The 119,659-nt window shown below is 46.0% G+C and overlaps 16 non-coding genes and 3 pseudogenes across 16 annotated transcripts; 11 read left to right on the top strand and 8 right to left on the bottom strand.

Moving 5' to 3' along the window:
* The first annotated feature begins 17,992 nt into the window (after positions 1 to 17,992).
* On the top strand, positions 17,993 to 18,066 carry Trnan-guu (transfer RNA asparagine (anticodon GUU)). The gene has a single exon. It is a non-coding gene; the product is annotated as a tRNA-Asn (tRNA).
* A 7,073-nt stretch (positions 18,067 to 25,139) lies between these two features.
* LOC127683819 (U1 spliceosomal RNA) lies at positions 25,140 to 25,303 on the top strand. Its single transcript, XR_007977621.1, has one exon. It is a non-coding gene; the product is annotated as a U1 spliceosomal RNA (small nuclear RNA).
* Positions 25,304 to 27,891: 2,588 nt separating this feature from the next.
* On the top strand, positions 27,892 to 27,964 carry Trnav-cac (transfer RNA valine (anticodon CAC)). Its single transcript has one exon. It is a non-coding gene; the product is annotated as a tRNA-Val (tRNA).
* A 1,677-nt stretch (positions 27,965 to 29,641) lies between these two features.
* Trnan-guu (transfer RNA asparagine (anticodon GUU)) lies at positions 29,642 to 29,715 on the top strand. Its single transcript has one exon. It is a non-coding gene; the product is annotated as a tRNA-Asn (tRNA).
* Positions 29,716 to 35,458: 5,743 nt separating this feature from the next.
* On the bottom strand, positions 35,459 to 35,530 carry Trnaq-cug (transfer RNA glutamine (anticodon CUG)). The gene has a single exon. It is a non-coding gene; the product is annotated as a tRNA-Gln (tRNA).
* Positions 35,531 to 45,478: 9,948 nt separating this feature from the next.
* On the top strand, positions 45,479 to 45,550 carry Trnae-uuc (transfer RNA glutamic acid (anticodon UUC)). Its single transcript has one exon. It is a non-coding gene; the product is annotated as a tRNA-Glu (tRNA).
* A 4,576-nt stretch (positions 45,551 to 50,126) lies between these two features.
* On the bottom strand, positions 50,127 to 50,197 carry Trnag-ccc (transfer RNA glycine (anticodon CCC)). Its single transcript has one exon. It is a non-coding gene; the product is annotated as a tRNA-Gly (tRNA).
* Positions 50,198 to 57,552: 7,355 nt separating this feature from the next.
* Positions 57,553 to 57,716, bottom strand: LOC127683806 (U1 spliceosomal RNA). Its single transcript, XR_007977610.1, has one exon. It is a non-coding gene; the product is annotated as a U1 spliceosomal RNA (small nuclear RNA).
* A 2,791-nt stretch (positions 57,717 to 60,507) lies between these two features.
* LOC127683794 (U1 spliceosomal RNA) lies at positions 60,508 to 60,671 on the top strand. The gene has a single exon (XR_007977599.1). It is a non-coding gene; the product is annotated as a U1 spliceosomal RNA (small nuclear RNA).
* A 6,498-nt stretch (positions 60,672 to 67,169) lies between these two features.
* On the top strand, positions 67,170 to 67,240 carry Trnag-ccc (transfer RNA glycine (anticodon CCC)). The gene has a single exon. It is a non-coding gene; the product is annotated as a tRNA-Gly (tRNA).
* Positions 67,241 to 72,238: 4,998 nt separating this feature from the next.
* Positions 72,239 to 72,310, bottom strand: Trnae-uuc (transfer RNA glutamic acid (anticodon UUC)). Its single transcript has one exon. It is a non-coding gene; the product is annotated as a tRNA-Glu (tRNA).
* Positions 72,311 to 80,377: 8,067 nt separating this feature from the next.
* Positions 80,378 to 80,515, top strand: LOC127683853 (uncharacterized; annotated as a pseudogene).
* Positions 80,516 to 86,587: 6,072 nt separating this feature from the next.
* Positions 86,588 to 86,659, bottom strand: Trnaq-cug (transfer RNA glutamine (anticodon CUG)). Its single transcript has one exon. It is a non-coding gene; the product is annotated as a tRNA-Gln (tRNA).
* Positions 86,660 to 89,923: 3,264 nt separating this feature from the next.
* On the top strand, positions 89,924 to 89,997 carry Trnan-guu (transfer RNA asparagine (anticodon GUU)). The gene has a single exon. It is a non-coding gene; the product is annotated as a tRNA-Asn (tRNA).
* A 3,172-nt stretch (positions 89,998 to 93,169) lies between these two features.
* Trnae-uuc (transfer RNA glutamic acid (anticodon UUC)) lies at positions 93,170 to 93,241 on the top strand. Its single transcript has one exon. It is a non-coding gene; the product is annotated as a tRNA-Glu (tRNA).
* Positions 93,242 to 94,302: 1,061 nt separating this feature from the next.
* On the bottom strand, positions 94,303 to 95,585 carry LOC127682192 (platelet-activating factor acetylhydrolase IB subunit beta-like; annotated as a pseudogene).
* A 915-nt stretch (positions 95,586 to 96,500) lies between these two features.
* Positions 96,501 to 96,572, top strand: Trnah-gug (transfer RNA histidin (anticodon GUG)). Its single transcript has one exon. It is a non-coding gene; the product is annotated as a tRNA-His (tRNA).
* Positions 96,573 to 101,153: 4,581 nt separating this feature from the next.
* On the bottom strand, positions 101,154 to 101,740 carry LOC127682191 (40S ribosomal protein S7-like; annotated as a pseudogene).
* Positions 101,741 to 117,791: 16,051 nt separating this feature from the next.
* On the bottom strand, positions 117,792 to 117,862 carry Trnag-ccc (transfer RNA glycine (anticodon CCC)). Its single transcript has one exon. It is a non-coding gene; the product is annotated as a tRNA-Gly (tRNA).
* Between the last annotated feature and the right edge of the window lie 1,797 nt (positions 117,863 to 119,659).

The raw sequence follows: 119,659 nt of genomic DNA, 5'->3' as shown, positions 1-119,659 counted from the left end.
CTGGCTACAAACCACCACACAGGTCCATCATCCATGATTGGAGGAGGCCTGAGACCTGGGAGAAGAAATTGGCCTAACCCAGGATTTGAACTGGATATTTTTAAAGACAAAACATGTTCCCCTAAGAGTTATAGGACAAGGAAAGTGGAAAACTGGGGAAAAACAACAACACAAAACAAAACAAAACCCTACAAAGTCTCTGGGAGTTTAGTTGATGTCAATCATGATGAACATCTTTGCAGCCCATTCATTTACACAGTTACCAGCTATGGCTGCATCCAGTGTTCTAGGCCTCGAAGATACAGTGGCAGATGAGGTTTACTTTGTACTTTTGTAAAACTTGACTTTAATGGGACATTAAAATAATTAATACATAAACATGTAAACATATAAAATTTAAATAAAGTTACTGTGATGGTCTGAGTAAGAATGGCCCCCATAGGCTCCTTTTTTTACACGCGTAGGAGTGGCACCATTTGAAAGGATTAGGTGTGGCCTTGTCGCAGTAGGTGTGACCTTGTTAGAGTGGATGTGGCCTTGTCAGAGTGGGTGTGGCCTTGGAGTGGGTGTGGTCTTGTCAGAGTGGGTGTGGTCTTGTCGGAGTGGGTTTGGTCTTGTTGGAGTAGGCATGGTCTTATTGGAGGATGTGTGTCCCTGCAGGTAGGCTTTGCGGTTTCAAGTCCAAGCCAGACCCAGTATTTCTCTCTCGCTGCTGCCTGCAGATCCAGATGTAGAACTCTCAGCTCCTTCTCCAGCATCGTGTCTGCCTGGACACCGCCATGCTTCGTGCTATGCTGATAACGGTCTAAACCTCTGAATCTGTAAGCCAGCGACAGCTAAATGCTTTCCTTTATAAGAGTTGCCGTGGCCATGGTGACTCTTCATAGCAACAGAACATTGACTAAGACAGAACATCAAGTAGTAGTGGGTGCTATAACAGTAAAGGGAATAAATGGATAGGGAGCAGAAATTCAAACTTAACAGAAATGAGAAAGCTGTACATCAACATAATTATTTACCTCTACATATTGAGAAAATAGAAATTATTGTCTTCAATAAACAGGTTGGAAAGAATGAAAAAGAATCAATATATTCATGTATTATCAATAGAAATGAATTAGTAAGACAGTGGGAAGCAAAAGAGGAATGCACTTGTAAAGCCTTTCTTGGACAATGTCACTTAGCAATAATAATGAAGTTGAAATCTTAGTTATTAGGTTGATGCATCAGGCTGAGATACATAAAATGGCATTTTTTTCATTAATTTTAACCTAAAACATAAACTTGAAAATAAACCAAAAGAAAGTATCCTACAGGCAGTTAACAACTGCTGGGAAGAAGGGTTCATGTGAGGCCACCCCTCTTCTGAGGATCTGCATGCAGTTGGATCTGCTGGAGGAGGGACATCTTTATTAGTGATGTGGCCACTGGTGAGTTGCTCTCATAAATAGCCCTTCACCCTGCTATTGAACAGCCCTTATTAAACCCAGTAGCGCATGTGCACACAAACACACCACACACACACACACACACACACACACACACACACATACACATACACAGCAGAATAGGACTGACCACAAGTTAGTGCAGATTGACTGTACCTTTCCCTCATGCTGCTTGGCCCATTAACAAAGGTGGATTATGTGGGAGAGAATGAATACTAGCTTGCTGCCTGGATTCCCACAGAACCGAGGCTGGTGGGATTCAAGATGATTGTGACATGTCAAAAGATACTCCTTGCCAGGCAGTGGTGGCGCATGCCTTTAATCCCAGCACTTGGGAGGCAAAGGCACAGCAGATTTCTGAGTTCAAGGCCAGCCTGGTCTACAGAGTGAGCTCCAGGACGGCCAGGGCTATACAGAGAAACCCTGTCTCGGAAAAAAAAAAATCCAAAAAACAACAACAAAAACAAAAAAACAAAACAAAAAAATTTGTCACTACTTCATAGCTGTAATTTTGCTATAGTTAAAAATCATAATGTAGATATCTGTGTTTTCTTTTTTCTTTTTGTTTTTTGTTTTTTGTTTTTTTGTTTTTTGTTTTTTGGATTTTGGCTCACTCTGTAGACCAGGCTGGCCTGGAACTCAGAAATCCGCCTGTCTCTGCCTCCCAGAGAGCTGGGATTACAGGCGTGCGCCAACACTGCCCGGCTTATCTGTGTTTTCTGATGTCATCTTCCACAAATTGAGAACCATTTCTCTAGAAAATATCTTATGTCTATTTTGACTTTTCAAAAATATTATCTACACTAAAATTTAAAAAGTGCTAATTGCTTTAGTTCCAAGAGCCTATAGGTCAGAAAGGAATTGAGACAGACTATAACTCATTTTTTTCATTTTGATAACTCCATTACTAGGGACCCTCTGGTTAAATAAGTCAAAAAATGTCTTCCCACTTAGGATGTGAGAGGTAGATCCAATCATTTCAGTGACTCTTTATTTCTATCTTTTGTTTTGTTTTGTTTTGTTTTGTTTTGTTTTGTTTTGTTTTGTTTTGTTTTGAGACAGGGTTTCTCTGTGTAGCCCTGGCTGTCCTAGAACTCACTCTGTAGACCAGGTTGGCATTTAACTCAGAAATCTTCCTGCCTCTGCTTCCCAGGTGCTGGGATTAAAGGCATGCACCACCACTACCCAGCTATTTTTATCTTTCTAAGTCCCTAGAAAACATCTCCGTGGTTTGGTTTCCAGTTGATGTAATTCACCATCCAGGGACTCTTCCTTAGCTTACAAGTTCATAGACACTGCTTACCTTAAAACATGGCCTCTACAAAAAACAATTCCCAAGTATTCTGTAATATCTGATATCTTTGAAGATAACCTGCTTCTTAAAAGATGAGACTTCAGGGGGCTGGAAAGAGGCTTGGGGTTAAGAGTGCTTCGTGTTCTTGCAGAGGACCCAGGCTCGGTTCCCAGCACCTACACTGGGCAGCTCACAACTGTTGCTATATTTTTTCAACCCAATTACCAGGTAAAAGAAAACTCAATCAATAACAATACAAGCTATGCGCCTAGATTGGGCAGATATCCCACTCCACTACTCTATTCCCGTCTATGTTATCCCATATAACTTGTGGTTTCTTCAGGCCACGAGCTTCTCCCCATCTCTCTCCCTCAATCCCCCATAGCTCCTCCCCTTTCCCATCGCTCCTTTTCTCCTCCCCCAAACCCTCAGCTCCTCCCACTTCCTCCTGCCCAATCATTGGCTCAAGCCTTTATTTGAAAAATTAAGGTGGGGAGAAGGTTCACAAGGCAACTCCTCATCTGCAGCCCCACCCAGGAGTGGAATTAGCATCAAAATACAAGCCCAGGGCTATCCACAACACTTTCCCCTTTCTGTCCGATTAAAAGACTCTTTTATATCAGACATCAATTAAGCACAATTATTACCATTTTGTAATTTATAATGTACAAGATAGACCTAACACCCAGTCCATCAACTTTTATCAATTAAACAGTACCCCTGTCATCTATCCAAACTTAAAAGACTTACAGTTTTACATCTGACTCATGTCCTGGCTTTGGATTGTAACTGTCTTAGTCAGGGTTTCTATTCCTGCACAAACATCATGACCACGAAGCAAGTTGGGGAGGAAAGGGTTTATTGAGCTTACACTTCCACACTGCTGTTCATCACCAAAGGAAGTCAGGGCTGGAACTCAAGGAAACAGGTGCTGATGCAGAGGCCATGGAGGGATGTTTTTTACTGGCTTGCTTCCCCTGGCTTGCTCAACCTGCTCTCTTATAGATCCTAAGACTACCAGCCCAGGGATGGTACCACCCACAAGGGGCCCTCCCCACTTGATCACTAATTGAGAAAATGCCCCACAGTAGCATCTCATGGAGGCACTTCCCCAACTGAAACTCCTTTCTCTGTGATAACTCCAGCCTGTGTCAAGTTGACACACAAAACCAGCCAGTACAGTAACCCATCTGAAAACCATCCTCTCAAATCTGTATCCTCTTTCTAAATGCTAAACAGCTTGGACTGGCTATGAGACTATTAGTCTTCAACCCTGTCAGAAATCCAAGAATGACTAATATCACCTGAAAGTATGAGAAGCACAAAACACAGCTTCTAAAACTTAGCCAATTTATAGAGACCGCTGATCACCTGGACAGGCCCTGTACTTCAAAACGTTGAAGCATCAGTCTTCAGCCTTCTGGCCCAGGATCATCTGACAGACCTTGGTAATGCAGAATTTTGAAGGGCTGATTACTCTGTCTCTGCAGAGATTATCAGTCGACTATTCTGCATAGTGTGTCCTTTTTTGGACAGTATTTGTCTGTAGATGAAATGAGGCAATTCTTGCCTTGGTGACTGTCTCGCCACAACTGAAGCAACTCCATTGATGCTCAATTTCTTCTTTGAATTCAAGAAAGGGGTGCTGTCAGGAGCAGACAGGTCTCCAGTCAAATGATCTTTAATAAAGAAATGTCAATAAACATCATAGTCTGTGGACTTCTGACACCTTTGAAGACCCTCTCTCTACCTAAAGCACCTCTGACCTGTTAAGCCTTGACTACTCTCAGCCGTTTCTAATGGAAATAACTCAGGAATTTAGTTAACTCACAACCTTTTAATTACAACCACGAGTTTGCTATCTGGCCCTTAACTTGTATTACTTAATCATCTAAAAACAGTTTATAATAGCAGTTATAGAAGGACTGGGTCTAAGCCTTGTATTCTTAAGTGTGTTATATAGGCACAATGCTTATATGGGAGTAACAATATTAATCCTAGTTTTATATCGATAATAAATTTATACCAATGAAAACCTTAAATTTACATCAAATAAATTCTGAACAAATATAATAGATTATAACTTCAACTTCATATCAATTATAGAGACTTCTATCAATGTAAGATCTGACTATGTAATGTTTTGCTTAAAAGTACATTGGCTAACCTATCCCTATTTGTCTATGTCTATAATTTCTATGATGTTACTATATCCCCCTTTTTCTTTTCCACCCCTTCCCCTTTACCTAAGAAGGAAGGATAGAGAAGAGGAAAGGAAAGGTAGAAATCCCTGAGTTTGAGTTCTGTAGTTCCTTCCCTGTCCTTTGTAAAGTATTCCTAAAATGACAACATATCTATAATTCCTAAAATAACCAGAACCATCCACCCCAGCTTAAGGAACTGGAACAATGACTGTCTTCTGTCTTCTTCCAGATGAATTGGGGCAAAGAATTCCCATCTGGGAGCCCGAAGGGAAATAGGAAAATTGGCTCGTCAAAGGAGAGCTAGCTGGCATTATTTGCCTTTCAGTCACTATGTGCTGAGAAAGTTCATTGCTCAGCTGACATCCTGACCATGACATTCTGAAAGGCTGGAGAGGCAAGTGCAGTTCTGGAAGCAAGTCTTTAAAAGAATCAGCTCTGATGTAGTTGAAGTAGAGTCAAGCGCGAAGCTGGAATGGAAGGTCCTGGAATCTCAGCATCCCGGAGTGTGAAGCTTTTCAGGGCTGCCTTTCTCTTCTTTCATCCTGTAGTATACAAAGCTTAAAAGCAACACGTGGTCCTGTAAAGACGTTCACATGGAGCATGCAGGATGCACAGATTGGTCAGTGAAGATCAATAAAGAAAGACGACCGCCTTTCCTCAGGGCAGCTTGATCCCCTGGTCAAACCACAATGTAACTGTGAGTGCACGTCCTCATAAAGGATGGTATGTAATACCCAGTAGGTGTTAATGGCTGTGTATAGACATTTTAGTCTCAGCCAGTTCCAGAGCTGTCTCCACATACAGAGACATAAACATCACCATATATACACCACCTATTTTGTTGATTGTGGTAGTCTCCCTTTTCTTCTCTGTCGCCAAGGTCTTCAGGAAGTCTCCCTCTGTCATGTCTAATTTTTATCAACTTGGAAGGAACCCACAGCTTTTCTTTTCCTGTGGAAACATAGGCATAGCCCCAGCGTAACACATTTCCCATTCTCCATTCTGATGTTAGACTATCCTTAATGTAAACAGGCTGGTTTAGTTCAATAGTTCTTTCCACAGTCCAGTGTCTTTCAGCAGCTGTGGTGTTTTGTTCATTGGCATTTAAAAAATTTAAGGTTAAAAAAGCACTATGTAATCTATCCTTGGGGTTTCTTGTTGATCCTCTTTGCCTATTAAGCATCTCCTTTAAAGTTCGTTTGGATCACTCCACAATTGCTTGTCCTGTAGGATTGTGTGGTATGCCTTTAACATGTTTTATACTATAATATTAAAAAAACTGCTTCATCTTATTAGAGATATACACCGGCCCATTGTCCATTTTAATTTGTGTTGGTATTCCCATAATGGCCATAACTGCTAACAAAAGTGTGATTGCAGAATCAACCTTTTCTGACTGTAATGCAGTTGCCCATTGAAATCCTGAATATGTGTCTATAGTATGGTGCACATATTTCAGTTTGCCAAACTCTGTAAAATGGAAGACATACATTTGCCAAATGTCCTTTCATTGGGTACCCTTAGGGTTAGTTCCCATAGGTAAGAGAGTCTGGTTATATAATGAGCAAGTGGGGCATTGCTTCACAATTTCCTTGGCTTTTTGCCAAGTGATAGAGAATTCTTTCTTTAAACTTTCCCTGTTAACATGTTTTTTTTTTTCATGGAATTCTGAAGCCTCTAGTACACTTCCTATCAGTAGTTGGTCAATTTCATTATTACCTTGTGCCCGAGGGCCTGGCAGACCTGTATGGGATCTTATGTGTGTTATATATAGTAGATAACTCCGATTTCTGATTATTTGTTGTAGCTGAATAAATAATGAAGTCAATTCAGAATCATCCTGCATAAGTGCAGCAGTCTCTATGTGTAAAACAACCTCTTCTGCACATTGAGAATCAGTTACTATATTAAGAGACTCTTGAAAATCTGACAACACCATGATTATTGCATATAATTCAGATTTTTGAACTGACTTATAGGAACCCTCAGCCACCTTACCTGATTTATACCCTGCCTTTCCTGATTTACTGGCATCAGTGTAAAATGTAGGGGCTCCAGATATTGGAGTTTTCTTTATTACATGAGGGAGAATCCAATAAGTTCTATTATGAACTGAAGCCTCTTGCTTTTAGGGTATCTGTTGTTAATCTCTCCCATGCTCTTTGCCAATGTTCATCTTGTGCCCATAGTGAGGCAATTTCTGCGTTAGTAAAAGGTACCACAATTTCAGCCCGATCCATTCCAAATAATTGTCAAAGTCTCATTTTTCCCTTAAGTATCAATTCAGAGACTTTCTCAATGTAAGTTTATAATTTCTTACTCTGTTTATGTGATAAAAATATCCATTCTAAGATATAATTTTCCCTCTGCATGAGAATTCCTGTAGGGGAATGAGTAGAAGGTAAGATAACTAAGATGCGCAATTTCCTTTCTACCAACATTAACTCCTTCTCAGCCTCAGCTGATAGTTTCCTTGGACTATTTCAATCCTTATCACCTTGTAAGGTTTGAAATAAATTGCTTAGCTCTTGAGTGGCCAAGCCAATCACAGGCCTAAGTCCATTGGTATCTCCCAGTAGCTTCTGAAAATCATTAAGGGTCCTTAACTGGCTTCTTCTGATTTGTACCTTTTGTGACCTAACCCTTTGCAGACTTATTTTATGTCCTAGATAATTAATAGAATCCCCTCTTTGTAATTTTTTTTAGGGGCAATTTGCAATCCCCAGGAAGGCAAGAATTTTTTTTAACTTCATCAAACATTCTTTCCACAATATTTATAATCTGGATCAGCCAATAAAATGTCATTCATATAATGATAAATAATGGATTGGGGAAATTGTGAATCATCTCCAGTGGCTGTTGTACAAAATATTGACACAAGGTGGGGCTATTTAACATTCCTTGTGGCAAGACTTTCCAGTGATATCTTTTTATTGGGTGACCTCTATTGAAGGTAGGTACTGAGAAAGCAAACCTTTCCTTATCACATTCATGTAGAGGAATGGTAAAAAAGCAATCTTTCAGATCAATCACTATGATAGGCCATTCCTTAGGCAACAAGGAAGGCAATGGGATCCCAGGTTGCAAGGAACCCATTGGCTGAATAATCTTATTAATCGCTCTGAGATCTGTCAACATCCTCCATCTGCCAGATTTTTTTTAATGACAAATACTGGAGAATTCCAAGGGCTGGAAGATTCCTCTATATGCTGAGCCTCCAACTGCTCTTGGATGAGCTGTTCTAATGCCTGTAGTTTTTCTTTTGTCATAGACCACTGATCAATCCAAATGGGTTGGTCAGTCAACCACCTTAGTGATGAGGCTGTTGGTGTTTTGGCAGCAGTGGCTCCTTGGGGTAAAGCTAAATTGTCAGCCTTTGCTGTGTCTTGTTTATGGACAGCTTAGTCTGTAACTGCCTTTGATAACATTCCCTAACTAATTTAAGATTTTTATTAGGAGCCTAACTGGTTTCATGGCTAGATACTGAGACTGAGGGGATATTAATTTGGGTTTTCCACTACTGTAATAATCTCTTCACCATAAGTTAATGGCTATATCAGCCATGTATAGCCTCAATTTTCCTACCTGACCTTCTGGTTCTATGGACTGTACATGATACCAGACTATTAGAAAGACACAGTATAATAACCACGGCCTGCTTTAAATGGGGGAAGGGCAGCATCTGGAGCTGCTGGGGGTTGAGGGGGCACTATGGTCTCACAGGAGTCATAATCTCTTGATGGGATTAACAGCAAAGTAGCTTCCAGTGTCCACACAGGTGTATGCAGGTTACCTGTATCTCGGAGTCAGAAATTCTAATCATGTCCTCTTACCCGAGGCTGCTTCTTTTTCCCTGAGCCAGGTACAATCCATAGTCAAGAGGGAAGGTCCCAATAAGATGAACCAGCTGCCTCCGTCTTGGGTTTGAAAACCATCTTATAATAAAGACAAACTAGGTTCTTTTTGTTTGTTTGTTTGTTTTGTTTTGTTTTTTTTGAGACAGGGTTTCTCTGTGCCGCCCTGGCTGTCCTGGAACTCACTCTATAGACCAGGCTGGCCTCGAACTCAGAAATCTGCCTGCCTCTGCCTCCCAGAGGCCTGGAATTAAAGGTGTGCACTACCACTACACAAACTAGGTTCTCACTGTTAATAATTAAATCTGCTTCTCAAGGATTGGGCTATGCCTCACCTATAACCTTAACTATAAATGGCCTGTTCCAGGAAACAGCAATGTGCCTTTGTTTCAAAAGGTATTATAACCATCTTGCACTCTCTTCTTTGTTTCAGAAGGTTGCTATGACTACCATGTTCCAATCGCCTTGCAACCACGTCTTTGTTTCAGGGAGGTTGTTACAACTAACTTGTTATTTTCTGCTTCTGCATCCCCACAGAGATTTCCCCCCACGAAATCCTCCATTTGGAAACCCCCTGCCTCTGAGCTATAAACACCTGTCTTCTTCATGTCCAAAGCTGACCTCTTGAACCCTGCCTTAGGGGCAAGCAGCCCGTTTGCATGAATAAAAAAGTGTACTTTAATGAATCGCTTGCTTTAGTTAATTTGACCATGATGATTTGAGTCAGTCATCCTTCTTGAATCTTTGGGATTAACACTATGAAAGTCAAAGGGTGGGGGAGAGAAGGGGACTTATGGGACTTTCGGGGAGTGGGGGGCTAGAAAAGGGGAAATAATTTTTAATGTAAATAAAAAAGATATCGAATAAAAAAAGAGAGAGACATTAGTAAAAGAAAAAAAAAGAAAGTCAAAGGGTTTTGTTAACACTGTACACACAAATTCTTGGAAACTATAAAAAACAGATTTATAGGGTCACACAGAAATTTTTAAATAAAATAAAAGTAACAAAATCAACAACTCAGTGGAAGAGTTTAACAAAAGAGCAACCACTCCTGAGAGTCAGTAAAGTAGAAGAAAGAGAAAAATCGCAGACACAGATAAAGCAGAAAACCTTAGAGAGCACCCTCACACGGATCAAAGAGGAAGAATGCCGAGAGACTAAAGGCCATGAAGACCTGTTCTGACTATAGACAACTGAGAAATGGTCATTTGAGATACAATGTTGCAAGTGCGCCAGGTAGATAAGACTGGATTCAGGAAGGCAGCTTTTGAGCCGGTGTAAGAAATAATGTCTGGAGGACTGCCATTGATGATGGGGCGGAGAGTCCAATAAATCTAAACAACTAAACTAGACACAAATTGTAGTGTTGAGATTGGAGTTTTTATCTAAGGAAACGTACAAAAACTACGTCTTCAAACCAAAATTCTTTTATATGACTATCTTGATTTTGCCCCTATATTGCCTTTAGTTTTAATTCCTCCTATTTCTTCCTTGATTAGACTTTTACCTCAGCCACCCACAGACTGATCACCTCATAAACACAGAGACAAACACCGAGGCAACCATTTGAAGTTAAAAGGTGAAGATTGGGAATCAGAAATAAGAGGCTCATGAACATGAGCCTGAAAGCCGTTTTCTGCGTGGAACAGGGTCAGGAGAATCAGATGCTTGCTGTTTTCTCTAGAACAACTCTTGTATAAAAGCATTTGTTTTAAATGCATTCACTACTTTTAGCTAACAATGAGATCATAGGAAAGCACACATCTTGTGGAAGAAATTAGATCCTGCTACCCTTCAAAGCTAGACCTGTAGGAAGCATTGGTGGTTCAGGGGTAGAATTCTTGCCTCCCACGTGGGAGAACCAGCCAATGCAGTCTCTCTATTCAAATTTTCTTAAGAGTCTATCTAATTAGTAGAGACAGCACTGTGTCTACAACTTTCAAAACAGTCCATTAGATTTGAAAAGAGTTCAACTTTAAAATGGTGTACCCGTGTGGTACTTGATTTAGACATCTAAAATGATTGTTTTCTTCCTGGACATATGAAGCCACTCACCACCGTTCACTTCTGGACTCTCTGGCCCTTTGGAGTTTGGAGTCTATATCCCTAGCAATACCTGCCAACAGAGTCATCCTGAAAACTATACCAAAACAAAAAAAGAGAAACACGGAATTTGAGTTTGTTTATACTTCTTAGCACTTGGGGAGGCTTCGTGGAATGTGAACAACAGAAATAAGGCTGTGGGCGAAAGGGTTCGGTAGGGAGGAGAAGCTTGCCACCGAGTGTTGACAGTCTGAGTTCAGACCTGGGAACCCGATAGTGGAAGGCAAAAACCAACCTCTGCTCTCCCCTCATGGCCCCTAAACAAATACACACAAGCATATACAAACAACAAATAAGATAAAAAGCTTTCTGTTTAAAAAATATATATTATTTATTATATGTAATTACACTGTAGCTGTCTTCAGACATTCCAGAAGAGGGCGTCAGATCTCGTTACAGATATTTGTGAGCCACCATGTGGTTGCTGGGATTTGAACTCAGGACCTTTGGAAGAGCAGTCAGTGCTCTTAACCACTGAGCCATCTCTCCAGCCTGATAAAAAGTTTTCTTATTTAAAAAAAATGTGAATGAAATAAGCCCTTTTCTACTGGAGTGGCTCCTTATCACAGCCTTCATCACAGTAACTGAAAGCAAACTAGCACAGGAAAACCAACCTCAAGATAGTACAGTAAAATTCAGATTTTAAGATAAAGAAAACAGCCTTCAGGGCTGGAGAGATGGCTCAGCGGTTAAGAGCACTGACTGCTCTTCCAGAGGTCCTGAGTTCAATTCCCAGCAACCACATGGTGGCTCACAACCATCTGTAATGAGATCTGATGCCCTCTTCTGGTGTTTCTGAAGACAGCAACAATGTACTCATACATTAATTAATTAAATAAATAAATATTAAAAGAAAAAAGAAAACAGTCTCCAGTCCTCTGGGCAATTCGGGAAGTTACAAAAGAATTCCATGCAGCAGGTCAAGGCCATAAAGGAAAGGCATGCACTTTAGTTTCTCTGTCTTTATTTTGGAACAGCACTTTCAGACATAATGCAAAGAGATTGCAAGCTGAGGATATTATACTGGAGCAGCCTCTTACAGGTTCTGTAAGACCAGAAAAATGAGGGCCCCCCACCATGCCTCAGAAGGCAACACCCAAATCACTCTAGAGAAATAGTCTTGATGCAACAGCAAGAGGATTTTTATTCCAGGCACACTGAAGTTCATAGTTGTACACCGCACAGGGGTAGAGGACTATGGACCCCAGTGCAGAATCGGGACAGCTTTTATGGGTTTACAACAAAGCCTGAGCATCACAATTCCTTAGCACTGTGAGCCCTCGCAGTGCGAGCCAATCGATTTGTACTACTCTATAGTTTCTAGGACAATCAGTTTAAATTATCTGAGCCCTAGCTCCATGGATCTTTTCAGTTTCCTATTTTCTTGGACAGGGCCAGGATCACTCAAGGCCCTTTTACCTAGTTCCTTAACAAAGAGCAGGCTCAAGGAATGTGACCTTTCACCTAGTTTCTAACAAAGAGCAGGGTCTGGAATTTGAGGTGTTTGGGGCTTCTTAGGAGGCTGGGGTTAGGGATCCTTTGGAGTGAGGTAGCAATTTTTTTTTCTTTTTGGGTTTTCGAGACAGGGTTTCTCTGTATAGCCCTGGCTGTCCTGGAACTCACTCTGTAAACCAGGCTGGCCTCGAACTCAGAAATCCACCTGCCTCTGCCTCCCAAGTGCTGGGATCACAGGCGTGCGCCACCACTGCCTGGCTGAGGTAGCATTTTTAAACTTCTGACTTCTTGTGGTTATTTGAGAGTTAGGCTGTATTTTTCATCCTTTCAGTTCCAGAGTTCTGCCCTGGAACTCTTGACACTTCATGCTAAACCACAGAAGCACAGTTGCCACAATCCGACCCAGACGTTGAACTGCACCTGTCTTAGTCAGGGCTTCTATTCCTGCACAAAACATTCTGACCAAGAAGCAAGTTGGGGAGGAAAGGGTTTATTAAGCTTACACTTCCACATTGCTGTTCATCACCAAAGGAGGTCAGGACTGGAACTCAAGCAGGTCAGGAAGCAGGAGCTGATGCAGAGGCCATGGAGGGATGTTTCTTACTGGCTTGCTTCCCCTGGCTTGCTCAGCCTGCTCTCTTATAGAACCCAAGAATACAGCCCAGGGATGGTACCACCCACAAGGGGCCCAAAATAGATGTTGGCATGAAGACTAAAAGGCTTTGGAAAATGTTAATATGTGTCTTCAGGTAGTAGGAGTGTCTTATTGATCTCAGGAGTTTTAGCAATAAAAGGGAAAATAAGGGCTGGAGAGATGGCTCAGCGGGTAAGAGCACCGACTGCTCTTCCGAAGGTCATGAGTTCAAATCCCAGCATCCACATGGTGGCTCACAACCATCCGTAAAGAGATCTGACACCCTATCTGGTGTCTGAAGACAGCTACAATGTACTTATATATAATAAATAAATAAATAAATAAATAAATAAATATTTTTAAAAAAAGGGGAAAATAAAAGAATTACATCAAAATCCTGAAATTTGTAAAAAAAAAAAAATCTTGTAAGAATTGCTGGATCTTGTATCACACATTTGTAAAACAAGCAACTGGGGGGGGGGGGCAGAGGATGATTGAGAGCTTCAGGCCAGCCTGGATTACAGAGAGAAAGTCTGTCTCAAAAAAGAAAGAAAAGGGCAGGAAAACTACTCTTGTCACTCCAGCCCTGGAAAGGCAGGAGCAGGTGGACCTCCATGACTTTAAGGCCATCCTCATCTACCCAGAGAGTTCTATACCAGCCTCAGTAACATGGTGAGAGTCAGCCAAATAAAAAATGTACAAGACAAAAGCCTCCGATCCATAACCTCAGCCACCTACCGAGGGAAGCCCCTTCATCTATACAACCCGGACATCATGGCAGTCAAGTTCTGCTTCTGTCTATGATCTGAACATTGTCTGTCTGTACATTTACTTTCTTAAAAGTACCAATTCACAGCCAAAACAATACTGAGCAAACAGAGGGGTGTCCCCTGCAGACCTTAGATATTTTACAGAGCTGTAGTATTAAAAACAGTGTGGCAGAGGCACCAAGACAGACAGGTAGGCCAAAGGGACAAAAACAAAGAGCCAAACCTGAGGATGAGCAACTTCAGTCGTCCAACATTTGACAAAGATGCCAAAAACATATGTTGGGGAAAAGAAGGCATCTTCAACAAATGGTGCTGGGGAAATGGGATGCCCACATTGAAGAACTGCTTAGCTAACGTCAGGCCAGGGCAATGCATCTATCTGCCAGACATCTCTTGAGAACAGGAGGATGTTTGCAGAGTTTTGGCAGAATACTGCTGTCAGCCCAGTGGTGATGGTGCACCCCTGTAATCCTAGCACTCTGGGAGGCAGAGGCAGGCAGATTTCTGAGTTCGAGACCAGCCTGGTCTACAGAGTGAGTTCCAGGACAGCCAGGGCTATACAGAGAAACCCTGTCTCAAAAAAACCAAATCCAAAAATCAAAAAAAAAAAAAAAAAAAAAGAAAAAAGAAAAAAAAAAAAAGAATACTGCCGTCAGCCAACAAGCACTTCCAAGGCCAGGCAACATGTTCTTTGCATTTATCTTCTGGGAAAAGGCTCAACTAGTATCAAAAGCTGTTTTTTGTCCAGTAAGAAAAGAACAAATATTAGCAGATGGGGCTCCTACACACTCTGTGCTTTGTAATCAGAGCCACGACAATGAAACACAGCTAAGAATAAAGACTTCCCACTGGGCTTCCCACTGAGTCCTGGGCTATTCCTCATTACCTGCCTGTGGTTTCCTTGACTCTGGTCCTTCACATCTAGTTCCTAAATTTGGAGCTCAAGGAATGGCACACAGCCTTAAAAGACGTCTAAAGCTGAAAGGGAAACAGGAACTGTCCTCATTAGCACCAAAGAAATGGGAAATTCTATCAGCTGAAGAGCTAAGCACACAATTGTCCAAAGCCTTGCTTAAGGGAGACGGGTGTGTGTAAAACGTGAACCATTTCCACAATTGTTTGAACAAATTAAGAAGCATTGTTACTGGTTCCACTCAAAGGGGAGGAGTATTTTAAATTGAGAGATGGCTCAGTGGTTAAGAGCAGTGTCTGCTCTTCCAGAGATCCTGATTCAATTCCCAGCAACCATATAGTGGCTCACAACCATCTGTAATGGGATCTGATGCCCTCTTCTGGTGTATCTGAAGACACCAATTATGTACACACATACATAAAATAAATAAATAAACTTCTAAAAAGTATAAGACATGGATGCAAGTTATGAACTCTAACAAGAGCTCACCAAAGAGGGGAAATATTTCTATTGTTTTTTACACTTTAATTTCCAATGTTTAAAACCTTTACAGACTGATTTTGAGAGCTTGTCCAGTTATGCTGTGACTGATGGTGAGCCAGAGAAAAAAATGGCTATGGAAATGAGACAAAACAATATTTACCAGCACTGAGACCTCTGCCTAAACCCAGTGAGCATGTTAACTCAGAGCCATGTAAATCTTGATATCTTATATGGAGAAAAGAAGGAAAAGGCATTAGAAAAAAATTTCTTACTAGGTTGTTTACACACACCTTTGATCTCAGCACTTGGGAAGCAGAGGCAGGTTAAAATTTGGCTAGTCTTAACTTACTGGAGATTCCCCACCCCTGAGTGGCCCGCGTGGAGATGGAAATCAATGCAAAAGGCAAGAGGACTTTTATTTAATATCCAGCATGCTGGGGCTGCCCTGCACATGGAGACAGAAGGACCCCAAAGCTGGGCTGCCGGGCCTTTTATACACTTCCTGGGAGCCTCCGTTAGGCACAATGTGATTGGCAGAACAGCGTTTCCTTTAAACTAACTGGTAGGTAGGTGACCAACAGACTCTGGGCTTTCCCTAGCCCGCAGGGACCACCCTGTGGTCTGAGGAATGTAATTTAGCCTCTCCCTTCTGGGAGGGGCCAGTGTTCCAGGACCTTTCCAAAGTTCCTGAGTTAACCCTTTCACTCTGAGTTTGAGGCTATCCTGGTCTACAGAGGGAGTTCCAGGATAGAAAAGGACTACACAAAGAAATCCTGTCTCTGAAAAACAAAACAAAAAAAAAAAAAAAAAAAATCCAGATATGCAGATTTTGTGGAGCCCAGATCCAGTGGCTACATCTACAAAACACTCCGACACCTCAGGATCAGGGAACATTTCAGAAGAGGGGACAGAAACACTTTAAGAGCCTGAGTATCAGGGAGTGTGCTGTGAGAATGTGTCTCCTCTTAACGTCCAAAGCTACACCATAAAGTCTCACCAGCGTGGCTGCCTAGCCAGGAGCAGACCAGGGACAACAACAGTATGTAATAATAATGCTAGAACACATGGAGAAAGCCCATGAGGCCTCAGCCTTACACAAGAACTACTGGCAACTGAGGAATGCTGAGAGCAGAAGAAATAAGTCTTCCCTAGCAAAGAGAACACCAATTATTTGGCCCAGTTATCCAATACCAAATGGTGAGCCCTGAAAACATGCATACAAGTAATGGAATAGACCGATCTGGTTGTATTTAGTAATATATATGTATATAGGAATGTATACACACACACACAAATGCATGTTACAGCAATAAATGAAAAAAATAGGTCATGCATCTGAAGAGAGCAAAGGGGACTATAGAGGAGGATTTGGAGGGAGGAAAGGGAAGGGAGAAATTACGTAATTATAATCTTAAAAAAAAAAGAGTAACAAAAATATTGCCAGAGATCATTACTAAAAATCACAGCCAATCAAAATGCAAAGTTGTGGAGCCCGGTGGATACAGTCCCAGTGGCTACACCCACAAGACTCTCTCACACCCAAGGCTCAGGGAACATTGTGGAAGGGGGGAAGAATTGGAAAAGCCAGAGAATCAGGGAGCTTGCAGTGAGATTGTGTCGTCGCCTAGAAATGTCAGAAGCTAGACCATAATCTCACCGACATGGCTGCACAAACACGAGCAGAGCAAGTACAGTACACGCCCAACAGGAGAACTCGCGAGACTTCAACCCTACACGAAGAACCACAGGCAACTCAGGAATGCTGGGGCCGGGGGAACTTCCCCAAAGAAGCGAACGCCAACTGGTTATCCAATGCCAAATGTCAGCCCTGAAAACATGTGTACAAGACATTATACAGAAACAAGCAGGTTGTACTTATATATTTACAAGTATATATACATGTGCAATACATGTGTATATGTGTCTGTAACAATTTTTTTAAGTCCATAAATTTGAAAAAGAGTAAGAAAGGGGTATATGGGAAAGTTTGGAGAGGAAAATGATGAAACTTCATGATTAAAAAAAGGGGGGGCTGGAGAGATGGCTCAGTGGGTAGTGGGTAAGCACTGACTGCTCTCCTGAAGGTTCTGAGTTCAAATCCCCAGCAATCACATGATGGCTCACAACCATCTGTAAGGAGATCTGACACCCTCTTCTGGAGTGTCTGAAGACAGCCATAGTGTACTCACATATAATCTCAATAAATAAATCTTTAAAATAAAAAAAGCTCAGACTTAGAAGTAAAAAAAAAAGTACTGATTCAATAAGTGGTTTGTTTTTTTTGTTTTTGTTTTTTTGTTTTTGTTTGGTTGGTTGGTTTCGGGGGGGTGTTTGTTTGTTTGTTTGTTTTTGTTTTTTGGGGCTTTTTTTTTTTGGTTTTTTTTTTTTTTCAAGACAGGGTTTCTCTGTGTAACCCTGGTTGTCCTGGAACTCACTCTGTAGACCATGTTGGCCTCGAACTCAGGAGGTCCACCTCCCAAGTGCTGGGATTACAAGCGTGTGCCACTAGAGCCCGGCTTCAAGGAGTGTTCTATTGGGCCCCCAGGGTGTTAGCTTGACTTAGGTCCTGCCGACGCAGAGAACGGCGGGGGGACTTGTCACAGGGTGGGGCGGAGTTTCTGAGCCTAGGAGCTCTAAGAATTCGGTTCAGCCGTTCAGGTTTCAGTAGGATGGACTCAAAGCACAGGCATCAAAGGACAAGAACAACTGTATTAGCCGCTCTAAATACTCCAGATTTTCAAGGCTCTGGAATTATCCCAGGAGGTTTGCAATGGCTGGTACTGGCTAGCCAAACAATTCACTCTCCATGAGAATGAGGTGGGTTTTGTTACTGTGTCTCTGTGGCGCAATCGGTTAGCGCGTTCGGCTGTTAACCGAGAGGTTGGTGGTTCGAGCCCACCCAGGGACGGTGTGAGGCTTTTATTGTATATCAGGAGGAGACCAGAGCGAGGATAGGTACTGCATTATCCACAGGACACACTGACTTTAGCTCCGTTCCATAACGGTACCAGGAAAGGCCAAGTTCATCATCATCATGCTTGCTTAATATTCCTGAGCCCTAGGTTGATTTCCCGCCCCGCCCTACCACAGGTCCACCACCCGGCTCCGCACAAGTAGGCTAGGTCAAGCTAACACCCAGACAGCCCCAATAGAACTCATTAAATCAGTAAATTTATAGTTTCCTTTTAAATCCCCTCCTGATCCCTGGAGAGTTACTGCAAGACTGGTGTTATGGCTGAGAGGATAGGGATGTGTGTTGCTATTGTAGAGAAACCAAGTTCTGTTCCCAGCACCTATGTCAAACAGCTCATCCCTGTTGTCAGGAAAATCTACCAGCCTCTGTCTCCTGTAGCATCTATGCTCACATATGCAAATCCTTTTTGAAAAGTCTAGCGACAGCCGGGCGGTGGTGGCGCACGCCTGTAATCCCAGCACTCTGGGAGGCAGAGGCAGGCGGATTTCTGAGTTCGAGGCCAGCCTGGTCTACAGAGTGAGTTCCAGGATAGCCAGGGCTCTACAGAGAAACCCTGTCTCGAGAAAAAAAAAAGAAAAAAAAAAAGAAAAGTCTAGCGACTCCGTGTTTCTTTCTCCATTGTACTATTATTTATCCCTATATGGATATTTTTAAAATTAAGTTGTTTCTGCACTTTTGCTCACGCACAGTACTATCGCAGACATTTTCCCACAAATACTCTTTGCCAGTTGTACGAGTATGTCTAGGAGTCTCAGTCTTAGACTTCTAAATGCTTTGCCCCAGAGACTGTAATATATGTGCTTCTAAGCAACCGACCTTATAAAATAACCTCCCATAAATGTGGAACCAATGGATATTCCAATTTATTTTATTAAATCAAAAAACTCTTCATACTCCTGATAGTGTGGTAAACTACAGAAACTATAGAAAGACATCCAGGAATGGCGTGGTTGATGTTCTGTGAAGTGAGAAACACAGGCATCGAATAAGAAGGGTGTCTCCCTGTCTGGTCATCAGCTGCGTCTCCAAGATATTTTGTACAATTGTGATAGTTCTCTGGTGGCCGGGGGCCCGGCCAGTGTGGCTTCTCGAAAAGCTTTATGGCAAGCATTTTACCCAAAAGGAGAAAAACCTCACTCACTGACCCCTGATGTTTGTGCCTCCTCCTTGTCTCCTGTGGGTAACAGAAGAGAACGAGTGTAACGTGCTCTGCTCTTCAGCATTTTCCAGAAAGATGGAACAGACTTCTACCTAGCTTAGTGTTGATCAATCAATATTTAATTTAAGATATTGGCTCACATCATTGTAGCAATCAAAAGTTAGAGGTATGAATCCCAGCAAATGAGTCCCAGAAGAATTTTGGTTTAAGTGCGGCTTCTAGGACAAATAATGTAGTATTTTAATGGTGTTATATAATAAATATTATTGACTTCCTCTTTGAGAAGGTCAACTTGTTTTTATTAAGACCTTCAACTGGGGGCTGGAGAGATGGTTCAGCGGTTAAGAGCTGACTGCTCTTAACCTGAGTTCAATTCCCAGCACCCACATGGTGGCTCACAACAACTATAGTGGAAAGAAAGAAAGGAAGAAAGGAAGGAAGGAAGGAAGGGAGGAAGGAAGGAAGGAAGGAAGAAAGAAAGAAAGAAAGAAAGCTTCAGCTGATTGGATAAAGCCCATCCACATTCTGCTTCACTGAGCATTTACTAATGTAAAAGTTAATCTCACTTAAAATACACCTGGTCTGCGTAGTGAGTTCAGGATGGCCAGAACTATGTAGAGGGACCCTGTCTCAAAAAAACAAACAAAAACTTAAAGTAATTTAATTAAATTATACTTTGCCAAAACATCTAGCATCATGTTGGACCAAAAATCTTTATATGATGACCCAGACAAGCTGCCACATGAAATCGGTTATGATAGCGTCTTTATGCTATCCCTCATTTGGAGGGAGTGCTGTTTCTATATCAATTCTCCATCTGAGACAGATGATAGTCAGTAGAATCCACGCCTTTTGACACTCAGTGCAGAAACAGCCACACCAAACTCACTCCTTTATCTGTTGACTTTAGCTATTTGGGTTTATTTTTATTAATTTTTATTTTGAGACAAGGTTCCTCTGTGTAGTTCTGACTCTCCGGGAACTCAATCTATAGACCAGGCTGGCCTCAAATTCAGAGATTCTCCTGAGTGCTGGGATCAAAGTGTGCCCTCCCCCCCCCCCCCCCCCCCGCCTCCTGAAGCCCTCTTTGGATTTTCAACACTAAGAGCTGTTATTGGACAATAACTTTTTATCTCTATCTGTACACTATAGATTCTTTTTCTCCCATCAGTGGTATACATATGGATTTCTGGTTTGATTTTATAAAATGAACATCTAGGGATGGTCTTTCTGCTGAGCAGTGGTTAGCAGTTTTCCTTTCTCTGTTACGTGACACACGGCAGCGAAAGGCAATCTGTGGGTCTGTTTGGATTGGCAGTTGATTTGTTCTGAGGTATTTGTAATACTTTGGGTTTGGTACTTCCTGGTATTTGACTCTGCTGTGTAGAAAGAAAAGTGGTTTCCATTTAATCTGCTATTAGATAAAAATCCTACGGGCCCAGTAGGTGTCAGTATATTATAACACGAATGCTCTCCTGTCACACTGTTCTCCCTTAAGAACACTAGCTTCAATAAAGCCCTCTACCTGAAGCTGACCTTGGAGAGGAAAAGTGTGCCTGGCTTCCAGTAGCTACTATGTTAGTACAATGAAGCTCTCGAGTGTTTGAATAACTTTACAATAGTTTAAACAGGCTGCAGGAAGGAGGGAAGAGAGATTTTGTCATTATATGGCCGTGAGTGAATATGAGGTCTGCCACAGGATCCCCAGAGGGCAAAGTGAGAGCTCTGGCAGCTCTGAAAGGAGCCAAAAATTAACAAACATTTGTGTAATCACTTTGAGTGAAGGTTTAGTTATTAGCATACAACTAGTTCCCTTAAAGTACCCATTAGGGTTTTTTGTTTTTGTTTTGCTTGCTTGGTTGTTTTTTTTGTTTTGGTTTGTTTTTCTGAGACAGGGTTTCTCTGTGTCGCCCTGGCTGTCCTGGAACTCACTCTGTAGACCAGGCTGACCCACTCTGTAGAAATCCGCCTGCCCCTGCCTCCCAAGTGCTGGGATCAAAGGTGTGCCCCACCACTGCCTGGCTGCACCACATTTTTAGAATCTATTTGTCAACTGAGGACAAACATTTAGGCTGTTTCCATTTCCCAGCTATGGTGAATAGAGTAGCAATGACCGTGGCTGAGCAGGTTCCTGTGGGGTACAATGTCAAGTCCTTGGGTATATGTTTTTGTTTTTTGTTGAAGGAATATAAATTAGTTTCTGAAGGAAGATAGCTTACTTTTAAAAGTTTGTTCATGATCTGGTAGACCTATTACTTCCAGGTTTTTCATAGTGGGGTGGAGGCACTCCTTAGTGGGAAGGTGTGTGTCAGAACAAAACTTTATTCCATGATATGGAAGCAAAAAAGAGAGGAAAAGAATGGGGTTGAGATTCAGTATTCCCATCAAGAGGGGGATATCCAGTGGCCATACAACTTCATCTCCATTTACCCCTCCCACAAACCAAAGCTGCAGACAAAGACTAAGACTGTTTCTTTGAGGCAGGGTTTCTCTCCATACTTCTGTCTGTCCTGGAACTCACATCACCATGCCTGCCTGAGACTAAGACTTCTTAACCCAGAGCCTTGGAGAGACACTTAAGATTCAAACTACCATGAGTAATCAAAACACTGTCTGATGACCGCAGAATCAATAGCCACCTGGACCATGGACACAACTACCTGGGCGTTCTAATTTCTAAAACAGAAAGTAGTTTCTCTTTCTTTTTTATTTTTTTAAGATTTATTTATTTATTATATGTAAGTACACTGTAGCTGTCTTCAGACACACCAGAAGAGGGCGTCAGATTTCATTTACAGATGGTTGTGAGCCACCATGTGGTTGCTGGGATTTGAACCTTAGGATGAACAGTCAGTGTTCTTAACCGCTGAGCCATCTCACCAGCCCCGTAGTTTCTCTTTCTTGCTATGCTGAGGATAAAACCCAGAGTTTTGGATTTAACAAGTACCCTCTGGTGTTTTAAATGGCTATGGCCCCCATAGGCTTGGCCCATAGGGAGTGGCACTATTAGGCTGGGTAGTCTCATTGGAGTAGGTGGGGCCTTGTTGGAGGAAGGGTGTCACTGCGGAGGTGAGCTTCGAGATCTTATATATGATCTAGCTCTGCTCGGTGTGGCACAGTCTCCTTCTGCTGCCTGTGGATCAAGACGTAGAACTCTCAGCTCCTTCTCTGGCATCATGTCTGCCCACAGGCTGCCATGCTTCCTGCCATGAAGACAATGGACTAAATTTCTGAAACTGTAAGCCAGTCCCAATTAATTATTTTTTTTAATAAGAGTTGCTGTGGTCAGGATATCTCTTCATGGCAGTGGAAACCCTAAGACATACCCTACCTTTGATAAAAAGACCATTTGACTCTGGAATCCAAGCAACCTCAAAGCCATAGTCTTCTTGCTCCACTTGCAGAGGGCTGAGATTAGAGAGTGCACCACCATGCGTGGCTTCTTCTCAGAACCTGACGTGGGCTAGCCTCCGCCACACCCTGCCCATCTGATCCCAGCTCTTCCGAGTGTGTGTGTGTGTGTGTGTGTGTGTCTGTCTGTCTGTCTGTCTGTCTGTCTGTCGTTTCCTCAGTCACAAAACTATGCTGGCTGCAGCAGTGGACCAGGCTGACCTCAAACTCAGAGGTCATGCCTGTCTCTGCCTACCAAGGGCTGGGAAGACCTGTGCCACCACACTCAGCTCAACCCACAATTCTTGATTTCACCCAGTTTTAGTGTACGAGAATTTCTGCTTTGGTTCATAATCTTTTTAATATTTATTTTTACTATCTGTGTCTGTTACGCGCGCATGCGCGTGCCTGCAAGTTCCCACAGAGGGCAGGTGGTGTTGGATCCTCTGGAGCTGTAGGTGTGTGCTGGGCACTGAACTGAAACGCTGGTCCTCTGCAAGAGCAGAAAGAACTCTTAACAATTGTGCCATCTCTTTAGTCTCAGCTTACTCTGAATGTGGAACGTAAAAGATCTCTTGCTCTTTCCCCTAAATAACAAATAAAACAGCTCAAGTGTTACACACTCTACAGGTTACCTCATCAATCCATAGTAAAAGTCTCTAAGTGAAGTTGCACTTTACTGGTTAACTGATTACTAATTCTATTAAGATGGCTTTTTTCCCCCTTAATGTTGACTGCTCTGTCTGCAGATACCCATGCATGCCAGAAGAGGGCATCAGATACATTTGTCGCAAGCATGTCTTTGCTGGGAATTGAACACTGATTCTCTGAATGAACAGATGTTCTATAATGGCTGAGCCTTCTCACCAGCATCTGTTTACTGGTTAACTATACAAACGCAAGGACTTAAAAATTGGATCAAGCCGGGCAGTGGTGACGCACGCCTGTAATCCCAGCACTCTGGGAGGCAGAGGCAGGCGGATTTCTGAGTTCAAGACCATCCTGGTCTACAGAGTGAGTTCCAGGACAGCCAGGGCTACACAGAAAAACCCTGTCTCAAAAAAACCAGATCCAAAAAAAAACAAAACAAAACAAAACAAAACAAAACAAAACAAAACAAAAAAACAAAAAAATTGGATCAAATAGTTAATTAAAAGCTCACTGGGAGCAAGGCGTGGTCTGCCACGCCTTTAATCCCAGAATTTGGCTGGCAAAGGCAGGCGGATCTCTTGAATTAGAGGCCAGTCTGGTCTTTAAAGAGAGTTCCAGGATAGCCAAAGCTACCTAGAAAAACCTCCTCTTCAAAAACAAAAGAAACAAACAAAAGCCCGCACACCTTTAATTGCACCGCTGGGGAAGCAGAGACAGGAGAATCTCTGTGAGTTCAAGGCCAGCCTGGTCTACATAATGAACTCAAGCACAGCTTGAGTTGAGAGCTTATGTTGAGAGACCCTGGAGAGAGAAAGAGACAGAGACAGACAGACAGACAGAGACAGAAACAGAGATTTCAAGGGGCCAGAGAGATGGCACCATAGGTAAAGGCAATTGCCATGAAGCTGAGAACTTGATCCATGGAGCCTATATGGAAGATCCCACGGCCACAAAAAGTCCTCTGACTTCCACACGCAAGCTGTGGCGCGCACACACACACACACACACACGCACGCGGGCGCGCGAGCAGCTATTTATTTTGCGTATGTGTATATGAGCCTGAGGAGGTCCGGAAAGGGCATATTGCATGCAGGGGCCCGAGGAGAGGGCTTATTGGATCCCCTGGACCAGGAACCCAGACTTGGGTACCCCTACGTACCAATGTCCCAACTCAGTGTCCGTTTCGTGATGTTTCTGTCGAAGAGAACACAGAGAACGACCGGTAAATAAATCAAGAGCCCTTTAAAGTACGGCGGGGGAGACCACACGCGGCGGGCGGGCGGGCGGGCGGGCAGGTCGCAGCGGCGCGGGGAGACCCCTGGGCAGGGCTGGGTCCCGTGCGGCCTGACGCCAGTCTCCGACGAGGAGAAGATGGGCGTCCGTCGGTCCGCACCCAAAAGAGTGAGCCCCAAGGATGTTGGGACCGAGGGGTGGGCAACGAGCGGCTGCTTAGGGGTAAGAGATGGTGCAAGATGATCCTTCAACGGCCGAGCACTGCGCAAGCGACAAATTTCAACAGGCCCCAGGACCGGGCGGCGAAAGGTAGGGAGGGGACGTCACTCCTGGGTGCCTGGCGTGGGCGTGGCTTATGCAGATGAGGGTCGCGCAGGGTCTGCCGGGTTCGCAGCCCAAGCAGAAATCGAGGAATTTCTCCGCGGCGTGGGAAAAAGCGCGGGTCCCCACGTGTGAGCGGAGCTACAATACTGCGTGTGCGACGGGGGAGGCCCGCGATCGGGCGGGGTGAAGTGACCGTGTGTTAAGAGTGTAGGGTGGGCGGGTGTGAGTCGGGGCTGTGCGTGAGAAAAGCATACTTACCTGGCAGGGGAGATACCATGATCACGAAGGTGGTTTTCCCAGGGCGAGGCTCACCCATTGCACTTGGGGTGTGCTGACCCCTGCGATTTCCCCAAATGCGGGAAACTCGACTGCATAATTTGTGGTAGTGGGGGACTGCGTTCGCGCTCTCCCCTGATATTGTTATATAAAGTAATCTTAAGGCAGATAGTGGGGGGGCCTTTGAACAGTGCCCCCCCCATTAGTGGCAGAATACATACAGAATAGCTAAGATGGGAGAGAAGCTTAAACATTACCTTTACTTGTAAGTAGGTCACTAAAGCAGACAAAGTAATGATTCTTTGTGTACGCTATGATCCTAGGTTTTCTTACAATCTGGTCTAACGGTTGCTACAATCTACCCACTTTCAAGCCTTAAGAGAAAAAACAAAGACTGCCTCACTCATGAATACAAGCTGGATCTAGACATTTTTTCTTACGCATCCTTTTTTTCAATCAAGCTGTTAACAAGGTTTTTCGTTTTTGTTTTTTTGGGGGGATTTGGTTTTTTTCGAGACAGGGTTTCTCTGTGTAGCACTGGCTGTCCTGGAACTCACTCTGTACACCAGGCTGGCCTCTGCCTCCCAGAGTGCTGGGATTACAGGCATGCGCCACCACCACTGGGCAAGATCCTATTTCAAACAAAGATACTCAACACTCTATAAACATCTCACTTAAGAACGTTCGACATTGTTATGTGTTATTTCATTACCTAAAAACTAAGAATAAATAATAAAACTAAGTAATAGCATCCACAATACTGGATAGATGAACCAAAGCCTCAGAAACTACCTCAAATTCACACCAATGAGACACAGGGCCTTAACAAAGAACAGTATTATGTCTGGAGTGTCCACAAGTGGCAGAGAGTGTTGCCTTATCAGGGACACATCTCACAACTGACCTCTACAAGGAGAAACACTAAGGATGCAGCCTGGGAAAGAGGTTAACCAGGGTGAGAAGGAGGGGAGACCTTGGAAACTTCAGGAACCCAAAGGAGTGTGAAGGATGAAGGAGCTCAGACCACCTGGATAGGTGCAAGATTTGACTCCAGGAGCCTGAACTGATCTCCAAGATTTACCCAGGATGCACCTGCACTCTTCCAGCCCTAGACACTCATTCTTCTTGCAGTCCTGTGAAAATCGAAGGCACAGCTGTTTTTCCTCAGAGCCTTTCCTTTCAAGTGTCTGTCAGCTTTTGTCTACACAATGCCCCCTTTCGTGAACTCTTAATTTTGAGCAAAGGCTGGGAAAGGCACTGGAGATCTGTTTAACACCAGACTCTAGATTTACCCTGGAGGTCACTGAATTGTTCTATTGTTATTCGTTTCCTTTTATCTTGTGGGTCTGTTGTCTAAAATCAGCCCGGGGGAGGAAGGACGGAGAACCATTTGAGTGGCTCCCGTCTGAGGCAGAACTGCACACTGCCGCCATTCCAGCCTGCAGAGACTCGTGGCCAAGTCTCTATGGAATCTGCAGGGCGGGCGAGGAAAGTGGGCACGCCTGACGCTGTGGTCTTTGGGCACCCACTGCCCTTCCCGCTTCTGGACCAGAAGGGACATCTGCCCCCTTTGTTTTGTCTTTGTTATACCCACAAAAGTTCTAGACGCGACTGATGGTCTAGATGGGGGTGGGAGTGCGAAGATAGACTGCGAAGAGGACAACAGCCCAGGTCTCTCCCAAGGAAAACGGGATTCGAGAAAATGAACTGGCCGATTGATGAGATCGGTTCAGACGCAGCTTCTCCACCCTTCGGGCAATGCTAGAAGGTGAACTGTGCTGGGTTAAGAATCGCACTTCATAGCTGATTGAACAAGGAAGTCACAACAGCAGCAGCAGCAACAAGATGCTGCCAAAAATTGTAAAGAATAGACTAATGGTGTGGCTCGGAAAAGTACAAGACCGAAGAAGTTCTGAAGTCTGCGTCAGCGATGCCCAGTGCCCCAGAGATTTATACTTGACCTGGCGGCGGGGGTCCTCAGACGAATGCAATCCGCGCTGCGGATGCGCGGCTTGGCTTGGCTTGATAGTTGGTTAAAAGCAAAAACAAGCAAACAAACAAAAAAACCAAAACAAATATTTTGACTCGTAAGGTGATTAAGCCCTGGATTTTGAGTTGCACAGACTAGATGACAGCAGCCGGGACCCCTTTAGGTCGCGAATCGGAGACACTAAAAGCTAAATCAGGGTTTGTGAGGGCAGGCCACTCGAGGTCACGGAGGTCACGGGAGAGAGCAGCAACACAGGAAAAGTAGAGTGCAGGGGCAGAGGACGAGTCCTACAGCTTCTGAGTGGAATAGACGCATCGGCCTTTGTTCAAGGGACAAGAACAGTGACGGCTGCTGGAGCCATGAAAGGAAAAAAAAAAAAAAAAGCCACCCTGCGGCCGTCCGCTTCCCAGGAGCAGGACGCACGGGCCCAGCGTCTGGAACGTAACCCAAATGCCAGGGACCCTGTTGCTTCCGAGAGCCCCGGGGCCCCTCGGAGGGTAACACCTACGCACCGATCGCGAACTTGAACCCTGGGGAGGAGCAGCATTCTGACCCCGGGGCCTGTGAGTCCTCGTGGGCGCAAACTTCTAGGGCAGGGCCACTCAGACGCTGCTGTCTGAGAGGACACTGGTGTGCCGGGTAAAACTGAGTATGCCTTTGGATTTCATGTTAGAAACTGGTAGGGATAGCAGCTACATGATTCTCATGCAGTCTCATAGGGAAGGGCTAGCAGGTGGTTTCCGTAGTGTAGTGGTTATCACGTTCGCCTCACACGCGAAAGGTCCCCGGTTCGAAACCGGGCGGAAACAAGTAATCATTTTACCCAGACTTGGGCTACCACAGTGAAGAGAGAAAACCCTTATTCTCTCTCTCTCTCTCTCTCTCTCTCTCTCTCTCTCTCTCTCTCTCTCTCTCAAGTTTGGTTCTCCATTTGCAATCTCAGATGAAGTCATGAGGGATCCTCTCTCACGGTTAGGTCGGTGTCAAGACGGAGAAAATCCCAAAGAGCGACCCCGCCCTCCTCCGGGAGGTCGCTGTATTGGGAATAGGAGCCACAGCTGGTACAAAAAAACAAAACAACAACAAAAACACTCCAAACGTTTATAGCCTAAGCTTTGGTATTTCGTTATGGTAGCCCGAGCTGATTAAAACCGTGCCCTAGAAAATCCGCTGTTTTTTAATCCGCTGATTAAAACCGTGCCCTAGAAAATCCGTGCACTAGGGAAAGTTCGCGTCTCTGGTGGATTTTAGTGCTGGTGGGAGGACTAAGAACGCGCGTGTGGCGGTGCTAGTGCACAGGCGGGCAGCAGGCGGCGTGTGCAGAGGAAATGGCGAGGGCTGAGTGTCAGCATCAGCTAACAGGAGGTCTGCTTGACGGGACAGTGCTGCGTCGTGGGAATGTCGTGGGCAGTGCATCGTCCTGTGAAAGTCGCCTCAGTCTCCTGCACAGAACAACTGAGAAGTATAATGGCATTTGGGTAAGAGGGGAGGTCGTGATCTTCAGTCCACGTGAAGACAGACGCGGCTTTTGTGTGTAGCGGGTCGTTTTATTTCTAGCGCTTGGGAAAGCTGAGTCTGAGTTTGAAGCCAACCTAAAAAGCGGGTGGGGCGGGGAGCTACGCTGGGCGTGTTGGCTTTCTCCCACCGCGTCTCTTCACTTTGTCTCAGACTCCGCACTTCAAGGCTGATCTCATCGAGCTGCTACTTCCTTCTTTCCTGTCACCCTCAGCCCCTTCCTCTTGCCACTGAGGAGGAAGCGTGCGCGGTCCTCCAGCGCTCGCCCTTCTCTGCTCTCTGTTCCCAAGCCGGGACGAGAGAGCTGCTGCGGTGCGTGTTGCCGTTTTCTGCTTTGTGGAGACACACAGAAAACCCAAGTTTTTCCTGACCTGCACCCGCGGCATGGGCCCTCCCTGGTACCTCAGCCGAGTAGGCTGCGGCCGGTGGGGTAGCGGGAGCTGGGAAAAGGCGACAGGGTTAAGGGGGGTCGTGAAAGGGAGGAAAGAACGTAGATTAGAGAAGAAAAATGTCTTCGGAAGGAAAGAAAATCAGGAAGTCGCCAGAGAAAAAAGAGGCTCCTCCGCTGCACGCCGAGGTCATTTACTGTTTACTGCTCCTCGGTGAGACCGGTTTTTTGTTTTGTTTTGTTTTGTTTTTTGTTTTTTTTAAGTAAATTTAAAAACAAAGCCACTAGAAACAAGGGAACTCGTGCTTGGGACGCCTGGTGCTGTTCTAGCGTGTGTCCGCGCGCGCTCACACCGGTTCCGATCCGAGCCTGCTCTCCTGGGCGCGCTGGAACTGACTCGTGCGTCTTTTGGTTTCCGATTTTCCTTTTAATTCACGTACGCGGTCGAAGAGCAAACTTTACCTCCGACCGCGACGATCGCGGGGAGAGAAGCACCAGCGTGCTCACGGAGAGAAATGAGGAGCCAAGCTGGAGGCGGGTGACTTGTTTCTTATAAAACTGGGAAGAGGTCGGTCACTCACAGGTCTCCGTGGCGCAATCGGTCAGCGCGTTCGGCTGTTAACCGAAAGGTTGGTGGTTCGAGCCCACCCGGGGACGCGTTCTTATGAAGAGAGGATTCCTTGTTTCATTCTACTCATAGGCTTTTTACCAAATTCTGTTGTTTTTCGAACAGAAAAAGCAAAACAAGATTCTTTTCTGATCCCCAAAATTGTAAGGGTATAGCCGATGGGACCAAAACTAGTATTTGGTGGTAAGGTTTTCGTCCATCTTTTACGGCTGACGCAGACTTCAGAACTTCTTCGGTCTTGAGGTACTTTTCCGAGCCACACCATTAGTCTATTCTTTACAATTTTTGGCAGCATCTTGTTGCTGCTGCTGCTGTTGTGACTTCCTTGTTCAATCAGTTATGAAGTGCGATTCTTAACCCAGCACAGTTCACCTTCCAGCATTGCCCGAAGGGTGGAGAAGCTGCGTCTGAACCGATCTCATCAATCGGCCAGTTCATTTTCTCGAATCCCGTTTTCCTTGGGAGAGACCTGGGCTGTTGTCCTCTTCGCAGTCTATCTTCGCACTCCCACCCCCATCTAGACCATCAGTCGCGTCTAGAACTTTTGTGGGTATAACAAAGACAAGACAAAGGGGGCAGATGTCCCTTCTGGTCCAGAAGCGGGAAGGGCAGTGGGTGCCCAAAGACCACAGCGTCAGGTGTGCCCATTCGCCTCGCCCGCCCTGCAGATTCCATAGAGACTTGGCCACGAGTCTCTGCAGGCTGGAATGGCGGCAGTGTGCAGTTCTGCCTCAGACAGGAGCCGCTCAAATGGTTTTCCGTCCTTCCTCCCTCGGGCTGGTTCTAGACAACAGACACACGAGATAAAAGGAAACGAATAACAATAGAACAATTTGGTGACCTCCAGGGTAAATCTAGAGTCTGGTGTTAAACAGATCTCCAGTGCCTTTCCCAGCCTTTGCTCAAAATTAAGAGTTCACGAAAGGGGGCATTGTGTAGACAAAAGCTGACAGACACTTGAAAGAAAAGGCTCTGAGGAAAAACAGCTGTGCCTTCTCGATTTTCACAGGACTGCAAGAAGAATGAGTGTCTAGGGCTGGAAGAGTGCAGGTGCATTCTGGGTAAATCTTGGAGATCAGTTCAGGCTCCTGGAGTCAAACCTTGCTGCACCTATCCAGGTGGTCTGAGCTCCTTCATCCTTCACACTCCTTTGGGTTCCTGAAGTTTCCAAGGTCTCCCCTCCTTCTCACCCTGGTTAACCTCTTTCCCAGGCTGCATCCTTAGTGTTTCTCCTTGCAGAGGTCAGTTGTGAGATGTGTCCCTGACAAGGCAACACTCTCTGCCACTTGTGGACACTCCAGACATAATACTGCCCCCCTGAGAGAGTGCACAAGTGCAACCCAGCCAGGAGCACAAATCAGGCAGCCAAACAACCCACAACAGCCACATCCTAATCCGAAGGCAGCTAAGAGTAGACTGTCCTCAGGCAGCTAGGAGGAGGGTCACAAAGCCCGCCCCCACAGTGGCTGGCACACTTCCTCCAACAAGGCCACACCTCCTCACAGTGTCACTCCCTAAGGGCCAAGCATATTCCAGCCACCACATGCCCTGAGCCTTCTTTCCAGCCCCTGCTGTGGGTCTCTTCACAGGCAAGCCCAGATTAGCGAGCGTTCTGCTGGACTCTGGAGGAGGAACCGCTACCCTCCCTCTTCCCAGGTCTCTCTGAAAAATATCACAGACCTATAACTCTAGCTATCCCTAAGCTCAAATAGACATGTTTGTGAATGATAGATTCCCAAGCAGATTTGGGGGGTGGGAGGAGGGAGGGGATCACAGGAACGGAGACTGGGGAATGAGCAGGATCATGACTGGGGTGCATGATGGGAAATTCCTCCCAGGCAGACTTGGAGTTTGCCTCAAAACACCTTCCTTCTGCGTAGCCAGGACATAGTTCTGCACCTGAAAAAGGTAAGCAGTGCCACTGGGTTCACGTCACCATTTCTGTTTTTTTGGGATTTGCCTTGATGCCTAAGCGTTAAGAGTATGTGGCCCGGGCTGACCAACTCAGCTACCACTCAGTCCACCCCAACATCTACTCCATCCATGAACTGCTGGGGCTCATGAAGGAGCTGGTCCTGCAGAACCAGAGCCCCAGGACCTCCATGACACAGGGCAAGAGCACGATGTCCAAGAGGAGTCTCAATGGGGGTCCAGTACTGACTGTGTGGCAGAAGCCAGAGGCCTCAAAGCAGACCAGTGACTCATCGCCATGAGCGTCTGCTTACGAAGCTATCTGAGCAAACGGGTATACTGAGTGACAGGCACAATGCAGCTTCCGATGCCACCGAGACAAGAAAATACGTAATGGAGACCTGGGAAAGATGGAGGAGCGTGGGGGTGGAAATGGAGATGCGACAGCTGGGATGGGTGCGAGAGAAGACCGCTGAGGTGATGGGGGAACAGGGCGGTCGTTACCAGTAGGGATGTGAGGATGGTGTGCAGCAGCCTGGAGTTTGCGCGCACTCAGCCTGGGAACCTGGAGCAAGCTGCGCAGCCGCACGCCTGCCGTGGTTCTGAACAGCGACGGGCTGTTCGAGAGGGAGAATGGTCCGTTTACTAGACTGGACTTCCTCGAAAGAAAGACCTCCGTGACCCATACTTCTAGAGAGCACGCTGGTCCTTGACCCTTGCTCGACGGCCGTGTTGATATCCGCAGGCTATACTGCCACGGGAGACCAAGTTCGCAGACCACGCTGTTGCCAGAAACTATGGAGAGCCCAGGATTCGTGCACCTGCTGAGTGTAGAGGGCAAGGAAGCTACCCTTGGAGCAGTGTCGATGTCTGCAGATGCACAGTTCAAAAAGAGGACCGCAGAAGGCTTCAGTGACAACCCCTACCTCCACCACACACATCCCCAAAAGAGCCTAAAAAGGAAGCCATCAAAGGCCTCTTAACAACTGTAAGAAGGATGTTGAAGGGTAGCGCTCCACGTTGATGGCGGCTGGTGGGAGTGCACTCGGAGAACGGTTCATCTTCCCTTGAGCTCCTGGCCACTGGAAGTCTGTCCATGCGTCAGTGAGTATGCGGACAACACAACATGGACCTTTTGTTTTGTTTTGCTTTGTTTTGTTTCCTTTCTTTTTCCTCTTTCTTCCTTTTCTTTGTGTGTGTGTGGGGGGGAAGGACACAAGGGACGGGGAGTGAACACAGGAGGACTGGGAAGTTAGCGTGATCGCGATCGGGGTGCATGATGGGAAATTCCCAAATAATAAAAATACTGTGTTGAAAAATATTGCCAAAGAGACTTTTAAAAAAAAATAGAGTATAAATCTTGCAGGAGAACGCACCCCAGCTGTCATTAGGGAACACAGGGTTCTTGGTTTTAGGTTAAAAAAAAATTTCGCCGGGCGGTGGTGGCACACCACACGCCTGAAATCCCAACCCTCTGGGAGGCAGAGGCAAGCGGATTTCTGAGTTCGAGGCCAGCCTGGTCTACAGAGTAAGTTCCAGGACAGCCAGGGCTATGCAGAGAAACCCTGTCTCGAAAAAACCAAAAGCCAACAAACAAACAAACAACAACAACAACAAAAAAATTTCCAGAGTATAACTTGAAGACAATTTTGTTGGAGTTTAGGAGTGAAATGTCATTTGCCTTTAATCCCAGCGTTCAGGAGGCACAAAATGTTGTGGGGGGGAGGGGGATGCTTACTACCAGAAATGTGTTTCTAGCACATAAAGACAAACAGTTGGCTAGCAGCCTAGAGAATATTCCAGGAGATGGTACAACCTGCAGATAACCACGGCGGTCTCAGGGCTCTGTGGCCCTCTACCCTTCCGTGTCTCAGGGATCGCCTTCAGCCACGGCTTCCAACGCCGGTCAAGAGTACACAATCTACAAGCAAAAGCAGATGAGGTCGAGTTTGAATATAAATCCCCAGTCTGCGCATGACGGCTTTTGTAACGGAGCGCAGCAGAGGGCGCCGAGGAGGCTGTGGTGACCGGATTCTGCAAAACCGTCCTGAGAATATACCCGGGAAACCGCAGAGTAACCGAGATAGTAGGAGTTCGAGTCCAACTGAGACACTTGCAATCTAGAAAGTCAGCCGCTTGCTTCTGTCTCTAAGAGGAGAGCCAGGGGGCTTTGCACCAAGAACCGGTGGCCCACCACCCTCCTCCAGGGCTGCTCGCACCAGGCCCCAGGGGAGTCACCGCTTCCAGGAGCACTAAATCAAAGACGCCTTCTGCTCACTAAAAGCGACCCAGCAAACATTTCAAGGCAATTTTGAACTCTGAAGACTGTCTTTGCAGAATACAAAACATAACACACGATGATCATGGAAGTCGGCTGCTGGTGGTGGAACAGGTGGACACTGACAAAATGCATCACCACCAAAGACGGTCTATTCTTCTAGGACAACATACTTTCATATTTAAAAAATAGAAATAGCCGGGGCTGGAGAGATGGCTCAACAGTTAGGAGCACTGACAGTTCTTCTGATGGTCTCGGGTTCAGATCCTGGCAACCACATGGTGGCTCACAACCATCTGTAACAAGATCTGACTCCCTCTTCTGGAGTGTCTGAAGACAGCTACAGTGTACTTACATATAATAAATAAATAAATCTTTTAAAAAAAATAGAAATAGCCAAAGAAACCCTTGTGGGATTTTATATATTAGAAAAATGTCTGTTTCTGTAAAAATTTGTCATATAAACAAAAAACAGTAAGGATGGCTGTTTTTCTAGGATGTCAGATTCATTTCATAAATGCAGTTTCTGAATATTTATTTACATTTTGTTTAGGACCACACTAAGATACAAGCTTTTCTGGAAATGGTCACACGGGTAGACACCCCTGATGTAGTTCTGGATATCTAATAATCCCAGCCAAAGTGACCACAAAAATCAATCGTCACAGCAGCTTAAAAAGAGATTACACGGAAAGGTGTCCAGGTTGCCATGGGAAATTCTAGGCTGTGGGTGTTTACGTGTTTGTCAAATGTATTTGGTTTTTTTTTTGTTTGTTTGTTTGTTTTTGTTTTTTGAGACAAGGTTTCTCTGTGTAGCCCTGGCTGTCCTGGAACTCACTCTGTAGACCAGGCTGGCCTCGAACTCAGGAATCTGCCTGCCTCTGCCTCCCGAGTGCTGGGATTAAAGACATGCGCCACCACCGTCTGGCTAAACGTATTTGTTTCTGTTTCTGTTTTTGTTTTTAAGTGTTTTGCGTGGCCTGCGAGCAGAGGACAGGGTGCACAGTGGATGTGAGACGCGTGAGAAGAATGCTTGTTGAGAACACAGATCTAGAAAAAATGTTGTCTGCAACAAAATGTTCGAGCACTTACTGGAATAAATAATACTGGAGAGGCAGGTGGATCACGAGGGGACTTAGGACAGTTTTAAACTTTGGTTTTTTCATTGGGTCTTTTTAAACAATTCTCATTTCTTTAGATTTTTACAATCTGCAATTTCTGTCCCGGTGCTTCTGAGCCTGTTTTCTGGAGCCAAGCTGCCTGTGTTCTTTGGGTTCTAATTCTCGTTTCAAATTTCATCCCACTCATGCATCCTTAACTGTCCTTATCGGGTTTCCCGTTTTCCATCCAAACTTCTGCCAACCCACCAGTGGATGCACTTTCCCTTTCTGCCAAAGCGCTGCCAAACAACCTTGCCCTCCCAGTCTTGAAGCCACGAAAGCAAAAGACAGACCATGTTTGAATCCCAAGCATGGAGATGAATCTGTTGTTGTGGAAATTCCGACAGGATCCAAATGCGGGAAAGGCACGTGAACTTAAACCATTCCTTAAAGGTCATGAATGAAATAAAAGCAGTCTGTACAAGGTCCCACCGAGATTTGAACTCGGATCGCTGGATTCAGAGTCCAGAGTGCTAACCATTACACCATGGAACCTACAGATGCCTCTACCCTACACTATTCCTTGGTTGTATAAGAAAACGTTTATCATCCATTTTCTTAGTTATTGATTTTGTGCGTTTTTATCTGCACCACAGAAAATGTGTAACCAAAGGCAAATCCTCTATGGTCTTAAGACCAGACAAGAGCCCCCCCTTCAAAAGCAAGATGGTCTCCCTTTATTCACTACACTTCTCTGTCCTGAGATGAAATTTCCCCACCCAAAAGTATTTCTTTTGCCTGTCCAAGGAGGTTCGGTGATGAGAGGGTGTGATCTGGGACATCCTGTGCTCCTCCTTGGATGACAGGCACCCATGATGGTTCACACTACCCAGCTCCAACATACAGATGGACGCCTACAACAGGAAGGACTGGAGGGGCCTCCCTGTACTTTTGCATATATGCACATATGTGCGTTTTTCTTAGGTTAAGTTTTCCTTCAAAAAGAAAAAAAAAACACATATTAATCGAACGAGATAAGAATGAGTGATATTTAAGGTTATAAGACTCTTAACCTAGATCGCACTGCCTGAAATCCATCTGTGCTGGCCAAACCAAAGGCCTGGCTCTGACGTTTAGACACACTGTTTTCTGAAAGGTGGCCATTGGTTCCATTTTAATTTCCTTATCACAACTGAACTTTTTAATTTTTAAAGTAGATACTGTCCAAAGATCCCCAAACCACTCACTGCTGGGCCATAGGATATATGTATCCAAGGCCTATTAAAACACATAGATAAAATTCAACATTATATCTCAAAATAGTAATGTGTGCATATACAATCAGCCTGGGACTGTTAAAGATAACCCTGTGTTCATTAAGGTTTTAATTAAATTTTCTTTGCTCACTCCTTTATAATTGTGGGGAAATGAAGGGAATTTTGCACTTTGCAGGGAGGGGGGCAAGAGAAAAAATCTCTAAAGTGATCATAAGAAACAAGACAAAACAAAGTTATATTTGATTTTTCACAGTGGAATGTACCTAACTGAAACTACCTGGTTAGTCCTTTCTGATTGGCAAAGCCTCTGCCTTGGTCTATAGTTTAGTTTAGACTGTTTGTTTTGGACCTAGGCAAACACACAGCATCTAACTTAGTAACCCAAGTTAGCTTTGAATCCACCTTAGCCTCCAGTGTACTGGGTTCACAGGTATGCAGAGCGGGCTGGCACTGTTTACACCGGCATTGGTGAGCTTACCTGGGACCCCATGGCTCTAGGCTTTCTCTGCATAACAGCATCTCAGTGAGATAGCCTCTCAAATCCCAACCCACTCACCTTCTAAAGTGTGTGTGCGTGTGCAGGTGCCCGTGGAAGGCCAGAGGCACTGGATTTCCCTGAAGCTAGAATAATTAAGGGTTATGAACAGCCAACATAAACGCTGGGAATCCAAACTCTGGAAAAGCAGCCCACAGATTCTCTCAACCACTGAACCTGCCTCCCTTCCCCCATTCTTTTTTTTTTTTTTTTTGAGGAAATTTGGCCAAAATTTGATGTAAACACCATTGTCAGTCAACATCAAAGCTGGGTGGCCTGTGACTTGGGAAGGAACTCATGTATTAGCTATGTCAGACTCACTGAAGAAGTTTTGGGTTGTTTTTTCTGCTGTTCGAGTTGGCTGGTATTCCTCGAGTCACAACAAGACCATGGGGCATTGGACACGGGAGCCACACACTCAGAATATTTAAGAGAATGCAACACATTAGAAGACTCTTGTGATGTCTTTGAAGAAGAAAATAGCAAAAGACCACAGCATGGTCTCAAACCCCTAAGTCTCCACCAAACCAAACCAACTTAAAAAAAAAAAATCAAAGAAAAACAAGGATAAAAATTAAGCTCAGGTGTCTTAAATGTAAGCTGGAAGCACATTTTCCTGCCCAACTACAGGTGCCTATATTTTGAATGGTTCCCAGTTGGTGGACATGCTTAGGAAGGATTAGGAGGTGTGGCCTGTTGGGGGGCGGTGTGTCATTGAAGGTGGGCTTAAAGGCTTCAAAAGTGCTCACCGGTCTTGCACTTTCCCTCTCTGCTTCCTGCCTGTGGATCACAGTGTAAACTCTTAGCTACTGCTTCAGCCCCATGCTTGCCATGTTTGCCCGCTGCCAGGCTCCGGATGTGATGATCACACCCTCTGAAACCATAAGCAAGCCCCCAGTTAGATGTTTTCCTTTATAAATCACCTTGGTCAGGGTGTTTTGTCTCAGCAATAAAACACTAAGACAATAGGTTACCGTCAAATTCACTGTCTGTTCCTGAAGACTACTGTTATACTCATGTGCCACCAGAACCAGGTTTGCTAGAATATTTAATAAAGAATCTTCACATTACCAAGGCATGATAGTGTTTGTTTACCTAGAGGCAGAAACAGGAGAACTGACCAAGAGTTTGAGGCCAGCCTGGTCTACATAGTGAGTTCCAGGCTAACTTGATAGTGAGAGTCTGTCACACATGAACATGTGCACATACATGTACACACACCTTCCCAGATTAGATTTCTAAAATCGGTTCAAATTACCTATACTACCTAAGATTGGAGGAATCCTCTGTAGCTCCTCAGAATAGCTCTAATATCTGCATGCCTTCCTTCCATAAGGGTAAGGATGTGTCAGGCATGGATGATGATCTTATAGTCCCCATAAAGCCTGGCTCTGATTACTGTTTGGTGAGATTGATTTCAAAGAAACATCAGATTCAATGAACAGTTTCTTTTTTTTAATGTACAATTTATTTTTACTTTACGTGCATTGGTGTTCTGCCTGCATATATGTCGGCATGAGGGTGCCAGATGCCCTGGGATTGGAGTTACAGACAGCTGTGAGACGTCACACCGCAGGTCCTCTGCAAGAGCAGCCCATACTCTTAACCACTGAGCCATCGCTTGAACCCATTGGTGAACATTTTCAAACGCGACATGCTAGTCAAAGCTTTGGCAGTATCAATAGACCATATCTCCAATGTGTTCTGTTAGATTTACTTATTTATAGGTTCTGGAATGTGGTGTGCCCATGTTGAAAATCCAGGTGTGAAACATCTGCAGCTTTGCCCCTGAGCTCCAAAGATGAAATGACAGCAGAAGCTCCCAGCTCACGAGCTGGCTAGCCTGGGGCAACAGTAATGGGAAAGATCTTTCCTCAACAAGATGGAAGCAGAGAACTGACTCCTGAAGATTGCCCTGTGGCCTTCACATTGGGTGCTATAGCATGTGCACCTACAAGTATGTACGCACACACACACACACACACACAAATATTTCTTGTCAAGATTTTTGCTTAGATTTAGATAACAGAACAATGTTTGAAACAAACAATACTTAAGTAATACTTCATCTAAAAATAAAGAGATGGGGGTGGGGGGTGGGAGGGCTGAAGAGATGGCTCAGTGGTTAAGAGCACCGACTGAGGACCTGAGTTCAATTCCCAGGACCCACATGGTGACTCACAACCATCTGTAATGAGATCCAATGCCCTCTTCCAGTATGTCTAAAGACAGCAACAGTGTACTCACATACATAAAATAAATAAATCTTAAATAAAGTAAAGTAATGGGAAAAAAAGCAATAATTATACTTCATCAGCTCATTCAATTTCAGATTATTTTTGTTCCATTTGACGTTAAGTCAATAGACCTATGAACTACCAACCCTGAAACCTGCCCTGTCAAATGAGATGATATATATATTTTTTTTGGGGGGGGGGTATTTTGGATTTGGTTTTTTAGAGACAGGGTTTCTCTGTATAGCCTTGGCTGTCCTGGAACTCACTCTGTAGACCAGGCTGGCCTCAAACTCAGAAATCCGCCTGCCTCTGCCTCCCAAGTGCTGGGATTACAGGCGTGCGCCACCACCGCCCGGCTATGAGATGATATTTTTAAATGACTTTACTTCATTCTATTTGAGTGGAGGCTCTGCGTGCATGTGTGCCTGTGCTTCCTGTGCATGCTGGGTACCCAAGCTGGCCAGAAGAAGAGTGATGTAGTCTGTCCTGGAATTGCGGTTATAGATTGTTGTTAACTAACACTTGGGTGCTGGGAATCAAACCCCTGTCCTCTAGGAAGAGCAGCCAGTGTTCCTAACTGCTGAGTCACCTCTCCAGCCCCACGTGATATGATTCTTTTTTCTTTCTTTCTTTTTTGGTATTTTGAGACAGAGTTTCTCTGTATAGCCCTGGCTGTCCTGAAACTCACTCTATAGACCAGGCTGGCCTTGAACTCCGAGATCTGTCTGCCTCTGACTCCCAAGTTCTGGGATTAAAGGCCACCACTGCTTGGCTAAGTGGTATGATTTTAACTTCAGAAAAATGCATGTCCATCTTTTTCTTAGAAGAAAGAATAGTTAAGGTTTATAGACGCTTAGGAAAGCAAGAGAACGAATCAATGAACTCTGGAAGACCAAACTTAAAAGGGCCGTGCTTAAAGACCTGGTGAGACTCCATCATCTTGACAACCCAGCTAACAAGAAAATTTGATTATCTCTCTGTCAAAGACTATTGAACGCTATGTTACACTAAGATTTAGTGGATTTCTGAGCCTTTAGTGTAAAGCCCAACCAACTCTGTTTTTGAAAAAACTCCATTTTGTGCAAGACAAGGGACTAAACTCCAATTCCAGGGAGAAAACCAAAGTCCACTTGAGCAAACATCCCACTAGCAGGGTCAAGGGACATATAGATAACTTAAGACATCCTGCAGAGAGCAGATAACTTAGTCATCTTGTTTGTCAGGTGGTTTTTGCCCCCATGTTTGGTTCCTTCAGATTATACCAGAAATGTAATTTTTAAATATTACCTTGCTGACCTGTATAGAAATTTCCCAAGTTTGCTTTACTACAATAAATATCCTATACCCCTAGAGCCTCTCTCTCTGACACGTTGTGACAGGATGATGAGAGATCTTGCTCTTGAGCTCATAATAAAGACCCTTATATGTTTGCACTGGAGTTGGCTCCTCAGTGGTCTTTGGGGTCTCTGTGACTGGAGCATAGCATTAGGAACAGTTTTACAGAGCCTTGTCGACACATGTGCCTGTATACAAATATAACTCAAAAGCAGTAACATGCTAATGTTTTTTCTCTGTTCTGAAGATGACCCCAAGGCCTCTTGGAAGCTAGGGACTTAATCTATCCCTGAAATTATATTGACAGCCCACATGACATTATTGCTTGATACAACTTCCTATGCAAATTAAAATATAATGTAAGCATTATTTAGTGACTATTTTTATAAGGACAAATAATTTCCTGTTTGTTTGTGACAATATGTAGCTCTGTCTGGCCTGGGACTCACTGAAATCCTTCAGGCTCTGTCTTCCCAGTGCTGGGATTAAGGGTGTGAACCTCAAGTCTGTTGAAAACATAATACTCTTTTGAGAGAGTCTATGGGCCCTTTAGAAAACCACAAAGTCAGATAATCAGAAGATTTCACTTACAGTCTGATGTTAGGAAATTTGTTTAAAAACAAGATCAAAGCCAGGCAGTGGTGGTGCACGCCTGTAATCCCAGCACTCTGGGAGGCAGAGGCAGGCAGATTTCTGAGTTCGAGGCCAGCCTATTATACAGAGTGAGTTCCAGGACAGCCAGGGCTATATGGAGAAACCCTGTCTCAAAAAAACCAAATCCAAAAAACAAAAAACAAAAAACAAACAAAAATCCAGATCAAAAGAACCAGGCTGGCATGTGCCTTCCCAGCGCTCAGAAGGCAGAGCCAGGCAGATCTCTGAGTTTAAGGCCAGTCTGGCCTACATAGCAAGTTCCAGGACAGAGAGATCCTGTTTCAAAGAAAGCAAACAAACAAAAACGGAAAAAAAACAAACAAACAAACAAGAAAAACGAAGACAAAAACAAAAAAAAACACATACACCAATCAAACCAAGCCAAGTCAAACCAAACAAGGACAACAAGCCCTAAGGACAGGGAGGCAAGGTTGGTGTTGCTTAAGTAATGGAGCAGAAGCCACGGATCCACAGGCCTTGCGTTTAATCACCTCCACTCAAAGAAGTTGACTTAGTTTACTTGTGAGAAGGTAATTATTGCAAACAAGAAGTTGAAAAGGAGCGTATCATGACTGGGATTGTTGTTGTTGCTTGTATCTGACACAGCATTTCATAATGTGGCTCTGGCTGTCCTGGAATTCACTGGGTAGCTTTGCTCTCTCAGGGATCCTCCTGCTTCTGCCTTTCAAATGCTCGGATTAAAGGCTTAATCCACGCTCGGCTCCAACGGATTCTAATGATGTCCCTCCCCCCACCCCGCATCCCCCACCCCGCAGACATAAACCGGCACAACAACCACCAAGCGACCTCACCACCTCCAGAAACCTTGTTCTGGATCAACAGGCTATAGCCGCAACCAGAATCGAGTGCTTTCTTTATTTCATTCATTCCTAAATTTCTGCAGTAATTTTAGAGTCATTTTAAAAAACAAACAAACAAAAAAAACCGGTCATTTTTAAACAGCTACAAGACGACTTCTCACGTCTTGGTCGTCTACACACACACACACACACACACACACACACCCTTTTCTGCGCCCCTGGAAACCCACTGTCCTCTGTGCGAGCCGTGCCCCAAACCCAAGACCGAGAGCGGCTGAGGCTCCAACCACACCTGGATGACCAGTCTCTCGAGCGTCTCTGCTCGGGGTTTGCAAAGGACCCGGATACTGAATTAATTACAATTAATTAATACACCAACCACACCTGGGTGACCAGACCCTCGAGCGTCTCTGCTCGGGGAATGCAAATGAACCGGATATTGTATTAATTACGTGTCGCTACTCTAATCGCTCCACCATTGGGCGCGCGAGTGCTTCGCCACCCGCCAACGTTCCGGATTCCCGAATGAATGCCTCACACACGTAGCCTTTTATTTGGGGGCGTCTAGTGACCTTCCCGCGATTAGAGGGGATTAACCCACCACCGCTACACCCGGATCCTAAAGAGCATGTAGGCTCCTTCTCTGGGTCCTGTTGGTCACCCAGGCCGTAACCTGGTTAGCGTGGGGCTCACACGGGTGGCAGCGGAATCCCAGCATCCAGGAGACGCCGGCGGGTGCGTGGCGCCCTCTCCCTTGGCGAGCACAGCCCCGCAAAGGAATGTTAACTGAAATGTTCGAAGTACACACTATTGTATTCTGTCCTGGGACTCCTGCTGTCATTTATAACAGCTGTTTGTCCCCTCTCAAGGGCGGACAGCTAAACAAGATTATTAGTGACAGATGGATAAACACATCCAAACCGATATCCTCCTCGGGTTTGGAAACTTTAAACCTGCTGATGGAATATCAATGTGAGACGCACAAATTCCTGAAGCCGGTGTGCTAGCCCACCCCCGACCCCCGACCCCCGACCCGGACTCCCCTTCGAGATCAAAAGATCCTTCTGCCTTTGTCAAGCCTTAAACAGCAAAGGCAGCTAAGGCAAAGTGAGGTCTACACAGGTATCCCATGAGTGGCAGGGAATCTGAATTTCAAGTGCTTGCTCTAGCAACAAATGTTGCCACCACAGAGAACATCGGCATTGCTGCTCCCCTGCACAGGGCTAGTACTGCTACATTTTATGTTTGAGAAAAGGTTCTATGAATCCCATGGCACTCTTTTTTTTCTTTCCTTTTCTTTTCTTCTAAAGGATTTATTTATTTTATGTATATGAGTACACTGTAGCTGTCTTCAGACACTCCAGAAGAGGGCGTCAGATCCCCTTACAGATAAGGTTATGAGCCCACACGTGGTTGCTGGGAATTGAACTCAGGACCTTTGGAAGAGCAGCCAGTGCTCTTAACCGCTGAGCCATCTCTCCAGGAAACTAGCACTCTGTTTTGAACTTCTACAGAGTGCTGTGGTCCAAGTGTGGGACACCACACTGCACACCACTTTATATTTTTTGAAAAGCATATCTTGGTTTGTGCCCTGTGTTGCTTTCCCTTTTCTGATTTTTTTTTTGAAAAAATCGGATTGTTTTCTTGGTCATTTAGTGACCTCTACACATGCTTATTTCTGTAGTGGAGATGCACACACCATTGCCACGTGGTATATGTCATGCCCTGCTGTGCTCACTTGAAGACTGTTATTGAAGACTGTTGCAGAAGAGCCTGGGAGAGAATTTCCAGGAGACAGCGCCTGTGGAATGACCAGGGCCACGCAGCCCCTGACTTAGCGGTTCCTCTCTTCACCGCTGCTACTGACAAAGCAACCTGCCTCCATCTTAGGCTCGGAAGCCACCTAGTGAAACCGAACCAGGTGAACTCCTGTCCATGATTAAACCTCTGTTTCTCAAAGACTCGTCTATGCCCCACCTGTAACCCTAAGTACATATGGTTCTGTACCGTCTGTCCCCGGAAACAACTCTCCCTTTGTTTCAAAAAGTTGTTAGGACACCTTTAGCCTGTACACGCATGGGAACACACACACACATGCACACACACTTTAATTCATGTAGCCAAGATTTGGGTCAGTGTTCTTTCTACTTGTACCGCTTTGACAAAGATAAACCCAGACCTTAGCTGAAACTGTGAAAGCAAACTTCATTCAGTCTCTTCCAAGCACCGATGCTGCCCCTGAAACCAGTAGGTGAGAACCCGTGTCTTCTAAAGGGAGTAGGGCATTGGAGGCAGAAGAGGTGAAGATGCACAATGTCACCCGTGACTTGCCTTGCCGTGTGAATGCCTGCTCCGCCAGGCTGCTGGGCTGAGCTCCCTGAAGATGGTGCTTTCTTCTCTTCCTTCCTGGGGACGCTGTCTCCGGGTCCTGAGTAATTGTCAGGCTCTGGCAAGCTATCAAGCACACTGGCACCGCTTGAAGATTTGCAACTCCAATGATACCTCAACTCTGTTGGCAGCCAGAGCTACACGAGGTACAATTCAGTTCCATGGATGAATCCTCAAGGCCCGGAGTGGGCTTTTTCTCCTGACCTCCTCAGCATTATTGCTAACATTTGAAAGGCTCCTGGAAGGGGATGTGTTTGCTTTCCTAAAACACACATATTTGCATCATGATTCATACAGTAGTAAAATTAGTTATGAAGTAGCAACAATAATGATTTTATTGTTAGGGGTCACCATCGCATTAAAAATGTATTAAAAAGATCTCAGCATTAGAAAGGTTGAGAACTATGTTCTTGAGAAAAAGGGAGAGAGAGAGAGAGAGAGAGAGAGAGAGAGAGAGAGAGGGCCTGGAGGAGGAAGAGGAGAAGGAAAGGAAAGGGTGTGTGAAGCAGAGGCAAAAATGACAGACCCTAGGTGGCTGTAATTGTGAAATTGAGGCAGAAAGGGAATACCGAGGAATTCCCTACCCACTGCAGCCCTCTAACCACCAGCATTGCCCTCCATCCCCTGCTGCGACTGGGTTGGGCATTGGGGGGCATCTGTAAGCTAACTTCCCTTAATTCAGGAATCTCCAACTTTCATCTTCCTAAATCTCTACAAGTTGACAGTGTCTAGTGTCTAAAAACCAGAAAGGTTTTTGTTTGTTTTTCTGTTTTGTTTGTTTTTCCAGAAACCCATTACCTTTTCTCCTTCCCTAAGCACAACTGCAGCGTAGAGCATGTAGTCAGTCAGTCAAAGGGATCTACGCTAGGGCTTCTTTGGGAGGATCGGGGAAAGTCCATTATGACGATGGAAGTGGTCGGAGAAGAAACGGAACCAGCACTCCAATTGCTCTCTCGAACCAGTTACCACATAAGAAACCTGAAAGAGGATGCTCACCACACACCGAGAGCTGAGTCCCCACGTGAGCCACCACGAACCCGAAAGACTGGGATGGAACCCAGGTGAGTTTCCTTGTGGCCCGGTCTCAGAGCCCAGAGCAGCACCTGGTCCCGGAAAGATGAGAGGTGGAACAGAGACTGCAGGGCGCTAGCGATGGGTGTGTCCACACTAGATACCTGCTAGTCTTCGGTTTCTAGTCCTGGCTGCATTCTCTTGTAGATACTTTACTGTTTGCCATGTCACTTATGCCCTGTCATTCCCTGGTGGTCTAGTGGCTAGGATTCGGCGCTTTCACCGCCGCGGCCCGGGTTCAATTCCCGGTCAGGGAAGGTCTTTTGACAAACCTCGAGGTACACAAGAGACCCTTCAGAGCTTATGGGTTGGAAAAATCAGCTGAGAACACTCTGCGGAGTTTTCATTCCAAATAGCAATTCCCAAGACTGCACATCAGTTATGCAGGTCTATGCATGTTTTCTTAAAAAGTCCTGTTTCAGTCGGGCGGTGGCGGGGCACGCCTGTAATCCCAGCCCTTGGGAGGCAGAGGCAGGCGGATTTCTGAGTTTGAGGTCAGCCTGGTCTACAGAGTGAGTTCCAGGACAGCCAAGGCTACACAGAGAAACCCTGCTTGAAAAAAAATCAAACCAAACCAAACCAAAAAAAAGTCCTGCTTCTCTTCGTTTCAGGACAATTCAGCAAGAATTACCAGACATAAAAATAAGCAAGTACTTTGATTTAGAAATTGTTGGGGGTTTTTTTGTTTTCTGTTTTTTTTTTTTTTTTTTTTTTTTTTTAGAATTAATTCTTATTATTTGTTTAATATGTTCTTTGGGATGGGAGGTTGTTTGTTTGTTTCTTTTGAGACAGGGTTTCTCTGTGTAGACCTGGCTGGGGCTGAAAGAAAGAAAGGGGGGGGGGCTGGAGCGATGGCTCAGCGGTTAAGCGCACTGACTGCTCTTCTGAAGATTCTGAGTTCAAATCCCAGCAATCACATGGTGGCTCAAAACCATTTCTAATGAGCTCTACCGCCCTCTTCTGGTGTGTCTGAAGACAGCTACAGAGTACAGAGTACTCATCACATATGTAAAATAAATAAAATCTTAAAAAAAAAGAGCTGTTATGTGGGTGTGGTCTTCTCAAATAGCAGCCAGTGCTCTTCACCCTAAACCATTTCTAAGTTCCCTAAAGCCAAGCTCTTAAGAGTGTTTACTCTATGTATGGAACCCTGTTACCACTGGGTGTGGGCTGGTGGTACTTAACTTTAGTCCTAATACTCAGGAGGCAAAGACAGGTAGATCTCTGTGAGGTGGAGGCTGGCCTGGTCTACAGAGAATATTCCAGAACAGTTAGGGCTACTCAGAGAAACCCTGTCTCAAAAAATTGATTATAAATAAATAAATAAGTAAATAGAAAGAAGAAAGAAAGAAAGGAAGGAAGAAAGGAAGGAAGAAAGCGGAATGAAAGAAAGAAAACTTGTTCCAAATATGAGCAATTATTTATGTATTGATTAATGTTCACTTTTTAACTTGACTGGATTTAAATTTACCATGGATACGACCTCTAGGTGTGTCTACGAATGCACCTGCAGAAAGGTTTAACTGACGAGAGAGAACCCATCCTAAATGTGGGCAGACCCAGCTATCTGCAAGCGTCTTGAATTGAATACAGAGGAGAAAATCGCTACTCTCCTCATCACGGTTCTAATGGCTTCAATGGCTGCCGTGCGGTCCTGATACTATGCATGTCCCATGATGGCAAACTGTACCCTCAAATTATGAGCCAAATTACGCCCTAGCTTCTTTAAGTTGCTGTTCTCAGATATTTTATCACAGAAAGTACATAGAAGGAGCCATTTAATATGGGGGCAGCCCATGAAGAAAGCACCCCTACCTAGCCTGCTTCAAAATGCAGACATCTAGGTACAGAAAACCTCAATGACTTTCTTAACGCCGCACCCCAGCCTCTGAGGGTCCCACAAGTCTGAAGCTTCCCTGTAGAATGCTGCAAGCTTCCCTTTCTCCTCAGTCATTGGCAGCTTCCCAGAGGCCTGCAGCTTTGAAAATGAAGTCTGTAGAGTTGGGCAGGAGTGGGTTGAGTTTACGTGTCTAGAAAGTAGGAGTCTGGAGTCTGGAACTAGTATTCATGGGGAGGAAATTTTTTTTCTAGAATTTTAATGTTCTGGACACGATTTTAAGTCTTTAGCTGCAGTTGGGACTTTCTCAACGAACTTGCAGAAAATTGTGATATGGATATGGATGAGGGATGGGCAGGAAATAATAGTTATGGGGTTGTAGAGATGCCTGAACCAATCACACCTCGAAACAGATTTGTAGTGTAGGATTTACAGATGGTTGTGAGTCACCTTGGGCACTAGGAACCAAACACAGGTTTTCTTCAACTTTTTAAAAAAATTTTTTTATTAAGTTTACATCCCAATCTCTGCCCCTCCAGATTTGCCCCTCCCCCCCCCTCTGAGAAGGCAGACCCCCATTCTATTCCCCCACCCTGCACATCAAGTCTCTCCAGGGCTCTCCTCTCTCTCTGAGGCCAGACAAAGCAGCCCACTTAGGAGAACCACTGACAAGCAACAGCTTTAGGGATAGCCCCAGCTCCAGTTGTTGGGGGACCCACATGGAGGGAAAACGAGCTACACATTTGCTGTTGGGGGGCGGGGCTCAGTCCAACCTGTGAACGCTCTTTGGTTGGTGGTTCATTCTCGGAGAGCCAAGGGTGCAGATTACTTGACTGTTGGTCTTCATGTGAAGTTCCTGTCCCCTACGGGGGCCTCAATCCTTCCCCCAACTCTTTCATAAGACTCGCCGACCTCCATCCTGTGGTTGCTGGGTGTCCCTGAATCTCTTTCAGTCAGCTGCTGGGTGGAGCCTCTCAGAGGACACTTATGCTAGAGTGCTGTGTGCAAGCATAACAGAGTATCTTTAGTGTCAGGGATTGGTGCTCCCCATGAAATGGGTCTCAAGAAGGGCTGGTTATTGCTTAACCATTCCCTACATCTCTAGCAACATCATTCTTAACAGTCAAGCCAAATCTCTCCAGTCTTCTGCTGTCTCTTTCCTAGGTGAATTTCGCTGCCCTTCTGGGTCCCTTGAGACATGAAAGAAACAAGATGCAATGAAGGATTCACCTAAGAGGCAGAAGAATATCATTTGAACACAGCTGTGGGGAATTATACCTAGGTACAGCAAACCTTAAAGCAATTTTGAAAGCTGTTACTGTTAGTAAACCTACAAGGGGGAAAAGGGATGCAGGAGGGGCAGGTCCAGGAGTGAGGCGTTTTCCTGAGAAACAGAGCTGTCTGTGGCTTTAAGTGAGGAGAGATCTATGCCCGGGGGTGGGGGTGGGGTGGGGAAGGGGCTGCGGTGTTCGCGCCCGCTTTAGAAGCGCGGGGAATTTAACCGCTGTAGGAGAGAGCGCGGGTCCCGGGGCAGGGTGGCGGGGTGCGGAGCAGAGGAACCACGGAGTAGCTGTGTCGGGTTAGGCGCTCGAGCAAGCACTCAAATTCGGACGTGCGTTCAGAGCGCGGGGCCAAGGAGGCTGAGTCGCGGCTGGAGGTGGAAAAAGCGTTACTACCCGGTGGGAAAACACTGTTATCCGCTGTGTATGTGTGTGTAGGGGGGGTTTCCTAGGAAGAGACTTATTTATTGCATCTGGGATGGGCGGATTCCACAAAAGCGAGGATGTCGGCTCCCTAACTTGTATTATTTAGAGCTGAATTCGCGCTTTCTCCTTATAATTATATATAAATAAATACATAAATAAATAAATGACTGAGTGAAACTATTGGTAAGAATTTGTAAGGGTTTTATCTCGCCTGCCTCTGTTTAGGGCGCTGCGTGGACCCACCCGGAACAAAGATCGGAAGACAGTTCTTGTGTGGTGGCTGGGAGTCAAACCTGGGTTCTTTGAAGAGCTCTCACTCTGAGACATCTCTCTAGCTCCTTATTAGAGAATTTCTCGATGAAAATCTTGGCGGAAGCCTTAAATTAAATAGACAGTGGTCTTCCCATAAAAGGATTTTATCGTTGGAAACCCGACTGCTTTCTGACTTTTTTTTTTTTTAAGATTCATGTATGAGCACACCTTTGCTCTCTTGATATAGACCAGAAGAAGGCACCAGATTCCATTACCGATGGTTGTTAGCCACCATGTAGTTGGTGGGAATTGAACTCATGACCTCTAGAAGAACAGTCGGTGCTCTTAACCACTGAGCCATCTCCCAAGCACTGTATCACTGTATCAGACTTTTTACTCGAACACTTCAGCACAGCAACACTGAGAACCCTCAGACAGGATCCCTAAGGATGAAAGCCTTTTTTTTTTTTTTTTTTTTTTTGACAGGCTCTCACTATTTACCTCTGGCTGGGTTGGAGCTCGCTATATAAATTAGGCTGACCCTGACCGCCTCCTCATGTAAGTTAGGCTGACCTGGAATTCACGGATATCCTCCCACCCCAACGAACCTTGTTAGTTCCTTGTATCTTCCAGCCAGAAATTACCACATAACTCAGTCACAGTCTAAAGCAGAGAGGCAGAAGTGACATTCTTCCATGAACACCTTCTGCCTGCCCAGCAGGTCTTTTGCTGGACAAGAATAGTGGCGTGAGGCCATCTCTTGCCATGGGAATAAAATCCTCAAGGTAAGGTGTCTGAATGGAAACAAGGAGGCCTTGAAAATAACTGAACATCTGTGGTAGCGATATTTGATATTTCTAAGTTTGTGCCTGGATTCCTTGATATATAAGACACTACTTATCTGCTTGTGCCACCGCTAATCAAGTAGCTGTTAACATTCCCGGCCAAAAAGAGCCCAAAAAGATGGACTTGGGAGCTGTCCTTGCACCAAAAAGTATGCTGGAGGCAGAGAGGGTGGCAAAATAAAAGAGAGGAAACTGCATTGGCCGGGAATCGAACCCGGGTCACCCGCGTGGGAGGCGAGAATTCTACCATTGAACCACCAATGCACTCATGGGTCTTTTTTAACACAACACTTGAGGAAAAGGTATGAGATCCATGCATCTCTACTGAAAGTTAATAATGTAAATCAATGTATCCTCACCGTGTTTAGCATTTTCCAGTGTTGAGAAGGAAATGCCCTCTTCGCTGGGCCGTGAACAGGCCAAGTCCTCTCACCTGACTTAATCTGAATCAGATTTGCCCCTCGAGAAGTTTCCGAGCATGGCCTGCAGAATCCCTTCTGCTTCTTGCCACCATCTGGGAGTCTCAGCTTATTAGAAGAAAATGCCAGTTTCAGTTCAAACTTGTAGTTCTGAAGAGCCTTCCTTGTGGTTTACCAGTGCCCAAAGCACACTCAGTTCAGAAATAGTCAAAACCGCATGTCGTCCTATAGGTCCTGGGGACAAGTGCACCACCCCACGCCCTCTGTGTGACACAGGTGGACACAATCCTTCTCCGAGGGGCTGCACATTACAGTTCATCTGGTTTGGACAGGAAGAAGGGAGAGGTGGGAAGAAAGGCCGGCCTTTGTTCCCCGGGGTTGTGAGTTGTTAACTTTGCAGGGCAGGTGGCCTCCTAATGCACAACAGCCGCTCTTCAGCCCGTGCACAGTGCGCGCCCATGGAGGTCAACCCGCCCTCCATCCGTTGACCCCGGTGATGGCTCATTTCTCAGCCACACACAGTCACAAAAATAATTGGAGAAAGTCATCGTGTTTAAATTTATTCTATCAGCTAGAGGTTACTTAAAATACTGGAACAGTGGATAAGAACTGTGATGTCACCTCACACTTGGCTGGCAATGCCCAGGCAAATAGGAGGAGGGAGAAGAGGATGAGGAGGAGGAAGAAGAGGAGGAAGAAGAGGAGGAGGAGGGGGTGAGGGGACGGGGAGAGGCGAGAGAGGAGGAGGAGGAAGAAGAAGAACAAGAGGAAGAAGAAATTGTGCCACAGAAAGAACGGATCTGTTTGCGTGATTCTGTTAACCTCAGCTCCACAGGAGACACACTAACACAGCCCCTGGGTTTTTTTTTGTTTTGTTCTGTTATTTTGTGCACTTGACTCAGACAGGAAGGCCAATCGCAGTTGTTGTGTTTGCCAGGCCTGTGCCAACTGGTTTCCTTTCTCACTCTGCCCTGCCACATGGCACAGTGTTGGGAAGATTGTACCAAAAGCAAATAGGCCAGGGCCTGAACTGGGACCTGAACGAGGCTGCTTCACAAAGGCCAGAAACCGCTGTGTGATCACAGGCCACAGTGAGGACAGTGTCCAGAAACGTCAGCTTGTTTCCCTCCCTTCCTCCTTCCCTCCCTTCCTTCCTTCCTTTCTTCCCCCTCCTCCCTCCCCTCTAGACAGTGTATCACAAAGTAGTTCTGGCTACCTTTAAACTAATTATGTAGACTAGGCTAACCTTAAATTCAGAGATCTACCTGCCTCTGCCTCCCAAGTGCTGGGATTAAAGGCATGTGCCACCACACAAGGCAAAGAGAGGTTTCTTCTCTTTGAATAACAATATGTGAATAACGAATACTTGAATAACAATCCATGTCCACATATTTGGTCCTAGATACTTTGCTAGCACCACAAACAAACAAATAAACAAACCATCACATCCCACTGCATTGGCCAGGAATGGAACCCTGTCTTTCTTCATGGGCAGTGAGACGTCTAACACTGAGCCACCAATACAGTCATGACAATTATGACAGCACATTGAGAAAACAAATTCCATCTGTCTCTGTTTTTACTGAATGACACACAGCACTGTACCTCAGTATCTCCACGGAACATTTTGTATTTCCCAGCGTTGAGGAGGAAATGCTACTCTGTGAAAAGGCCCAAGTCCTCTTACCCCTCAGTCTGGGCCAGGTTTGTCCCTCGAGGAGTTTCAGGTCATGGCCTACAGAATTCCTTCTACTGCCTGCCATGACCTTGAAGTTTCAGTCCATTAGAAGGGAAATGCCAATACCACTTCAAACTCCTGGTTGTGAAAAACCTCCCCTGAAGTTCACCAGACCAAAGTAAGAATACCACCAAAGTCCAACATGGAGAACCAATGAGTCTGTCTGTGTTATGGGAATATAGATGAGGGAGTGACAGCTCTTGAAAGCCAGAAGCTTGCTGTTCACCCCTCTGGAACTTTCTGTGTCCAGTGGCGTCACCACCCCACCCCACCACAGAATGTTTCCACCAGAAGGAAATTGCTATTTCAAAGTGCAGTTGGGGCAGACAGTACTGGTGCACGGACACTAATGCGGCATTTTTTAAAACAGAAACTTTTAGACACTTCAAAGCCTTCCAATAACTGCAATTGTTTCCTGCATATCCTATTCATTCAGTTCCAAGGAAGACTTGCCAGAGACTTCTGGGGCTTCTGCTATGCTGCTCGTGTAAGGGGAAGGAACGTTTGATAGTCCAGTGATTTCCCTTCTCCTTGCTCTCCTCCTGACTTTTCAAAGCCTGCTGTCCTTGTAGCAGTTGATGGAAATAATCTCAGACTGGAGTTTGCTTCTCCGCTGTGAAAGGGATGGTGTGAGAGTTTGCATATGCTCTGCCCTTGGGATGGCACTATTAGAAGGTGTGTTTCTGTTGAAGTAGGTGTGGCCTTGTTGGAGTAGGTGTGTCACTGTGGGTGTGGGTTTTAAGACCCTTATCCTGACTTCCTGGAAGCCAGTATTCTGCCAGCAGCCTTCAGATGAAGATGTAGAACTCCCAGCCTTTCCTGCATCATGCCTGCCTGCCTGCTGCCATGTTCCTGCCTTGATGATAATGGACTGAACCTCTGAAGCCAGGCCCAATGAAATGCTGTCCTTATAAAAGTTGCCTTGGTCCTGGTGTCTGTTTAGAGCAGTAAAACTCTAACTATGACAGATGGAAATCGGGAGTAGCAGTGGGAGAGAGCCTTCAGTTAGAGACACACCCAGTACTCCTCCTCTGCAGGTGTCCAGGGTCTGCACCAAGGAGTTCTCCTGACTTCCAGATTTAACTCGGTCTCACCCAAAGCTCTGCTGCAGAGCAGGGTGACCGGAGCTGCAGAGAAACCAAACAGAAACCGCCAAGAAAAGGGAAAGAAAGGGCCCTAAATCTAAGCCTGAAGCCAAGGATGACGCAGAAGTCATTGAGTCGTGGGGGACCATGATTGTTCTCTCTCCTGGTTCTCCAATTTACCAAAAGCAGAATAAGGATGGTTTCGTTAAACGTTTTAGTTATGCATTCTCTTCTATTACCAAGAGAAACAAATGACTGCAAGAGCAAGTCCTCAGTGTGCAGCACCTCTTTCACCAGTTACAGAGCTGGGAAGCTCAGGTCAAAAGACTGCACTAGAATCCCAGGTCTCTGTCCACCAGGGACTATAGCAGCTACAGTGCATGGTACCCTATGAAAAAGTTTTAAAGGCCTGTACTTGAGTTCCAAGCAGTATCTCTTTGGTTGTAACTAAACCAAAAACATGTTGCTGGTGGGTGCAGAGCCGGCCCTCCACTTGATGCGTTTTTAGAAATAAACTGTGCCTGCCTCATGTGTGGTGTTCAGGGTGATGATGGTTTCCCGTTATAGGCTTTTGGATAGCCTGCTTTTTGTTTTAAAATGGACTTCTGCCAGTCTGTAACTCTCCATGTAGCCCAAGCCGGTCCCATTTCATCGGAGGATCTGCCTGCCTCTGGGTGCTGAGATGAAGGTGTGTACCTCCGCCCTTCCCCAGTCATTTCTTAGAACGTGGGATATAGATCAAAATGGCTTCATTTAATGTTTCATGGGTTTTTGCCAACTACCTGTTAAGATAGTGAAACCTCTACAATGGAAATTCTCATTCCGGATGTTGCCACCCTTTAATACAATTCCTCATGCTGTTATGAAAAATTATCTTTGTTGTTACTTCATAACTGTAATCTTGCTACAGTTATGAATCATAATGTAAATATCTATGTTTTCTGATGGTGTTAGGCAACCACTCAGAAAATCCTTCGACGACCCTTCTAAAGGATTTGCGACCCACAGTTTGAGAAAAGGCTCTATAGGTTACGACAGGGTGTGACGGATTCTTTATCACCTGCCTGATATAGGTGGCTATTTAGGGGTTTAGGATAATTCAGTGTTTGTCTCTGGGCCTTCAACATTCCAACTCTCCACAAGCAAAAACTATTCAACAAGCCAACGCAGTGAAAGAGAGGGGCGTGGCTTCTCCCCTGGACCGGGGATCAGGCGGGTTTTGTTTTTTTTTTTCCCTATGCAGATGAAGTACAGGATTAGGAATGAAAGGGTGACGTCTCCTCCCAGGTAGCAGGTGGAAGGTGCGCTGGTTGGCCGGGGACCCGTAGAAGGGTAGATACAGGCAACTGAAGTCCTAGACCTTGGCGTTGACGGATGCAGATGAGGAGAGTGTAAGCGGTTGCAGTGTCCGAAATTGATCTGGAAACACAAGAGAATTTGCACGTGACGGGGGAGGGAGCGCGGGTTTGGGGGTGATTGGTTTTTGAGGCCTACCCAACTTCCAGCAGTACTGAAACTGAATGCAGACACCGAGAATGGTAGCTGCGGTTGGCAAATTTGCATAGTAATCCAGTGGAACTCAGCTCCGTGCCTCAGACCTCCTCCTAACACGGGCTTCCAGTTTCTCAGTCTCGAACGTCCCCTGCCGCAGCTCACTGGCCGACTCGGGCAGCGTCCTCAGCCTCTGCCCGGGACCCGCAGGCCGGCGTCCCAGGGTCGAGCCGCTGCACCCGCCGCGTGCCCCGCGGCTTCTTCACCCTTTCCTGAGCACGCCGAGCACCTAGGGACAAACACACGCGCGCCCGTGGGCTCGGGGAGAAAGACATTCCACCACAGGGCTTCAAAAGAAAAAATATCCGGGAGGGTTTTTAGTCCTACGAGGACCCCAGAATGACAAACGCAGACCAATTTTTGTTGTTGTTGTTGTTGTTGTTTTTAGGCATGTTTCCTACATTCCCTGAGCTGTCAGAATCCGGCAAAAGTCCGTTCTCACTTGGGACCTCCATGCGCACTAAAAACAAAACGAATTCCCCGCCTCTCAAAGTCAAGGAAATCCAAGGAGTCCTTGGGTCTCCTCTAGCGGCTGTGTGAACTGTTGAAAACAAAGCCTAGCCTGCTCATCCAGGCCGCTAACCAGTCACCTACTGGCGGCCTGAGGCGAGAAGATGGCAACCTGGACTACAGGAGGAACTTGAAGGTCACCTGGTGCGATAGATAATACCTCTCCACAAACCAAAGGTTAAATGAGGATTGCAGGCAGCTCAGTGGAAGAGTGCTGACAAACTAAGGGAGGACGCAGTAAAACTTCGGAACTGGACGATTCCATGCGGAGAAAGCACGGTTTATTGGTCAGTTTTAAAGTTGCATCTCTGGGGGGCGGAGTGGGGAGCGCGGAGAACAGGAAAGGCAGAGAAAGCATTGCCAGTTTTGTTTTGTTTTTCTTTTTGTTTTTCGAGACAGGGTTTCTCTGTGTAGCCCTGGCTGTCCTGGAACTCACTCTGTAGACCAGGCTGGCCTCAAACTCAGAAATCCGCCTGCCTCTAGCTCCCAATAAGGCGTGCGCCACCACTGCCAAGCACCTTGCCAGTTTTAAGGGGAGCAGATAGCTGCAGGGGAGAGAAGTGTGGAAGCCAAAACAGCCTGGGCACTAGTGTGAAACTTGGAGGTTACAGGTATGGGATAATGGGGACACGAGAGCGTGGGAAGTAGTGTGAAGACTTTGGTGAGTGTTATGGTTCTATAATCCGGAACTAAATGCCGGGTTGTTGGAGGTAGTTAGCTGTAAATACAGTTAATGGGTTTCCTGGCTTTCCGACAGACACCGGTAATATAGATTCTATCCCAAAGTACTGAGGGAAACAGCAGAAAGAGAGCAGAATCTGGCTATCTCAGGGGAATCCGGTGCTCAGCAGAGGGCTTGGGAACATCGACGCCAGGAAGAAGAGGGATGTGAGAACACTGGGGACAGAGACAGCCACGTCTACGGACGTGAAACTTCAACCTCGGGATCTGAAACCAGGGTAGCAGCATATGGGCTCCTGAGAACACGCTCAGATCACTTTGCAGCTACAGCACTACAAAGAAAGTCAACTGTCTATTTGTTTAAAACCAGAAGAGAGATCTCATGACGGGGTATGTCTGACACAATGCCCTCATGAGCTGCTGCCTGCTGCTTTTGTCCAGCAACCGCCTCCAAATAGCCGTCTTAAAACAGAACAAAACGATGCCCTTTGTGCTGCTGTATGACTTCAGCCGTGTCATGTGGAGGAAGAGGCAGGTGGATGGACCACCGTGAGTTCTAGGACAGCTTAATTTACCTAGAGTTCCAGGCCAGGTCCAGCTACTTAGTGAGATCCTATCTTGAATCAAAAACAACCACAAAAAATAAAAATTTTTATTACATTTTCATTTATTAATCTTCAGTGTGTGTGCGTGCGTGTGTGTGTGTGTGTGTGTGTGTGTGTCTGCAAGTATCCCAAATATCCATCTTCACCATCATTGCGTTCTACTCTGGGTTGAACCTTCTCATACTGTACTCGCTTGGGGCAGTCTTTCCACAGCCTGCTCTTAGGTCATCAACTTTTGAATTACAAAATTGGAAAAGAGAAAGAGATATGATCCAGTGACTAAGAGGCACATACGTCAGCTCACAAGTGCCTGTAACATCAGCGCTGGGAGAATCGGATCGGACCTACCTCTGAGAACATTCATACATCCTACACAGTCACAAAGGACTTAAATAGGAGAGATGAAGAGATGGCTCAGCCGTTAAAGGCTAGGCTCACAACCAAAAATAAATCTGAGAAAAATTTAGAAACATACCCCAAATATAAGAGACCATAACGAGCCCTTTATACTCCCACCGCTTGGAAGTACCGTTATAGATTATGATGTGTGTTACAGTGATCGTCCTCTTTGCAAAGATACACGCACTTATCCAGTGCAGTTGGAACCAATCAGGAAAGGCATACAGGTGGCAAGGTTGTCCTCTGGAGCACCTCACGGTGAGAAATGGCTTCTATTAACAGATGGGCCTAGGAAAGTTGAATTTCAAAGAACGTCCAAGGCGTGTTCGGTTGGTTTGTGGAGGAGGCTGAGGACAGTTACCGACCAGATAACTATCCCAGCCCCCAAGATCGATGTAGATCTGTGTGCCCGGAGTAGGAGGGGCTATCAGTTCCGTTGTGTCAGGGGACAGACGAAATAAAGTTGCTCACTCACTATGCCGCCGAGACATGCCTCCACCCCTAACCTGCGCACTCCAGATGCTCTTCTACCTGGTGGACAACGAAAACATGCTTGGACCTTATTGCGACACTCCTGGGAAACCACACTATTCTGTGGAAACACAGTCTAACTTTTTGTTACCAACAATATCAGGGGAGAGCGCGAACGCAGTCCCCCACTACCACAAATTATGCAGTCGAGTTTCCCGCATTTGGGGAAATCGCAGGGGTCAGCACACCCCAAGTGCAATGGGTGAGCCTCGCCCTGGGAAAACCACCTTCGTGATCATGGTATCTCCCCTGCCAGGTAAGTATGCTTTCCTCGCCCACAGCCCCGAATCACACACGCCCACCCTCCACTCTTAGCACACGGTCACTTCGCCCCGCCCGATCGCGGGCCTCTCCGGACGCACACGCCATCCTTGCGCTCCGCTGCCGCCCGAGGACCCGCGCTGTCTCCCTCGCCGCGCACAAAATGCCTCGCGTTTCTGCAGCGAGCGCGGACCCGGCAGGCCCTGCGCGCCTCTCATCTGCATACACCACGCCCATACCTGTGACATCAAGGATGAAGGCTGGTCATCTACATCTACCTTTCTGTGCCTTCCTAGCCGCCTTCATGGTCTTCGTGTCTAGTCTACTATTGTAATTTCCAAGCACTTTCACCTGATCCTTATTTTTACCCCTTTGTGGGGAGGGGGTATCCGTGTAGCTCCAGAAACTTGAAATAGAAAAAATTAGGGCTCTGAAGATTTACTGATAGGACTGGAGAGTTGGCTCAGAGGTTAAGAGCACTTGTTGCAAAGGACTCGAGGTCGATTCCCAGCATCCATATGGAGGGTTACCGCTTCCTTTAGCACTAACATGTGTGCTGCACAGACACACAGGAAGGAAAAACACTCATGGGCACAGAATAATAATAAAAAGATGTTGTTTTGTTTTGTTTTGTTTTGTTAAAGCAGAGTTACGGGGCCTGAGAGATTGCTTAGCAGTTAAGAACACTCTTCCACAGACCTTGTCCCTCCAATCTCTCAGCTCTGTCCAGGAATTCTCACTGCTGCTTTATGGCCTCAAGGGTTTCTTTGTCTTCAGCTCCCTCTGGGGCCTTACAGAAACTCCCCCAGTATAGTTAATTTTGTTACCCTTACTCTCTTCCTCTACAAACTCAAATTGTATTAAAGCCTCACTCTGTTATCACAAACAGCTTTTCGTCAGTACAGTTCAAATAGCTTGATTTTCTTTTTTCTTTTTCTTTCTTCCTTTTTTTTTTTTAGATTTTATTTATTGTTATATGTAAGTACACTGGTCAGACAACCAGAAGAAGGCATCAGATCTCATTACAGGTGGTTGTGAGCCACCATGTGCTTGCTGGGATTTGAACTCAGGACCTTCGGAAGAGCACTCAGTGCTATTAACTGCTGAGCCATATCTCCAGCCCCATAGCTTGATTTTCAATTATGGCAAATTTTATCTCTGTACATGCAAATGATCCAAAAAAATTTATTCTAATTAAGTTGGCATCCCAGATGGGAGACATGGGCTGTCAGTAAATGTTACTATAACATTCATCACAACTGCCCATCGGGCATGGTCAAAATACAGGGTACACATCCTACTCTCTCAGGCCCTAGATATAGATACGGTAGAAGAAGCTGTCCAAAGTACCTCAAAGGTCTTCACATCCCTAATATCTCTTTTACTTCATCTTGATCCCACTTCCCTGTCACAGGGCCTTGTGCTTTGGAGCACCGTCTCTGCATAGCGGATACCGAATAATGCAGTTTAATAACAGCTGGGTCAGACTCAGTGCCACTGTCTACAGCCTGACCATTGTCTAAGAGATGCTTTGATGGTGCTTTGATTTTTTGATTGCTCTAAGCCAAATGCCTCTACCACCCCTTATGTCTTCCACATCTCTCTCTTTGGTGTCACAGAACACTTTAAGTCCCCAGGAACACTCTTTGTGGGCTTACTGAGTTTGCAGACTGAAGGAATACTTAACTATTAGTACTACCACCTGTCTTCCATGACCAAACACCAATGTGCAGAAACCTTCTCAGTAATAATGTTTTCTGAGACATTCTAATCAGCATGCTTAGTGCCCTACTTGTCTCAAGTCATATTGGAAGCAGCATTCCTTTAAAGTCTGATTTTTCTTAGCACTTGAATTAGTAACTTCTTCTTTTTTTTTTTTTTTTTTTTGGTTTTCGGAGACAGGGTTTCTCTATGTAGTCCTGGCTGTCCTGAAACTCACTTTGTAGACCAGGCTGGCCTTGAACTCAGAAATTCGCCTGCCTCTGCCTCCCAAGTGCTGGGATTACAGGCGTGCACCACCACTGCACGGCTGTAACTTCTTTTTTAAAAGAATGATTTATTTTTTGTATACCCAGCCACCGTGTGGGTGCTGGGAATTGCACTCAGGACCTCTGGAAGAGTGTTCTTAACTGCTAAGCAATCTCTCAGGCCCCGTAACTCTGCTTTAACAACACAAAACAAAACAAAACATCTTTTTATTATTATTCTGTGCCCATGAGTGTTTTTCCTTCCTGTGTGTCTGTGCAGCACACATGTTAGTGCTAAAGGAAGCGGTAACCCTCCATATGGATGCTGGGAATCGACCTCGAGTCCTTTGCAACAAGTGCTCTTAACCTCTGAGCCAACTCTCCAGTCCTATCAGTAAATCTTCAGAGCCCTAATTTTTTCTATTTCAAGTTTCTGGAGCTACACGGATACCCCCTCCCCACAAAGGGGTAAAAATAAGGATCAGGTGAAAGTGCTTGGAAATTACAATAGTAGACTAGACACGAAGACCATGAAGGCGGCCAGGAAGGCACCGAAAGGTAGATGACCAGCCTTCATCCTTGATGTCACAGGTATGGGCGTGGTGTATGCAGATGAGAGGCGCGCAGGGCCTGCCGGGTCCGCGCTCGCTGCAGAAACGCGAGGCATTTTGTGCGCGGCGAGGGAGACAGCGCGGGTCCTCGGGCGGCAGCGGAGCGCAAGGATGGCGTGTGCGTCCGGAGAGGCCCGCGATCGGGCGGGGCGAAGTGACCGTGTGCTAAGAGTGGAGGGTGGGCGTGTGTGATTCGGGGCTGTGGGCGAGGAAAGCATACTTACCTGGCAGGGGAGATACCATGATCACGAAGGTGGTTTTCCCAGGGCGAGGCTCACCCATTGCACTTGGGGTGTGCTGACCCCTGCGATTTCCCCAAATGCGGGAAACTCGACTGCATAATTTGTGGTAGTGGGGGACTGCGTTCGCGCTCTCCCCTGATATTGTTGGTAACAAAAAGTTAGACTGTGATTCCACGGAATAGTGTGGTTTCCCAGGAGTGTCGCAATAAGGTCCGAGCATGTTTTCGTTGTCCACCAGGTAGAAGAGCATCTGGAGTGCGCAGGTTAGGGGTGGAGGCATGTCTCGGCGGCATAGTGAGTGAGCAACTTTATTTCGTCTGTCCCCTGACACAACGGAACTGATAGCCCTTCCTACTCCGGGCACACAGATCTACATCGATCTTGGGAGCTGGGATAGTTATCTGGTCGGTAACTGTCCTCAGCCTCCTCCACAAACCAACCGAACACGCCTTGGACGTTCTTTGAAACTCAACTTTCCTAGGCCCATCTGTTAATGTAAATGTAAATGTAAGCCATTTCTCACCGTGAGGTGCTCCAGAGGACAACCTTGCCACCTGTATGCCTTTCCTGATTGGTTCCAACTGCACTGGATAAGTGCGTGTATCTTTGCAAAGACGACGATCACTGTAACACACATTGTAATCTATAACGGTACTTCCAAGCGGTGGGAGTATAAAGGGCTCGTTATGGTCTCTTATATTTGGGGTATGTTTCTAAATTTTTCTCAGATTTATTTTTGGTTGTGAGCCTAGCCTTTAACGGCTGAGCCATCTCTTCATCTCTCCTATTTAAGTCCTTTGTGACTGTGTAGGATGTATGAATGTTCTCAGAGGTAGGTCCGATCCGATTCTCCCAGCGCTGATGTTACAGGCACTTGTGAGCTGACATATGTGCCTCTTAGTCACTGGATCATATCTCTTTCTCTTTTCCAATTTTGTAATTCAAAAGTTGATGACCTAAGAGCAGGCTGTGGAAAGACTCTGCCCCAAGCGAGTACAGTATGAGAAGGTTCAACCCAGAGTAGAACGCAATGATGGTGAAGATGGATATTTGGGATACTTGCAGACACACACACAGACACACACACACACACACACACACACACACACACACACACACACGCACACACACACTGAAGATTAATAAATGAAAATGTAATAAAAATTTTTATTTTTTGTGGTTGTTTTTGATTCAAGATAGGATCTCACTAAGTAGCTGGACCTGGCCTGGAACTCTAGGTAAATTAAGCTGTCCTAGAACTCACGGTGGTCCATCCACCTGCCTCTTCCTCCACATGACACGGCTGAAGTCATACAGCAGCACAAAGGGCATCGTTTTGTTCTGTTTTAAGACGGCTATTTGGAGGCGGTTGCTGGACCAAAGCAGCAGGCAGCAGCTCATGAGGGCATTGTGTCAGGCTTACCCCGTCATGAGATTTCTCTTCTGGTTTTAAACAAATAGACAGTTGACTTTCTTTGTAGTGCTGTAGCTGCAAAGTGATCTGAGCGTGTTCTCAGGAGCCCATATGCTGCTACCCTGGTTTCAGATCCCGAGGTTGAAGTTTCACGTCCGTAGACGTGGCTGTCTCTGTCCCCAGTGTTCTCACATCCCTCTTCTTCCTGGCGTCGATGTTCCCAAGCCCTCTGCTGAGCACCGTATTCCCCTGAGATAGCCAGATTCTGCTCTCTTTCTGCTGTTTCCCTCAGTACTTTGGGATAGAATCTATATTACCGGTGTCTGTCGGAAAGCCAGGAAATCCATTAACTGTATTTACAGCCAACTACCTCCAACAACCCGGCATTTAGTTCCGGATTATAGAACCATAACACTCACCAAAGTCTTCACACTACTTCCCACGCTCCCATGTCCCCATTATCCCATACCTGTAACCTCCAAGTTTCACACTAGTGCCCAGGCTGTTTTGGCTTCCACACTTCTCTCCCCTGCAGCTATCTGCTCCCCTTAAAACTGGCAAGGTGCTTGGCAGTGGTGAGGCACGCCTTATTGGGAGCTAGAGACAGGCAGATTTCTGAGTTCGAGGCCAGCCTGGTCTACAGAGTGAGTTCCAGGACAGCCAGGGCTACACAGAGAAACCCTGTCTCGAAAACAAAAAGAAAAACAAAACAAAACTGGCAATGCTTTCTCCGCCTTTCCTGTTCTCCCCGCTCCCCACTCCGCCCCCCAGAGATGCAACTTTAAAACTGACCAATAAACCGTGCTTTCTCCGCATGGAATCGTCCAGTTCCGAAGTTTTACTGCGTCCTCCCTTAGTTTGTGAGCACCCTTCCACTGAGCTGCCTGCAATCCTCATTTAACCTTTGGTTTGTGGAGAGGTGTTATCCATCGCACCAGGTGACCTTCAAGTTCCTCCTGTAGTCCAGGTTGCCATCTTCTCGCCTCAGGCCGCCAGTAGGTGACTGGTTAGCGGCCTGGATGAGCAGGCTAGGCTTTGTTTTCAACAGTTCACACAGCCGCTAGAGGAGACCCAAGGACTAGGCCCCTTGGCTTTGAGAGGCGGGGAATTCGGTTTGTTTTTAGTGCGCATGGAGGTCCCAAGTGAGGACGGACTTTTGCCGGATTCTGACAGCTCAGGGAATGTAGGAAACATGCCTAAAAACAACAACAACAACAACAACAAAAATTGGTCCGCGTTTGTCATTCTGGAGTCCTCGTAGGACTAAAAACCCTCCCGGATATTTTTTCTTTTGAAGCCCTGTGGTGGAATGTCTTTCTCCCCGAGCGCACGGGCGCGTGTGTCCCTAGGTGCTCGGCGTGCTCAGGAAAGGGTGAAGAAGCCGCGGGGCACGCGGCGGGTGCAGCGGCTCGACCCTGGGACGCCGGCCTGCGGGTCCCGGGCAGAGGCTGAGGACGCTGCCCGAGTCGGCCAGTGAGCTGCGGCAGGGGACGTTCGAGACTGAGAAACTGGAAGCCCGTGTTAGGAGGAGGTCTGAGGCACGGAGCTGAGTTCCACTGGATTACTATGCAAATTTGCCAATGGCAGCTACCGTTCTCGGTGTCAGCACTCAGTTTCAGTACTGCTGGAAGTTGGGTAGGCCCCAAAAACCAATCACCCCCAAACCCGCTCTCCCTCCCCCGTCACGTGCAAATTCTCTTGTGTTTCCAGATCAATTTCGAACACCGCAACCCCTTACACTCTCCTCATCTGCATATGTCAATGCCAAGGTCTAGGACATCAAGGAAGACCGGTATCTACCCTTCTACGGGTCCCCAGCCAACCAGCGCACCTTCCACCTGCTACCTGGGAGGAGATGTCACCCTTTCTTTCCTTTTCCTGTACTTCATCTGCATAGGAAAAAAAAAAAAACAACAACAACAAAACCCGCCTGATCCCTGGTCCAGGGGAGAAGCCACGCCCCTCTCTTTCACTGCGTTGGCTTGTTGAACAGTTTTTGCTTGTGGAGAGTTGGAATGTTGAAGGCCCAGAGACAAACACTGAATTATCCTAAACCCCTAAATAGCCACCTATATCAGGCAGGTGATAAAGAATCCGTCACACCCTGTCGTAACCTATAGAGCCTTTTCTCAAACTGTGGGTCGCAAATCCTTTAGAAGGGTCGTCGAAGGATTTTCTGAGTGGTTGCCTAACACCATCAGAAAACATAGATATTTACATTATGATTCATAACTGTAGCAAGATTACAGTTATGAAGTAACAACAAAGATAATTTTTCATAACAGCATGAGGAATTGTATTAAAGGGTGGCAACATCCGGAATGAGAACTTCCATTGTAGAGGTTCCACTATCTTAACAGGTAGTTGGCAAAACCCATGAAACCCATGAAACCCATGAAACCCAGGGCAGAGCATATACAAACTCTCACACCATCCCTCTCACAGGGGAGAAGCAAACTCCAGTCTGAGATTATTTTCGTCAACTGCTACAAGGACAGCAGGCTTTGAAAAGTCAGGAGGAGAGGCAAGGAGAAGGGAAATCACTGGACTATCAAACGTTCCTTCCCCTTAGTCGAGCAGCATAGCAGAAGCCCCAGAAGTCTCTGGCAAGTCTTCCTTGGAACTGAATGAATAGGATGTGCACGGAACAGTTGCAGTTATTTATTGGAGGGCTTTGAAGTGTCTAAAAGTTTCTGTTTTAAAAAATGCCGCATTTGTGTCAGTGCACCAGTACTGTCTGCCCCAACTGCACTTTGAAATAGCAATTTCCTTCTGGTGGAAACATTCTGTGGTGGGGTGGGGTGGTGACGCCACTGGACACAGAAAGTTCCACAGGGGGTGAACAGCAAGCTTCTGGCTTTCAAGAGCTGTCACCCCCTCACCCATATTCCCATAACACAGACAGGTTCTCCATGTTGGACTTTGGTGGTATTCTTACTTTGGTCTGGTGAACTTCAGGGGAGGTTTTTCACAACCAGGAGTTTGAAGTAGTATTGGCATTTCCCTTCTAATGGACTGAAACTTCAAGGTCATGGCAGGCAGTAGAAGGAATTCTGTAGGCCATGACCTGAAACTCCTCAAGGGACAAACCTGGCCCAGACTGAGGGGTAAGAGGACTTGGGCCTTTTCACAGAGTAGCATTTCCTCCTCAACGCTGGGAAATACAAAATGTTCCGTGGAGATACTGAGGTACAGTGCAGTGTGTCATTCAGTAAAAACAGAGACGGATGGAACTTATTTTCTCAATGTGCTGTCATAATTGTCATGACTGTATTGGTGGCTCAGTATTAGACGTCTAGCTGCCCATGAAGAAAGACATGGTTCCATTCCTGGCCAATGCAGTGGGATGTGATGGTTTGTTTATTTGTTTGTTTGTTTGTGGTGCTAGCAAAGTATCTAGGACCAAATATGTGGATGTGAATTATTATTCAAGTATTTGTTATTCACATATTGTTATTCACAGAGAAGAAACCTCTCTTTGCCTTGTGTGGTGGCACATGCCTTTAATCCCAGCACTTGGGGGGCAGAGGCAGGTAGATCTCTGAATTTAAGGTTAGCCTAGTCTACATAATGAGTTTAAAGGTAGCCAGAAGTACTTTGTGATACACTGTCTCGAGGGGAGGGAGAAGGGGGAAGGAAGGAAGGGAGGGAAGGAAGGAGGAAGGGAGGAAAACAAGCTGACATTTCTGGACACTGTCCTCACTGTGGCCTGTGATCACACAGCAGTTTCTGACCTTTGTGAAGCAGCCTCGTTCAGGTCCCAGTTCAGGCTCTGGCCTATTTGCTTTTGGTACAATCTTCCCAACACTGTGCCATGTGGCAGGGCAGAGTGAGAAAGGAAACCAGTTGGCACAGGCCTGGCAAACACAACAACTGCGATTGGTCTTCCTGTCTGAGTCAAGTGCACAAAATAACAGAACAAAACAAAAAAAAAAAAAAAACCCCAGGGGCTGTGTTAGTGTGTCTCCTGTGGAGCTGAGGTTAATAGAATCACGCAAACAGATCTGTTCTTTCTGTGCCACAATTTCTTCTTCCTCTTGTTCTTCTTCCTCCTCCTCCTCCTCCTCCTCTCTCGCCTCTCCCTGTCCCCTCACCCCCTCCTCCTCCTCTTCTCCCTCCTCCTCTTCCTCCTCCTCCTCTTCTCCCTCCTCCTATTTGCCTGGGCATTGCCAGCCAAGTGTGACGTAACCTCACAGTTCTTATCCACTGTTCCAGTATTTTAAGTAACCTCTAGCTGATAGAATAAATTTAAACATGATGACTTTCTCCAATTATTTATGTGACTGTGTGTGACTGAGAAATGAGCCATCACCTGTGTCAAGGGATGGACGGCAGGCTGACCTCCATGGGCGCGCTGTGCAGGTAACGGGCTGGCCATCACCCACTCCACATACACAGCCGCCCTAAGGTTTCTCTTTCCATCTCCGTCCACGCCGTGGTCAGGTTAAGCATCCGGAAGGTTTCTGGAGGGGGATGGGGAGCGGCGTGTGGGTGGGGTCAGGCCTCTTTCTTTTGTTTTTGTTTTTTTCCATCTCCTGGGTGAGTTTTAAGGCTGGCATGACTTTTCACACAGATGATAGTCAGTCAGTTTCCTAGCTCCTTTTTCCAGCTGTCGCTCACTAAACAACCCAGAAGAGCGGCTGTTGTGCATTAGGAGGCCACCTGCCCTGCAAAGTAAACGACTCACAACCCCGGGGAACAAAGGCCGGCCTTTCTGCCCACCTCTCCCTTCTTCCTGTCCAAACCAGATGAACTGTAATGTGCAGCCCCTCGGAGAAGGATTGTGTCCACCTGTGTCACACAGAGGGCGTGGGGTGGTGCACTTGTCCCCAGGACCTATAGGACGACATGCGGTTTTGACTATTTCTGAACTGAGTGTGCTTTGGGCACTGGTAAACCACAAGGAAGGCTCTTCAGAACTACAAGTTTGAACTGAAACTGGCATTTTCTTCTAATAAGCTGAGACTCCCAGATGGTGGCAAGAAGCAGAAGGGATTCTGCAGGCCATGCTCGGAAACTTCTCGAGGGGCAAATCTGATTCAGATTAAGTCAGGTGAGAGGACTTGGCCTGGTCACGGCCCAGCGAAGAGGGCATTTCCTTCTCAACACTGGAAAATACTAAACACGGTGAGGATACATTGATTTACATTATTTCTTTTCAGTAGAGATGCATGGTTCTCATACCTTTTCCTCAAGTGTTGTGTTAAAAAAGACCCATGAGTGCATTGGTGGTTCAATGGTAGAATTCTCGCCTCCCACGCGGGTGACCCGGGTTCGATTCCCGGCCAATGCAGTTTCCTCTCTTTTATTTTGCCACCCTCTCTGCCTCCAGCATACTTTTTGGTGCAAGGACAGCTCCCAAGTCCATCTTTTTGGGCTCTTTTTGGCCGGGAATGTTAACAGCTACTTGATTAGCGGTGGCACAAGCAGATAAGTAGTGTCTTATATATCAAGGAATCCAGGCACAAACTTAGAAATATCAAATATCGCTACCACAGATGTTCAGTTATTTTCAAGGCCTCCTTGTTTCCATTCAGACACCTTACCTTGAGGATTTTATTCCCATGGCAAGAGATGGCCTCACGCCACTATTCTTGTCCAGCAAAAGACCTGCTGGGCAGGCAGAAGATGTTCATGGAAGAATGTCATTTCTGCTTCTCTGCTTTAGACTGTGACTGAGTTATGTGGTACTTTTCTGGCTGGAAGATACAAGGAACTAACAAGTTTCGTTGGGGTGGGAGGATATCCGTGAATTCCGGGTCAGCCTAACTTACATGAGGAGGCGGTCAGGGTCAGCCTAATTTATATAGCGAGCTCCAACCCAGCCAGAGGTAAATAGTGAGAGCCTGTCAAAAAAAAAAAAAAAAAAAAAAAAAAAAGGCTTTCATCCTTAGGGATCCTGTCTGAGGGTTCTCAGTGTTGCTGTGCTGAAGTGTTCGAGTAAGAAGTCTGATACAGTGATACAGTGCTTGGGAGATGGCTCAGTGGTTAACAGCACCGACTGTTCCTCTAGAGGTCATGACTTCAATTCCCACCAACTACATGGTGGCTCACAACCATCGGTAATGGAATCTGGTGTGTCTCAAGAGAGCAATGGTGTGCTCATTTAAGTACATAAACCTTAAAAAAAAAAAAAAGTCAGAAAGCCGTCGGGTTTCCAACGATAAAATCCTTTTCTAGAATAAAATCCTTTTATGGGAAGACCACTGTCTATTTAATTTAAGGCTTCCGCCAAGATTTTCATCAAGAAATTCTCTAATAAGGAGCTAAAGAGATGTCTCAGAGTGAGAGCTCTTCAAAGAACCCAGGTTTGACTCCCAGCCACCACACAAGAACTGTCTTCCGATCTTTGTTCCGGGTGGGTCCACGCAGCGCCCTAAACAGAGGCAGGCGAGATAAAACCTTTACAAATTCTTACCAATAATTTCACTCAGTTATTTATTTATTTATTTATTTATTTATTTATTTATTTATTTATAAGAAGAAAGCGCGAATTCAGCTCTAAATAATACAAGTTAGGGAGCCGACATCCTCGCTTTTGTGGAATCCGCCCATCCCAGATGCAATAAATAAGTCTCTTCCTAGGAAACCCCCCCCTACACACACATACACAGCGGATAACAGTGTTTTCCCACCGGGTAGTAACGCTTTTTCCACCTCCAGCCGCGACTCAGCCTCCTTGGCCCCGCGCTCTGAACGCACGTCCGAATTTGAGTGCTTGTTCGAGCGCCTAACCCGACACAGCTACTCCGTGGTTCCTCTGCTCCGCACCCCACCACCCTGCCGGGGGACCCGCGCTCTCTCCTACAGCGGTGAAATTCCCCGCGCTTCTAAAACGGGCGCGAACACCGCAGCCCCTTCCCCACCCCACCCCCACCCCCGTGCATAGATCTCTCCTCACTTAAAGTCACAGACAGCTCTGTTTCTCAGGAAAACGCCTCACTCCTGGACCTGCCCCTCCTGCATCCCTTTTCCCCCTTGTAGGTTTACTAACAGTAACAGCTTTCAAAATTGCTTTAAGGTTTGCTGTACCTAGGTATAATTCCCCACAGCTGTGTTCAAATGATATTCTTCTGCCTCTTAGGTGAATCCTTCATTGCATCTTGTTTCTTTCATGTCTCAAGGGACCCAGAAGGGCAGCAAAATTCACCTAGGAAAGAGACAGCAGGAGACTGGAGAGATATTTGGCTTGACTGTTAAGAATGATGTTGCTAGAGATGTAGGGAATGGTTAAGCAATAACCGGCCCATCTTGAGACCCATTTCATGGGCAAGCACCAATCCCTGACACTAAAGATACTCTGTTATGCTTGCACACAGCACTCTAGCATAAGTGTCCTCTGAGAGGCTCCACCCAGCAGCTGACTGAGATTCAGAGACACCCAGCAACCACAGGATGGAGGTCGGCGAGTCTTATGAAAGAGTTGGGGGAAGGATTGAGGCCTCCGTAGGGGACAGGAACTTCACATGAAGACCAACAGTCAAGTAATCTGCACCCTTGGCTCTCCAAGAATGAACCACTAACCAAAGAGCGTTCACAGGTTGGACTGAGCCCCGGCCCCCCAACATGTAGCAAATGTGTAGCTCATTTTCCCTTCATGTGGGTCCCCCAACAACTGGAGCTGGGGCTATCCCTAAAGCTGTTGCTTGTCAGTGGTTCTCCTAAGTGGGCTGCTTTGTCTGGCCTCAGAGAGAGAGGAGAGCCCTGGAGAGACTTGATGTGCAGGGTGGGGGAAGAGAATGGGGGTCTGCCTTCTCAGAGGAGAAGGGGAGGGGCAAAACTGGAGGGGCAGAGATTGGGATGTAAACTTAATAAAAAAAATTTTTTTAAAAAGTTAAAAAAAACCTGTGTTTGGTTCCTAGTGCCCAAGATGACTCACAACCATCTGTAAATCCTACACTACAAATCTGTTTCGAGGTGTGATTGGTTCAGGCATCTCTACAACCCCATAACTATTATTTCCTGCCCATCCCTCATCCATATCCATATCACAATTTTCTGCAAGTTCGTTGAGAAAGTCCCATCTGCAGCTAAAGACTTAAAATCCTATCCAGAACATTAAAATTCTAGAAAAAAAATTTCCTCCCCACGAGTACTAGTTCCAGACTCCAGACTCCTACTTTCTAGACACGTAAACTCAACCCACTCCTGCCCAACTCTACAGACTTCATTTTCAAAGCTGCAGGCCTCTGGGAAGCTGCCAGTGGCTGAGGAGAAAGGGAAGCTTGCAGCATTCTACAGGGAAGCTTCAGACTTGTGGGACCCTCAGAGGCTGGGGTGCGGCGTTAAGAAAGTCATTGAGGTTTTCTGTACCTAGATGTCTGCATTTTGAAGCAGGCTAGGTAGGGGTGCTTTCTTCATGGGCTGCCCCCATATTAAATGGCTCCTTCTATGTACTTTCTGTGATAAAATATCTGAGAACAGCAACTTAAAGAAGCTAGGGCGTAATTTGGCTCATAATTTGAGGGTACAGTTTGCCATCGTGGGACATGCATAGAATCAGGACCACACGGCAGCCATTGAAGCCATTAGAACCGTGACGAGGAGAGTAGCGATTTTCTCCTCTGTATTCAATTCAAGACGCTTGCAGATAGCTGGGTCTGCCCACATTTAGGATGGGTTCTCTCTCGTCAGTTAAACCTTTCTGCAGGTGCATTCGTAGACACACCTAGAGGTCGTATCCATGGTAAATTTAAATCCAGTCAAGTTAAAAAGTGAACATTAATCAATGCATAAATAATTGCTCATATTTGGAACAAGTTCTCTTTCTTTCATTCCGCTTTCTTCCTTCCTTCCTTTCTTCCTTCCTTTCTTTCTTTCTTCTTTCTATTTACTTATTTATTTATTTATATTCAATTTTTTGAGACAGGGTTTCTCTGAGTAGCCCTAACTGTTCTGGAATATTCTCTGTAGACCAGGCCAGCCTCCACCTCACAGAGATCCACCTGTCTTTGCCTCCTGAGTATTAGGACTAAAGTTAAGTACCACCAGCCCACACCCAGTGGTAACAGGGTTCCATACATAGAGTAAACACTCTTAAGAGCTTGGCTTTAGGGAACTTAGAAATGGTTTAGGGTGAAGAGCATTGGCTGCTATTTGAGAAGACCACACCCACATAACAGCTCTTTTTTTTTTTTTTTAAGATTTTATTTATTTTACATATGTGATGAGTACTCTGTACTCTGTAGCTGTCTTCAGACACACCAGAAGAGGGCATTAGAGCTCATTAAGGATGGTTGTGAGCCACCATGTGATTGCTGGGATTTGAACTCAGAATCTTCAGAAGAGCAGTCAGTGTGCTTAACCGCTGAGCCATCTCTCCAGCCCCCGCTCCCACCCCCACCCCCACCCCCACCCCCCACCCCCTTTCTTTCTTTCTTTCTTTTTCCCACATAGCAGCTCTTAACTCAGTATCCATAACTCCAGTTCGAGAAGATCCAATACCCTTTGCTGGCCATCCAGGTTACCCGCCACACACTGGGGGTCCCCATACATACATGGCGTGAGACACCTTTACACATAATTTCTTTTAAAAAAAATTAAACAAACAAAGGTCTGAAATACTGGTTCCATCATCAGTAACAGCCCTTCAAAAATTGCACGTTCTTTGTGCTGTGGATGGAGTAGTATATATTTAAAAATTCCCTAATTCATGCACATGAACTAGACTCTCTATATATAATATTTATTTCATAATATAATAACGAGAATATATTACACAAACTGGGCGGTGATGGTGCACGCCTTTAAACCCTGTCTCAAAAGAAACAAACAAACAACCCCCCACCCCAAAGAACATATTACACAAATAATAAGAATTAATTCTAAAAAAAAAAAAAAAATTTCTAAATCAAAGTACTTTCTTATTTTTATGTCTGGTAATTCTTGCTGAATTGTCCTGAAACGAAGAGAAACAGGACTTTTTTTTGGTTTGGTTTGGTTTGGTTTGGTTTGGTTTGGTTTGGTTTGGTTTGGTTTGGTTTGGTTTTTTCCGAGCAGGGTTTCTCTGTGTAGCCCTGGCTGTCCTGGAACTCACTATGTAGACCAGTCTGACCTCAAACTCAGAAATCCGCCTGCCTCTGCCTCCCAAGGGCTGGGATTACAGGCGTGCCCCACCACCACCCGGCTGAAACAGGACTTTTTAAGAAAACATGTATAGACCTGCAAAACTGATGTGCAGTCTTGGGAATTGCTATTTGGAATGAAAACTCCGCAGAGTGTTCTCAGCCGATTTTTCCAGCCCATAAGCTCTGAAGGGTCTCTTGTGTACCTCGAGGTTTGTCAAAAGGCCTTCCCTGACCGGGAATTGAACCCGGGCCGCGGCGGTGAAAGCGCCGAATCCTAGCCACTAGACCACCAGGGAATGACAGAGCATGTGTGACATGGCAAATAGTAAAGTATATACAAGAGAATGCAGCCAGGACTAGAAACCGAAGACTAGCAGGTATCTAGTGTGGACACACCCATCGCTAGTGCCCTACAGTCTCTGTTCCACCTCTCATCTTTCCGGGACCAGGTGCTGCTCTGGGCTCTGAGACCAGGCCACAAGGAAACTCACCTGGGTTCCATCCCAGTCTTTCGGGTTCGTGGTGGCTCACGTGGGGACTCAGCTCTCGGTGTGTGGTGAGCATCCTCTTTCAGGTTCCTTATGTGGTAACTGGTTCGAGAGAGCAATTGGAGTGCTGGTTCCGTTTCTTCTCGACCACTTCCATCGTCATAATGGACTTTCCCCGATCCTCCCAAAGAAGCCCTAGCGTAGATTCCTTTGACTGACTGACTACATGCTCTACGCTGCAGTTGTGCTTAGGGAAGGAGAAAAGCTAATGGGTTTCTGGAAAAACAAACAAAACAGAAAAACAAACAAAAACCTTTCTGGTTTTTAGACACTAGACACTGTCAACTTGTAGATATTTAGGAAGATGAAAGTTGGAGATTCCTGAATTAAGGGAAGTTAGTTTACAGATGCCCCCCAATGCCCAACCCAGTCGCAGCAGGGGATGGAGGGCAATGCTGGTGGTTACAGGGCTGCAATGGGTAGGGAATTCCTCGGTATTCCCTTTCTGCCTCAATTTCACAATTACAGCCACCTAGGGTCTGTCATTTTTGCCTCAGCTTCACACACCCTTTCCTTTCCTTCTCCTCTTCCTCCTCCAGTCTCTCTCTCTCTCTCTCTCTCTCTCTCTCTCTCTTTCTCTCTCTTTCTCTCTCTCTCCCTTTTTCTCAAGAACATAGTTCTCAACCTTTCTAATGCTGAGATCTTTTTAATACATTTTTACTGCGATGGTGACCCCTAACCATAAAATTATTATTGTTGCTACTTCATAACTAATTTTACTACTGTATGAATCGTGATGCAAATATGTGTGTTTTAGGAAAGCAAACACATCCCCTTCCAGGAGCCTTTTAAATGTTAGCAATAATGCTGAGGAGGTCAGGAGAAAAAGCCCACTCCGTGCCTTGAGGATTCATCCATGGAACTGAATTGTACCTCGTGTAGCTCTGGCTGCCAACAGAGTTGAGGTATCATTGGAGTTGCAAATCTTCAAGGGGTGCCAGTGTGCTTGATAGCTTGCCAGAGTCTGACAATTACTCAGGACCCGGAGACAGCGTCCCCAGGAAGGAAGAGAAGAAAGCACCATCTTCAGGGAGCTCAGCCCAGCAGCCTGGCGGAGCAGGCATTCACACGGCAAGGCAAGCCACGGGTGACATTGTGCATCTTCACCTCTTCTGCCTCCGACGCCCTACTCCCTTTAGAAGACACGGGTTCTCACCTACTGGTTTCAGGGGCAGCATCGGTGCTTGGAAGAGACTGAATGAAGTCTGCTCTCACAGTTTCAGCTAAGGTCTGGGTTTATCTTTGTCAAAGCGGTACAAGTAGAAAGAACACTGATCCAAATCTTGGCTACATGAATTAAAGTGTGTGTGCATGTGTGTTCCCATGCGTGTACAGGCTAAAGGTGTCGTAACAACTTTTTGAAACAAAGGGAGAGTTGTTTCCGGGGACAGACGGTACAGAACCATATGTACTTAGGGTTACAGGTGGGGCATAGACGAGTCTTTGAGAAACAGAGGTTTAATCATAGACAGGAGTTCACCTGGTTCGGTTTCACTAGGTGGCTTCCGAGCCTAAGACGGAGGCAGGTTGCTTTGTCAGTAGCAGCGGTGAAGAGAGGAACCGCTAAGACAGGGGCTGCGTGGCCCTGGTCATTCCACAGGCGCTGTCTCCTGGAAATTCTCTCTGAGGCTCTTCTGCAACAGTCTTCAATAACAGTCTTCAAGTGAGCACAGCAGGGCATGACATATACCACGTGGCAATGGTGCACGCATCTCCACTACGGAAATAAATATGTGTAGAGGTCACTAAATGACCAAGAAAACAATCCGATTTTTTCAAAAAAATCAGAAAAGGGAAAGCAACGCAGGGCACAAACCAAGATATGCTTTTCAAAAAATATAAAGTGGTGTGTAGTGTGGTGTCTCACACTTGGACCACAGCACTCTGTAGAAGTTCTAAACAGAATCCTGGTTCCCTGGAGAGATGGCTCAGCGGTTAAGAGCACTAGCTGCTCTTCCAGAGGTCCTGAGTTCAATTCCCAGCAACCACGTGTGGGCTCATAACCTTATCTGTAAGGGGATCTGATGCCCTCTTCTGGAGTGTCTGAAGACAGCTACAGTGTACTCATATACATAAAATAAATAAATCCTTTAGAAGAAAAGAAAAGGAAAGAAAAAAAAGAGTGCCATGCCAGCATGGGATTCACAGAACCTTTCCTCAAACATAAAATGTAGCAGTTCTAGCGCTGTGCAGGGGAGCAGCAATGCCGATGTTCTCTGTGGTGGCAACATTTGTTGCTAGAGCAAGCACTTGAAATTCAGATTCCCTGCCACTCATGGGATACCTGTGTGGACCTCACTTTGCCTTAGCTCCTTTGCTGTTTAAGGCTTGACAACGGCAGAAGGATCTTTTGATCTCGAAGGGGAGTCCGGGTCGGGGGTCGGGGGTCGGGGGTGGGCGAGCACACCGGTTTCAGGAATTTGTGCGTCTCACATTGATATTGCATCAGCAGGTTTAGAGTGTCCAAACCCGAGGAGGATATCGGTTTGGATGTGTTTATCCATCTGTCACTAATAATCTTGTTTAGCTGTCCGCCCTTGAGAGGGGACAAACAGCTGTTATAAATGACAGCAGGAGTCCCAGGACAGAATACAACAGTGTGTACTTCAAACATTTCAGTTAACATTCCTTTACGAGGCTGTGCTCGCGAAGGGAGAGGGCGCCACGCACCCGCCGGCGTCTCCTGGATGCTGGGATTCCACTGCCACCCGTGTGAGCCCCACATTAACCAGGTTACGGCCTGGGTGACCAACAGGACCCAGAGAAGGAGCCTACATACTCTTTAGGATCCGGGTGTAGCGGTGGTGGGTTAATCCCCTCTAATCGCGGGAAGGTCACTAGACGCCCCCAAATAAAAGGCTACATATGTGAGGCATTCATTCGGGAATCCGGAACATTAGCGGGTGGCGAAGCACTCGCGCGGCCAACGGTGGAGCGATTAGAGTAGCGACACGTAATTAATACAACCCTGAGCAGAGACGCTCGAGGGACTGGTCACCCAGGTGTGGTTGGTGTGTTAATTAATTGTAATTAATTCAGTATCCGGGTCCTTTGCAAACCCAGAGCAGAGATGCTCGAGGGACTGGTCACCCAGGTGTGGTTGGAGCCTCAGCCGCTCTCGGTCTTGGGTTCGGGGCACGGCTCGCACAGAGGACAGTGGGTTTCCAGGGGCGCAGAAAAGGGTGTGTGTGTTTGTGTGTGTGTGTGTGTGTGTGTGTGTGTGTGTGTGTGTAAACGACCAAGACGTGAGAAGTCGTCTTGTAGCTGTCCAAAACTGACCGGTTTTTTGTTTGTTTGTTTTTTAAAATGACTCTAAAATTACTGCAGAAATTTAGGAATGAATGAAATAAAGAAAGCACTCGATTCTGGTTGCGGCTATAGCCTGTTGATCCAGAACAAGGTTTAGGGGAGTCGGTTTCTGGAGGTGGTGAGGTCGCTTGGTGGTTGTTGTGCCGGTTTATGTCTGCGGGGTGGGGGATGCGGGGTGGGGGGAGGGACATCATTAGAATCCAGGTTGGAGCCGAGCGTGGATTAAGCCTTTAATCCGAGCATTTGAAAGGCAGAAGCAGGAGGATCCCTGAGAGAGCAAAGCTACCCAGTGAATTCCAGGACAGCCAGAGCCACATTATGAAATGCTGTGTGAGATACAAGCAATAACAACAATCCCAGTCATGATACGCTCCGTTTCAACTTCTTGTTTGCAATAATTACCTTCTCACAAGTAAACTAAGCCAACTTCTTTGAGTGGAGGTGATTAAAAGCAAGGCCTGGCTTCTGCTCCATTACTTAAGCAACACCAACCTTGACCTTGCTTTGTAGTCCTTATGGGCTTGTTGTCCTTGTTTGGTTTGGCTTGGCTTGGCTTGGTTTGATTGGTGTATGTGTGTTTTTTTTTGTTTTTGTCTTCGTTTTTCTTGTTTGTTTGTTTTTTTTCCCCGTTTTTGTTTGTTTGCTTTCATCGAAACAGGATCTCTCTGTCCTGGAACTTGCTCTGCAGGCCAGACTGGCCTTGAACTCAGGGATCTGCCTGCCTCTGCCTTCTGAGCGCTGTGAAGGCACATGCCAGCCTGGTTCTTTTGATCTTGTTTTTAAACAAATTTCCTAACATCAGACTGTAAGTGAAATCTTCTGATTATCTGACTTTGTGGTTTTCTAAAGGGCCCATAGACTCTCTCAAAAGAGTATTATGTTTTCAACAGACTTGAGGTTCACACCCTTAATCCCAGCACTGGGAAGACAGAGCCTGAAGGATTTCAGTGAATCCCAAGCCAGACAGAGCTACATATTGTCACAATCAAACAGGAAATTATTTGTCCTTATAAAAATAGTCACTAAATAACGCTTACATTATATTTTAATTTGCATAGGAAGTTGTATCAAGTAATAATGTCATGTGGGCTGGCAATATAATTTCAGGGATAGATTAAGTCCCTAGCTTCCATGAGGCCTTGGGTTCATCTTCAGAACAGAGAAAAAACATTAGCATGTTACTGCTTTTGAGTTATATTTGTATACAGGCACATGTGTCGACAAGGCTCTGTAAAACTGTTCCTCATGTTATGCTCCAGTCAACGAGACCCCCAAAGACCACTGAGGAGCCAACTCCAGTGCAAACATATAAGGGTCTTTATTATGAGCTCAAGAGCAAGATCTCTCATCATCCTGTCACAACGTGTCAGAGAGAGAGGCCCCAGCTCTAGGGGTATAGGATATTTATTGTAGTAAAGCAAACTTGGGAAATTTCTATACAGGTCAGCAAGGTAATATTTAAAAACTACATTTCTGGTGTAATCTGAAGGAACCAAACATGGGGGCAAAAACCACCTGACAAACAAGATGGCTAAGTTATCTGCTCTCTGCAGGATGCCTTAAGTTATCTATATGTCCCTTGACCCTGCTAGTGGGATGTTTGCTCAAGTGGACTTTGGTTTTCTCCCTGGAATTGGAGTTTAGTCTCTTGTCTTGCACAAAATGGAGTTTCTTCAAAAACAGAGTTGGTTGGGCTTTACACTAAAGGCTCAGAAATCCACTAAGTCTTAGTGTAACTTAGTGTCCAATAGTCTTTGACAGAGAGATAATCAAATTTTCTTGTTAGCTGGGTTTAAGGTGATGGAGTCTCACAAGGTCTTTAAGCACGGCCCTTTTAAGTCTGGTCTTCCAGAGTTCATTGATTCGTTCTCTTGCTTTCCTAAGCGTCTATAAACCTTAACTATTCTTTCTTCTAAGAAAAAGATGGACATGCATTTTTCTGAAGTTAAAATCATACCACTTAGCCAAGCAGTGGTGGCCTTTAATCCCAGAACTTGGGGGTCAGAGGCAGACAGATCTCGGAGTTCGAGGCCAGCCTGGTCTACAGAGTGAGTTTCAGGTCAGCCAAGGCTACACAGAGAAACTCTGTCTCAAAATACCAAAAAAGAAAGAAAGAAAAAATAATCATATCACGTGGGGCTGGAGAGGTGACTCAGCAGTTAGGAGCACTGGCTGCTCTTCCTAGAGGACAGGGGTTTGATTCCCAGCACCCAAGTGTTAGTTAACAACAATCTATAACTGCAGTTCCAGGACAGACTACATCACTCTTCTTCTGGCCAGCTTGGGTACCCAGCATGCACAGGAAGCACAGGCACACATGTAGGCAGAGCCTCCACTCAAATAGAATGAAGTAAAGTCATTTAAAAATATTATCTCATTTGACAGGGCAGGTTTCAGGGTTGGTAGTTCATAGGTCTGTTGACTTAACACCAAATGGAACAAAAATAATCTGAAATTGAATGAGCTGATGGAATATAATTATTGCTTTTTTTCCCATTACTTTATTTAAGATTTATTTATTTTATGTATATGAGTACACTGTAGCTGTCTTCAGACATACCGGAAGAGGGCATCGGATCTCATTACAGATGGTTGTGAGCCACCAGGTGGGTCCTGGGAATTGAACGCAGGTCCTCAGTCAGTGCTCTTAACCACTGAGCCACCTCTTCAGCCCTCCCCCCACCCCCGTCTCTTTATTTTTAGATGAAGTATTACTTAAGTATTGTTTGTTTCAAACATTGTTCTGTTATCTAAATCTAAGGAAAAATCTTGACAAGAAATATTTGTGTGTGTGTGTGTGTGTGTGTGTGTGTGTGTGTACATACTTGTAGGTGCACTTCCTATAGCACCCAATGTGAAGGCCACAGGGCAATCTTCAGGAGTCAGTTCTCTGCTTCCACCTTGTTGAGGAAAGATCTTTCCCATTACTGTTGCCCCAGGCTAGCCAGCTCGTGAGCTGTGAGCTTCTGCCTGTCATTTCATCTTTGGAGCTCAGGGGCAAAGCTGCAGATGTTTCACACCTGGATTTTCAACATGGGCACACCACATTCCAGAACCTATAAATAAATAAATCTAACAGAACACCATTGGAGATATGGTCTATTGATACTGCCAAAGCTTTGACTAGCATGTCACATTTGAAATCCAGTGCCTCTGGCCTTCCACGGGCACCTGCACATGCACACACACTTTAGAAGGTGAGTGGGTTGGGATGCTGTTATGCAGAAAAAGCCTAGAGCCATGGGGTCCCAGGTAAGCTCACCAATGCCGGTGTAAACAGTGCCAGCCCGCTCTGCATACCCGTGACCCCAGTACACTGGAGGCTAAGGTGGATTCAAAGCTAACTTGGGTTACTAAGTTAAATGCTATGTGTTTGCCTAGGTCCAAAATAAACAGTCTAAGCTAAACTATAGACCAAGGCAGAGGCTTTGCCAATCAGAAAGGACTAACCAGGTAGTTTCAGTTAGGTAGATTCCACTCTGAAAAATCAAATATAACTTTGTTTTGTCTTGTTTCTTATGATCACTTTAGAGATTTTTCTCTTGTCCCCCTCCCTGCAAAGTGCAAAATTCCCTTCATTTCCCCACAATTATAAAGGAGTGAGCAAAGAAAATTTAATTAAAACCTTAATGAACACAGGGTTATCTTTAACAGTCCCAGACTGATTGTATATGCACACATTACTATTTTGAGATATAATTTTGAATTTTATCTATGTGTTTTATGAGGCCTTGGATACATATATCCTATGGCTCAGCAGTGAGTGGTTTGGGGATCTTTGGACAGTATCTACTTTAAAAATTAAAAAGTTCAGTTCTGATAAGGAAATTAAAATGGAACCAATGGCCAACTTTCAGAAAACAGTGTGTCTAAACGTCAGAGCCAGGCCTTTGGTTTGGCCAGCACAGATGGATTTCAGGCAGTGCGATCTAGGTTAAGAGTCTTATAACCTTAAATATCACTCATTCTTATCTCGTTCTATTAATATGTGTTGTTTTTTTTTTCTTTTTGAAGGAAAAACTTAACATAAGAAAAATGCACATATTCTCCAGATAGAGTTTCCCTGTATAGCCCTGGCTGTCCTGGAACGCACTCTGCAGACCAGGCTGGTCTTGAACTCAGAAATCTGCCTGCCTCTGCCTCCCAAGTGCTGGGATTAAAGGCATGGGCCACCACTGCCCAGCTAAACAAAACATCTTTTATTATTATCCTGTGTCCATGAGTGTTTTTCCTTCATGTGTGTCTGTGCAGCACAACCTTGATTTCACGGGTATGGGCGTGGTATATGCAGATGCAAGGCGCGCAGGGCCTGCCGGGTCCGCGCTCGCTGCAGAAACGCGAGGCATTTTGTGCGCGGCGAGGGAGACAGCGCGGGTCCTCGGGCGGCAGCGGAGCGGTAGGATGGCGTGTGCGTCCGGAGAGGCCCGCGATCGGGCGGGGCGAAGTGACCGTGTGTTAAGAGTGGAGGGTGGGCGTGTGTGATTCGGGGCTGTGGGCGAGGAAAGCATACTTACCTGGCAGGGGAGATACGATGAGGCGCATCCATTACACTTCGGGTGTGCTGACCCCTGCGATTTCCCCAAATGCGGGAAACTCGACTGTGAAATTTGTGGTGGTGGGGGACTGCGTTCGCGCTCTCCCCTGATATTCTTGGTAACAAAAACTAGATAATGTTTTCACTAGTAATGTGGCTTTTGTTTGTCTGAAGCCGTCAAGTATTATCGTATAAAGGCGTAATCGTGTTTTCGTTTTAGGTTTTAATGTCTGCAGGTTAGGGGTGGAGCCATGCCTCGACGACATAACAAATGAGCAACCTTGTTTTGTCTGTCCCCTCACACAACCCAACAGAACTGATAGCCCTATCCCACTCCGGGAACACAGATCTAGATCGATCTTGGGGGCTGGGATAGTTATCTGGACGGTAACTGGACCTCCTCCACAAACCAACCAAAGACCTCTTGCGCGTTCTTTGGAATTCTACTTTCCTCGGCCCATCTGTTAATAGAAGCCATTTCTCACCGTGAGGTGCTCCAGAGGACAACCTTGCCACGTGTATGCCTTTCCTGATTGGGTTCAACTGCACTGGATAAGTGCGTGTATCTTTGCAAAGACGACGATCACTGTAACAACACATCATAATCTATAATGGTACTTCCAAGCCGTGGTTGTATAAAGGGCTCGGTATGCTCTCTTTTTGTATAAGGTGTATATAATGAGACCAGCATATAATGACACCTGTGACAAGTTTTCACCTGTCGTAGGGTTTTTCTCCGGTTTTAAGCAAACACAGTTAATATTTCTTAGAGCGGTATGGAGGCAAGGCGATTCTGGGCATGTTTTCAGGGGCCGAGCTGCCTTTGGTTTCAATTCCCCTATAAATCCCATGTTACTGTCTGTAGCTCTCTGCATTTTTCTCAGGTCCCTGCCTTTCAGTTATTGTGACTAAAGCAGTAAACTAAGCTGAAAGGTTTAAGGAATTCAAAGTCTCCTGTCTGAGTGCTATCTAGGTCTGACTCAGATTAGCTGTCTACATCAGGGGCAACTGGCTGGATTCAGGACAGTATGACTATAGACTAGGAAAAAATTGTACTTTCCATTTTTTGAAAGGGGGAGGAGAGGAGAGGAGAGGGAAGAGCAGAGGGAAGGGGAAGGGAAGGGAAGGGGAGGGGAGGGGGAATAAATAATTTGCAATTATTTATTCATTCATCTTAGTGTGTGTGAGATGGTCGTGTGGAGTTCAGAAGACACGGCTGTCTGGTGGGGTGGCCTTTTGTTGCTGAGAGATTTCTATAGTCCCAAATTCCAGCTCATTGTGTTCCTCTAATAGTGAGTATGGACCTTAAGGCCACACTCACACGCTGCTACGAAAGCATTCTTCCACAGATCTCCAACTCTTTTTATTTGATAGTCAGGCATTGCTGAATTGCCCGGGCTGGCTGTGAATTTGCTCTGTAGTCTGCAGAGGCCTTGAACTTGTGATTCTCTTGCCTCAGGCTTCCAAGTAGCTGAGATTATAGGCAGAAACCCCAGGTCAGGCTCCCACCACGCTTTTAATTTTCAAAATTGAGATAACTGTCGTTTCGCCTGTAATGGCACAGGTGGAATAGAGAATCCTCGTGGATTCTCCTCCTCAGTTCCCTCCTCCTGGCCCCTTATAGATCTGTTCTTGGAAAGCCTGATATGTGGGCTGCACTGTAGGTCTGACTCCATGTTGTCTTTCTTTTCAGGAGTCTCACTGTGTAGCCTTGGCTGGCCATGAGCTGTCTGGATAGACTAGGAAAAAATTGAACTCACAGAGATCTTATTGTCTCTGCCTTCTGTGGCAGAGTGCTGGCATTAAACATGTGAACCGGGGCTGGTGAGATGGCTCAGTGGTTAAGAGCACCAACTGCTCTCCCAAAGGTCCTGAATTCAAATCCCAGCAACCATATGGTGGCTCACAACCATCCATAATGAGACCTGATGCCCATTTCTGGTGTGTCTGAAGATAGCTACAGTGTACTTATATATAATAAATAAATCTTAAAAAAAGTGTGAACTACCATATCCAGCCTTAGTTATATTTTATTTTTAAATTTACATCTTTTATCTTATGTGCACTGAATATTTTGCCTATATGCATGCATGTATGTTTACATGTATGTATATATGTATGTATACATGTATGTATATATATGTATATACATATATATATGTGTGTGTATGTGTGTGTGTGTACCACAAGGTTGTCCTGGGTCTCAAAGTAGATGCCCTGAAAACATTGTTACAGATGGTTGTGAGCAACCATGTATGCACTGGAAACCAAACTTAACTATGTAGCCAACTCTCCAGCCCCTTCTGGTTTTTGTTTTTGAGACAGGGTTTCAAATAGCACATGCTGTTCTTACCTATCAATGATGACCCTGAATTTCTAACATCCTTGAGCCAACTTCCTAAGTGCTTAGATTCCAAAAACAGGCCACCACACCTGCCTGGCCTTCATTGTTTATTTACTGTGAGTGATGTGTGTCTTTGATGGCTCTCCTGTCACTTCACTCAAGAAATCCCAGAGCCACTACCCACGCTACACAGCCCTGTGTTCCTAAGGACAGTCTTTCTCTAACAAGGAGGTTTCTCTGTGTATAGGGTCCATTCTCCAAGACCGGCAGTGCACAGAGAAAATAAGGACCCCAGTTAGCAAAAATGAACCCAGGGAGAGGCAGGTGTGTGGATTCCAACAAGGTTCACAGATAGACCTGGGTAAAGCAGCAGCCCAGACACGGTGGGACACTGGGACCTGCGCTGACAAAGGCCTTAGACACTAGCTCTGGGCCCTTTTCTCATTCTTTCGGTGTCTGCTCCCCACTCTCTGGGTCTGGCTCTGCAGAAGCAGAGTGGGCAACGGTGGCAATGGAGGAAGAAGGAGAGAAGAATCAGAAAGAAAGAAGTGGCCAGACAGCTTGGAAGCCCCTGCCCACGAGGGATGCCCAGGAGAGGCAGGACATGAGGAAGCATGGAGCACACATGTGGAGGAAGGGACGGGAGCCCTGACTCTCGTGGGCCTTCCCAGCTCCATCAGCCACTTGGAAGTGCTTTGAATACACTCTTTGCTGCTTACTATTCATGGGTTCTGCTACAGCTCTTTTTCCTGGTCCACAAGGACCCAGAAATCCCCGCAGATGCGCCCTAGACTGCCAAGTCACAGGTATAGCATGGCCCTGCTCACCCACCACTAAGGACCATGAGCACCGAAGGCTGAGAACAAGATGGGGACAGGCTATGAAGAACCAGATCGTCCTGCTCTGCCGCCGAGCTATTGGATCTCCACTTCCACCAGTCTCTCTGCCCTCTCTGCCCTCACTGCTCTGCTCTTCCTGACTGTACCCAACTGGGGTGGCATGGCTTCCTGCCTCCCACCGACACCCGCCTGTCTGCCCGCCCTCGTCCTCCTCCCATCATTCCCTCTGGCTCTGTCCCCTCCCAGCATCCCCGCTGCTGTCCCGTGTGGATCCCTGTTCTCTGCCCACAGCCACTCTTCTCTGAGCATCTGTGCCACTCTCAGGATCTCCTCCCGGCCTCACATTGGCTTCACCAGCCTTCACGCGTCTCCTGATTCTCTTAGCCTTTGATCTCTCTCCCTGAGGAGCTCTATCTTTGGGCCTGTCTCTCCTTGTTCCTCTTACAGTCAGTGAAGCATGCTGCCCTGACAGGGACCTGGTGTAAGGAAAAAATGAATGATGAACAAATGCACAGCTCTTCGGTGGTGGCTGTCACCTGACACACTGCATGGACTCACTGAAGGGGAGCTTTCCTATTTGGGGCACAACACCTCAGAGACGACATTATAAAACTGATTGTATACAGGTCACATCCTCGGTACTTACCCATGCTGCAGACCCTGTGACAGAGAGGACACTTATCTTCTCTGTGCTGCAGCCATTCCTGGGCTGGGAGATCCCACAGTTTCATAGTGGAAGCCATCTCTACATGGAGGAGAGGGGAGCATGTCCTTCCACCACACACCTATGGATCTTGGCTAAGGCTCTTATAACAAATGACAGTGACAATGGCAAAGCACATGTGCTGACTTAATGCAAGCTTATTATTATGAGGAGCTGCTATCTCAGTGAGGAAAGAGCTAAACCAGAGATTCCAACGTGTGCTCTGTGGAGAAGAAATATGACAGGGCCAGAGGTCTGCTAACACTGGGACACTCAAGCCAGGCCTGCTGCACCCCTTTCTGTATTCCTGTCTCCAGAGGGAAGAATGTTCTTCCCTCTCAGAACTTAGTGAGGGCCCCTGCAGTGAATTTCTACTTACCCCATATAGAAACTCATCTCAGATAGGAAATGTAACAAACCAAAGCAGGGAAACCACCAAGGCCATAGGCTAACTGGTGCATTTTGCTGGGGTTACTTAAACAGAAGCAGAAACAACTCAAAGACAGCTGCATCACCAAAGCCTTTCACAGCATGGACTGCAGTTCACAAGCACTGGAAGGCTGGAGTCACTGCAGTCTGCAGGCAGCTCGACAGGTAGGACAGTGTGCTTCCCAGGCAGCTCGGGAGGTCTGAGAATGTCTCTGCAGTCTTCACAGCTTTTGTGTGTGTGTGTGTGTGTGTGTGTGTGTGTGTGTGTGTGTGTGTGTGTGTGTAGGGAGGGCCTGAGAGAATCTGGTCAGTTTCAGGAACTTCCTGAGGCTATTGAGTTGTTTGCTCCTGTTTACTCCTTGAGCTTCCTTGAAGGATACAGTGTTTCACTTCATCTCCCTTTTAAAGAGTATCCTGTGTCTGCACGTCCCCTTAGAACAACTGTTCTCTACTTCCCCTTTAAATTCTGTCTCTTAGTCAGAGTACCTCCACTGTGGAAGGTTTTAATCTCCTAGGAACTGCACCCAACAGCATCTCACCCATGAGCGTCTTTGATACCTGCTTCTGAGGAAAAAGGTCAGTGAAGAGTGAGTGTCCTTTCAGCTTCTGTGTAACATGATCAATGTACCAAGGTACTGTGTTTAGGGCCAGTGTGTTCCAGACCCATCACACCTAAGATGCAAAGCCCAGAATCCAAAACATTGATACAAGTGTCGGTGAAGGCTAAGTTAAAATGCTTACACCTATACAAAGGAATGTGAGTTTGCATATACTATATAATTTTTCTCTCGTTTGTTTGTCTGAAATGGCAAGTCTTTTAAGTTCAAACTCCATTTTAGAGATCCTGATCTAAGTTTGACTCAGGTAAACTAACAGGCTGGTACCTAGCATTAGTTTCCAAGTTGCCTCCCAACAAAACCTGAGCCTAGCTCTAGGCTAATCCCCAACAAGACCAGCATTTCCAGGGGAGACCCTCAACAAGACCAGTAGCTCCAGGTTATTCCCCCAACAAGCCTGCACCCCAGGTTACAAGCCCACCCCTTGCCTAACAACCACTTATGCAGAAGGCAGCAGAAGTTTATGATATGACTCCCAGCACCAGCCAATTGTATTAAAGGCCAGAGTAGCTTTCCAATTAGATGCTTGCACACGTACTCCCTGCTTGATGCTTATTATAAAGCCTTGCCCCATAGACATTCACCACCCCACTCACGCCAGCATTCATCAAAACCGTCCTGCACGACGGTAGAGTTAGCTGAATAGAATAAAGACCTTGCTATGAGTTGCGTCAGATCGGCTCCTGTCTGTTTCTGGAGATCACTAACATTTCCTTGGCACAACATTTCCAATGTTTATTATGAAAATAGCAGTTCTCTGAACACTTTAACACGTCCTCTACCTAAGAAACTCCATTATCCATGAATGCAGTCAGCATGGTGTTTGCTGTCTATCTTATCTCCGATAAGGTGCTTTTCCTTGGTTCTCTCATTCTCCACACCAGGCTCTGGAGAATGGCCTGCAGAGGGAACTTGGAGCTTGTGGGTTCCCTCCCTAGGCCACTCATTTACTCCTCAGAGCCCTCTGGCCATCTCCCTGAGCCTTGGCTGCAGGATGAAGAGATGCTCTAGAAGAGATGCTCTAGAAGAGATGCTCTAGCTGCAAGGCTTCCAAGCTGCAGGCTTGACTGAGCCTTCCAGAGGGTGCTCGGCCACAGCTCTTCCAGTATTACCTAAAAACATTCAGTAACCAAGATCCAGGACAAAAACTGCAGAAAGGAATCCTGCACCAACCAAGGGATTCTGGGAACTAAGGTCCGATAGGTGGCCTCCTTCACATTTAATTGAAAGAAAATTGAGCTTGCCACCAAAGGTCCCACCGAGATTTGAACTCGGATCGCTGGATTCAGAGTCCAGAGTGCTCACCATTACACCATGGAACCCTTGTAGCAGCCTCTGTGCTAATATTTCTTCACATCTATTTATGTAAGTTTTTATCACCCAAATTATCTTATAGACTTACTGCATTTCATCTTCACCTTCAAGTCCACTCCACTCAGAGTTGAGAAGGTTGTTCTGCCTCCATCATCCGCCTCAGACACCACTCCTTTCTGTCCTCATCTTAAATTTCTCCAATAAATGGTTTCAGTCCTGCCCTTTGCCTTCCCTACCCAGGAGCAGCAACAATGGCCCCCACTTCCTATAATAAGTAAAAGTGGGTCAGCAGCGGAGGGAGTTGGGATGCAGGGGAGCCTTCATATTTTTCTTCATATATACACATTTGTGTAACTTCAGTGGGATTTGTGTTTCTTACAACAAATGTATGCTTAAAAAACAAAATGAAATGCAAGCAAGTAAATTAAAGTTTTACATCAGACATTAGAGCCAGCATCAATCCCAAAACTGTGAAAAGAAAGAGCACCGACCCAGAGGGCCAAAGTAATTAAAGCAAGCTTTTTCATTCCTATATATGGGCTTTCACCCTGAGGCATGCTTCAAGAGGCCTGCTTCCTCACTGGACACGAGGAGACAAGGGTTTTATAGTTCAGGGCTAGGGAGTTTCCAAATGGATTTGGCAGGGAAAAAAATGAGTTACAGAAGTGGAACATGACAAGGTAGTCATAACAACAGGTAGTCATAACAACAGGTAGTCATAACAACAGGTAGTCATAACAACAGGTAGTCATAACAACAGGTAGTCATAACAACAGGTATTCATAACACATCTGTGAAACAAAGGTAGGGTTGCAACATGGTCATTACTTTTTGAAACAAAGTATGGTTGCTGTTTCCTGGAACAGGCTGTACAGAACCATTAGTAGTTCTGGCTACAGGTGGGGCATAGCCCAATCCTTGAGAAGCAGAGATTCAATCATAAACAGGAGTGAGCCTAGCCCTGACTTTACTATAAGATGGCTTTTAAGCCCAAGATGGAGGCAGGCTGGTTCTTCACAAGACTATACTTGTATGTGTGAAAATATGCCATATGTCAGACTAGAAAGGCATATTCTTTTCTGACTTATTTTAGTCTTCTAGCAATAACCACTTTTTAAAAATTGATTATAAACGTGGTACAGTGGCATAAACCTCTAATCTCAGCACTCAGGAGGGAGATATGCAGATGTCTCTGAGTTCCAAATCCCTCTGAACTATATGATTAGATCTTGTCTCGATAAAATAAATTTCAAATTATGTTGCAGGGTATTTGCTCATATTTTGAAAGAAAAATTTTCAATAACACTACAAACATTCACTGGCAGATGTCATGCAAGAGGGGCTGCGGTGAGCATGTAAGCTTCCCGCATGGTCCCTAGTCCCCGGTCCCCTTAACACACAGCCGCGATGAATGAGGGGTGGGGGAGGGGAAGGTGGGGGTTGCTTCTAGCTGCTGCTGTCTTCTCTTGTTTGTCATTGCTGTATTCCCCTGCATCTAGCGTGGTGTGAATGGCTGTGGAGAGACCCTCACTGCCCGTAGTCTGCTGTGACTGCTTCATGAGAGACAGCCCACTTGATTGGGCGATTTTCCTATAGCTCTATATGAAGAGCAACTTTGACGGAGTAGTAGTTTAGATGAACTAATGATTTTACAGAATTCCTAAGTTGATTTAAACAGTTTTAGGAAGTTAGGGTAGTTGATAAGGAAGATTAAAGAAATGGTTTAGGCGATTTTGCCAGGAAGATATAATAAAGTTAGAATTAAGAGTACACTGTGTCCCTTCCCTTGTATAACAGAGGAGGCTGCATAGGCTAGAAAAGGAGCCCAGAGAGCCTTTATGCACTGCAAACACATAATTGAACTTGGGGAAGAAAAATGGGCTTGAGAGGGGTTAATGATGAGAGAAACATTCACTCCAGGTTAGGTTCTGAGTTCCCTGGTCTTGTCCAAGGATTTGTTCACAGGTGTGCTGAACAAATGAAAAGGCAGGTCCTGAAGGGGAAGCAAGCCATCCTATTACAGGTAGACGAACAAATACAAGAATAGAAACTAGAGGATTAGCCAGTTTAGCCAAATAAAGTTTGAAAGAATAAGACATATAATAAATGATTTATTTCTTGGTAAATACAAACTGTCGTCAGCTAGCATTCGGATAACCAAGCTACTATAGACTTGACTTGCTTAAACTTTGTAAATCAATAACAAGAATTATAGCTTTGGGTTAGGATGGATTTGTGGGATATGTTAAATGTGGGTTTCAAAAAGGGAACATTTAATCGATAAGTCATGTTGTAATTTTCTTTTGTGTACTGATTTTAATCGAAGGCTGTTTTTAGGTATTGTTTTTGGAGACTATAACTTGTGGCTCTCTTACGTAGAGAATTTTTGTCTTAGGTGGTATAAAAAGTCTAAGAGAAAAAATAAAGTTGGACCCTTCATTCTTCCCTCCCTCCCTCCTCTTCCTCCTCCTCCTGCTGCTGCTCCTCCTCCTCCTCCCCACTCTCTCCCTCCCTCCCTACCCCGCTTTTTCCGCCAGCCCCAGAGAATTAAGTTTTGCTCCCTTAGAGAAAAAACTCTGCTGAGTGATTAGCCGCGGACTCCTCGAATCCTCTTCAGTACCTGATCAGTCGAAGATGGCCTTCGTTAATTCACCTCTGGAACAAACAGCTATGTACATTGCTTTGAAAGAACAAAACTCTGCACACGCTGGTCTCCACCGGTCTCAGTTCCCGAAAGGGTGGCTCCCACCCTGCCCTCCCCTCCTTTCCCCTTCCCTCACCGTCTCCCCTTTCCACAGAAAGCCTTTCCTACAATCGCCTCCCGGGCCCAAACCCGGACCGTTCCGTGGCTCCAGCACACACCTAGGGTGACCCGGCCCTCGTCGTTTCCTGCTTAGGATGTGCGAAGGATCTCGTACCCTAAAGCGCACTAGGGTTCCTTATCCTAGTCCTTCTGGGCGTCGAGGCAGCACCCTCGCAGGAATGGAGGAGTCCTTGGTGGTCCCCGATCCCCGGGTGGCGGCGGGATCGATCTCAGCATCGGGAGGCGCCATCGGCAGACGCGCGGTTCATTGCGATTGCGCAAGCTCGGGAACCCGGCGCAAAACGAGCGGTCGGTCTGTTGACTCCAGTTCAGCCCGTAACTGCTGCCCTCCCCCCGGCTCACCCCCCACCCCACCCCCACCGTGAGAACCATGACCAGCCTCCAGGACTGAACACAGCTGCCGGTGAGCCCTCGCTCACCATCTAGCCAACCTACCAGCATCCACAACGTCTCTGTGGCGCAATCGGTTAGCGCGTTCGGCTGTTAACCGAAAGGTTGGTGGTTCAAGCCCACCCAGGGACGAGCCTTTTAATCCTCTCCTTACTATGCTTACTGAATACACTTGTGATACTGAAACCATCCCAATATGTACTTTCCCCTTGTCTCAGGGTCAAGATCAACATGGATTAACCCCCTCACCTACCCAAAGCCGAAGTAAGCTAACATAAAAGTATTCTGTCTTCAGATGGCCCAGGAGGGTACACGAGTAATACTTACAAGTAAGTGCTCTTTTACTTAATTTAACTTTTTAGACAAGGCCTGAAATAACCCAGGCTGGTCAGGAATTTGAGGCTAGAAACATCACAGCTGGCAGTGACGTAGTCTGAACCAGTTGTTCCCCTGAATCTCCATATACGTTTAGGGTGCTTTTCTTTGGCTGGTTGTTTAGGTGTAGATACTTATAAGATGAACGTTGAGGTTGAGGATTCTAGACCCAAAAGGAAGTCCACCTCGCCTGCTGCCGCTGCTCTGCACGGGTCCTATCGAACACACATCAGACTACTGGGGTTGATCTTTGAACCCAGTAGGATAGCAAGAGTGGAGGACTTGGTGTTTTCTCTTTTGATTTGTTTGTTCTTTTTTGAGACAGTTGCTTACTGTGCAGCCTAGGCTAGACTGGAATTCAGAGTGCTAAAATTAAAGGCTGCACCACCCTACCCAGTCATGCCTAATTGTGCACTTCTTTTCACACACACACACACATTCAAATATCTTCTAAAATTTATAAGGTCTTCTGCTTTGTTTGATAGCCCTGGCTGTCTTGGAACTATGTAGACACAATCTGATCTCTCAAGAGTGCTGGGACTAAAGGCACGTGGCACCACACCTGGCTAAGATTTTATTTTTGTGTATGTGCTGTACTGGCAGAGGCCAGAAGAGGGTTTTAAAATCTTCCCGAACTGGAGTGACAGACTGTGAACTGCTTGATGTGGTTGCTAGTAAGGAACATTCTGCAAGAGCAGGAAGTGCTCTGAACTGCTAAGTCCTCTGGCCAGCACTTCCCCTGAATATATTCCTCCTCCTCCTGAAACGAACTTTCTCTTAACTGTCTCAGATGTTTAAACTCGGGGGTCACAGTGCACAGGCACACAGACACTATGTTGAGTATTTTCAATGGAAATTTAAGGCACTTCAGAGCCCTCCTTCAATAGCTAATTGTTTTCTGTGATGACCTGGTCACTCAGATTAAAGACGACTGTTTAAGGAGGTTGTTATAACCAACTGTCTCTGTGAGCCCCACTTAATTGCCTGCCAACTCCCACATTTGGAAACCCCCTACCCCTAACCTCTAAGAAACTTCCCCATGTCCAGGGCTGATCTCTTGAACCCTGTCTTACAGAGAGAGTCCGTGTACATGAATTAAAAAAAAAAAAAAAAAAAAAAGGCTTGCTCCAATTTGGCCATTTGAATCGGCGATCTTTCTCTTCTCTGAGAGTGGAGATTAACACTGTGCAAAACATCAAGGCATGATTGGATATTATTAACAAGCCATTTTGTTGGCGGGGGTGGGGGGTAAGCCTGCGTGGTGGGAATCCCTGTGGGCCCAGGACTAGAGTTATTTCGGACTGGCCGCCGACCCGAGGGACAGACAGGACCCGGGTCAAGGGTCTCCCTCCTGGAAGCGCCCATCCTTGGAAAAGCTCCAGGACGCCAGTGTCCGCAGTTCCCACCGTGTCCTCCAGGGTGGCGGAGCCCACATGGCCGCCCGCCCGGGGTCCTCAATCAGTTACTCTGGGGTCAGATGTCCGGGCTCCTAGGCTCCTGCGGCGGTGGGAGCCGGAGCATCAGCGGGGAAGGGGCTGCGCAGGGCTGTGACCCCTTCGTTTAAGGCAGAACTACACGCAGTTGTTCGAGGAGGAGGAAGGCCGGTCCCTTCTGGGCGGGTTTTCCTCCGTGCCTGTTCCGGGTCCGTCGGGGCCACAGTCTCCTGGCCTGGGGAGATTGTCTGGCCTCTGGCGCACTCTTCCACTGCCGAGCACTTTGCTGCTATAGAAGAACCGGGACCTACAGTGGCACCCGGTACGTTCGCAGGCAGCTAGCGTTGCACTGACTTTCCTGAGGAATCCACCAGGGACCCCGTCAGCTGGTTCTCCCCCTCCCACTAAGCGCTTTTGGCAGGACCTGGTCCGCAATCTCATCAGTTACAGTTGCTCAAAAACAATTTCCTGCCCCACACTTTGAATCACACAATTGCTCAAAAACAAATAAAGGTGCACGCCTTTAACCACAACACTGGGGGTCGGGTGGGGGGAGCGGAGCTTTTTCAAAAACAGTTGAAGGTGCACACGCCTTTAACCACAGCACTCGGGAGGTAGAGGGAGGCGGAGCTCTGAGCTGGAGGCCGGCCTGGCCCACGCCGCAAGTTCCAGACAGGTCAGGGCTACAAAGTGAGCCGTGTCTCAAAAGCAGAATCTAACAATTTTCTGAAAGAGACAAAGAAAGGAAGATGGAAGAGGCAGGAAGAGAGGGGAGTGGAAAGGGTGCGCGAAGGTTAAATATCACAGTGGTAAGTTGACTTAAGAATACGTAAGTGGCAGTTCCCGCCTCCAGCACCCAGCTCCTGGCTGGGACCCACCTGGCTGCCCGCTGCGTGTGGGCCGGAGACCAAGCGCCAGCAGCAGGACCACTCCCTCAGCGTTGGATCCAGAAACCCACAACTTCTATCACTGCCTAAATCTCTCCAGGCAGAGAGATCGATATCCAAAAGCCAAGGGATTCTTCCCTCCTGTAGTCCGTTCGCCTTGATTTCGCCCTGAGCACAGCCAAGGGACAGAGTCACAGAGAAACCAACACAGTGAGGTAAACGACCCCAGTCTGTACCTGGAGCGCTTAGGACGAGTGTCTGTTGTAGCGATGGAGGTGGGAGGGAAGGAAAAGGAGCCCCCTCCCAGGTTAGGAGGACCCAGCTCACCACACTCTGAGTCAAACCGACAGTTTACCCACTCGAGGCTAGGAGGAAGAGACGTGCCACCCGGGCCCACATGGTGCGAAGGCTGGAGTGGAATGGATTCTAGATGCTCTTTACTGTCCGTTGCTTTCAGAGGCAGAACATTACCCAGACAGAAAATGGAAGAGATGATGATGGCCTTGAATGGGAGGAGCTGGTTCAATGCCTGGCCCAGTAACCTTAGAAAACTAATGGGCTTCCTCCTAGGAGTTTTCTTTGAGTGGCCAATGGGCACAGTTGCATGCATCCCTGGTGGTCTAGTGGCTAGGATTCGGCGCTTTCACCACCGCGGCCCGGGTTCGATTCCCGGTCAGGGAATGTGTTCTTGGTATTTTTTTTTTTTTTTTTTTATTGCCATAATTTCCTCCCTCCACTCCTCAAACGTTTACCCATACAGAAGGGTCACAGAATAAGAAGGGTCTCCATCACGGGGGCGCAGTCCTGCGGACTGTCCGGGAACGGTGTCTGCTGAGCCAGCTCTCCTTTCTGCAGCTCTTACCCCCGGGGAATCAATGCTTCACCTTCCAGAGTTTTTAACGAAGGTAATGAGTTGGGACAAAGAGACTTGGGGAAAGGAAGAAAGGGAGACAACAGTTCCGACTGTTCTTGTACAAAATGGAAAGGAAAATAGAAAAATTTGGTAACACAAAATAATTGCTATACCATTTCTGGGCTTAATAGTTAATATTATTCTTAATACTTTGCACTAACTCCTACCTTGGTGTTTTCCCAATTTTCCTGCTAAACCTTCCATTTTATAGATTTGCCCCATCATTGAAGACTAACCCCACACATAGGATCGTTTACCTGGGGACAGTGACTCCTTTCCTTTGTCCTTTCCTCTAAGACCAGGGTGAGGCTTTATCCCTCTAAGGAAACCCCTCTTGCCCTCTGAATCCAGTACCCATGGTGGAGGTCATTTGGGTTTTCCTGGACAGCCCAGCCCAGCTTGTCCAGCAAGGCTATCTTAAGGTTCTGTTGCTGTGACAGACCACCATAACTAAAAGAAAGGGTTTGCTGGGCTTATGGGTCCCCATTGTAGTCTATCACTGGTGGAAGTCAGGACAGGAACTCAAGAAGGGCAGGAACCTGGAGGCAGGACCGGACGCAGAAGCCATAGAGGCCTGCTGCTCACTGGCTTGCTCCCCTGGGCTTGCTCAGCCTGCTTTCTTACAGAACCCAGGACCACCAGTCCGGGTGTGGCGCCACCCTTAATGCGCTGGGCTCTCCACCATCAAGAGCTATTTACGAAAGGCCCTACCCACGTGCCTACCCACGTGCCTACCCACGTGCCTACCCACGTGCCTACCCACGTGCCTACCGCCCGGTCTTATGGAGGCTTCTTCTTCTTTTTTTTTTTTTTAACATAAAAGGACAATATTTATTTAAACAGAGCTCAAATGGGGTAACCATGGTATCATCAGAGAGCATCCAGAGGAAAAAGGGCGGAAGAACCAAATGTGACTCAATCAACAGCACGCCCACACCGTCACTGTGTGATCTACACTGCCAGTGAGCACACAGGGGCCGTCTTATGGAAATCCAAGGAGGTAACAAAGTGTTCATGCGCTCTGAGGGTCTTCACGCTTCGCTTGTTCTTGCCATCCCACACACGGAGGGTCTCGTCGTCAGCACAACTCAAGATAACTTCACCCGAGAATGGAACAGAACTCCACACACCCAATTATCATGACCCACGAGAGTCATGAGGCACATGCCAGTACTGACGTCCCACATCTTAATAGGTTTGTCTCTGGAACCAGATAACAAGGGTCCAGGCTTGCCCCCGTTTTAGCGTCAGATCCCATTGCTTCAGAGATGGAAGAACGTGAGCTTTCTGGATCCAGGAAATGCATTCTGCCACATGTTCATCTTCTCGGAGCTCAGCCTGGCACTCCTCTGTTCGCTACAACCCACACATGCACAGCCTGGTCATCGGCTCTCAGAGTGCCATCCTGACTTGGCCACACCTCCATTCTCCGTGTCCTGTGAATGTCTTCACACAGTAAGCCGGTTTGCACTTTCCACATTTTTATAGTTTTATCCCTTGAGTTAGACACTGTATGATCTCCATTAGGCGTCATGGCTCTTGACTCTGTGGTTGCAGCCGTGCATGGTTCTGATGCATTCAAAACCCTGAAAAATCCCATAATTTAATCGTCATATCTGCAGAACAGGAAGCCAGAAGCTTGCCACTGTGGTCAAAGTAAATGTTCTGTACAGAGTCTGTGTGGCCCTTGAGAGTTCGCTCAAAATCTCCAGTCTCCTAATCCCACACCTTAATCGGAGCATCCTCGGAAACAGAGACCACAGCACTGAACACAGGGTGGGAAAGGACTCGAGTAAATGGCCCCTCTGACCCTTTAGTGAGTATTTCTCAGGTGGGCGGGGAATCCATTCTTTTGGGTCTTGTTTCTGAACAAGAGAGACCACCCTATGTAAATTCTTCTTTTGCTTCATTTAGTTTTGATTCTAATCCTATTACCTTTTTTGTAATCTAATAACAGATGTCCATTTTTCCCAAAAGATCAGCATACTTCTTATCTAATTCTTCATATCTAGTTCAGCTTCCTTTTAAAAAACTGCCTCTTCATAGCCATGTGAACGAAGACAATCTGCTATAGCTCTGATTTAGTTCATCTCGTCTCTGGGACAGCACCATTTTGACTGTCAAACGTTGTGATCCCTGGATTTGAATTAAATATGCCACTATGTGGCTTCCACAGAGGGAAAAAAATGATTTTTTTCTCCAGGTGAATTCAGCAACCAGTCAACAAGTAAGGTTCATTCCACCAGAGCGCTGCACCTCGGTCTCCATTGAGCCTCTTCGGTCCTTCACTCCCATCCACCAGCGGGGGAGGGGAAGGAGAGGAAAAGGAGGGAGGGGGAGGATGGCGCGCCTGCCCGGTCGGGTCCCAGGGAGGGGGAGGGGAGAGCCACGGGCGGGCTGCTCAGCGGTTCCGGGGCTCGAGCCTTAGCCTAGCGTTCGCGCGTCCTCTCGCTCGCACCTGAGCCCTCCCCTAGAGGCATTTTCTTAATTAAGGTTCACTTAGTTTGTGTTACACTTTTGATTTAGTGCTTGCTGCTGTTTCCTCCTCTTTCTTGACTGGGTCTCGAGTATACTAGGTTCCCTGGCACACCGTTACTGAGGATGACCTTCAACTCCTGATGTTATTGCCTCTTACGTCCCAAGAGCTGAAATTACAGGTGTGCGCCCCTTTGCATTGGAGTACCGAGTCAACCTGAACTCTGCATTGATTTCACGGGTAGCAGCAACTGCCCTCACAGTCCAACTGAGGCACGGGCGTGTGCACTCGGCGCTGCTCCCAACGCTGGGGGCAGCAATGATTTCTGCGGGACGATTGGAGGGGTTGAAGTCTCGGAATCGAGCAGAGACAGCTCCGCCGTCTGCCCCGGGTGTTGCCCTGCGCTTCGCCGGGGCAGGCAGCTCATTCCCGGCGTCCACGCCCAGTGACAAGACGAGATTACGCAGGACCCGGCAGAACTGGTTCGAGGCTCAGCCAGCAGCGCTAGCACCGAGCAAGCACGCAGCTGCTTGTCGCCGGGTGTTTGGCTTGCCGTGATCGTATAGTGGTTAGTACTCTGCGTTGTGGCCGCAGCAACCTCGGTTCGAATCCGAGTCACGGCAGTAGTGTACTTCTATCTGGCGGTTTTTTGCCACAATCTCCCTTGTTTCCACTGGGGGTCGCTGTGCTTCATCTGCTCACAACAGGCTGTTTTCAGTCATCCCCTAACAGTCTTTTAATTTCAGCACTCAGGAGACAGAGGCAGGTGGATGCCTGTGAGTTCAAGTCTACAGATTTAGTGCCAGGGCTGTGCAGAGAAACCAAACCAAACCAGGTTCGTCTGATGCTTTTGAAATTTGTGTTAGTGTACTTACAACTCTATTTGATATTCTTTCAGTTTGGCCAGTGTGTGTGTGTGTGTGTGTGTGTGTGTGTGTGTGTGTGTGTGTGTATGTGTGTGTGTGTACTTGCCAGCACACTGTATATACATCCAAAGGCTTAGGACATACTAAGGACTTGCTTCAGCTTTGAGAGACAGAGCCACCCATGATTTGGGTCCTGATAATTTTTACTACTGTTTGAACGAACAGGTGAAGTGTTTGTGCTACGTGACATGGGGAGAGACATCCCACTGGACTGCATAAGACAGGTCTTGGAGCATGGAACACTCACCTACAGATAAACAGTCCTTAAATCTACTGTTACTTGATTTGTTAGTTTGTTTAGGGAAGAATTACACACTACAGTCTAAGCTATCCTCAAATAACTATAGCCCAGTAAATGACCTGAACTTGCCTCAGCCTCCCCTGTGGTGATTACAGGCATGACAGAGCACCTTCCACAGGGAGCTTTGTCAGCGCAGTGTGTAGCCTTTTCTCCTCTGCCTATGTGAGTACAGCTCTGCACACTCGTTGGGCTGTGTGGATATCGTCCTTGGCATTGGGGTCCCACTGTCAGTGTTCAGAGAGCTAGCTTCTGTTCTAGCGTCAGTCTGAGTTGTTAGGGATCTCCGCCAGAACCCCTAGGCCAACAACTCAAACAAAGGCAACCCAGTCTTACCACTGGAAGCTTTGCCCAGCTACAAAGGACGGCCAGGCCAGACTCCTTACCCTCTGGCACAGGGGCTGGAGACATGGCTCAGCGAGGTCCTCAGTTCAATTCTCAGCTACCACATGGTGGCTCACAACCATCTGTAATGGAATCCAGTGCCCTCTTCTGATGTGTCTGAAGACAGCTACAGTGTCATATACATAAAATAGATAAATAAAATCTTTTTAAAAGGGAGAGGGGCGGGAGGCTTCCTCCTCCAGCCACAGATGGGAGGGGTGCACAGACCCACAATCAGACATTATCCCAAGACTGTTTAACTTGGACATCTCTGTCAGGTCTCCTGGAGTTTGAATAACCCCACACAAGAGCAGGAGGAACGACGGTAGGAGTCAGAGGGGATGGAGGACGCCAGGACGAGGCCCATGGAATCAACTCAGCAGGGCTCACGGGGCTCACAGGGGCTCACGGGGCTCACGGGGCTCACAGGGGCTCACAGGGCTCACAGGGGCAGGCATGGGTGCCTCTGTCTTGCCTGCTCTTGGGCTCTCTTGCTCCTCCTGTTTTGCCTTTCCTCCTGGCTTGTCTTTCTGTCTTGTCTTACTGCATCTTCTTTGTTCTATTTGCTTGTTTTCTCTTGGAGGCCTGCTCTTTACTGAAGGGAAGGGGAGGGGAGTGGATCTGGGGGACAGGGGAGGTTGGGGAGCAAGGGAAGGAAGGAGGAGAGCGTGCCTGTGGTCAGGATGTAGTATATGACAGAAGAATCTGTATTCAATTTTTAAAAAGATCAAAACAGCCAGGCGGGGGTGGTACACGCCTTTAATCCCAGCACTCTGGGAGGCAGAGGCAGGCAGATTTCTGAGTTCGAGGCCAGCCTGGTCTACAGAGTGAGTTCCAGGACAGCCAGGGCTACACAGAGAAACCCTGTCTCAAAAAACAAAAACAAAAGGAAAAAGAGATCAAAACAAAGATATTACATTTTTAGGGTTCATGGTTTAGTGTGGTGGAATCTGGTGGGATTTGTTTATTTGGCTTCATCTTCAGTTTGGTTTCATGTGCCCTATTAAGTGGTATTTTCACATTTTTGTCCCCCCCCCCCATTTTTGTTAGTGCTTTTTCTGTTTAAAATGACTCCTACACAGAGCTCAAGTGTCATCTAATGTTTATTCCTGAGCACGGGAGAGAAAGAGTATTCTTCAGGCACAAGTTGATGCCCCATGTTAGGGAATTAAGAAAATATACATTAAGAAAGGTGTTTTAAACAGAAACACTTGTCAAACATTCACCCATTGACAAAAATATTGACAGAGGCCACAAGGAGCCTGACGCTCTATTTCTTCTAGGTTCATTATCTGCTGTTGACAGAATTTATTGTTGACAGAATGTTTTGCACAAGGACTACAAACAATAAGAAGCAACTGTTTATAAAATAGTGAAACACATATTGGGAAAGACAGTCAAACAAAAATACCATGTAAAACATGTCAAGGAAGTTGGGGAGGGGAATTGTGATGTGGACACTTCTGGGTGTGTCACATGATGCAGACTCCCCTGGTATCTTGTGAGGCGAGGCCCGTGGGAGGACACATGATGTGTGGAGAGAGTATTAATAGGACTCAGCAGACAGTGACGGGGTGCTTGCAAGTGCTTCGTTGGTCTTGAGCCTCTGCTGATCTTCACTTCATTGAGAGTGGCACAGCAGAGAACTTCTAGCATTCCAGTTTGCTCTGTGCAGATTCCTAGAGCTGATCTAGAATTTGGAAGCCAAATTTACAGAAGAGAAGAAGAGGAGGAAGGGGAAGAGGAGGAAGTTATAAAGCTTAGACCCAGTCCTTTTATAACTGCCTTTACAAACTGATTTTAGATGATTAAACATATGTGTTAAGAGCCAGACAGCAAATTCATGGCTGAGTTAACTGTTAGGATAAATACATTTGTGATTTTCTTTGTAGTGCTTGTAGGACATTAATTAAAGAGGACTTTTAAAACCTAGGAACTGGATTACAGTGGGCTTCTCTTAAAATTTAATTTTTGCCAGGCGTTGGTGGCGCACGCCTGTAATCCTAGCACTCTGGGAGGCAGAGGCAGGCGGATTTCTGAGTTTGAGGCCAGCCTGGTCTACAGAGTGAGTTCCAGGACAGCCAGGACTACACAGAGAAACCCTGTCTTGAAAAAAACCAAAAAATAAAATAAAATAAATAAATAAGCACCTAGGTATACACTAAAACTGTCTCAAACAACGACTTTATTTTTATTTATTTATTGATTGATTGATTGTTTTTTTGAGCCGGGGTTTCTCTGTATAGCCCTGGCTGTCCAGGAACTCACTCTGTAGACCAGGCTGGCCTTGAACTCAGAAATCCACCTGCCTCTGCCTGCCAGAGTGCTAGGATTACAGGTGTACCCCGCCCCCAGAGTAGGAATTTTCTAAATGTGGAGACTAAATTATCACTAGATGGAGCAAGAACGAAAGACACTTTTATCTGCAGTTCAGGGGATGAGGCTAGCCCCGGGACTGCGGATGTAGCTCCTTTGGGAAGGTTCATCTGCAGTTCAGGGGAGGAGGCTAGCCCTGGGACTGCGGATGTAGCTCCTTTGGGAAGGTTCATCTGCAGTTCAGGGGAGGAGGCTAGCCTCAGGACTGTAGCTCCTTTGGGAAGATTCATCTGCAGTTCAGGGGAGGAGGCTAGCCCCTGGACTGCGGTTGTAGCTCCTTTGGGAAGGTTCATCTGCAGTTCAGGGGAGGAGGCTAGCCTCAGGACTGTAGCTCCTTTGGGAAGGTTTGCTGAGCAAGCACTAAACCCAGCACAGCAGGAACCGGGACGTGTACTGAGCACCTCGTAGTGTCAGCACTCAGGAAGTAGAGACAACAGATCAAAGTTCAATGCCGTTCTCTACTGAACAGGAAGTTTGAGGCCAAACTAAACTACACAAGGCTCTTTCTTCAAAGCGAGGCGAGGGTTAGGGACCATTTTAAGTACAGCCAGCTGCAATCCTGTTTCAGCTATAAGCTCACTTTGTTCCAGGCAAGCCTTGGCTACAGCCTGAGACCTTGTGTTTAAAAAGTTAAAGAGCAGAGCACGCCCCAGTAACCGACCAAGCTGGTACTGGAGCTTCGTCCCTGTTCCTCCCATGTCCAGGGCAAATTCTCAATGACCATTACAAGGAGCCAGAATTTTAAATCCTAAGAAGTAATTTCTGTTTTTGTATGTGTAATGCATGTGCGGTGTGCGGGTGGGTGCGAGTGCAGGTGTCTGTTCTCACCTGCTACCTTAGGGCGGAGTCTCTGTGGATCCTCCTGCTTATGCCAGACAAGCTGGTCTGCAAGCTTCAGTTGTCACCTCCGTAAGAGCAGGCACAGCACTGTGCTGGCATCACAGGCTTACACTACATGTCCAGCCTCATATGGGTTCTGGGGACTAGAACTCAGAAACAGCAAGTACTTTACCCACTGAACCATCTCCCCAGCTCCAAATTTCACACACACCACATATATGCCTGTGTCTGTTGCTTCCTGCGCCCCCCCTCACCTTTTTATGGGTACTAAACTCAGAACCCGTAGCATTCTAGACAAGCTGTCTACCTCTTTGGGTTACACCCCAACTCATTTCCCTATTTTTTTTCCTTATGAATGACACTTTATTCAGTCACTTTCTTTACAACTGAAACTCTGGGAATTCAAAATTAACATCCTTGCCTGTGAGCTTCTTGTACACGCCAAAAAAAGTTCTGGCCTTGTGGTCCACGTTGTTCTGCTGTGCTTTGTCTAAATGAACTTCAATGAGCCCGCTGCCATCCAGTTTACGCAGATCCTCTTACCCACATTTTAACTTGGGAAGACCAAGACTTCAAGGATGGCGTCCTGCACTGCTGTCAGGGTTGCAGCCTCTGGGGCCCTTTTGCTTATTTTTCCGTAGGGCTTCTCTGGGTCGACTTGGGCAGAATCCTCCTCTGAGCAACGAAGACTGCATGCTTCCCACTGAACTTCTACTTATGAACTAGCCAGACTTGGATTTTCTGGAAGGATTTAAGCTGAGGAACTGGTACAATTATGATAGCTTTCTGACCACCACCAACTCAATTTCCTTGGCTGCGGTGATGTTGAGTTCCAGCAGCTGCGCCTTGAGATCTGAGTTCATCTCCAACTTGAGCAGGAGCAGCGCCTCTGAGATGCCAGACTCGAGCTGAATTCATCCGGCTTCTCGCCATTGGGCTGAACCATCATGGCGCCCAAGCTGAACATGGCTTCCTCCTTACGGAGTGGTGGCTTAGAAACTCCCCTAGTCTTAGTAACAGTACTACTAAGAAATATGTTAGCTTCAAGGGGCCTGTCTCAAGTGACTGAGTTGCTATACGCACATAGCTCACAAAACTACCGGACACACACCTCTTCAATGTTGTTATACACAGGCCCAGGCTAGCACCTCAGAAAAGTATTGAATTGGCATGAGGCTTTCACAAACATAGTTCCTGCTGAGGATTGGTGGGCTGAGTCTCTTCTTTCCACGGGCTCTTTCTCATTTTCTTCCTCCTCCTCCTTGTGTTTGTTTGGTTTCTGCCACAGCGTAGCCTCCGCTGCCCTTCACAGACATCCACTGCCTGCCTCGCACGCACTGGGATTAAAGTCGTCTGCCACCACCCCCCTCCCCCCCGCACAGATCCTTTCTTCTTTGTTTTTTGATACATAGTTTCCTGGTGTAGTTCTGGCTATCCTGGAATTCACTCTGTAGACCAGGATAGCCTTGAACTCTAAGAAACACCTGCCTCTGCCTCCTGAGTGCCTATCTCATTTTCTTTTCTGAAAAGAAAAAAGACTCAGCGTGAGGTGAAGGTAGGCAGGGGAAGAGGGCAAACGGGCATCTCTAAGCTTCTTAGCTTCCATTTAATGGTTGCATCCAAAGACAAAAACATTTTCATAAAAAAATTATTAGACTTTCTAATTGTTTATGAAATGTTCAACGATCTCATATACAAAAGAGAAAAATCTCCCATGAATGGAAATACCAGTTGATAGACCGTAGGAAGCTCTAGGTTCAAGCCCCAGCACTACACGAACCCAGTATGAAGGTCCACGCCAGTACTTTTCCCATCCCCCTCTCCCCCCAGGACCATATGAGCTTGTTCAGGCAGGGCCAGTGAAACTCCTGCAAAGTCTGCAGGGCAGAAACAAGAATATAGAATAAAAATGGGTAATCCCAGCACTCGGGAGGCAGAGGCAGGCGGATTTCTGAGTTCGAGGCCAGCCTGGTCTACAGAGTGAGTTCCAGGACAGCCAGGACCACACAGAGAAACCCGGCCTCAAAAAAACAACAACAACAACAACAACAACAACAAAAAAAAAACAAAATGGAGAGGTGTCATAAAGGCAAAAAACGCCCTTTGGCTGCAGACCCTGACTCAACGCCCCCAGGGTCGCAGGTTCTAGCATCACGCCGAGCAGCGAGGCACCTCCCCAGCGGGAGTGGGGGTTGTGGGAACTGAGTTCCGGGTGCGCTTCCCACAGCTCAGGTAAGCCACCGAACACGGCACCAGTTCCGTTCCTGTCCTCGCGGCGCTCGCCCGGCCTGGCCCCAGCCCCCGGCGCCCCGCGGCTGACAGAGCCCAACTCTTCGCGGTGGCAGCGGAGTCCTAAGACCCCAGGCCAGCCGCGGCCTCTAGGCGGGTACCGGGCTGGGCGGCCTGGCGCCGCGGAACCCCGGGCGACCCTGGAGCTCCTGCGCTGACGTTTTTTGAGACTCCGGGACGCGCGGTGGCCCGCTGCAGGTCTGGACTTTCCTAGCCCGCTGGAAGCCAGCGACAAAAACAGCGGGCGGAGAACAAAAGAACAGAACCCACAGCTAAAGAAATCAGGGTTAGTCGCTGGGGCCACGCCGCCCTCGTCCTTAAATACCCCACGGCGCGCGCTGATTGGTCGAACCCAGTACTCGCGCAAGCGCTGCTTCTTCCCTACTTGTCCACCCGCTTCCCGACTCCTCCTCCTAGACAGTTTCTCGCATAAATAAATAAATAAATAAATAAATAAATAAATAAATAAATAAATAAATAAATAAATAAAAAATCTGTTTCTTGCTGTGAGCACTGCGACACACACACACACACACACACACACACACACACGTACACACACATCTCTGAGACGTCACTTCTAAAATACATTAGAGTTGAAGCTTGGGATAGTTCCAATCCCTTTATTCATTTAAAAAAAAATTGAATTCCACCTTCACCCCAGTCCACTCCCACAGCCGGGGGAAGTGGAGCAAATTTTTGATTCCAAAACTTGAGAGAAAAAAAAGGTAGGCGGATCTCTTGTGAGTGCATGGCCAACCAGGTCTGTGTACTGAGTTACAGAAAGAAAAACAATTTCAAGGGTAGCTGGCACAGCCTATAATCCAGCATGTGGGAGGCTGAGGCAGGAGGACCGCAGTTCAAGGTCACCAATTTTTTTTTTTTTAAATATGCTCCTTTTTGTTGTTTTGTTTCCAGGCTGAGTTCCGCGCCTGCCCATCCATTCTACACCTCGGTTCTTTTCCCCTACCGTTCTCTACAGGGCAGGAGGGCAGATCAATTTGGTCTCTACATATCTACTGGCAGAGGACCACAGAAGGCATGGAAGGGGAAAGAAATGGACCGCAAAACCTCGAGGCCCCTTCTAAGAGCACCACACTAACAGAAAGACAACCCAAAGGATACTACTGTATAAGCTGGCACAGAGGCTCATAACTGTAGGCTTCAAAGCCAACATGGAGTCTAGACAACATTTGTGAAAACTGTCCCAGAAGACAAAAACAGGGACCAGGTGACCCCGTGGAACCCACGTGGTAGATTCCTACTAATAAGTAAACAAACAAACAAATGTTGATAATGAGAAACGAGGAACCCCTGCATAAGCCAAGTGTCAGCCACAGTCCAATAAAATGTTCTGGCTAGCACAAAGATGTCATTTTGTCACCGTTGAGAATGTGTCATTTCAACTAGATGACATACTACTGCCTTTCTCAAGGCTTGGATCCTGGAACCCCATTAGGGTCAGCAAGGGAATGGAGAAAGGATAGAGACACAGACATGGCCTACAGAAAACCAGGGCCAAGAGAGATGTGTTCCCGCTGATGGCTTGGTACCTACCAGCAGGCCGCTCAGAATCTCAGCATATCTTCTGGAACCGCCTGCCTCCAAAAATTCTTTAATTTTTTTTTTAAAACAGACCCCAATATTTTGTTGTATTTTTATGTGTTTATCTCAACTGAACTTCACAATGACCTGGAGTAGTTCTACCTTATCAATGAGGAACTGTAGCTTCACAGTTTGCTTAGGTCAGATAGCTGGTACGTGGTTTAAACTAAATGCGGGTCCAGGTGATCTGCAGTTTCTTTCTCAAGCCCAAAGCTTGACCCAAATGTGCCCAAGGACTACAGAAAAAGGCATGCATAGACAGAACTTAAAAGGAAGGCCCTCAGTCGGGTGCTGGTGGCGTATACCTTTAATTCCAGCACTTGGGAGGCAGAGGCATGTAGATTTCTGAGTCTGAGGCCAGCCTGGTCTACAGAGTAAGTTCCAGGACAGCCAGGGCTACACAGAGAAACCCTGTCTCAGAAAAAAAAAAAAAAAAAAAAAAAAAAAAGGAATGTCCTCTGGGCCAAACAAGGCCACAGCAAGGTCGGGGAAGTAGAGAAGGGAGAACTCACATGTAGCCGCTGGCGGTCTACACTCACAGAAGGAGGGTAAAGATTCTGTTGTTGGGTCCAGGAATTGCATCACAAACTACCCAAGCACTGACCTCAGTCAGACAGGGAGAGTTTATTGAGCATACGCTCCAGTCCAGATTCAGGAACTTAATCATGACCCTGAGGTAAGATCCTACAGGGTTTTAAAGCCCCAAATCCACAATTATCTGTGCCAAGTTATTTCTCCAATCAGGATTTAGGGATAGGGGATTTCCTTAGGAACATGTCTTTGTTGTACACTTAACCTACTTCCATTGGTTGATGTATTCAACTGTGGCAGGGGAGATGCCTCATCTAACATTCATGTCCCAACTTGTCTACCAGGATGGGACTTGGCAAACATTCATGTCCCAACTTGTCTACCAGGATGGGACTTGGCTAACATTCATGTCCCAACTTGTCTACCAGGATGGGACTTGGCTAACATTCATGTCCCAACTTGTCTACCAGGATGGGACTTGTCTAACATTCATGTCCTAACTTGCCAACCAGGATGTCACACATGTACTTGTCTCTTTGCCAAGTAGGATGTCAGTTCTCTGGGAGATGTTGGGAACTTAAACTTTACTAGAACTCAAAATGGAAGTCTTATTCCAAAGAGTTTCCTCTATTGGTGCAGCTGTCTCTCTTAGGTTGGTCTCTACTCCAGGGGCAGCTTATACCATAAAAGCTAACACATATGTGCAGGAAGTGCTGTTGAGTGGTTGGTTTGGGTCCAAGCTTATTGTGGGATAATTATACTATTATTATACAAAATAGTTCTATTAGTTTCCAGTGTCTTGTGTCTCTGTCTACATCCTCCCCATATCCAGATCCCCATGACATGTGTGGCTGTCCTTGTTACGGCTCCTAAATTCATTGGAAAGGCGTGAGTCTATGCAGCCTTGACTGGCTTAGAACTCATTAAGTAGACCAATCTGACCTTGAAATTGCTTCAATCCACCTGCCTTTGCTTCCCTTGAGATTGCAAGAAGCTGGGTGGGTAAGCTAGCACACCAAGCTTCCAATAAATCTAAATTCTTTTAAGCCAAAGCTTAATCCCTTCTTTTAAACCAAACCTCCCAGTGTCTTCCTTAAGCATGGATCTGCATTGGACACTAATCACTTCATATTTAAGCACACACAACCTACTAAGAATCAGCATTTAATGGGGATGCTGTGTTTCTCACGAGACTGATGGGGTTTGTGTTGTTGACAGTGTCTGCCTGTTGTAGGGAGCAGAGGAAGCAGTGTGTGAATGGCGTGAGTGAAGTTGAGTTTGTATTATTAATGGAGACACAGCCATGAGAAAGACCAAGGCTCCAAATTGGCAGAGCCATTTCCCCATATGAGTCAGGCTTCTTCTGCGAGACTAAACCAGACACAATATGCCTTGTAAATTAATGGGAGACCAATACCTCGCAGGTTAAGGGTTCTGTTTTCAGTTAAGGCAGTTGAGACTAAGTTCCTGTTTGTGCTGAGCTAAGTCCTTGCAAGTTAAGATTTCTATTTATAATTAAGAAGTTCCTGTTCCTTAGCTCTGATGTAAACTGCTTGCAATCTGGTTCATAAGATTCATTGTATCGTTCTAACAATGTGTAACAGCCAACTCTCTTGCCCCTGTAAACAACTTATCTCTCCTATAAAGAGACTTCAAGAAGCCAACAGGGGCTGCTTTCTCAAATCCTGACTTAGGGCCAGTCCCAAATGTAACCCAAAATATAGCTTCCTTTCATTGGACAATCATGGACTTTAAGTCTCCTCCTTATTCTCAGGTTTAACATTTCTTCTTCTGGTCCAAATAGAAGCTTTTATTTTTTATTTTTTATTATTTATTTTGTTGTTGGTGGTTTTTGTTTTGTTTTGTTTTTTGTTGTTTTGTTTTTTTTCAAGACAGGGTTTCTCTGTGTAATTCTGGCTGTCCTGGAACTCACTCTGTAGACCAGGCTGGCCTCGAACTCAGAAATCTGCCTGCCTCTGCCTCCCAAGTGCTGGGATTAAAGGCGTGCGCCACCACCGCCCGGCTATTTTTTATTTTTTGAAGATTTATTTATTTTATGTGTATGAGCACACTATCCCTGTCTCTGTTTTCAGACACACCAGAAGAGGGCATCAGATCCCATTACAGATGGTTGTGAGCCACCATGTGGTTGCTAGGAATTGAACTCAGGACCTCTGTAAGATCAGTCAATGCTCTTAACCACTAAGCCATCTCTCCAGCTCCAGTAGAAGCTTTTATAAGAATTAACTGCAGCTTCCTTCCCCTCCTGGGTTTTTACAGCCAGAGGCTATTCCCCTCCGACTACTGGTGGTCAGGAGTTGCCATGGAAACCATATGAACATTGATCTCAGTTTAACAAGAACAGCTTATTGAACACACACCCTAATGCTGGTCAGATCAGGGACATAGTTAGGATTATCTGAACTATGACAACACATATCTTTTTCGGTTATCCTGTAAAGAAAAAAATAAACCACAAAAACCCCAAAGAACTCATACTCAGGTGCAGGAAGTGCTTGCTGTCTGTGGTCAGCTCTGATTAAAGCTATTTTAGATATAACAGTTCATACTGACCTTTAATTTCATGGGTCCTGTGTAAAGCTTTGTGGAATTCCTTTAGATTAGCACACCTCATACAGAACATTCACAACATATAGAATAAAACAGGGTATGTAGACTGCATGTCCTTGGTCTGAGCCAAGTCACTCCTCTGTGTCAATGCCTGGCAGGCATGTTACAGCAACACTATGAAACAGCTGGTGTAAGACCCCGACTCTCCGTCAGTGGTACTTACTTTGAGATGACCGCCCCTCTCCAAGTGAGATACTGAGGCACAGATTGATGCAAAAGCAAGAGGTTTATTTTCTGGCATGTCAGGGTCAACTTCCAATTAGTCCCTTAGGGCAAGTGACTAGAAGGCAACCCCCAAATGACTATTACAAGCAGTTTTTATACTTTTCAGGAGCACAGGTGACATCAGCAAGGTTAAAGTTCAAACTTGTTGGCTAAGCATATTGACCTTTAAGTTTACTGGCTAGCAAACATGACACGCATTCGAACTCTACCTGGCACTTTCCAGAGGGTCAGGTAACTATCAGTCAGTACATTCTGAGAATTTTTTACTCAAGAATATTCCTGGGGGTGAAGAATGGAACTTGGCCTAACCTTGACCCCCAGGTGGGAGGGGGAAACTGTGGGTGTGGGAGGAGGGTGTGGGACTGGAAAAGCCCTTAGGGTCCCTCAATTCCATCACATATTTAAACTCAAACTTTTGAAAATATTCCGTAAATTTATTTTGCTGTATTACTTTGTTTCATGATTGTGATTTCAGCTTAAAGGGGTTGCCCTGGTGCTGTCGATATTCTGATGTTAATTCTGCTTCCTCAAGAGGGGCTGCCCAGCTGAGGAGTGGCTCACATACTCAGGTGATTTCATGTGAACCTTCTCCCCATTTTAACTGGTTCAATAAAGGCTAGAGCCTGTGATTGGGCAGTAGAAAGGAAAGGTGGGGCTGGAGGTTTTAAAAAGTAGGGGAAGAGAGGAAGATGGGGAAGATGGAGGGAGAAGAGAGGAAATGAAGATGGAGTAGAATCACATGGCCTGGAGAAGCTGCAAGTAACAAGGGATCTCACAGCTGGGGAATAGAGAAGTGTAGTGGGAAACCCGCTGTCTAGGAGTGCAGTCTGTAAATATTATAACTGAGTTGTGTGGTTTTACACAGGCATATTGGAGCAATCTACCACAACAGATCGGTGTCCTTCATATCTATTAGAACCCAACTAACCAGAGATAAAAGTCCACTGCCCCTCCCCACACCCCTGAATACTCTGCTGGGCAGTGATCTAAGGCTGTGTGGATGAAAGCTGACTGGGTCTGAGGGGCCTACAGAGAGCTGCAGAGAGGCTCCCTCCCCAGCCCCAGACAGACAGGCTAAGGTCAGGGCCAGCACCCCAGCCTGGAGCGGGACTTGGGCAATGCCCTGTAGGATTCCCAGGGACGCATGGGGGACACTGGAGGGCAAGCAAGTGCCTGTGACTAGTTGGGGGCAGACACAATGAGCTGGTCAGGGCATCTACAACGGAGAGAGCCTTTCTATGCTCGCTCCCCAATATCTCCAGTGTCTACACGGGACAGGGGACAGCCAGACCAGCCCTCCCTAACTGCTTATGCAGTAGGCTGCCTGAGATCAGCACACAAGCACACAGCTCCAGCTGCAACCCAAACAAAAGACAGAGAGTGGCTCAGAAGCACAGAAGCCTTGGATCTTTCTACTTACTTGCAGAAAATACAATTGGAGAGGACTGCAAAGTCCTGAATCAACAGCAGAGGGAAATAAAGATAAAAAGGGCTCCAGATCAGTTAATATGAATTATAAATTGATAATAAAGATATATCTATATATAGGTTTTTGATACTTAAAGATGAGAAACACTAAATACCCCTTGGGATTTATGGGATGATATTTTGAATGGTTAGACAGTGATGGATTTAAAGGAAATAGACACCGTGTCCCTTTACTGGCCCTGCAATATTTATTCTCTTTACTAGGTGTTCTCAAAACGCTGGGCCCTAGATAAAAAATTACACGCCTTAGAAAAGAGATTAGAGGAAACATTAGAGAAGTTCATAGATGAGAATGAACAACAAAGAGATAAACTTAAGGCTTGACAACACAGCCTAGAGGGAACACTAGAACTAAAGGTTCAGGATTATATAGGTCAAGATAAGCAACAGAAAGAGGAAAATGAAGCTGGAAAAGATGCTAGAAAAAAAGGATTCAACAGTTCACAGATCAGACTGAACAGCAAGGAGATAGAGCTACAATCTGGAAGCAGTTTCTAGAAGACAGTTTACTAAAGCTAGTAAATAAAAATAAGGTAGATGCTACAATATCAGAATTACAGCATAAAGAGACGTTAAAATCATGGAAGTAGGGCCTAGAACAGAAGAAACAGGAATTTATAGAGCAGCATGAACAATAGAGAGAAACCTAAGACTTGACAACATGGCCTAGAGGAAACACTAGAATTGAAGACCCAGGAAATTGTAGATCAGAATAAGCCACAGAGAGAGGAAAATGAAGGTAGGAGACAGGAGCTGGAAAAGACACTAGAACAAAGGATGCAGCAGTTCACAGATCCGACTGAGAGGCAGAGAGAAAATAATGATTGGAAGCAAGGCTTGCGGAAGAACCTGTAATAATTAATCAGCTGGGCGGTGGTGGGGCACACCTGAATTCCCAGCACTTGGGAGGCAGAGGCAGGTGGATTTCTGAGTTTGAGGCCAGCCTGGTCTACAGAGTGAGTTCCAGGACAGCCAGGGCTATACAGAGAAACTCTGTCTCGAAAAAAATCAAATAAATAAATAAATAACTTTAGTTTATCCGGTTAACATACAACACAGACCAGCCTATGATGACCATCCACAGGGTTATCAGGAACTCGAATGGCAACCTGTGAATGTGGGAGAACTGAGAAATATAAGGAAAATGCCACTAATTTTGTAATGCATTAGCCATTTGTAAAACAAATTCTAACTTCTTGGGCTATTAAAAATAGAATAATTCCTGCCAAGATGGGAAGGATATGGCAAAAGCAATCTAGAACCTGTGTCACATTTACAGTGGTTCTCACGGTGGAGAGAAGAGGCAAAGGAGATAGCGCGACAAAACAGAGCCAGGGGTGGAGAGACTTCCACAGATCAGCTGCTGGGTGAAGGCCGCTTTGCTGAGGTAGAGGTGCAGGCTGTATAGGAAGAAGAGACCTTGGCATTATGCCACTCAGCAGCTGTAAATGCCTGGGACAAGGTCACAGAATCAGGGAAAAGACTTGAACCATTTTTTTCAGGTCATGCAAGGTTCAAAGAAAACATTCCCTGACTTTTTGCAAAGGTGGACTTCAGCTGTGGAATGGCTTCAGTGTATCAGATCCAGCAGCAAGAAAGGCAATAATGGAGTCCTTAGCTTTTGAAAATGCAAATACTGAATGCAAGAAAGTAATCAGATCACTGAGGGCAAGGTCAGTATCAATGATGAGTGGATTAGACACACAGCCCACGTTAGACCTTGTTTACCTGATATGACCTTAGTAGAAGCCTCCACTAGAGGCCTTGAGATGACCCAACATTTCAGATATCTTAACTGTGGTGAGCAGGGTCATCTCAGAATAAACTGCAGAGAAAACCAAATTAATCCTCAAAAGGGGCCTATTTCTTCTGGAATTTGTAAAGGATGTGGCAAAGGCTGACATTGGACTAGGGAATGTAGACTAACAACAGACAAATGGGGCAACACCTTACCAAAAAATACTGAGAGTCCTCTTGCAGGCCTCGATGCTAGGCCGGGAGAATTCTCTTCCTCATGACAATTAAACATTACTGTTCTAAAAACAGACCTGACACCAGATAACAAGGCTGAGGCAAATTCTATAGACAATTCAAAAAACCTAAAAGGGGGCCAAAAATGAATATTTTTGCAAACTTCTATAGAGGATCAAAGGCCCAAACTAAGAATACTAGTAAACAATATTAAGATTGAAGGAATGACTGACACTGGAGCAGATTTCACCATTATCTCTCCAAAATCTTGGCCTGCAAGAAACAGACATCCAATTTGAAGGAGTTGGAACTTTATCCCAAATAAAGCAAAGCACCAGATGGCTTAAATGTAAAGGATCTGAAGCCATTTATTTATGAGGCAGGGGTCTGTTACAACAATGGAAAACAAATCAATACCTCTCAGTTTCAGAGGGATGTTGATTATTAGCTCCTAATAAAAAAATCAAACTAGTTAAGGAACATTATCAAAGTCAGTTACAGACTGCCCAGGCTGTCCATAAACAAGATGCAGCAGAGACGGACAATTCAGCTCTGCATCAGGGAGCCAGTGCTGGTAAAACACCACCAGCCTCACCACTAAGATGGTTATCTGACCAATCTGTTTGGATTGATCAGTGCTATGACAAAAGAAAAACTACAGGCACTAGAACAGCAAGTCCAGGAACAGCTGGGGGCTCAGCATATAGAGTCCACCAGCCCTTGGAATTCTCTGGTAAATCTGGCAAATGGAGGATGTTGACAGATCTCAGAACAGTTAATAACATTATTTGGCCAATGGGATCCTTACAGCCTGGAATCCCATTGTCTTGTTGCCTAAGGAATGGCCTATCATACTGATTGATCTAAAATATTGCTTTTTCACAATTCCTCTACATGAATGTAATAAGGAAAGGTTTGCTTTCTCAGTACCTACCTTCAATAGGTTGCCCAATAAAAAAGTATCATTCGAAGGTCCTGCCACAAGGAAAGTTATATAGCCCCACCTTGTGTCAATATTTTGTACATCAGCTATTGGAGATGATTCGCAAACAATTTCCCCAATCCATTATTTATCATTATAAGGATGATATCCTATTGGCTGATTCAAATATAAATATCCTGGAAAGAATGTTTGATGAAGTTAAAAAAACAAACAAACAAACAACAACAACAAAAAAACCTTGTCTTGTATTGCCTTGCCTTGCTGAGGATCACAAACCACCCCTAATAAAACACAAAGAGAGAGTATTCTATTAATTATCTAGGATATAGAATATATCAACAAGCCAGGTAGTGGCGGCGGCGGCAGCGGCCCAGCACCTGGGAGGCAGAGACAGGCTGAGGCTGATTTCTGAGTTCGAGGCCAGCCTGGTCTACAGAGTGAGTTCAGGACAGCCAGGGCTATACAGAGAACCCCTGTCTCAAAAACAAAACAAAACAAAACAAAAACAACAAAAAAAGAATACATCTACAAAAAGTTAGGCCACAAAAGGTGCATATCAGAGGAGACCAATTAAAAACTCTCTTTTAATTTATTCTTTAATTTTTTTTTACAGTCCAGATTTTTTTGTTTTGTTTTGTTTTTCGTTTTTGCTTGTTTGTTTTTTGTTTTTTGAGACAAGGTTTCTCTGTGTAGCCCTGGCTATCCTGGAACTCACTCTGTAGACCAGGTTGGCCTCGAACTCAGAAATCTGCCCGCTTCTGCCTCCTAAATGCTGGGATTACAGGTGTGTGTGCCACCACACCTGGTTTATAGTCCAGATTTTATCCCTTTCCAATCTACCCTCTGACTGTTCCACATCCCATACCTCCTCCTCTTGCATCTCCAAGAGGAAGTCCCTACCCCACCCACCCCACCCTACCAATCCTTCACACTCCCTGGCGTCTCAAGTTTCTTGAGGGTTAGGTGCATCACTGATTGAATCCAGACCCAGCAGTCCTCTGCTATATATGTGTTGAGGGTCTCAAATCATGTGGTGTATATTGGTTGGTGGCCCAGTTTCTGGACCTCGGGGGTCCAGGTTAGTTGAGACTGCTGGTCTATAGGGTCGCCCGCCTCAGCTTTATCCAGCTTTTCCCTAACTCAACCACAGGGGTCAGCAGCTTTTGTCCATTGGCTGGATGTAGATATCTGCATCTGACTCTATCAGTGCTTGTTGGGTCTTTCGGAGGGCAGTCATGCTAGGTCCCTTTTTGTGAGCGCTCCATAGCCTCAGTTATAGTGTCAGGCCTCAGCCCCCCCCCCCCCCCCCCTGAGCTGGATCCCACTTTGGTCCTGTTGCTGGACCTTCTTTTCCTCAGGCTCTTCTCCATTTTTGTCCAGGCAATTCTTTCAGGCAGGAACAATTCTGGGTCAGAGTGTTTGATTGTAGGATGGCAACTCCATCCCTCCACTTGATGTCCTGTCTTTCTACTGGAGGTGGACTCTACAAATTCCTTTTCCTCACTGTAGGGCATTTCATCTAAGGTCCTTCCCTTTGAGTCCTGAGAATCTCTTATCCTCCAGGTCTCTGGTACATTCTAGAGGATACCTCCTGCCTCCTGAGGTTGCTTGTTTCCAGTCTTTCTGCTGGCCCTCAGGGCTTCAGTCCTGTTCCCCACCCATGATCATGTTCCCTTCTTCCCCTCCCTGTCCCCTTTCCTTTCCACTTCTCTCCCTCCCTCCCTCCCTCCCTCCCTCCCTCCCTCCCACCCTGTGATTGCTTTCTTCTCCCTCCCAAGTGGGACTGAGGCATCCTCACTTGGGCCCCTCGGCTTGTTAACCTTCTTGAGTTCTGTGGATTATGTCCTGGGTATTCTGTATTTTTTTGGCTAATATCCATTTATTTGTGAGTACATACCATGCATGTCCTTTTGGGTCTGAGTTATCTCAGGAGGATATTTTCTAGTTCCATCCATTTGCCTGCAAAACTCATGATGTCCTCATTAGCTAAGTAATAATAATGATTTTCAGAAGTTACTGGGAGATAACAACCGGCTAAGGCCTGAAATTTGCTTGGTCATATAAGAGCTAAAGAATTTATTTCAAACAAAAAGGTGATAAAGATTTAAATAGCCCAAGGAAATTATCAGCCCAGGCTGTGAAGGTGTTAGCTCTGATAGAAACGAAATTGCAGGATATACATCTAGATGGTATCCATCCAAAGATGGCCTGCATCTTAGTTATCTTACCTTCTATTCATTCCCCTACAGGATTTCTCATGCAGAGGGAAGATTATATCTTAGAATGGATATTTTTAGCACATAAACAGAGTAAGAAATTAAAAACCTACATTGAAAAGGTCTCTGAATTGATACTAAAAGGGAAAATGAGACTTTGACAATTAGCTGCAATGGATCCAGCAGAAACTGTGGTACTTTTTACTAATGCAGAGATTGCCTCATTATGGGCACAAGATAAACATTGGCAAAGAGCATGCAGTAATTTCTTGGGAGAGATTAACAACAGATACCCTAAAAGCAAGCAACTTCAGAACTAATTGGATTCTCTCTCATATAATAATGTGAATTCCAATTTCTGGAGCCCCTACATTTTACAATGAAACTAATAAATCAGGAAAGGCAGGGTATAATCACAAGATGTAAGGACGGTGGCTGAGAGTTCCAGGCAGGCCAGGATCCCTTGATAATCCACTCCAGAATTTAATTTCACCACAACTTAAAGCCAATGATCTGCTTTAAGAAGTCACTGGGGAAGGAAAAAAAAAAAAAGATTAAAAAAAAAAAAAAAGCCAGGCAGTGATGGCACACGCCTTTAATCCCAGCACTTGGGAGGCAGAGGCAGGCGGATTTCTGAGTTCGAGGCCAGCCTGGTTTACAGAGTGAGTTCCAGGACAGCTGGAGCTATACAGAGAAACCCTGTCTCGAAAAAACCAACCCCCCCCCCCCAAAAAAAAGAAGTCACTGGGGGCTGAAGAGATGGCTCAGTGTTTAAGAGCACTGACAGCTCTTCCGAAGGTCCTGAGTTCAAATCCCAGCAACCACATGGTGGCTCACAACCATCCGTAATGAGATCTGACACCCTCTTCTGGAGCTGTCTGAAGACAGCTACAGTGTACTCACATATAATAAGTAAATAAATATTAAAAAAAGAAGTCACTAGGGGTTTGCTTCTGCAGACTCATTTTTAATCTTGGGAGGCAGGAAACCTGAGTTCTAATCTTCTCTGCTACTTCATTAGCTGTGCAGCTTGGGTAACATCACTATTTCACTTGTCATGGCCCTGGGTTCATCTTACAGCCAGATCCACAGACCTCACAGGCAGGGCTGCCATGGACGCTGAAAACCGAAACCCTAACAGCAAAGGTTTAAAGAAAGAATTCTCTATCACAAAGCCAAGGAAATTATGTGGCAATGTCCTACTTGCTCATTAGATAACAAAAATCCATTTCCTACAGAACTAACTCTAAGGGTACTTAGAAAAATTATATGTGGCAAGTGGATGAGTTCCATTTTGCAGAGTTTGGCAAACTGAAACATGTGCATCACACTATAGACACATATTCAGGATTCAATGGGCAACTGGCTTCAGGCTGACTCTGTCATTACACATTTGTGAGAAGTTATGGCCATTATGGGAATATCCATACAAATTAAAACCGACAGCAGTCAGGCCTATGTCTCTAATAAGATGAAGCAGTTTTTACATAGTATAATATAAAACATGTTATAGGCGCATCACATAATCCTACAGCACAGCGATTGTGGAGAGATCTAATCATACTCTATAGGAGATGCTTAGCAGGCAAAGGAGGCAACAACTCACCCCCAGAGATAGATTACATAACGCTTTATTAACAATGTTTTAAATGCTAATGAACAAGACACTACAGCTGCTGAAAGGCCCTGGATTGTGGGGAAAACTGATGAACTAAACCTGCCTCTTTAAGGATGTTCTGATGTCAGAATGGAAAACAGGAAATGTGTCAGCACACCCCAAGGTCAATGGGTGAGCCTCGCCCTGGGAAAAATACTTTCCTGATCTTGGTGTGCCCCCGCCAGGTAAGTATGCTTTCCTCACCGGCAGCCGGGACTCACACCGCCAGCTATAAACACAGTCACTTCGATGCCGGCTCCTGCTAGCTTTCTCAGGCACACACGTATCTTCTGTGGACATCTGCCATTTATGGCCCCCTCCCACACCAGGTGAAATCTCTTGGGTCTCCCAGGTAACCCCCAGCCTGGGAAGCCCTTTGAGTGCCCCTGACCTGTATATGCATATTTTGCCTACTTTCATATATGAAAGATCCTCTATAATAGTGATGCTGTTATTGCTAGAAATCTTTGTGCGATTGCTTGCAGTAGAACCCAGGTTTATCAAAATAACTGCCCCCTCCACCAAAGAACTCCTAATCTGAGTTCAAGGAATTTAGTCCTGGTTAGGATTTTTATTTAACTGTTGTCCTTACACATTGTCCTCCGAAAGGATTGTTCCGGTGAGAGTCACTCTAAACATGAGACTTCTATTTGACTCTTCAGTAACTGCAGTTCAGGGATGTTGAGAAACATCAGGACAGAATCCCTAGAGCTGAAAAGTCTTCCAATCCCTATCATCTTTTTACTGCCTAGAATATAGGAGTGAACCCTGTGACATCACATAGGTGACAGCGGGTCCTGCACACCTGTTGCCAAGGCAACAGCCACCATATTCCCAGAATCCACTTGGCTCACCTCCCACCTTTACCTGTGGCTATGTCACCATCCATTAAGAGGAAGGCCCCTCCCTCCCTCTCTCTCTTTCTGCTGCCACCTTGCCCTCTCTTCTCTCAACAAACCTCACGTGGGATTGTTTAGCCTGGTGCGGTCTTTCTGACGCCGCCCGACGATCCTAACAAAACCACCTTCTGGCATGAGAATAAAAACCTCAGGCTAGCTCTCTGCCCTCCCTTGCCCCTCTCTTGCCTCTCTCTACCCTTTCCCCCTTTTCCACGTTGTCATGGCTAGCCCTCAATCTTCTCTTTCCTTCTCTATCTTATTTTCTCTTCCTACTGTTCTATAATAAAGCGTTGAAACTATATATTTAAAAAAACCCTCAGGCTAAGGGTGACTGAATGGAAACAACTTTAAAATAGTTGAACAGCTGTGGTGGTGGTGATAGTCAATATTAGTAAATTTGCACCTGGATTCTTGCTTGAGCCACAGCTAGAAAAGTTCAGTGTTAATACTCAGGGAAAAAAACAAACAAAAAACACCAGCCTGGATTCTGGTCCTAGTGGGATTCTAATTTCACGATGAGAAAAACGCGTAGGTAGCAGACCAAAAAGAAAGGAAAAGGAAACTGCATTGGCCGGGAATCGAACCCGGGTCACCCGCGTGGGAGGCGAGAATTCTACCATTGAACCACCAATGCACTCTTAGAAACTGCCACTGACAGTGCTTCAGGATAAGGTAAGAAAAGCTATATATCGTAATGTATTTCTACAGAAAACTAGCAATGTAAACCGTTTCCTCATGAGATTTTTAAATTTTCCAGTATTGAGGAGGGCAACAGACCTTCCTACATGGTAGGCTGTGATAAATCTGGGCCAAATTTGTCATTCTAGGAGTTTCGAGGCCGGACGGACAGACTTCTCTTGTGCCAGCCACGATCTGGGAGTTTCAGATCATTAGAAGGGAAATGCTAGTTTCAGTTGAAACTGGTAGTTCTCACCAGTGATCAAAATATGTTCAATTCAGTAGTCAAAACCACAGTAGATCCTTGACAACACCCCATCTGTGTGACACATAGACTGACGAGAACCTTCTCTTCTCTGAGCACTACACATTCTGATCCCACCGGTTGGACCGGAAGAGGGGAGAAGTGGTGGGGGAGGGGGGAAGCCGGCCTTTGTTCCCCAGGGTTGTGAGTTGTTTACTTTGCAGGGTAGGTGGGCTCCTAATGCACAATGGCCGCTCTTCTGGGTTGTTACATAAGCGACAGCTGGAAAAAGGCGCTAGGAAACTGACTATCATCTGTGTGAAAAGTCATGCCAGCCTTAAAACTTACCCAGGAGATGGACAAAAACAAAAACAAAAAGAAAGAGGCCTGACCCCACCCACACGCCGCTCCCCATCCCCCTCCAGAAACCTTCCGGATGCTTAACCTGACCACGGCGTGGACGGAGATGGAAAGAGAAACCTTAGGGCGGCTGTGTATGTGGAGTGGGTGATGGCCAGCCCGTGACCTGCACAGCGCGCCCATGGAGGTCAACCCGCCCTCCATCCGTTGACACAGGTGATGGCTCATTTCTCAGCCACACACAGTCACATAAATAATTGGAGAAAGTCATCGTGTTTAATTTTAGTTTAATTTTTAGAGGTTACTTAAAATACTGGAACAGTGGAATAAGAACTGTGATGTCACGTCACTCTTAAGGCAAATTGGAGAGAGAAAGGAGGAGGAGGGGGAGGAGGAAGAGGAGGGGGGAGGGGTAGGGGTAGGGGGAGGGGGAGGAGGAAAATGGATCTGGCCAGACGGTTTTATTTACCTAAGCTCCTGAGGGGACGGACTGCTGCAGCCCCGGTTGTTTTGTTTGTTTTTGTGTTGCTTGCATGCTTGGGTTTGTTTTTTGTTTTCGGTTTTTTTTTTTTTTGCACCTTGCCCTGGACTCAGACAGAAAGGCCAATAGCAAGTCTCCTACTTGCCAGGCCCACAGTTGTGCGGTTTCCTTTCCTCGCTCTGTCCTGAACCAGTGGTGCAGTTACGGGAAGACTGTACCAAAAGCAAAAGGGAGGGCCAGAGGCTGAGCTGGGACCCGAACACACAGTCACACAACACACACACACTCTCTCTCTCTCTTTCACACACACACACAACACACATTCTCTCTCTCACACACACACACAAAACACACATTCTCTCTCTCTTTCACACACACAAAACACACACACATTCTCTCTCACACACACACAAAACACACACACATTCTCTCTCTCTTTCACACACACACACAAAACACACACACATTCTCTCCCCCCTCCTCCCACTCTCCCCCTCCCAAACAGGATTTCCAGGTGTAACTTTGGAATTCACTTTTAGACCAAGCTGGCCTCAATTTAGAAACCCGACTGCCTCTGCCTCTGCCTCCGGAGTGCTGGGACTAAAGCTTGGGACGTCCATCGCACTTTAACAAGTCCCCCAGGATGTCTCTGAACTGGTGTAGACCAG

The sequence above is a fragment of the Apodemus sylvaticus genome, chromosome 4 (assembly GCF_947179515.1).
Source record: "Apodemus sylvaticus chromosome 4, mApoSyl1.1, whole genome shotgun sequence".
NCBI lineage: Eukaryota > Metazoa > Chordata > Mammalia > Rodentia > Muridae > Apodemus > Apodemus sylvaticus.
This window is presented reverse-complemented; position numbering and strand designations above follow the sequence as displayed.